This window comes from Primulina tabacum, chromosome 5 (assembly GCF_025594145.1).
Source record: "Primulina tabacum isolate GXHZ01 chromosome 5, ASM2559414v2, whole genome shotgun sequence".
In the NCBI taxonomy this organism is placed as follows: domain Eukaryota; kingdom Viridiplantae; phylum Streptophyta; class Magnoliopsida; order Lamiales; family Gesneriaceae; genus Primulina; species Primulina tabacum.
The window spans coordinates 9,589,281-9,711,176 of record NC_134554.1 but is presented as its reverse complement, the minus strand read 5'-3'; the positions used below and the strand labels follow the sequence as shown (position 1 = coordinate 9,711,176).

General features: G+C 33.4%; 15 protein-coding genes and 1 long non-coding RNA gene across 29 annotated transcripts; 7 read left to right on the top strand and 9 right to left on the bottom strand.

The window, feature by feature from the left end:
• Positions 1-4,176: 4,176 nt before the first annotated feature.
• LOC142546327 (putative serine/threonine-protein kinase) lies at positions 4,177-6,816 on the top strand. 3 transcript variants are annotated; one of them, XM_075653988.1, is made up of 5 exons: positions 4,221-4,683; positions 4,780-4,996; positions 5,209-5,446; positions 5,561-5,711; positions 5,837-6,808. In XM_075653988.1, exons 1-5 carry the CDS (start codon positions 4,462-4,464, stop codon positions 6,149-6,151), a joined length of 1,143 nt encoding a protein of 380 aa, XP_075510103.1. In that variant the 5' UTR covers positions 4,221-4,461; the 3' UTR covers positions 6,152-6,808. The 3 variants fall into 3 exon arrangements, with proteins under 3 accessions (XP_075510102.1, XP_075510101.1, XP_075510103.1); XM_075653987.1 differs by having other exon boundaries at positions 4,177-4,996; positions 5,561-5,678; positions 5,828-6,816; XM_075653986.1 differs by having other exon boundaries at positions 4,205-4,996; positions 5,837-6,811.
• Positions 6,817-10,212: 3,396 nt separating this feature from the next.
• Positions 10,213-13,617, bottom strand: LOC142546326 (gamma-tocopherol methyltransferase, chloroplastic). 2 transcript variants are annotated; one of them, XM_075653985.1, is made up of 6 exons: positions 13,095-13,617; positions 12,207-12,376; positions 11,972-12,076; positions 11,223-11,426; positions 10,586-10,688; positions 10,213-10,493 (listed from the first exon to the last, which is right to left on the bottom strand). In XM_075653985.1, the coding sequence occupies exons 1-6, from the start codon at positions 13,465-13,467 to the stop codon at positions 10,387-10,389; spliced, it is 1,062 nt and encodes a 353-aa protein (XP_075510100.1). In that variant the 5' UTR covers positions 13,468-13,617; the 3' UTR covers positions 10,213-10,386. The 2 variants fall into 2 exon arrangements, with proteins under 2 accessions (XP_075510100.1, XP_075510099.1); XM_075653984.1 differs by having other exon boundaries at positions 12,207-12,388; positions 13,095-13,613.
• Positions 13,618-22,181: 8,564 nt separating this feature from the next.
• LOC142546325 (BTB/POZ domain-containing protein At5g03250-like) lies at positions 22,182-24,525 on the top strand. The gene is made up of 4 exons (XM_075653983.1): positions 22,182-22,309; positions 22,400-22,469; positions 22,571-23,782; positions 23,864-24,525. The coding sequence occupies exons 1-4, from the start codon at positions 22,248-22,250 to the stop codon at positions 24,380-24,382; spliced, it is 1,863 nt and encodes a 620-aa protein (XP_075510098.1). The 5' UTR covers positions 22,182-22,247; the 3' UTR covers positions 24,383-24,525.
• A 1,207-nt stretch (positions 24,526-25,732) lies between these two features.
• Positions 25,733-30,856, bottom strand: LOC142546324 (glutamate receptor 2.3-like). Its single transcript, XM_075653982.1, has 6 exons — positions 30,541-30,856; positions 28,552-29,891; positions 28,103-28,415; positions 27,610-28,016; positions 26,511-27,507; positions 25,733-25,943 (listed from the first exon to the last, which is right to left on the bottom strand). The coding sequence occupies exons 1-5, from the start codon at positions 30,812-30,814 to the stop codon at positions 26,767-26,769; spliced, it is 3,075 nt and encodes a 1,024-aa protein (XP_075510097.1). The 5' UTR covers positions 30,815-30,856; the 3' UTR covers positions 25,733-25,943; positions 26,511-26,766.
• Positions 30,857-36,013: 5,157 nt separating this feature from the next.
• Positions 36,014-37,718, bottom strand: LOC142544104 (histone-lysine N-methyltransferase, H3 lysine-9 specific SUVH5-like). The gene is made up of 3 exons (XM_075651185.1): positions 37,139-37,718; positions 36,479-37,020; positions 36,014-36,151 (listed from the first exon to the last, which is right to left on the bottom strand). The coding sequence occupies exons 1-3, from the start codon at positions 37,716-37,718 to the stop codon at positions 36,014-36,016; spliced, it is 1,260 nt and encodes a 419-aa protein (XP_075507300.1).
• Positions 37,719-43,757: 6,039 nt separating this feature from the next.
• Positions 43,758-46,864, bottom strand: LOC142546323 (cytokinin riboside 5'-monophosphate phosphoribohydrolase LOG3). The gene is made up of 7 exons (XM_075653981.1): positions 46,477-46,864; positions 45,579-45,676; positions 45,353-45,383; positions 44,660-44,759; positions 44,344-44,414; positions 44,124-44,267; positions 43,758-44,039 (listed from the first exon to the last, which is right to left on the bottom strand). Exons 1-7 carry the CDS (start codon positions 46,594-46,596, stop codon positions 43,962-43,964), a joined length of 642 nt encoding a protein of 213 aa, XP_075510096.1. The 5' UTR covers positions 46,597-46,864; the 3' UTR covers positions 43,758-43,961.
• Positions 46,865-55,478: 8,614 nt separating this feature from the next.
• Positions 55,479-58,280, bottom strand: LOC142546322 (pentatricopeptide repeat-containing protein At2g13600-like). 2 transcript variants are annotated; one of them, XM_075653979.1, is made up of 2 exons: positions 56,183-58,280; positions 55,479-56,069 (listed from the first exon to the last, which is right to left on the bottom strand). In XM_075653979.1, the coding sequence occupies exon 1, from the start codon at positions 57,917-57,919 to the stop codon at positions 56,639-56,641; it is 1,281 nt and encodes a 426-aa protein (XP_075510094.1). In that variant the 5' UTR covers positions 57,920-58,280; the 3' UTR covers positions 55,479-56,069; positions 56,183-56,638. The 2 variants fall into 2 exon arrangements, with proteins under 2 accessions (XP_075510094.1, XP_075510095.1); XM_075653980.1 differs by having other exon boundaries at positions 55,479-55,937.
• Positions 58,281-62,969: 4,689 nt separating this feature from the next.
• LOC142544719 (uncharacterized) lies at positions 62,970-64,052 on the top strand. The gene is made up of 2 exons (XR_012820090.1): positions 62,970-63,048; positions 63,572-64,052. It is a non-coding gene; the product is annotated as an uncharacterized LOC142544719 (long non-coding RNA).
• A 2,179-nt stretch (positions 64,053-66,231) lies between these two features.
• LOC142546321 (29 kDa ribonucleoprotein A, chloroplastic-like) lies at positions 66,232-68,705 on the bottom strand. The gene is made up of 5 exons (XM_075653977.1): positions 68,283-68,705; positions 67,596-67,697; positions 67,104-67,406; positions 66,645-66,750; positions 66,232-66,480 (listed from the first exon to the last, which is right to left on the bottom strand). The coding sequence occupies exons 1-4, from the start codon at positions 68,628-68,630 to the stop codon at positions 66,694-66,696; spliced, it is 810 nt and encodes a 269-aa protein (XP_075510092.1). The 5' UTR covers positions 68,631-68,705; the 3' UTR covers positions 66,232-66,480; positions 66,645-66,693.
• A 1,695-nt stretch (positions 68,706-70,400) lies between these two features.
• On the top strand, positions 70,401-72,229 carry LOC142546319 (uncharacterized). Its single transcript, XM_075653975.1, has one exon. It carries the CDS (start codon positions 70,512-70,514, stop codon positions 71,883-71,885), a length of 1,374 nt encoding a protein of 457 aa, XP_075510090.1. The 5' UTR covers positions 70,401-70,511; the 3' UTR covers positions 71,886-72,229.
• Positions 72,230-73,474: 1,245 nt separating this feature from the next.
• LOC142546320 (auxin-induced protein 15A) lies at positions 73,475-74,803 on the bottom strand. Its single transcript, XM_075653976.1, has one exon. It carries the CDS (start codon positions 74,214-74,216, stop codon positions 73,848-73,850), a length of 369 nt encoding a protein of 122 aa, XP_075510091.1. The 5' UTR covers positions 74,217-74,803; the 3' UTR covers positions 73,475-73,847.
• A 1,458-nt stretch (positions 74,804-76,261) lies between these two features.
• On the bottom strand, positions 76,262-81,351 carry LOC142546317 (uncharacterized). 2 transcript variants are annotated; one of them, XM_075653974.1, is made up of 8 exons: positions 81,095-81,351; positions 79,900-80,096; positions 79,061-79,113; positions 78,691-78,778; positions 77,820-78,577; positions 77,225-77,665; positions 77,075-77,131; positions 76,262-76,871 (listed from the first exon to the last, which is right to left on the bottom strand). In XM_075653974.1, exons 2-8 carry the CDS (start codon positions 80,063-80,065, stop codon positions 76,671-76,673), a joined length of 1,764 nt encoding a protein of 587 aa, XP_075510089.1. In that variant the 5' UTR covers positions 80,066-80,096; positions 81,095-81,351; the 3' UTR covers positions 76,262-76,670. The 2 variants fall into 2 exon arrangements, with proteins under 2 accessions (XP_075510089.1, XP_075510088.1); XM_075653973.1 differs by having other exon boundaries at positions 79,900-80,068.
• A 3,277-nt stretch (positions 81,352-84,628) lies between these two features.
• On the bottom strand, positions 84,629-86,048 carry LOC142546316 (mitochondrial uncoupling protein 5-like). The gene has a single exon (XM_075653972.1). The coding sequence runs from the start codon at positions 85,756-85,758 to the stop codon at positions 84,793-84,795; it is 966 nt and encodes a 321-aa protein (XP_075510087.1). The 5' UTR covers positions 85,759-86,048; the 3' UTR covers positions 84,629-84,792.
• A 5,228-nt stretch (positions 86,049-91,276) lies between these two features.
• Positions 91,277-95,896, top strand: LOC142546315 (uncharacterized). 5 transcript variants are annotated; one of them, XM_075653969.1, is made up of 9 exons: positions 91,277-91,441; positions 91,903-92,111; positions 92,471-92,567; positions 92,635-92,750; positions 93,375-93,419; positions 93,953-93,978; positions 94,260-94,395; positions 94,644-94,750; positions 95,586-95,896. In XM_075653969.1, exons 2-8 carry the CDS (start codon positions 91,907-91,909, stop codon positions 94,745-94,747), a joined length of 729 nt encoding a protein of 242 aa, XP_075510084.1. In that variant the 5' UTR covers positions 91,277-91,441; positions 91,903-91,906; the 3' UTR covers positions 94,748-94,750; positions 95,586-95,896. The 5 variants fall into 5 exon arrangements, with proteins under 5 accessions (XP_075510084.1, XP_075510086.1, XP_075510082.1 ...); XM_075653967.1 differs by having other exon boundaries at positions 91,279-91,441; positions 91,751-92,111; XM_075653968.1 differs by having other exon boundaries at positions 91,279-91,441; positions 91,751-92,111; positions 94,644-94,753.
• A 1,114-nt stretch (positions 95,897-97,010) lies between these two features.
• Positions 97,011-105,084, top strand: LOC142546314 (YTH domain-containing protein ECT4-like). 5 transcript variants are annotated; one of them, XM_075653965.1, is made up of 9 exons: positions 97,011-97,487; positions 97,573-97,596; positions 99,442-99,479; positions 99,582-99,759; positions 100,286-100,344; positions 100,432-100,944; positions 101,447-101,932; positions 102,838-103,050; positions 104,351-105,084. In XM_075653965.1, exons 3-9 carry the CDS (start codon positions 99,468-99,470, stop codon positions 104,609-104,611), a joined length of 1,722 nt encoding a protein of 573 aa, XP_075510080.1. In that variant the 5' UTR covers positions 97,011-97,487; positions 97,573-97,596; positions 99,442-99,467; the 3' UTR covers positions 104,612-105,084. The 5 variants fall into 5 exon arrangements, with proteins under 5 accessions (XP_075510080.1, XP_075510076.1, XP_075510077.1 ...); XM_075653961.1 differs by having other exon boundaries at positions 97,012-97,487; positions 101,438-101,932; XM_075653962.1 differs by lacking the exon at positions 97,573-97,596 and having other exon boundaries at positions 97,012-97,487; positions 101,438-101,932.
• A 10,702-nt stretch (positions 105,085-115,786) lies between these two features.
• On the top strand, positions 115,787-117,710 carry LOC142544718 (putative homeobox-leucine zipper protein ATHB-51). The gene is made up of 3 exons (XM_075651753.1): positions 115,787-116,113; positions 116,451-116,800; positions 117,259-117,710. Exons 1-3 carry the CDS (start codon positions 116,011-116,013, stop codon positions 117,490-117,492), a joined length of 687 nt encoding a protein of 228 aa, XP_075507868.1. The 5' UTR covers positions 115,787-116,010; the 3' UTR covers positions 117,493-117,710.
• The last annotated feature ends 4,186 nt before the right edge of the window (positions 117,711-121,896 follow it).

Genomic DNA, 121,896 nt, shown 5'->3' with positions numbered 1-121,896 from the left:
TGAGACGTGTCAACCCTATCGATATTCACAATAAAAAGTAATACTCTTAGCATAAAAAGTAATATTTTTTCACGAATGACCCAAATAATAGATCCATATCACAAAATACCGTCTCATACAAGTTTTTTCCAAATTTTAAATGTAATTTATATTTTACAGGTTCCTTAGATTAAAATTTTATTTTTAATAAGAGTCTTAAAAATCTTGAAATTAAATTTTAATCTAGTTGATGAATGTATTAATACTGATAACTATTTATAACTAATTAAGAATCACCACAAAATAAATTACCAAAAAAATGACAAATATTTTTAATATAATTGCTATTTGTATAAAAACTGATTTAACTAAAATAAATTATTTCAAAATACCTATATTCAACTAAGTAATTACAAACTAGCGAGGAAAACAAATACTCTGAAAATATTTGTAAAACTTTTTCTTATGCAATGGAACCCACGTATATCCATCCAGTTTTCCACAAGCTGGGCCTAAGTTCACGTTAAAATTTTCGGACTATACCCAAAAGATTCAGACAATTGGAGATATCTTTCATCTTATAAACTCATGATCTTTCTCGGTTATTTCCATTGTGGGATTTCGGCTGGTCCCAACAATCGTCCCATAAAAAAGACCACTGTTATTCTCATGGTTAGGACTTTCTCTCAAGACCATATGTTCATCTTCTCCACTAATTGGAAGATCATACACTCCAATATAGCTCACTCCTCTCCATAGCGTTGGGAGCACATGCTTTACGTGAAATTCTTGGAGCACTATCTACCTTGAGAAATCATCACAGATTTATGAGGATCCCCTGGACTCCCCTCAAGCCCATCCGCCCATCCTCTCCAATCATACACTCCAATGAAGGCCACTCATCTCCACTGTGTTGGGAGCGCACACTTAACGTGAAGTACTTGGAACATTACCTACTCCGAGAGCTCATTTTCGTTTTTGATATTTGCAATGTTCAAGGCTGTATCTTCAAACAAATCTCGTAATTTCCTTGATCCTTGTCAAAACATAGAATTTAAAAGTTGAACACAAATGAACGTAGCCCATTTCTCATCATATTCATCAATCATACTTTAACAATCAGAAAGATCTCTTCCTAAAAACACGTGATATTCTACTCAAAATAGTCATGATCAAATCCTTACCAAAATGAATATATACGAAGGATCTTCAAATAAATCACATGAATGTACAGACACTTATCATCGAATAGTTTATCAAATATTTCCAATAATAAAGATATGGCATGCAACCCAAAGGGTGTATGACTTGAAAAGTGGTTCATTGCATAAGGTTGATGAGTGGTGCGCCATCGATTTCAATCGCTTCCCTCTCTCCTATGGCCCATCCAGGTGAGGGGAGGATGAACTGCCATTTTGGCCACCGCTTCGGTTGTGCATGGACGGCAGTTTCTTCCAATAGGGCCTTCAAAAGTCTCTTGGTGATATGCAGCACCAGTTGCAACTGGAGAGCGGGAAGAGGGCACTTGACTCCGTCGTTAGCACTTCGGTGTGCGAATGAACGTGCATCATCAAGCTGATGTGGCCAAATAAATCACTACATGAATTAGGAAGATTCTGCCAACACTGGAATGCTAGATCCGGCCCTGCTGCGTAGGTGTTGCTCCGGTAGACCCAAATAAAGAACATAATGGATTTTCAACCGTGTCACGAACATAACGTTAGAACTTTTTGGCGGCTCGAGTTAAATGCTGCAAATATAAAGATTTCTAATAGCCAAATTTAATTACTCAACTCCACAATGAGGAGATTTGGTCTAGTTATTGGCGTATGACGATCTTATGGGCTTAATTGGGTCTTATCTTGGTGGGATTTGGTAACGAGCCTTAATTAAATTTTATTGACCTTAAGATAAGATTATTATAAAATAATTAAATAAAAAAGTTGGATTGATCACATTTAAATTAGGTCGAATACCCAATTAAAATTGGGCTATGCTTTTTCTGAATTGATAAACTTATTACAAAAATGTATGTGCATCTTAGATTTAGAAAATTGAGATCATTAATTGGAAAGCAGCAAGTCATGTGGTGGAATCGCTATAGGACTTGATAAACTTTAGGGTGTAATATTGTCAAATAATTTTTCGTAATTATGCTGATTTTAATATTTTAGGTTTTTATTTAAATTTTAACAGACCTGAGACGTGATTTTTTTTCAATGCTTAACTATATTTTGTTATTTAGTTTAAATAGATACTACGTAGGAATGATGTACAAAAGGCATGAGACCCACGCTCCGTAGAATTTTCAGCCTCAGAATTTCCAAATGTCCAAAATTTAAAAGTCGTGCGCAATTCAAGATACATATTTGCGATGTCATTATGCATTAAATACTTTGATAATGTTGTAACAATGTGTCATTAAATTATTAAATACACAATTTTTTTTTATTTATATTATCCAATAGATGAATAAATCATCCTCGATAAACATATAAATTATATACGATAAATATATATATATCCCAAAATCAAACAAAAATCTTGACATTTCACTCTCATATTTTATTTTTTATTATTCTATTTTTGGCGGCCGCTCTCCAATATTGACAGCCCGTGATTTATGAATTATAAAATTTGAAAATTTCAAATAATTTAAAAGATCTGACCCCTTCTTGACGCTATTTTTGACGTCTCTCATATTAATTATCAGTACTATAATTATTATTTAGTAGTAGACGTCGATGCATTTGTTTACTAACTTCAACTCCAACACGAATTTACAAATTATATTGTCTACTGTTCTGTATAATTAAAAACTGGTCTATTTTAAAAATCATTAGTTAATTAGTACCAATATATTGGACCACTTACTGTATGCAATTAGAGTTTATTTTTTATATAGTAAATATCAAATATTTACATATTTATTTAATCTAATTGGATAATTTTGGGTTTTTTTTTAAAAGAAAGTTTACCTTAATCTTTTTTTTTTCCTCCTTTCTGCTTTTATTGTATGCTTCTTTTTTATGTACTTTTATTGTTTGATCTGAATAATTTATAAAAAACCATTAATGATACTTATAATGAGAATCGATTTTGGCTACTAACCCCGTCATAATCCCAAGTGAATTTTTTTTTTTTTAAATTTTTATTCATTTTATCTTATACCTCCATCGATTCTAAGAAAAACAATATTATAATTTACTTATCATTTTATCCCCAAACACCAGCATGTGTTGAGACAGGAAATATTTTTCTAGACTCCGATGGATAAAATTAAGGGAAGGAAAAAAGTTTAGTAAAGTTTGATTCTAATTTTAGGAAAATTGCAAATTTGATTATTTATGTTTGAATTTTTACGATTTTAGTTCCACGTATATGTTACCAATTTTCAATTTTAGCATATTATCTGTGTTTGTTTTTTATTTTATTTTAGTCCGTATTCTACACGAAGCTAATGTGGAAATATTGTGGAGCTAATCTGGCGCAGGAAACACTTCCATGGAAGAAAGACTAAAAATACAATTCAAAAGACCAATTTTGTCAAAATTAACAGATACATAAATAAAATTTAATTTTGAACTAACATAGGAAATTAAGAGCAAATATAAAGGGGGGAAAATTGATTTCCCTCGATTTTTCTTTAGTTAGAAAAAGTATTCCGTCTCCATTAAGTATTTTCATAAATTCTTTTGCCTCGAATTCTCACTTAGACCCGATCATTCTAAAACTTTTCTCGACTAAGATTCATTAACTTAAAAGCAAGACCAACTAAAAAAAAATTAGGAGGAGAGGGAAATAAAAAGCAAGAAAAACTATAGGATACTCAAATCGTAAATGTATTCAGAACTAGACTTTCGAATTTTATATACAAATTTTAAATATAATAATATTTAATTTTGAAAAATATTTATATTGCGGTCAAATAATAAGATGAAAATATTTATGTTCTTAGTTGTGACAGGTCGATGAGACAAATAACATGGCCAAGTAAATCATATTGGACGATGTTGCTTAATCAAGACATGAGCAGAGATGTAAAGAAATAACATCGTCTGGGGAACATGCACGTGCAATATAAATACATCAATATATAGATTTAATTAATATACACAGATTATAATTTCGTAATAGTTAATAAACTCATATTTTCATGTTAATAGTACAAAATAACCTATTTGAAAATCGAAAATATTGTATCCATGTATGAATATAGATTCTTGAATTTTCCATCTTAAAGTCAAGTTCAACGGGGGTTGGCTATAAATCTACAATAAAAATAAACTATCCATATTCCATCTTTGTCCTACTTTCCTCCCTCCCCCAATGGTTCGATCATCTTTTACATAATTCATATCTATAAGATTAAAATCTTATTATAATCGCGATCCCATCAAGAAAATCCACAAATCAAGACCAAGCTTTACAGAAGTCTCGGCAAAAAAATCAACGTAAGAAGGGAAAAAAAACAGTCGAAGCATGAAACAGCTCGTTTCCTCTTTTTGGGATTGTTTTCATCCCGCTCCTCTTTTGGTAATGAATTGTAATGGAGAAGATGATAAAGAAGTAGAAGAGCAAGATGTTCGAAGTCAAACAATCCGAAGCCCAAATCTCCGTGTGTTTACTTACGATGAACTCAAAGCTGCCACTCGGGGATTCAAGAACAAGATTGGGCAAGGTGGGTTCGGTTCAGTTTACAAGGTAATAATAAATATTAACAATGATATCGAATATTACTATCGTTTCCCAGTCTTGTACGTGGTGAATCCTCAAAGTCAACTGTGTGAAAATCTACAGGGGCGGCTTATAGGTGACAAGTACGTGGCTGTTAAGGTTTTGTCAGTGGAAGTGGAATCAATGCGTGGGGAGAGGGAGTTTGTATCTGAGATAGCTGCATTGTCTGATTTAAGACATGAGAACCTTGTTACTCTCAAAGGGTGTTGTGTAGGTGGAGCTCAAAGGCTTCTGGTGTATGATTATATGGAAAATAACAGCCTCAACCATACATTTCTCGGTATAAAGTCGTATCCCTTCCGCTGTTTTCTGGGGATTAACGTGAGATGTGGTGATAATCTATATATATACCTGTGTTTTCGAATCATTGATAAATCCTCTTATGTCAAATGCTTTATATGCGCATAGAATTTTTGCACGTGTATATATGTTTGCATTATCCTAGTATATACTCAGATGAGGTTCATTCATCTATGTTTTCTTGATGAATAGGGAGTGAGAAGAACAGGGTGAAATTTACATGGGAATTGAGAAAACGTGTTACCTTAGGTACCGCGGAAGGACTATGTTACCTGCACGAAGTAATCAATCCTCATATTGTGCATCGGGATATCAAGGGCAGTAATATACTTCTCGATCAGAATTTCACACCAAAACTCGCCGATTTCGGCTTGGCTCGGCTGTTTAGGGACGACTTATCGCACATTAGTACCCGTGTTGCTGGCACATTGTGAGTGGGAACTGAAATTAGATACTATTGGGATGTTTCTTCTTGAATTAGATTCGATTACTTATTCGAGTTTTGTTGCTGACGGGTTCCTTTTTTTTGTGGAATCTGTAAAAGAGGGTATCTATCACCAGAATATGCCCACAGTGGTCGTCTTACCCGAAAATCCGACGTTTATAGCTTTGGAGTACTGCTGCTGGAAATAGTCAGTGGCCATCCTGTTGTGGATTACCACATGCAACATGGGGAGCAGTATCTAGTAGACAAGGTACCAAGACATAATCAAAATTCAATCCTATACTACGAACTTTAATTCTTAGACCTTAGCAGAAACTGAGGAAATGAGACTCTTTTTCACACACATATTTATGTATACGTTTGTACCTGTTGCAGGCATGGGAACTGCATAATGCCAAGAACCTTGTAGAGCTGGTGGATTCGGTGTTAAATGGAGATTTCCCCGAAAAAGAAGTGGTTCGGTTTTTGAAAGTTGGGTTGCTTTGCGTGCAAGAGACTACCAGGCTCAGGCCTGCCATGTCCACTGCTATCAAGATGTTGAAAAACGAGACTGATACTGAAAACATCGAGATATCACGGCCTGGGCGCATAGTTGATCTTATGGATGTTAAGATACAGCAGAAGCATTTGTCACATTCTTCTTCTTCTTCATCAGCATCCATCAGTACGGGGAGTTTTCCAGCACGATGATGCTCGATTTCTTAGAGGCACCAGCATAATCTTGGAGATGAAGATTCTGGCAATGTAAATTAGTATAGGTATTGAGGTACATAAGGTTTTCAAATGTGTTGTTTGAGTTCTTTAACCGTTGACTATAATATTTTTCCGAGCAGAAATTCGTATAGAAACATTCTATGCATTCTCTAAGCTCTTCCTCACGGTTCCAAAGATCAAAGCAACTTATCTCTACGAACGAATTCAAGAAATCATATCGGATCAAGATCATATGACAGTAGAGCTCAAAGTCATCATTTCTCAATTGTTGTTCTACGCAGGCAACTACACAAAATAACACGAGCAACTAGTTACTCGCTTAAACTTTACCTCAACAAGAACTGGTGAATGGCTCCTCTTTGTGAAACAATATTGCACAGTTCCAAATAAAAATCTAACTCAAACTCTATAAAACAGACAACAAGAAGAAAATATACGTGAAAATTACCAACAACGCTTGCATAGCTCCTGGCAAGCCATTCGCAAAGGCCACCGCCCTTCGATGGACTCCACGAATGGCATACAAGGAGCCAGGCACAGCGAACTTGGTAACTTCATAGGTGAACAGATAATTCAATCGTCAAAATATACAAAGACGACGACTCCATGAATCAAATCCGAACTAGCTTATACTTGGACAATTTTAATGAGATAGGACTATAGGAAATGTATCAATATAGATGAATGAAAATGGTTACCCGGAGATATAGGTGTTGGAATAAAAAGCATCAAAATTAGGGCCCATATGAATTTTTCCTTATCAGTCACTTTTCCCGTCAAAAAGAAAAACAAGAAGCTTTTGAGTTGGCAGCAATGTATAAAGCTAATTCACTTCACCTGTAACCATCATTTCTTGTTCCATCTTTTATCACAATGTAGGCACCAAAAGGCCCCATCACTAACAAGGAAGCTCCACCCGCGTATGTTCTAATATTTAATTTTTCGATTGAATTTCGGGTCATCAAAAAATCGTCAAAAATGCCTTTGTAATCCCAAAACATACCTTTTGATGTTTCCATCAAAAAACATAACCGAAGAAGTTGATATGATTTTTTTATTTATCAAAAAAATGCATTTTTAAATATATTAATGTTACAAGAATGTAAACGAAAGATCATGTTTATATTCTACGCACATAGGAAGTTGACATCAATCCATATCAAATTAAAAGTCATTTAAGGCTATGGGCTTAGTCATAAACATGAAATTAAATATACTTTGCATTAAACAATATTGATGATTTTCATGATAATAATAATTAAACTTTTGACTTGGATACCTTTTGAAATTTTGTCATTCCTCTTTCTCGTATTTCATATTCAATAATGGCCATGACCTTCTATACTTCCCTTTCAAATATTGATTGTATCTTTGGAGTTATTTCAATAGGAAAATTTTAAAATTGGTACGACAAGATTATAAGTCAGCTTATTATAAGGAATTTTCATCATCTGATTAGTTAAAGTTTTTTTAAACTTCCAATTATATCAGAGAGTGTGTGTGTGTGTTTGTATAGTTTGCCAGAACAAAAGGTGATTTACAAGAATGACTTCATCTTTTTTGGTAAATTCATAACCAAAGAAGCAATTTTCAAAGGAAATTATTTTTGGAACTGCCCCATTTTTAATTATAATATGTTCACGTGAAACCAAAACATTTCGTATTTTTTGTTGGAAACTTATGCGTGACCTTATTTGGATTCTTATCCAGCACTCAAAAGCAATGTCCTTTCCCCTTGTATGTGTCTGATTCGGTAGTTTTTGTATGGGGAGACATCGGGATTCTTTTTTTTTTTTTAAATGAACTATAATAATCCCGAGATACAATATCTACAAGCCACCCTGGTAGATCGTCATTAACACAACTAATGGAGCTATTACAAGGCAAAGCTTTGCGAGCTAAAATGTGAGCCACTTCGACGGCCTTTCGTCGCACATTTTTGATGGAATTAAAATTTGGAAGCTCATTGATATGATTTCCAAGGCAAGAACTCCAGCAGATCCAAGATCTTCTACATGTGAAAGGACCATCCCTAACAACTTCCAATGAGTCAGAAAATATACTGATAGCCCAATCCGGAGACATAAGTCCATCCCGCTTCGATTGCCAACAACTCCGCACAAGTAATTGAACCTGGACATCTGATAGGGCTAGCTTGTACACCACAAACCTGTCCCATTGTATTAGCACCACCGTCCCAACACTAAATTTGTTGTTTCTAATATCAAAGCCTGCATCAACATCCAACCTAAAATAGTTTGGTAGTGGTGGTACCCACTTATCTTCCATAAATATTTGAGCATCATTATTCCTAGAAGAACCAACCAAACTGTATTTTCGAAAATTTTCCATCATAGCATAAGCTCAGTCCACATTTATCGTAAATTTCTTCCTTGCAAATTCATGGTTGATCTTGCAAATTTCATGCCAGATTGCCCAACAGAGAGTAGCAAAATATTCAAAATCCTCTTGCTTGAAGGTAGCCAAAAGAAATAAAGCACAATCTAGAATTGAGGCTTCACGATGCAATTTTAAACACCGCAAAAATTGGGTGTTCTTCCACAAAATTTGAACAACCGGGAAAATAACAAGCAGTGACTCGTAGAAACATGAAAATATTTACGAAGAAGACAAGTACCTTCTGTGGGGATGTGATGCAATGCTAGATTGACCGGTGTAGGCAGTAAATCATGAGAGACATGCCACAGAGAAATGCGGATTTTGGGCTGGATACGTAGCTTCCATTGGAAGTTCCACCAAGATTGATTTGGATGTGAAGATTGAAAAGGATGAGGAGCCAAGCTGCTTCTTTCTCTATGATAACCATCTTTAACCGTGTATTTATCACTTTTGTTGCCAACCCAAAATCTGGTATCCACACTACCATTTCTGTTCAAAGGAACATTAAGAATCTTGTTTAAAGGAACATCGGGATTCTTGTTTTCTAGAGTTAACCTAGGCCAATTCAGACGGGCTCAGGATACAAGGCCTGTAGTTTACGGGATTGGATAGCTCAATCCAAAACCCAAGCCAATTAAACTGGACTAAAACATAAATGAAATCAATATTTTTTTTCCAACCATTATATACATTAAAAAAGCCATTTATGAAACAAAGTAATAGAAAGCTAAATATAATATCAGATCAGATGCAACCACATTGGATTAAAATGCTTTCGGATCTATTTTCAAGCAATTCAATGTGATTTGATATTGATGCCGGATCCGGTTCAATCCAAAAGCGATCAAACCAGCTCCATATTGAATCAGATTAAGTCGGACCCGTTCCGAATTGATCTAGTATGATAAGAATCTTTAGTTCAATGCTGAAGAGAATCTGACCAGAATCACACTAAGGTCAACGATCCGGTTCACGGGACAATTGGTACAAGGTTCGGAACCAAAATTGTATCTGGAGCCGAAATCACTAGTTCTGGAAATCGGTCTGTCACCTACGATTTTGGGTTGGGGAAGCCCAACCCTTCAAGCCGTTGGGTCCAATCTGGAAACCATCGGTTTATGAACCAGGTTCGGTCTATTACCCACTGAAATAATAGCTTCATGACTATAAAATTGCAACTAAAACGTTAATGTTTAAATAAGAAAAAAATTGTAATTTTAGTTTCTATGCTAGAAATGGTACGTTCAAAGTTTTAGTTTTATAACTTGATAACATTTGATTTTAATATAATAACTTACATTTTTTTTCAGGTTTTGGTCCTTTTTCGACGTAAGACAATTATTCATTGGATATTGCTTATTTGTCATTGACGATTTTCTACATAGCTCATGTTGAGAATTAACCTATATTACACATATTACGATAAATATAAATAAAAAAAGTCAAAACGATATCAAATATTTCAAAAAATGACAGGTAAAAAACTTTTCGTTTTTCTTTGTTTGTGTTTAGATATATATTTAATGTGTATGATACATATTTTATTCTCGTCACATGAACCGTACTGGAGAGCATCGATACCAAATAACCAATATTGAGTGAATCTAATGGTTACGGCCGAAAAAAGACGAAAACAATAAAAAAATTCAAGTTATTAGAAGAAAACCAAACATTGACAAAGTATATTACTAAAACAAAAAACATGCCAATTTAAGGACTAAATTGCAATTTTCTCTTTAAATAATAAAGATTATTATTAATTTTTCAGTGCAAATAGTGATAAATGTTGCAAAGATTTTGCTATATTGCTCTTATGATGCCGGTTTTCGACAAGTGATAATGGCGAATTTGATCAGGCCCTTCTTGTATCCTTCCACCATCAACGGCATGGCCAACGCTCCCTTCATCGTCTTCCACCCTGTCAAGAAGATAGACGCGAAACTTTTGCAGATTAAGACACAACAAATGCATAGTTATTGGATCCAGAATGAGAATAAAATTTTGAGTTACCGCTTCTTAACAAAGAAGTGATGCCTCTCCATGTCAATGCTGATCTTATCACCGCTGGCCAGAATGGAGCAACAAACTCAGACCAGTCTGCAGCCTTAATATCCTGCAAATAAGTTTCAAGGATCAAGACTTAGGGCATATCTTACCTTTCAAATTGAAATATACATGCATAAAAAACCAAATTTTAGCTCAGTTTTCTTGAATAATCAACTATTTTACTTTTTAAGCGGCAGAGCCGAACTTCTTCATTCAATAGCCATGTCAGAATATAAAACTATTGACTGTGTCAGCTCCAAGAGCTCGAACATGGGACAGACAATTTCATCATATTATCAGAGTCAAGGGGCGAAGGCTCAAACTTTTGGTAAGCAAAGGAAAATACTGTTGTGAGGTTGAGAAATACTGACATGTAAGGTGACACGTCAACACTCCATCAAAAAAGACCAAAAACCAAAATACAACCCAACTTATACGATAAAATCTTAAATTTGAATAATTACATGACCAAATCAAAAAATAGACGAACTCAGAAGATCATAGACTATTATTCCGAGTATATATGCTGATAGATCAAAAGCCGAAATTAAATTTCTCGTGAAAGAATAACGTGGCTCATTAAGGGAGGACTGGAGATCACCTCGAGGGAGAGGGATTGAAGTAATTTTATGTAATCAGCAATAGAGAACCATGCCGGGAGGTAGTAAGCATCACATATCTTGTTTAGTAGTGCAGTCTCCTGTGGAGTCAGGGATTCTTCGGAAGGAGACAGATCCCTATGACACCATGTGATTATGATTATGGTTCCTCCAGGGGCAGCCACCCGAGCAAGCTCATGAACGAACTACGCACCATAGCAAAATCACAAACAAATCAGTCACTTATAAATGGGAAATACCCGAATCTGCAGTAAAACATGTCGACAAATAGGAAATGTATTTAACGCATTTCCAGTGGTGCATTAATTTGAATTACAGACGAAAGGAACGCGTTTTATACGCGGTAGGATGCATTCAGACGGAACGTATTTTATACGCGTTTTCACACTGACAGTAGAGCTTCCCCTTGCATTTTGAAATCATCAATTCTTCGAGTATTCTCTCATCTTATAAGTATTTGAGTGCTTAGTTCTATAATATTTGTGAGGTGTTTTGTTCTCCTGTATTAAAAGAATCTGTGTTCTATTTGGAAACACAGTGAGTGAGTTGTACACCACAAAATATTATAGTGGAATTCTTTTCATCTTGCCCGTGGTTTTTACTCTAATAATTTTTAGGGGTTTTCCACGTAAATCTCGGTGTCCAGTTTATTCTTTATTTTCGGGTTTTATTATGTCAAATTCCGCACGTGGGACAAAAAAAACAGATGGTCAAAAAGAACAGAAAGAACCTTTGCTTTGTCGGGCATATGTTCTCCACTCTCCATGGACCAAACCAAATCGAATTTGCCATCTGGAAATGGCTGATTCAACGCATCCGCAACTTGAAATGAAACCTGAAATAATTTTTTTTCTTGTTTATTGATATAAGGAGCTCTATCAAAATTAAACATGTTCTTTCATAGCTTGAAAATTCTACACAAATTCCTAAAAGAAGTAGCGAGAAAATTGAAATGCTTTATGTGCCTTGCCAACTAATCCTTGAGCAGCCGCAAGTGCTTGAGCCCTCTGTGCCTGCACAGGGCTAAGCGTGATGCCTCGGCATTCGGCCTTATATTTTCTTGCCAAGTACCTTGAACTGCCTCCTATTCCACATCCCACATCAACAATTTTTCTTGGTTTCTGCAATGAATTATCTGCTGAATCATCTGCAAATTTTCCCACCACCCCACCAAGTACAGATAAATCAATGAAACGATAGCCAAGAAAATGAACATAAGCTCAAAATAGGGGAAATGAGGTAATTTGGAACAATTAATTTCTAACTCGAAAAAAAGACCATCCTAATTTTATTATTTTGTTCATAAAAAAAAAACTTAAATTAATTAATATAAAACTCCACCTCAAACTCAACTCCACACAAATGTGTAAAACTCGACCCAAATATGAAAACAGTGATTTAAATGTAAAAAACTCGACTCAAATATGAAAAAATCGACCAAAATGTGAAAAACTCAACTAAAATATGAAAAATTCGACTCATGCTAAATTCAAATATGAAAAGCTCGATCCAAATCGATCTAAAATGTGAAAAAACTCGATCTATATATATAATATGTATATAATTATTTATGTAAATATTCAATCAAATGTATACAATATAGTGATAAGATGGTGTGCTGCTGGAAAATACAACTTGAATTTGGATTAAATTAAAATATGATGTTATATTTTTATTTCATTTTAACAATCATATTAAAAGATCATTCTTTGACCAAATAAAAAAAAAATTCTCCTCAATCAAAATAAATTACTGAAAATTCATATATATTTCAATGAACACTCAAAATATGCAAATTAACACATCGTGCCATTCTTTCACACATTATGTTTATACCAAATTGCTCTACTGACCCGAAACTGAGGCGAAGCGCAGGGACTCCTCGATCATCCGAATCTGAGCCAACCGGTGGTCCGATTCCGAGACGTCGGATCCAGGGTCGTAGAATCCGTGGTGCATATGGTCCCCCCATATGTCCTCCCAGATTCCCGAAGACTCGTCGTACAACTCCGCTATCCCCTTCTGCAGCTTCTCCGCCGCCGCGTTCACAATCATTCTCCTCCGCCTCCTGCCGCCAATCTTCAGCGATGATATCTTCCTGTTGTGACCAACTAGCCCCGCGAATTTCAGAACCACTATATGGGAGCTGCTCGTGTACACTGGTGGGCAACCATTCGTCAGCTGCCCGCCATAGACCCACGTGCTGCACTCTGCACAGCTACCCATTTTCGAGGTCTCTGATTAGAATTCAAAATCTAACGAAAAAGCAATTTCGGAGAAGATGAGGTAATGATTGGTTATGGATCTCCTCGATAATAGGAGATGGGAAAACCGTCTTCCTCGGAATGGATAATGGTAGAACAATTTCTTCACATTTTCTAATTATAAATCATTAGAGGTTTGGAAAGCGCGCAAATTTAGAAACCCGACACGATTTATATTATTTATATATATATTTAAATTATGAATATGAAAATTTAACCAACAATTCAATAAACAATATATAAATTATAATACACAATTTAAAATTGATAACTGAGAGAAAAAAAACAGATTTTTTTTTCCAAAAGGTAAATTTTTTTTAATGCCTTTTGCTTTATTATTAGTATCAATAATGTAACGGCACCACAGTCCACACGACAAAAGGTATCAATACGTTTTCACATTTTCGGAAAATAAATCTTCCAGTATAGTATCGAAGATTGTGGAATATATTTGTTTTAATTATTTTGTGAAAGAAATATTTTTTTTTAAATTGTAGCCATCATGTCATGTAATAATTTGTCGGGTTGCTGATATCAGATAAATTACAATTATTTTAATGATATTTGAATTATGAAATATTAAAAGTGGAGCAGTATTAAACTAATACACATGATTTGTCCTAATTTGCATTCCTCGACTCAAATTAGACAAGAAGCCGGCCTCCTTCACTTTTCCATTACCCTTATTTCCTTAATCACTTGTTAATATGTCTATCCAGAAATAGTGTTCGAGAGGAAATTTTAGTTCAGCCAAAGTAGCTGAATCATGCCGCCTTCCAATACATCCAATCCAAAAGTAATTTGATTACATTTTATTTTTGAAAATAAGTCGTACCCCAAAAAAACGAACCAAATCATAACGTCTTCCTCTTCAAAATTGTTTGCACCAATATCATTAAATCTTATTATTCGGTTTTGAATCCAAAAAGGGTTGTTCCAAGGTAGGATCTGTCGACAAGATTAATAAATACAGCACACATGATTGAAAGAATCTCTGTGCTTGGGCGGTCCAATAATAAATAGTTCAAAATGCTTATGAAAAACGTGTTTTCACACGGATATGAGACTTTATAAATAGAGCTCTCTCCTCATTCTGAAATCATCAATTCTTCGAGTTTTCTATTATCTTATAAGCATTTGAGTGCTTAGTTCTAAAAATATTTGTGAGGTGTTTTGTTCTCCTGTATTAAAAGAGTGTGTTGTATTTGGAAAGACAGTGAGTGAGTTGTATACCACAAAATATTATAGTGGAAATCTTTTCATCTTGGCCGTGATTTTTACTCTAATAATTTTTAGGGGGTTTCCACGTAAATCTTGGTGTCCATTTTATTCTTTATTTTCATATTTATTATCTCAAATTACCAAACGTGAGACCAACATGATCGAGGAATCTCGATATGATATTTTGAACACCAATAATAAAATTTAAGAAAAATTACATGTAAATTTTTTAATATTTTTCATTTGATGAAACTTACATGCTCCTTTTCCCACTAGGAGTCTCTTGTGTGTATATATAACCAATCCCTATGTGTGTGTATATGTATATACATATAACCACATTTTCTATCTCTTCCCTACATTATGTTAATTTCCTCCATACCAAACAAAATGACAGATTATCCCTTCTCCCGAAATTCAAGAGTTCCAAATAATTGTTCATGAATATATGAACAAGGTTAATTTAAGCATAACCCCAATTCTTGAAGGCTTCCAAGAGATTATACGACTTGACAGAAGACATGAAAGCAGAGTTACATAAATGAGAGAAGGATATAACAGCAGAACAAAAGCTTGGACAAATTTACAGTATTGTCAGAGATCGATGCCGCTTCTACAGTTTTAGAGAAGGATATTGTTCTTATAGTGAATATTGGTTGTGTTCTCTCATCAAACATAATGAGAGAAAGATATAAATTATCAATATTTGAAAATGCTTTAAATAATTTACTTTTTCCCATTATACTTTACTAACAAAAAAAAAACGATCTCTTTAGTATGTATTACACCCCACTTCTTGATAGCCACACAGCCTTTTTACTTGCTCCTCATACGGACTTCGATTTTTTCCACAGCTGCACTCTGAATGAACAACACCACTTTTACATAAATACACACACAAAGACACACACACGTATATATCTGTATATATGTGTGTGTGCCAGCAATTGCCTCCACCATTTAATACTCCTCCACCCCATTAACGTAGCCCCACAAAACATCCAGTGCCCCATTGCTGGTAGTTGTGGTTGGGTAATAAATTTTCAAAAAGAAGAAAATGGTGCTAAAATTAGCAGCACTGTATTCTCTGCAATTTGTTTCCATTGTGGTTTCAGCAGATGATCCCTACAGAATCTTCACATGGAATGTGACTTATGGCATTATTTATCCTCTCAACATTCCCCAACAGGTTTTTGTACTAATTAAAGGAGATATTTTTGTTTTTATTTTTATTCCATTTGAAATAAAATCTTCTTTTTTTTCGGTGATCCCTTGCTCTGGCGTTCATATACATTGTGGAAGCAGCAACGTGATTGAGGATTTTCATTACAAAAACTTTTGTCTCAATTTCTCCGGAAAGAATTCAAAAGAGGAGAAAAAAATCATAAAATTTAGAAAATTGCCTCTAATTAGACAACGGAGGAGCTATGGAAGACACTGTTGTAGTCGGCGGCGACAGTAGGCTGCCGACATGTGCCGATGGTGTTGGAAGAGTTGAATGTGCAAGTTTTTTAGGTTTGGAGAGATTACTGGAGCGATGGTGGAGAAATACCAGTGGAGAATTTAAAAATATTTAGGTTCATTAGATACCATTTTCATATTTTAGTCTCAAATTAAAGACCGACACAATACATCGGTCTCAACTTAGAGACCTAAATAAAAATTTGGTATCCAATTTGTGACTAGAATAAAAATTGAGCTACAAAAATAATATTAAATTGTAAAACGTGACAAAAATAAATTTAGCGACCGATATTACAAAATTCAGTATCAAATTAGAGACCGAAATTACTCTCGATCTCTAATTCGGTTACAAGTCCCCCTTTTTTTGTAGTGAAGCTACTGCATTGGCTCAATGATTAACCCAATGTACACCGAATGGTAGCTGTGCTTTGTTCCATTGTCATAAAAAAACACTATCATATATAGCTAACTACACATAGGTCAAGATGTCACGTGCCATTGGCTTCTTCCTCGTTGATATCCTCCATAATCGTCTCTAATTCTGGTGTATTGGAGGCCTTTAGAGGATATATGACACAAGGTGGAGCTACTGTCATCCAAGAATTCAACTTTGGAGCAGTGTTCTTCGCCATTTTTTTCGGAAAAAAACGCAAGTATCTGAACAGACATCAAGATAAGAGCAAGTGACGAATTATTGGGGATGAATTGAGGCTCTCTTTCCTCCTTACTCTTGGAAGAAAGAGAGATGAGAAAGTATTCGAAAAATGAATGCTAGCGAAATTTTATTCTCAATGAAAATTAGGGTTTTCAAATTGTATTGGATTTTTGAGAGAAAGCAAATTTATAGAGGGGGGTTGAATTTGGGAAGTGTGATGTAGAGTGAAATATGGGGCGTTTAATTAATTGAAAGGTACATAATTTGTTGTAAGTGGGCAAAACTTTGGAGTGGATGAGATGATCAAAGGAATGGAGGATTTTTTCTTACACGGTTTACCACTTAAATGTTGGCACAAAATTGAGGGGTTCCAGAAATTCACTCCCTCACGTCCGTTCAAAACACACACTTTCCACATGGATATAACTTAATGCCGTGACACAATCTCCGGTTGCAAAAACAATCCAGTCGGTTCGTCAATTTTTTGAGTTGTTTTACGACATTTTATAAATTTAATAAAATTATACAAACTCACGAACTTGTTTTACGACATTTCCCGGGCAATCGAGCGCCCGGGCTCTCATGCAAGCTCTCAGGAACTTCTACCCGGGATGCCTCGAGAAGCACACCACACTCGAGTGTATCAGTATGGGTTATCTTATCTGTCAGAACAACATGGGTTTGGCGTGTTAAAGAAGCCATCAGAAGCACAGGGTATGGGCAGTCGTCTTACCATACTTAGTAGGTGAGCATTGAAAACAAGGTAATGATGAGATCTCCTCCTATAAATAGCAGGTATACTTCTCATTTAAAAGATTCTGGAACTTTGAATTCTCAAAACACTCACGTATTGAATTCTCAAAACACTCACGTATATTCACACATATACAAGTCATTCCACCTTTCTTCTTCACCTGCTGACTTAAGCATCAGAGTGGATACGCCGGACACTCCTCCGGTGCCCATTCACGAGTTCATTTCATTGTTTACAGATAACGGTAGAAGCCCAAGTTACAAAAATATATTCTTCTCACAAGATATATCATTTTCTTACTGATTTTCTTTAAACATAATCATCATCCGGTGGATCGTCCCGACTTTCACTCACGCGATTTACCCAGGATTACATCAGAGCTCATTTCAAAACATATGTAAGAAGAAGAAATGTTGAAGCAAGATAAGATAGAAAATGCTCACTTGGCTAGTACCTCTAAGGACAATGGAAGTAAAAGAAGAAAAGTAGAGAGGCTGCAGGTGGTCCAACTAAAAAGAAACTAATTGAGGTATCCGGTTGTTTCTTTTGTCGCACTCCTAGAAACCAAAAGAGAGAATGTGTCGAATATTACGCTTATAGAAAATTAAGAAAAAAGACATGAAAATAAAAATGTGATGCAGCAATTTCATTTAAAACTGTGAATTTGGTGTCTAAATTCTAGTTATTAATAAAAACAACGAACTATTTCTTAATATATAAAATAAATAATTTATATATTAAAAATATACTCTAACTACATGCAACACGTGCTATAATATATGTTATAAATATATTCTTATTGTAGGTAATTATCTTATTTAGTTAGATTTGAAATATTTGTAATCAAAATAAATATGACAAGATAATATATGTAAAGATTTGTATGTTGTAATGGTTCCCTATAAATAGAGTGATTATGTTCAATGAAAATTGCACATGAGTATTAACTCATTATCTCTTTTCTTTTGTAAATTCTCTCTACTCATCTATATTTCTTTTATGGTTTATAACACGTTATCAGCACGATGCTATAAACAATTGAGGATGAAGATATTTCTCATTCTCTTGATGCTATTGGAATAGCACAACGTGTCGTCAATACTCAATTTTATGATATATTTGTTAGTGCTCTGGAAGTAGCACAATTATAATTATTGATATATTGGTGTCCATTAAATATCATGATGTTGATGGCTCTAAAGTAGCTCAACATGATTTTATATTGAGAGAAATTCATTATTAAGATATGATATAAAATTAAATATTGAGAATCTAAAGAGATTCATGATTGAGATCTGATAACAAATCTAAGATCTATAAATATTATTGAAAGATAGATCTATATCAAAGTATATCAATATTATAAAGAAATATTGATCAAAATATTAAAGAATTGTTGATATTCATGAAGAATATTTATATAAGATCCAATACCTGACAAGATTATTGAGGAATAATAATTTAATTTCCTTTTGGTTGAATGTTTTTTTTGAAGATCTTATGAATAAAAAAAATTATTACAATTTTTTAAAGAACATCGACATAATGTCTAAAATTATTTATATTCCTAAAGAATGTGACTAAAGATCTAATATGTGAGAACCCGAATTTCCAGCAGTTAGCATTTTGCAGCAGCTAGCAATATTCAGCAGCAATGCAAGAATTTCAGCAGAAGCTAACAATATTCCAGCAGCTATTAATATTCCAGAAGCTCGTAGTTTTCCAGCAGATAGAATTCCAGCAGATAAAATCCAGCAGCAGAAGAACGAGATTCCAGCAGACAGTTACTGATTCAGCTCATGACTTGTAACTGAAACATTTAACATGGAATAAAGGTTGTTAATGGAAGATTATGACCATTAATTGGGAGGCTAACAGTCAGAATTTTGCCTATAAATAACACCCTCAAACATTTGAATTAGTGTTACCCAAATCTTGAGTTATCATTCGAAATAAGATAGTGCAATTTCGAGCAGAAAAATCCAGTAGCGAGAACAAGCATACTTCCAGACTTCAACCGAAACTTCTAGCAAATTACTGTAAGTAGGACTTATGTATAAAATATCTTGAAATCAGTTTGTTAATTCCTGTTTTAAAGCACAGTTTCTGAATATTTAATTTCTGATATATGATTTTGAAGCACTGAAACTCCCTAGTGAACTAATGGTAAGAATATATATTCTGAACCTTTCTTAATTCTGATTCTGATTCTGGCCTCACCCCTTAGAGAAGAGAACATATAGGGGACCGATATCAGTTTAGCCATGAAATTCACTAACGTTCTCAGTGCTTACTAATTCTGATTTCTGTTCTGAAACCTGTTATTTCTGGATTCTGATTCTTATTTTGAAAATAAGAGTTTTCCATATGTTATTGTGTTACTGTTTCTGTAAAAATGGCTTTTTGAAAACTGGGAGTTATTCCCGCCCCTACTTACTGAGTGACAACTATATCACTCACCCACCAAACTCATCTCAGATAAGAACGATGAAGAAAAGTTAGAAAAAGAAGAGCAGATTCAATTATGGGACTAGTGAAGAAGACCGTTGTTTATCAGTTCTAGTTTATGTTTATTCCGCTGCATTTGTTAAGATGTTATTATTTTTGGTTTTATATTTCCACTATAAAACATTTGTCATTGAGTTTGTATCAGACATTGAAATATTCAGTATTTATGAATAAAAAGACTGGTTTCTGAATTTTGGACTTCTGAGGCTTGTTGTTTTCGAATGTAAATTTGAGAGCAACGCCGGGGTCAACCAACCCCCGTCCCGGGGCGTGACATAATATCTATCAAAAGAAAATGCATGATATATTATTAGTCACTATTTTATTATTTGTAATGTCTTTATGTTCAATGATGAACTGCATATGCTATTTGATAAAATGACCACAATGTTTGAAAGAAAATATATTGTAGTGAGATCACAAGCTGCATATGCTATTTGATAAAATGACCACAATGTTTGAAAGAGAATATATTGTAGTGAGATCACAACGTCATCAATCGAAAATGAAATAATTTGTAAACCCAATGAATATATATTCATCGTCTATATTAAATATTGACGATTATGGTAGTCTATGCACTATCATGGCAGTGAATTGAGCTTTGAACATTCACGTATTTCTCATCCACTGTCACTGGTTTTCAATTTCATGTTTCATTGCATGTTATTCACTATTCTTATGTTACTCTCTAAGATGCCTTGAATTTTTATAGTGAACTAATAGATTCAACTAAATTTTGAAAAATTCTAGAATGTATTTATTTTGATTCACATAAATTATTTCGTGACATAAATAATTTATAAATTTTGTGAATTTATTCTATCAATATATTTCATGTGATATTACATTAATTTATTATGCAATTTTGTGATAATTTTCTGATTTGGGATTTTTTTATTTAAGAACATGTTAGGTTGTTAGATCTTTATTTCCTATACTTTGATTAAATTTTGAGTTTGGATATAATTTTGACTAGTCACAAAATTATTTGATTAAAATTATCTTTATTTTAAAGTGCTGATAAAATATTGTATTACATATTGTTGTTGTTTTATATGTTTTGCAAATGTAGGAACAAAAAATCTAATATATGAATGACAATAATGAGAGACCAAATGTCGTTATTTAAGGTAAAAGATCTATTTGATACATATAAGAATTTGAAAAGGATCGTTCAATTTCTCAATTTCAATATCTTAGTTTTAGTCTTTTGTTTATTCAAAGAGAAATAAAGGAAGACAATTATTCAAAGTTGTTTAACTAATGTGATCCATTCTATAAGATGAATGTGATGGTGTCAGTGAACACACTTGATATCAAAGAAAAACATATTATTTCAAATGAGATATGAATTATAAATTTGACACAAAATATTGAGATATACATCAAGTCCATTAATATAAAGTTTGTGAAGGTCGATGATGTCTACCCAAATTATATTTTCATCATTAATTGATACGAATGTATTAAGGATTTAGAAGATCATTTGATTGAAAATGAAAAGAAAATGATGATATGCTTGATACAATAAAATAATGATAAATATTGATGTATCAATCGTTTCTGCAAATAATCATATAAGGAGGAGTGTAACAAATATATTTTTATTATAGATGATTATCTTATTTAGTTAGATTTGAAATATTTGTAATCAAGATAAATATGACAAGATAATATAAGTAAAGATTTGTATGTTGTAATCTTTCCATATAAATAGGTTGATTATGTTAAATGAAAATTGCACCTGAGTATTAACTCATTATCTATTTTTTTTTATAAATTTTCTCTACTTATTTTTCTTTCTGATAAATTATATATATATACTATTTATTAAAGTGAAACTCAGTTTACCAACAAACTTTTGAACTTACACGCACACGTAAGTATGATCATCATGGTTTCCATATTGTTTATCATGCAACTTTGCATGTTCCAAACGTAGCCTTAAACCTAATCCAGTAACTAAAGACTGAATCTACACTATGGAGAAAATGAAGGCGAGTGAAGACAGTTGGATAACTCTTCTTCACTTTATCCCAAAGACTCGGCCAACCCAGATAAAACCAAACCCTCTTCACTTGTTTTGGCATATTTATTTTACTCCCTCCTGTGTTTCTTAGAGATTGATCCAGAATCAATGGCGTGCATGAAGCTGATGGGCTCTAAATCGGAAGCTTTTCATCGCGATGGCCAAACTTGGTAATCACAAAGGGAAAAAAATATTGCTGGAGTTGTATATCTTCTCTGTCGTATGTTTCTGTATTGATTGATGATATATGTCAAATTCAGGCATTGCACATCTGGTCTCCAAAGCGATGTTACGGTCGAAGTCGGGGAGATGTCCTTTCATCTTCACAAGGTGCGTGTGCATCTCTGAATTTCTACTATGCTTGATTTTTACCAATTCAGGTTCTTTAATTTTTGTTGTGAAGTTTTGTATTGATATTTCATATCTTACAGTTTCCTCTGTTGTCACGAAGTGCGCTACTCGAGAAGCTTATCGGAGAACTAACGAGTGGCGATGGTTCTACCTGTCTCTTTCAACTTACTCAGCTACCTGGAGGCGCTAAAGCTTTTGAGCTAGTAGCGAAATTTTGCTACGGTGTTAAAATAGAACTCACGTCGATGAATGTGGTGTCTCTCCGGTGTGCAGCCGAGTATCTTCAAATGAATGAAGAGTACGGAGATGGGAATCTCATTGCACAGACTGAGGCGTTTCTTATCGAGGTTTTTGGCAGTTGGACCGACACGATAAACGCTCTTGAAACCTGTGAAGAAGTTTTACCTCATGCAGAGGAGCTTCACATTGTATCGAGATGCATAAACTCGTTGGCGATGAAGGCTTGTGCAGATCCGAAGTTGTTCAATTGGCCCGCCGCTGGTTGTAGTGAGGCCGGGAGAGCGACAGGTACGGTATTGTGGAATGGGATATGTACAAGCACAAAGCCTCAGCCCATGAGTGATGATTGGTGGTACGAGGATGTTTCTTTTCTGAGTTTGCATCTTTATAAACGGTTGATCCAAGCTGTTGAAGCAGGAGGAATGAGGCCTGAGAATATAGCCGGAGCTATTGTGTTCTATGCGAAAAAATATGTTCCTCAGATGAACAGGCAATCGAGCTTCAAGAACTTGAACTCTGGCTCGACGATCTCTGTCCCTTCTGAGGCAGATCAAAGGACACTGCTTGAAGAGATAGTGGAGTTACTTCCAAATCAGAAAGGAGTCGTACATACTAGATTCCTTCTTAGGCTGCTCCACACAGCTATGGTCTTGCAATCGAGTCCATCTTGCCGAGAAAATCTGGAGAGAAGAGTAGGTTTGCAACTAGACCAAGCGGCACTCGAAGATCTATTGATACCAAATATGGGCTATTCCATGGAAACCATGTATGATATGGACTGTTTTAGTAGGATTCTTGGTCATTTCATGTCAATGGAACAGGCTTCGGCTTCTGCTTCTCCATGTATTGTTGAAGAAAGTCAGATAATGGACGGGACTCATTCTTTGGCGTCGATTACGATGGTGGCTAATCTTGTGGATGCATATTTGGCCGATGTGGCACCAGATGTTAATTTGAAGCTCCCGAAGTTTCAATCCCTTGCTGCCGCAGTTCCTGATTATGCCAGACCGATTTCTGATGGTATTTATCGTGCCATCGACATATATCTTAAGGTAATATTTTTCTGCATCCCTTCTTTCAAGTTACAAATATTTGTTCCCTCTGTATGCTTACTAGATAAGTATAATGATCAGGCACATCCTTGGCTGACAGACTCAGAAAGAGAACAAATCTGCCGACTGATGAATTGCCAAAAGCTTTCATTGGAGGCTAGCACTCATGCTGCACAAAATGAGAGGCTGCCCCTTCGAGTGATCGTTCAAGTTTTGTTCTTCGAACAACTGAGGTTAAGGACATCAATTTCTGGCTGGTTCTTTGTTTCGGACAATCTTGAGAACTCTCAGAACCCAAGTTCTGTTGTCTCAGCCTCCAAGAATGGCGGTTGCCACCAAAGGGTTGTCTCCCGTGGCAGAGTATCGTGCACGGAAGATATGAAGGAACGCATTTCTGATCTTGAGAAGGAGTGCCAAAGCATGCGGGAGGAGTTTCACAAGCTGGTTAAGGCAAAGAGAGGTTGGAGCTTTTTTTGCAAGAGAAGATCTCATCCATGCAATTCGAAGTCGTCCAAGCATTGCAGCATTAAGGCGGAACCACCATTCGTGAAGGAGGATCAGTATCATGCGAATAACCATGCCGAGGGTCCAGGATGTTAACGTTTGAATGCTATCTGCCAGTTTGTTTGTTCTTTCTTGTTTATCAGCAACATTAACAACACATATTTTGGTTTACCAAATTTTTTTTCCTCTCTCATAACTTTACTTCCCAATTTGTTTTCATTTGCTGCTAAATTTATCCCCGCAAAATGTGGTCACTTTTCACTGTTACATTCATGTAGCTGTTATATCTACACACATCCAATGTGAATCGTGTTAGGAAACAATGATTATCTCCATCGTTCTATGCAGTTTATCTGGTCTAATCGATTCAAAACATAGTTATTCTACTGCTGTAATATGATGCTCATTCCTATTAACTTAGTCTATGGTTTTATAAAACATTCTTTGTTCATGCTGGAGAATTATGATAGAATACTTGCCATTAAATGAGAACTGAATTACATAATGCTTTTAGTAGTTACAGCATGGAAGTAAAGTTAAAATTTGTGAAGGAAAAATAGATAGAAAGACAGTTGAATTTCTGGATATGAAGAATATGAAGACTTCAAGTAAGCCATCTTCTTGCTGCAAATCCATTCAACTCTTGCACCTGGAAATACAGAATTCGGGACTAGCCAAGCTGTTCCATATCCCCGCTCACTTTCGAAGTGAATCTTCATGGCAAGGGATGTACTCTTAGAAACACCAGCGATGCGAATTTAAGCAATCAAGATGCGCGATTTTAGCTTGTGAGTTTTTAAGGTTCTTTCATTCAAGATTTTACTCCTACACGAACGACATGGAATTCCTTTTGTTATGTTTTCCGAATGAATGCATCAAATAGCCTAATCAAAAGAATTATATATGACCACGAAGGTCCCGTGGGAACCAGTTGAACATGAATACGATCATATGTGCAATATCTTTAAATATTATGATGTTCAATTTAGTGTGTGGAATGGAACTTGGAACCAATTCAGTGTACCTTGTACGAGGTTGCATTTCAACTGGAAGATTCAAATTTCCTTCTAATTGATTTACCCAAACAAACTAATGGATTTTTAATAATTACTGTTACCTTAGTTTTAAATGCATAAATCCAAATGCAACTTATGTACTTCAATTAAGAAAGATCAGTTTTACATTATTATAAATTATTAATCATAAAACAAAAACCTATCCTAAAAATACACTAACCATGAGTTTCCATCTTTCCGTTATTTTTTTCCCTTTAGGTATTAATTTATAGCATAACATGAAAATAATGGAAATATGTGACAAAAAAAGTATATCAAATATCAAATATTGTACAAGTTCTGCCCTATGATCAGTACAGTACACATATTTAAGAAATAACAATTAAATTAATTAGTAACTCTAGTGTAAATGAACCGAGTATGTCTGTGAGCTTTTCGTGTCGGCTTGAAAAAGTCCGAACGAGGTGTTTCTTGTCGAAGTTTTTGGCAATTGTACCGACACGATAAATGCTCTTGGAACCTGTAAAGAAGTTTTGCCTCATGCAGAGGAGCTTCACATTGTATCGAGATGCATAAACTCATTGGCGATGAAGGTTTTTCTGGATCCGAAGTCGGTGTGTCAGGTAGCTGATTCGAGGTAGCTAGCCTTCCTCAAGAAATGGAGAAGAAGAGACTCAAAAATTTAGAGCGAGTTTCAGAGAAGTTCTTATTACTTTAACCGAATAAATACAATTTCAATCAAGTTCCCTTCATTTTTTATATCCTATACAAAAAACTAACTGAAGTGCTGTTGTAACCGTTAGATTTTCTTGGAATGACTTGTTTTTCTCCCTTTTTGTGCTCCTCCAGATGTGTTTATTCCCTTTTTTCTTCTCTTCATATCACCGTGTAATGACTGGAGAAAAATGGTTACGGTTTTACGGAATAGGATATGTACTAGTACACAACTCAGGCCGAGATCTTTCACAAGCTGTTGAAGCAGGAGGAATGAGGCCAGAAAATATAGCTGAAGCACTTGTGTTCTATGCGAAGAAAATTTCTCTTTAGATGAACAGATAACCGAGCTTCATAGAATACTTCTTGAAGAGAGTGTAGATTTTCAGAACTGCAAGTTTTGTCCCCATAAAACATTGCAGTTTTATGTTTTTAAAAGATCTTTTGCACGGAGATGAATGAACTTTGTCTATGGTTACCAGTTCTGATCAAACGAAAATGCTTATATATTTCACTCCAATTATGTCAATATGATACCATGACAAAGATTTTACCTTTGTTACACTTGTAAAGTTTCTGGATGAACATTTAGGTATAAGCAAAAATAATTGAAGTTGCTGAGATCTTTTCTAAAATGTTAAAGTACTGCATCACCAAAAATTATTCTAAAAATTAAAGTAATATACGTCAACAATAAAGTACAAAATCCCATTCTCACCATTTTACTGAATAACTAACACCATGTCAAGTTCAGTGGATTGCCTCTGCAGGGTTTGAGGTAATCTGATCGATTTCGTCTAGCCTTGCAATCTCAATTTCCTGCTTTTTTACTTGAGACAATTCAATGGCTGGATTCATTACAGCATTCTCCATTAAGCTTCCATGCTGCATGTGAAAACTTTGGTTATGCTCTGTGGGACTTGAGAAATCTTCGTTCTCGATTGACCTCGCATGATCTCCTTGAAAACTTAAGTACTGCCCCTCGGGACTCGAGAAAATCGGACTTGGTGGGCAGTTAGTATCTGGACAGCCCAGCGAGAAATTTGATGGACTCTTTTGATAAGTTTGAGGCGATGAATAGATTGACCTGTCCACATAATTGCCCCCACATCCATTATCTTTCTCAACCAATTTCATGTTCTTGAAAGTGTGACATGTGAGGTCTCTGTTGTTGAACCTTTGAAGTAACTCGGCCACCTTGCTACGTATCGTGGAGTCGGGATCAGAACGTTGTATGACATGCCAGTGTTCATGCAAGAACTTCAGTGCATAGATTGTAAAGGCCAAAAGTCCTACTATCCCAACTATTAAAAAGAGCCCCCAAAAGCTTCTGAGCCCAAGACTCTTGGGCGAATTTAAGCTACCGGGATCTTGACACTTGGTCTTATCTCCAAACCACTTTCGTTCCAACTCTATAATCGTTTTGCTTTCGGTGACATTTAATATTGCTTTTGAAACATCGCGCACTAGAGGAGAACCGATTGGGAAGACCTGAATGATAGAAACAGAGAATTCAAAATCAACGAGGTGTGATTCAAGTTTTTTTTAGACTGAAATTATTGAAAGAAGGATGAGGAGAAAAAGGACACCTACAAAGCCAAAACCATTAGCCTTATATGTGGAATCCACCATCATGTATTTTGAACAGTAATAAGAAAGGAACACCTCTAGATATGGGATCTCATGAAAAGCAGCAGATATGCCGCCATTTCCACTCCCTTTGGAGAGGAGTTGATCCATTTCCCATGCAGTGTTGAATGGCACAAGTCTAGACTCGTCAAAATTCATCTTTTTAAGAAGTCCATATATAAATGAAGTATTACTATATCCCACATAATCCTTGTTCTCAAGAAGCACGCTAATATCGGTAACGGTAGGCTGCAGTTGTTGAATCGTTAGCATGGACGTAAGACTTGCGGTGTAGCTCTGTGTTAGTATAAGAACCACCAAGAACCATATAATCAGCACAAGCCTAGACAAGTTGTTTATCACCCTCTCCTCTGAAGAAAAAAATAAAAATGTGAATGGTCGGTATTAGACCTGCATATTATAAAACATACAGTTTAAAGGATGAGAATTGGCTTACTCTGAGCAAAGACCATGGTTGAAAAAGCAAACCAGAATATCATGCCAACTTGGTGCCATTTAGGGCCCCTGAAATCTTCATTTATTCGGTGTTCTAGGATCCATATCAACACCCCGATGAAAACAAATGAGCAAAAGCTTGTCAACCAAAGTTCCCAAGTCAAAGGCTTTACAAATACCCACGCATTTTTGCTCTTATCGTCTTTTATCGGTACTACCATTGACACACCAGAAGCTAAATACGGGAGTGTGAAATCAACATACTGTGACCTATTTGCTAAAATGGTTACATCTCCGGCGACTGCATCATAATTCTGTTCATTGACAAAAAAAATGTTAGCCATATATACAACTTCTTTCATTTTAAGCAGTAGATTTTGCATCTTGCTCGAAATACAACATGTTTGTCTTTGTACTTGCAAATTTGGAAGCATGAGAAAAGATGCTCACTCCAAGGTACACTTGATAACTCAAATCATTGTAAGTACCAGCCCTATTGTGGTCAAAAGTTGCAAATGGAACGTATTCATATGGTACTCCATATGGGAGGGCTGCCATTACTGCATCAAAAACATCTATCGAGAATCCTTCCACAATAGTTGAATTATCAGGATTCCAAGTAACACGAACGAACTCAGTGAAACCAATCTTTACTGGCACTCCAACTTTCAATTTCTTCCCACTTGTTGGAATCACCCAACCTTTGGATGGATATGTTTTGTCACCTGGCCATTTAATGGAACCTAAGTTGGACTTGGAAATGGAGTATGTTTTGGTTTCAGCATCTGTGCGCTTAAGTTCTCTGATAATACCATATTCTTTCATCCAGTATCCTACGACCCGAAATTCACGGCCAACCACATTGACTATTTCATAAGGAGGTGATTGGAGTTGCCCATCAGCTAATTGAAACTTTCCAGCTAGGCCTGTGAATGTGGTTCTTGATAATGCCTGAATGAGCTTTGGTCCAGCATTTGAGACCCCAAAGGCTTCAATATCAGTAGAGTTTCTTGAAACATTTGCCTTTACAAATGTAGCCTTGGTGATTGATGCTTCTTCAGCTGCCATGGCTACAGCAATGGCCGAGTCATGAGCCCACAATCCAAAAATGTTTAGATCTTGGCTACGAACCCGTAGATTTTTCTGCTGAAACTTTTCCTTGTATCTTCTGGTAAAGCTATCGAGCTCTTCTGTTCTCATGACGTAAGGTTGTACTCCTATGACTCCTAGCATAAATTCTACGGCAGATGGATCCATTGAATTTAATTCATATGTCATGCCATCAGTTATAATCCATGTGTACTCTTCACTCATCATTCCCAGTTGTTTTGCTTTAACGAATAGTCGAGAACCGAGAATGTTCCGCATGTGGACAATGAAAACTCTAGTTCGCATTGACATGAGCTTGTAAAGCTCTAGAAGAATTCGATCATCTGTTTCTAGTGATGCAATGACACTTCTATAAGGGATGTGGGCATTCGCCTGTTCCATGGCATCGCTCAAATATGGCATAATCCCTTTTCCGAACTCATTGTCCTCGTATATAGGCACAATTTCTCGCCATCCGAATGCTTTAACGAGTGCACCTATGGCCTGCACTTGTGAAGAGTCGTCGAGTGTTGCACGTATGAAATATGGACTTCGTGTCGACGAAAGAGAAGGGCTCGTTGCTGAAAATGTGATGATGGGAACTTGAGCTTTGTGTCCAAGAGCAATCAAGAAGCTTGCCTGCGTGGAGTACATGGGGCCTATGATGGCTTGCACTTCAACATTCTTCAGTAGGTCTAGAGCTGCATTTCACCGCCAAGGAAATTTTATTTTTAGACAATGGTAAATTTGGTAATCGAGTATAATTTTCTTTGGCACTTCAGTTTTATATTTCATTACATAAGCTGATAAGCACGAGCTAACTTTTTGAACATTAAGTTCTATTTCAGCACACGAGACTTAACTTCTCCGAAGAATATGGGAATATCATCAGTGTAAACAAGGAAACTGTGGAACGTAAGTCCAAGGATTTTGAAAGAGGAAGAACACATTCAGAGCAGAGGGTATCGATTTTTATCACTAAGATTCATTGTGGGTGTATTTCAACCAAATGTGATCATGTGAGATTCTGTTGATGTGTATATCAGTTTTACAACAACAAAAAAAGACTAAAAGTGAAAACAAAGGCTAATTTGTACTAAAATTAAACTTTTACAGACCTGCGTGACCAAAAGTAAAAACAATCCAACTTACAAAACGAATTAACCCTTGTGTTTAGACGCAATCAAAGGTAACAAAACCTGCTTTGGTGGCTCAACACGACCGTTAAGCATGCCTCCAATATGAGAATTGTGTATAAAATCATTCATTTTTCTTATAGATCAATAAATTTTAGCACTTCTTGTTCATCTGATTATTGTATGTATGTGAAAAAGGTTAATTGTTAAGTACCTGCTGCAGCTGCCCCAATTACATCTCCCTTGGAGTTCCTAACGTTGAGAACAAGCCTTGTCTTGTAATGTCTGTTTTTAGCATAAAAGTCCTCTAGTGCCATTGTAACACAATTCAACCCCATGACTCCAATATAATCGTCCATGTCCAATATTACGCCCACTTTTATGCCGATCGGGGACGCCTGTGGCAAGGCCGTTTTCGCCATTAAGCACACGAAGAAGAAGAAGAGTAGATGAAAAAAGACAATATGGCTGCATGGTTCTTTCTTCATTTCACTAAGTTGAGGGGAGAGCTAATGAGTAATGAAGATGGTTTATATATATAGTTGATGATTGAATTAAATGCTTGTTTATTGAATATAAATATTTCGTCTGCCATTTTCATATCCATGAGTCAGTAGGACCACCCAAGTATTTTATAGATTTAAAAGACTGGAGTTAACTTACTTTGGCAAGTCAATTGATTTTTTTTTTTGTACGACTTGGAGGGAAACACTGATTCCATTTTTCATTTTAGGAATAACTTTTCTTAGTTCCATTTTTCCTTCTTACAAAAGTGCTATATATTTGGCATTTATGTGTAGGCTCGGGACTTTCGTTCCTACTTCAGGCAACACAAATTCTATTATGATTAAAAATAAATCATCAAAATTTGATCTTAGCCCAATATTTTAATTTTTTTCAATTTTAAGTAGATGCGTCGATTGATGATGTGACGTCAGATATTGTTGACATACCGATATGTCCAACACGATGTAAGTGATTCAACAAAGACTTAACTTATTGGATTAAAACCAAACTTTGACGACTTATAAACCAAAAACAAAAACATGCCAACTGACGGGATGAAATTTTTAATTTTCCCTCGAGAACTAAGATTACCAGAACATCAACACAGATTAAAACTCGAACAGCCTATTATTAATTATTGGTAATATGGCTCAATAATTGATTATTAGTATTATCAATGATTGTAGCCATCATTAAAAACTCAAGAACATCCGTTTTACACGCTATTAATTTCATTTAGTTTGCAGTTTACTATTTGGAATTTGACTTTGCAAGGGAACGAATATTCCAATTAATTGACATAGAATTATTCTAAATTCATCAAGCACCAAGATCGCAAATTCTCTCGGTTTTAATACCCATTTGTTGCAAACATCTCCCCGAATTATTAGCCGGAATTGCACCAAACATTGCACAATATTTTAGTACAACTGGTTATATTGTTGTTTGGGGACATTCATTATATGTAAAATATTGACAATTGTCCATGTTCATATGTTCTAGAATTTTTAACTCAGACTAGTCACAATCATTCTTCTGAAAATTAGGCTGGGTACATGAACCATCCTAGTAAGCCTTTAAACAAATAATAAATTAAAAAAGAAACACCGAAAATATAGATGCAAAAAAATTGGTAAGAATTTTTAATGTGAACCAAAAAGAGGAGATAATAGGTTCTGATAATAATTAATTAACTTTCCACCTACGACTCAGTCTTGCATTAATTTGAAACTCAATCAGAATGGATCCTCAAATTATGATGAAATTTGTCGTGAAGGAAAAATATGCTTTTAGTATTTATATTTTATATGAACTAAAATACTTTTGATCCCTAAATTTTTTTTAAAAAAAAAAATATGCAGGCAAGTCGTTATTACTGTTAATTTTATGGCTAATAATAAGAATAGAGTGTTATGATTAAATATTAAGAAATAAAAATGTTAAAGTTTTCCAAGAGGAAAGATCACGTGACCTTTCATTAAAAAAATGCGTCAACCGGAGAAACAATCCACGTTTTTAAGAGATTTAAAATGAAACAAATTTGAAAACGAATGGTGTTCATTGAACAAATATCAACTAAATTTTTTTCAAGATTTAAGTTTTGAGGTCGTCGGGTAAAACTTATATATCATGGTTCTCAACAAGCGTGAAACCAAAAATCAAACCTAATAAAATCTAAAATCGTTCACCATTAGAAGTTTTTGTGTATGTGTTAAATACAAGATTGATATCCCAGATATGAGTCCATCCAAATCGAGCCCACACCGAATCATGAGCCCCGACCCATCCCTAGCCGAGGTAGAAAGCTCATTACAAGCCCATATATTACCCTATAAATATCATGTTTGAGTGTTCAACTCATTCATATTCACTATATTATTTTTCAGCAGCCTCTTTAGTTGTTCCCCCTTTCATATCCTCAGTTTCTAACTTGAGCGTCGGACGGGCTACGTCGGGACACTCTTCCGACCCCCTTCTAATGGTCTTCTTCGTAATTTCAGGCTCAGGGCAAATTCCAAATCATGCGCTTGGACTAGTAACACTTGCTGGAATCGGACCCTAAATTTTCAATGAACATCAAAATTGTAACATTAATGTTTTATGTCACAAATATTTACAACTTTTACATATATTTATTCCTAATAGTTATTTCCGTTGAAATATTCTATAAATTATATATAATCTTAACTTCTAATTGTTTATCACTTACTTCTTTTATCTAGTCATTCTTAAACTAAGAGCCCGACCAAGAAGCAAACTCTAATGGTCTTATAAGTTACAATTAATATCGAGCTAAAATCACATGCCCCATTTTTATGTATCACAAAGAGAACAATTATGAGTTTTTCCACAATTTACACATTAAAGTGTTTTTGCTCTCGATGTTTTTTTCTTCCCCTGATTGGATATATTAAATTCTAAAATTCAAATGAACGTGCAACTCCATCTTCGGGCATTCCGACACGGCGACACGTGGGATATATATATTAGTGGATCCGAACTAAAGAAAAAACTAAAATGGAATTATATTTTGATTTGATGTGAGTGCTACTTTCTAGGAATTTCTAAAAGGTCAACAAATATTTCCTTTTGGCTAAGTTGATATGCCCCTCCTGGTCACGGAATATTTCACCCTACACGTGGGGTAGTGCTCCATGTATAGATCTAGAGTCCAGATTTAGCTACAAGTACTTGGGATCCACTATTTTTTTTAAATCACAAATGTGGTTAAATCTGGACCATCTAAATCATGTGGGGGCAGTGCCCCCACAGGTAGGATCGAACGATCCCTGGGTCACAAAGGGACGGAATGTTCGACACTGCCCACAGAATCCGGGCCATTGATTTTAAAGAAATTGTTGGATTCCATGTATGTATATAAATCTGGACATTTGATCTTTCATGGGGCAGTGCCCCACAAGATAGACAATGAATTAATATATTATTTTTGGATCTTCTAACAACTACTATGCTATAAAATATTGTGAAAGTATGAAATTTGATGAAAAATGGTAGTATTCTGGTTACATTTTGCAAAAAAATAGTAGTCAATGTAGAAAATGTTGTAAAATAAGGACGTTAAATGGTAACACTGAGATGCGACACTAATATGAATGTAAAAATACGGGCAAATTTAAAAAATTTATTTTCAACTTTAAATTCACATTCATAAAATATAATCATATGAGCAAGCATTACAAAATCAATGGACACGAGAGACAAAATACCAAAGAGAAAGTGGATTAGGTCGAGACCTCTCGAAACGGTTGTACAAGTCCATAAGGGCATCCACAATGACAAATATATTTCCTCTAAATAGCGGTAGGTTACATGATCCACATCATCAATCAAATATTTCACTATTCAAATATATCACATTTCACAATCAAATATCACACCAACCAAATATTTATTGGTCCCACGATCACTTTAATTAATAGTTTATTTTCATTTAAATAAAATAACTTACAATTTTATAAAAAAAATCATTTCACCACTTTAATTATTTTCATTTATTATTTAATATGAAATTTTTATTTGAATATAAAATTAAAAAATTTATAACGATTATTTTTGAATAACTAATTTGTAAAAAAAAATATTAAAATGACAAACAATGTTGACTATTAAAAAAATATTTTTTGAATATTAAAAATTATTAAAATATTTTTGAATATTAAAAAATATTAAAATAACTATTAAAATTAGAAAGTTTAATTAAAAGGTATTAAAAAATGAAAAAAAATATGAATAACCGGTTACAAATTTGTAACTGGTTATTGATTTGGCACATAAATCAAGAGAGCACAGTGGTGAATATTTGGGGTTGAAAAATATTTGGATGACATGACAAGTATAATACCCACTATTGTGGGTGCCCTAACATACAAGAATACAATTGAAATCTACGTATCAACAACTGAGATTACATGTAATATGTATCCTTAAATTATATAAAATTGATCTATTTTAATTATCTAAAGTTTGATACTCACACCGTCAACAATGTGTTTATATAATTATTATTACATTATGAATATTGTATCAAAATTAAATAATTTTTATAATATGAATACTTGAAAAAATATATAAGATTAATAATAAAAATATAAAAAATTATAAAATTTATATAAAATACATAAAATATGCATAAAAAATTTGGAAATACAAATTATATAATAGTACTTAAAAATTAAATATAATTTAATAAATATTTTAATGATATAAATGTCAACTTGTATCTTACACCCTTAACAAAAAAACAGAAGAAAAAAAATGATACTCTTGTTCCTAACTTATAGATGAAAGTTATAAGAGTTGAAGTTGACATTCACAGATACTCAAAAATATTTTAATGGGATTAAAATCTTTGGAGCGCTTCATAGAAATTCACACACTACTTTAGTCTACGAAGCTGCTTATGAGTTGGTACGCCATCCAAGACTTTAAAACCAGAGAACTCAATCTCGGTCAGGAGAAAACCGAAATGATTAGACTCACTCAGATTAAATCTGAATATTCCGTGGATTCTTTTTTATTATGAACCTGGAGTAGTAGCTCTCGTATGAGACGATCTCACGAATCTTTATCTGTGAGACGGATCAATCCTACCGATATTCACAATAAAAAATAATAATCTTAGCATAAAAAATATTATTTTTCCATGGATGACCCAAATAAGAGATATGTCTCACAAAATACGACATGTGAAATCGTCTCATAAAGTTTTTACCATGAACCTGACCCAATTTATAACCATGCACATAGGCCGGATCACGAAGGTATTCGATAAAGAAAAATAAATCTTTTTTCGAATACTAATGATCGTTATTTTATATCCGATATCTTGTGATCGTAACATTGTATATTAGGTATATATATAAACATAAGTATAAATATTTGTCTTATATTAAAGTTAAGCATCTTATATTAGATATTACGGCGTGTCGATGAAACTTACCAATTTTTTTCAATATTTTCTCTTTTCTATCCATCTCTAATTTTTCAATCAAACAACTAATAATACAAATTATTTAATGCTTTAACATATTTATAAATATACTTCTATACTTACATTATTTTATTTTATTCCAATTATAATATAGTTAATATTATAAATATATATATATATTTATATATATATATATATGCTATATGGGAAATTGTATAATAAATAACTCTCATACTAAATGTGGGACAGAACTCCCATCACCACAGGTCAATCTAAGCATGGTATTCCTAACATAAACAAAGCAAAACGGAAACACCCATATTCTTGCATACAGCAGCAAGAAAGCATCACATAAATAGCCGAGTGACTAGAAATATTAGTATGATGAAGACAAAAAATTCTCTAAGAAAAACAGAGATATAGACCCAAACAACCTTTTCCTAATACATTCTCCCATTGCAATTGCGTGAACCACAAAAGCAATGCTTCTTTTTAATATCTCCGTTTGCATCGCAAACTCGATCTATCATATAATTGTAACTATATGTAAGCTCGCGTAGAGCAGGGATGTTCCTGGTTGCAAACAACATTACGTGTGGCATTTTCTTGTCATGGTGATCATAAAGAACATCTTGAGCATACATGTTAGGAGAACAACTATGGTTAATAAATCTACTGACGTTCCCGAACTTACAAGCATCGATAGCAAATGCATCGATGTTTCTTGAACCAACAAGGCCTTTGGATTCTCCATCTTCGTCATAACCATCGCCAATATCAAAGAGGTATTCGTCATGGCCAATTCTTTGTTCGGCTTCCTTGTCTCGTAGCAACTCTCCGATATATTCGCGCATATGAAACTACCGGATGTCACGTAGTCTCGTGTTCTTACTCCCCACCCTCTTTCTTTGGTCTTAAAAATCTCCAACTGGATTCTAGGGGGACGTTGGCTGACTCTATTCATACATGAAGGCGGGCATTTGCAATTCGGGCCACACTCATAAACTATGGTTCTTGATCTAACAATTGAACCCTTTTCATTGAATGGAATCTCTCCTCCATTCCTTACAACACATGAACATTGACGTGAATCCGAACAACCATTTATGCAGTTGCAACCAATGGGTTCCACGCGCCTATACCAATTCGGATAAATAATCTTGTTTATGTATGAGAAAGGTGGGGGCCTAAGATCGTCTATTCCATTCATAGCCCGAATCTTAAGAGTCTCCAGTCCTTGGGATACATCATTCGCAACACAAATTTCTTTGCGTTCTAATTAATTCAAATTTGAACACCAAATTTCTCGGTTGGTCTGGCATTCTAATTAATTCAAATTTGAACACCAAACTACCATTTTGATCTCTTTCTTGCCAATACTTAGTTACCGCGTAAAGTCCATCATACACAAATAAATACTTTGAGTCATTAGAATGGCCAAAACCATAAGATCTCATCGCACTCATTCTTTTACGAATGACTCTTACCGGATATCCCATGTCCATGCTATTCGCCATAGCAAGATTTCCCCTTATGAGCTTCTGATCAGCAGCTTTCTCGACAAACTTTGGATTCCCGCCTTGACCCGAATATATCAAAGAATCATTTGTTTTAGCCTCATTCTCGTAACGGCCTGAATCCACGACACAGGTAGCAAACTTTTCACCTCCAATGGTCACGTAATCTATTCCACTCATCATCTGGCGGTGTAGGCCAACAACAACAAGTTGAGCCCTGAATCGAAAAGTGTCGCCAATTTCAATGCCTGGTATATGCCCAAAAGGGTTCTGGACAGAAATGCACATTCCCTCGGCCTTGACACGCTCCGCTGCTTCAATGTGTGCATATGATTTACATTTTTGTCCTTCGCCCATCTCTGCTTTCCGCTCTTTCCGCTCCTTCTTCAGTGCCTCGTAATGCTCTTCAAACTTCATTAAAGCTTCCCTCACCTTACATCCCGGGCCCATCACGCTTCACAATACACAAATTGCCTAATTCCTTATGTGTCATACAGTTTTTAGGCTCACCATTACGTGTATCCTTAAACTCAACATAGGCAAGATTTTCATCTGTTGTAAAGTTTTCCATGGATTCATCTTCTTGTTCCTTTTCAACTTTATACTGATCCGAATCCAAAAACTCTGGCTCCTGCCAATTTTCGCCACAATTTCTTCCGTTCTTTTCAGAAAAAGAATCATCATCCTCCAAAACAATAGTTTCAGTTCTTTGAGATCCTACCACATCACCACCCACTCGATCAAACTCGGCACGAAATCTCTTCAATTTCACATCTTGAGGAGATAAACCGAAAATAACATCTCCAACATCTCCCCACTTCATTTCTAGTCCAGTGTTATCCTTTTCTTGAGCCCTTCTCAAAGTCACATCCGCACCACCTTCCCCAAAATTTTCTTCCAACTTATGTCCATCAAAACCTTCAGACAAAATTCTGGCCACTGTTAAATTTTTAGGAGTCGAACACTCACCATTCAAAAAAGCAACATACTCAAGGGCCAAAGCAATAACTTTTGCCACTTTTTCTAAAGCACTTTCCCACACCGCGTCAAGAGAACCAAATTTCTGCTGATTCTCGCCGCCCATTTCTTCAGCGATACCATCTGAAATCTTCGGCTTCTCCATATGATTAAACCCTTCAGTTCTTCCTCCGTTGGTCCCAGAAACTAATGAGTCAGATTTCTCTGAAAATTTCGACGGAGAAGTCTCCACCATCGAACTGCATTTTACTGGTAAGTGGATCCCAGTATTAGGCTTCGGGGGGCCACAGTTTCTGAGGAAATTCCGAACAGCACAAGGCTTTGGGCGGCGCTTGAACTTTGAAGGGAAACCTTCGCTACTAAAACCGCCATTATCAAGTAATCGTTTCTTCGGAATAGAACTCTGCATTGCCATTTAGCTCGAAGGAACTTGAAATTCCAACTATTCACAAACCCAAAGCGATGTCAGACTCTGCACCGTTTTACAGTCAGAGATGATGCATGTAAAATTTGAAGAGACTCTTCGACAAAATTTTGCAGAAGGGTGAGCGTTGATTCAGTTTAACCGAATTAATGACCATTACACTGAATTAATTTGGAAATTTAGTTCGGTTCATTGGGATATTTGGTTTTAATTTTCAAAATTATCATAATAAATTTTATAATTTCAAAGTTGTTGTTTGATTTCATGTTTTTTATTTGTCTATACTCCGATAGTGCTTGCATGATTTATTTATTTTTACCTGATTTTATATATTATATAATATGATAATTGAGCCCTTGATTTTGTGAGTCAAGTCAAATATCAATTAATGATACTAATAATTTTATTGATATTTATAAAAATTATTTATATAATTATCTCGAATTCATTTATATAATTATCATATTATATAATATATAAAAATAAATAAAAATATGTATTTGTTTTAATTTCTATCTACTAGTATAGATTTATAAAAATCACTTATAATTGAGGACAATTAAGTCATTTATAGTGTATTTTATCATTAAATTAAAATTATCACAACTAATAGAAGGGACATTTTATCCTTCTAAAAAATTATTTATCGAGGGCCATGATATTATCATGAGCTTTTCAAAAAGGTACCAAACATGGGATAAAGAGGATTATTTATCAATCTATCCTTTATCCAATGTACCAAACTATGCCTTTATATGTACATAATGTAAGAAATTATACATGTAAAAACAATAAAATATATGCAATATAACTCAAAATTAATCGATACATATTCATGTAAAATTTTATAGATCATCATCCTATTACATTGTCGCTACTTGCAAGGTTGGTTACATGAATATCAGATATTTAAACTAAGCGATTTTCTTACGTGTGAAGTCTTAAACCAATATTTACCTTAACTATATTTATCCACGTTTTCAATGGTTTATCTCTCTTTTTACTCTCTCGATTAACTTTTCAATCTAAGATATATCAGATTGGGACAGTGTTTGGTCTCTTTTCACATGACCAAACCATGTTACATGTCACTTCCTAACGTAATACTTTCATTTCTAATTCTATTCTTGTGTATTTTACCACACATCCACATTCATCTTGGCATACGCATCTCTGCTACCGTCATCTTATGCATATCTAATCATGTAGTTGTCCAACACTCTTAACCATAAAGTATAGCTGGTTGAAGAATAGTCTTGTAACATTTTACTTTCAATATCGCAAGTATCCTTTTATCACATAAAACTTCTAATGTTATCTTTCATTTCATCCGCTCTGCTTTAATTATATAATCTATATCTATATACTCTCAAATATACACATCCTTTTGGATAATAGATACAAATAGCAAAAAATTTCACTCTAGAACTTCTCGACCTCCAATCTCAATTAAGCAACCGATTTATCTAAATTCAAGACCAAAGTTTCAAGGTGAATGTTCTGTCTTTAACAACTAATTCTAACAAATTTACTTTCAAGAGCTTCATTTCATTTATCTAAATTTTTATTTAACCAAATAAAAATTTTTTGAAATTGAACTATAGTCACATGGTTGGGGAAGATAGCGGAGTTTTAAGGGTCATCATGGTATGGGCCTTATTTAGTGTTTTTAAAAAAATATTTTTAATATAAATAAAACAATTATGAACTTGTAGAAAAGTGCAACATAAACTGGTTAAAATGGGAGGCACAGGGAGTAAGAAATAGATCTTGATAACGCATACCTTAAATCACAACAAAAGACTAATTTGCTGGGAACTAATTAAGGAGGTGTTGTGCTGGGAAGTAATTTGGGAGATATTGTGTATCAATGTCTGAATTGGATCCAATGTCTTGGACGATAAACCTATAGTTCCTGATAATCCCATGTTAAATCAGTAAACTTAATGTTTTATGATCATATGACTACAAAACATTTTACGTGTACAATCATTATCAATAGTTTTTATTATAACGACAAGAGGTCGATTCTATGCGTATAATCATTATCAGTAGTTTTTATTATAACGACAAGATGTCGATAATTTCCTCCTGATATTTGCAGGAACTTGCAAATCATGGAAATTGAACACTTGAGTTGGATTACCGCTTTATAAAAACTATGATCGATGATGATACAATTCAAAAAACTTGAAATTGTACAACAAACAAAACATCATGTTTTTTGTGATGTACCCAGGTTACTACTAACTTCACCACTGGAGTCCAGTTCAAACTACTAATATCACATGATGTTCGAGTAAAATAGTTTTTGAAACCAAGTGTTCAAAAAATTTTATAAGCCAGAAAAACTATGATTTGCGCCTCTCCAACTTTCCGTTAGAAAGAAAATTATCGTTTTCAATGGTCCATATTAAGCAGATTGTGGGGTTTCATATCGAAATCAAGCACAAGTCTTTTTCCAACTCTATTTCATAAATATATAAATCGAGCACTAACAATATTCCAAAAATAATAATAATTAACATGAAGAAACTTGAAAAACTTTGAAGTTTTAAAATCTAGAGTAGGTATCTTGTAAGACGGTCTCACGAATCTTTGTATGTGAGATGGGTTAATCCTACCGATATTCACAGTAAAAAATAATATTCTTAGCATAAAAAATATTAATTTTTCATGGATGACACAAATAAGATATTCGTCTCACAAAATACGAACCATGAGATCGTACATTATATATATGTAAAATAAATATGCATATATAAACAAAAAGGCTTTGTAAGTCAATAGATCTATTGCAAGACAAGAAGTTTAGCAAAAAAAAAGCTCAAATTATGATCATATAATATTACTTGCAGAAGATATTCAAAATAATAATCAATAACAGCAAACTTCAAAATTTTTAGCACTAAATTTTATATAAATTTGGAATTAATAATTCTGACCTTCTTCTAACGAAGGATTCAATCTCTCAATACTAATATTATGGTTCATAGAAACCCATGATATCGGGACTATTTATAGGCAAATAATTTCCATAAATTTAGATTCCCATTCCCATTCAAATTCTATCGTGCGTAGGAAACTTTTCCATTCGTCAAAAGTTACGCGTCCTCAAATTTCTCATTTACCTTAAATATATTTGTACAATATCTTTTCAAGATTCAAATCTTACATTAACGTTATAAATAAAAAAATAAATATAAATTAAACAATATCTTTCTTTAAAAAAATAGTATCTTAAGTTTGACAAATATGTATTAATACATATGTCTATCTCAAAAGAATCTGAGGTTGACTCCGTGTTAGATAGTAATAGGGGTGTGACTATTAGATTAAAATCGAACCGATTTTCTGAAATCGAATTATTCGAACTTTTTTTCCCGAAAAATCGAATCAAACCAAAAAAATCGGTTATTGTCGTCGGTAACATAATCAATCAAACTCTTTTATCTTTTTTTTAAAAAAAATCAAATTTTAATTAAAAAATGTAATAGAAAAATTGAATCAAATAAATCTGAATTTTATTTAAAATATATTTTTTATTTATAATTCTATTGTCCTAATAAAATTTTATAATAAATTTGTAATATTTATATTTTATAATAATATTATAAAATTTAAAAATATTAATTTTTTTTATAGAAGTTCGGCATTTTTGGTTAACCGAAGTTTTATATTAAAAATTTAAATTGAACCGAACAAACGACAATATAGAAACTAAAATCGATCTTCTGAATAAATCGAATCGGTTTTTCAAATTAATTCAGTTCGATCGGTTATTTTGGTTGAAATCAATATCTTTCTCACCCTAGACTGTAATCGATGTATGTTTTTTATTTGTTGATGTATGCTCTTTTAGTTAAAAAATAATTTTATTGGTTTTTCTTCATTCTCTGAGTTACCTATCTAGAAAAATTCAATTATCCCAAAAATTTCCAACAAAGAATTTTTTTTCAAACCTCATAATTATTCAAAAACTCTGTTATTCTAACTAAAAACACCGCAACACAAGCACAAGAATAATTATATAATTCTCAAATATTTCAATTAATTGATTATTTTTCTCAAAATTCAAGTATATTTTTAAGAAAAAAATCTAAACTCGGAAATTTATATACATTATCAGTCAATATTATCGCAATTCTGATAATCATAACTAAATATTCAACATAATTTTAGCGTTGTCGAATTTTACATCAAATCGCATAAGTTCAGAATCTGTGAAACTAACAAATATACGCTAATGAAATATGATTTATGGAGTTATTTTATGTTAAATTTTAAAATATGAGGCTGAAAAAAAAAAGAAACTAAAACTAATATTTTTTTAAACAAACAAAATAACCGGGGTTGGAGCCCACCCTAGCCTAAAGTTGGCTCCGCCTCTATCGATCGGGGCTGTTAGTGTTTGAATGCTATCGAGATTTTAGCTCAAATCATATATAGCCCAGGTAGCTCAAGTAAAAAAAAATAAAACAGAACTCGGAAATATTAAGATTTTTGCAAAAACTTGTGTGAGACGGTCTCACGGATCGTATCTTGTGAGACAGATCTCTTATTTGGGTCATCCATGAAAAAATATTATTTTTTATGCTAAGATTATTACTTTTTTTTGTGAATATCAGTAGGGTTGACATGTCTCTCAGATACAGATTCGTGAAACCGTCTCACAAAAGGGCTACCGTAAGATTTTAGCCCAGCTACTCCACTGCATGGGACATATATAATGATATCAAGCATTGCCTTTGGAGAACTGTGCAACATATTATTTTGTTTCTTATCTTTGGTGGGATCAATATTGTCCGTGGCTCAAAGTTCATTTCTCAGCAGCAAACAAACAGAGAATTAGTTGATAAAGTTTGCAACACAAATGGAAATGGTCCCTATTTACCTCTTTTCTTGTACTACACTTTGTTTTGTCCCCTTCAATAATTCATGTTTTGCATTAAACTCGAGTCAGGTATAGTGCAGGTTACACCCAAATTTCGTATTAAATTATAGTTTTATAAATTATTTGGATATAAAACATTATTGTTCATGTAGGAGGATTATGATATAGTAGTTGCCATTAAATAAAAATTAAATTACATAAAGCATCTAGTTACAACTTAGAGAGTAGACTAAGTTTAATCTCAATGTGAAGGGCAAAATAGCTAGGAAGACAATTGAATTTCCGGATAAATTTAAACCCCACATGGGAAGAATCTGAAGACTTAGAATCAGCCCTCTTCTTGCTGCAAATCCATTGAGCTCTTTCACCTCGAAATATAGCCGAGCTGCTCCATCTCCCAACTCACTTTTGAAGCAACTCTTTCATGGCAAGGCACGTACTCCTGCAATTGACATAAATTTAAGCAATCATAACACAAAGATACATTCTATAAAAAAAAATCTTCCAGCAGACAAACAATTGTCACCTCCAATCTTCTAACCAGCTCCTTTGGAGTTGGTGCAGACACAATGATATGACGAGCATTTGGACTAACGAAGCCTTCCTCTACTGCTTTGTCGACGAATGACAGCAATGAGTTATAGTATCCATCCACATTCAGCAATCCTACCTGCAAATGGCACACACGGCTTTCAGATTCAAACTCTATCCTTTTCTCAACTAATTTCGTCTAATTTTTGACGAACCGGTTTATCGTGGATTCCCAGCTGAGCCCACGTTATCACTTCAAGTAGTTCCTCCAAAGTTCCATAACCACCTATATGCATCAACACAATTCACAGATTGTGATCAATAAATAATAGACTGATCAATTAGTCAAATGCCACCTGAAAGCCTAAACGTTAAGAGAAAAACCCATTCAAATGTTTATTTTAACTGTAATGAGGTGGCAGATTCCATAATTTTCAGAGCAATTTCGCATGCCGTTATTTATTTATATGATAAAAATAAAATATGAATCTTTGACTTTGGAAACTTTAGCACAAATGTGGAGATCTAAACCTGGTAAGGCAATAAAGGCATCTGAATGCCTAGCCATCTCAGCTTTCCTTTGGTGCATATCTGCCACTGCCTTCACTTCCCCTACTGTTACACCAGTTAACTACAAAAGAGTACTCGTTCCCATCAAGAAATGATTTTTTTCATCAAAGTTGCTAATAAAGTTTAATTTTATTAAATAAAAAGAATTAAAAAATTATATCACAGATACATTTTAAATGGCATAAAAGTACTAGAAAGGGGTTGAACGAACAAAACATGGATACATTTTAAATGGAATAAAAGTACAAGACCGAGGTTGGGTGAACAGAAAAAGAAAAATCAAGGATAAACATTTGAAGTCCAAAAAAATGCATGAATTGTAGTGAAAAACAGCAGCCACCTAAATGATCTAATCTAAGTACTCTTTTAAAGATAAGGTTGTCAAGGACCAACCAAGACACAAGGACGCTTCCATTTTGTCAGATTCGAGGTCCAAAAATCAAGAACAGTAACAACATAGAAAAAATCAAAGATCAGTCGCATTTTCCTGATGCAGAATGTTAAAAGAGATCAAGAACTTTGAAAACAAGCAACTACAATAACAAATAAGATGTAAATATAGAATGGTAAAACCAAAGGTTAATAAAAGCTTTGGTAAATGGCTAGTTTAGATAAGAAACGGGGCCAAGTTTTTTTAAATCCTAGCAGACGTACCTCTCGGGGCATGAGAGTCTTGGGAATCACGCTGCAGAGGAGACAATAACAAGACAAAAAAGTCAATTCTAGTGAAGGATTAGCAAAACCAATCACAGAAACCGACTAAAACTACATTAATAATGAAGAAATCCCTTTTATTGTTTTGATGTTTTAACATATGTTTAAGACAAGTAGTCAATAAATATGAATACAATACAAAAAAAAAAGGAAAAAGAAAGGTCACCCGATTACGTGGCGACCACCATCATGAACAGCTTGTGAGACCAACCCCATTAGGCCAATGCTGCCCCCTCCATAGACCAAATCAATGTTCCTAGAAACCTTGACATACACTCAAAACAGATTAGCCCAAAGTTCCAAGAATGAAGACTTTTGTGTAAGTCTGCACAGGGGTTAACCATTAATATTTGTCAGCTAACCATGTGAAAGTTATCACAATCTCCCAGTGAACAGTTGAATTTCACTTAACAAGATTTAATCATAGTCTACATTAAGCTGCCAGTAGTAGAAGTAGTATTTGTGGTAAATATATTAATATGTTGGTATCTATTGAGGAAAAGAAAATGGTGAAATTCACTGTCAGTTCTGGTATTTCAGATAGTTCTGAATGAAAGTTTGTCTTGGATAGTTTTAAATTCTTTATACATACCAAGAAAATATAATGATGGACAAAGATGAAATCTTCCATATCCAGGATCAGGCTCAGAAAACTCATTGAGGTAGCCAAGCTGGTCGTAATGGAGAGATTTCTTATATCCAATAGGCAAACTACCAAGTGTTTTAAAAGAATACCAATGAAATTCAAAAAAAAAAATTTGAAGTGACGACGAACACCAAATCTGCATGCAAAATGTACAGCTTGAAAATATTCCAGAATATTAAAGGGCAAAAGAAGAATCAAACCAATAAGCAACGTATCAAAACAAAAGAACCACAAAATGCAAAACCCCATGAAATCATTCAAAAGCAGAGATATAAATGTCCTTCAATCTTCAGCAACATTGGGACAATTCCTTGCCAAAGACTCGACCTTTAATTTTTTGAGAAACCATTCGTTCTTAAATCAAAAAATGGTTGAATAAACTCACTCAACATTAAAGAAATGGAAATACGCGTAATACCAAAACTTTGCCAAGCTCAATGGCGGATTCTCGATAGCTGGTTTTCTTGCCTTGACTACTCCCACAAAAGACACAAACTCTCTTGAATTTCGATGCTTTTCCTTCGTTCTCTCTCTCCATTTTTCTCGGTTCTTGGTTTCTATAAAATTCCGTCCCTTTTTTCCCTTACTACTAATATGAGTAACAACTTAGAATAAAAGAAGAATCTTGATTACAGAAATACACTTAACATCCTCCCAATAAGTGGGTTTAACGCGTATTTCATTGCTAAAAAAGTTGATAATAATTTGCGTCTATGGAGACAGACACTGGAAATGGTTATGGGAGGCGACTCCTGCGCTTCCTCTCCAGCAGCATTGGGATTGGGCGGTCTTTGTTTTATACTCACTAGTTTCCTCGACCCATGTGCTGCTGAATCTCTATACGATTATTTTGTTGGTAAAATTTGATAGATCCTTTTATATATTTTTTGTTGACCACAAAAAATATATAAATCATCATCCGATTTTATTTTCATATTTCAAAGTTTAAACCACTAGAATATTGGCACAGATTATATTCGTCGATAGTGGTGTCAATCAAATAGCTAATAGTCTTGCTTCTTGGGGTTGAATAGATCTTTTGTGAGACGGTCTCACGAATTTTTATATGTGAAACGGGTCAACCCTACTGATATTCACAATAAAAAATAACACTCATAGCATAAAAATTAATATTTTTTCATTAATAACTCAAATAAGATATATGTCTCACAAAATGTGACCCGTGAAACCGTTTCACACAAGTTTTTGTCCTTATGGTTTTTGAGTTCTCATGTAACTATTGACTTGGTTGGCTCATAGTAGAAGGTTATTTCAACAAAATAAAAAAAGAAATGATGCCCATTATTTTCCATATTTTCGTTTAATTTTACCAGAAGAGATTTGTGATATTATAAATCATAATTAATAATAATAAAAAGTCACATTTCGACTTTTATGTCGTCACCCATAACTTTGACCCGAACACAATTTGAATAATTTTTTTTAAATTTTAATTACTATAATCAATTTGACAGTTTTTAAATAACTCATTTTAAAAATAAGTAACATTTATTTATACACACACAATGCATAGCAACTTCAGCCTTACTTTTTCTTGGACATAAGTTGCGATAGTATACATGCTTAAATATTTAAAAAGGAAATGAATAAACATTTCTTTTTTATGTAACATGCCAAAATTTGAAATTTCAACGAGAAAGTAAAGTTGGAGATTGAAGGAAGAAGACAAACCACCTTCGACAGCTAAGTTTGGGTCAAAATCTTTGATGAAATCCATTTAGATTCGGGTCAAACAACGGTTCTCTGTTGATGGGGGATTACGTAAAAGACAATAGGAAAAGGTTTTGCTTACATAATTACAAGACATACTGCTGTTAAGTTGAAGCCTTTGTGCCATAGAAAGGTGGCACAATATCAGATGTGTATTGATTTTTTTACCAGATCTTTTCTTTTTTTGTCTTCACCTTTTAATAAATTTTGGTTTGACGAAGATAAATTATGAGCTCAGTAATGAAATAATCATGCACTTATCCTGCAGGGACGTATTGACGACGTCAACGTTTTTTGACAACTAAATTTTTTTTAAAAAAAACCTACAATGATACCCGATGATACTCCACGGATGGGCACATCCAAATTAGGCCTAAACTTTCGGCCCATTCCTAACCCAGATGGAGGGGAAGGGCCTAGATATTCTCCTATAAATATCAGGTTTGAGCGTACGATTCATTCATTCACTATATTATTTTCAGCAGCACCCTTAGCTACTCTCCACTTATATCCTCAGTTTCTGACTTGAACGTCGGAGGGGCTACGCCAGGACACCTTCTTGGCCCCCTTTTAACGGTCTTATTCGTGATTTCAAACTCATGATAATTTCGAAAGCTGCGTCTGGACACTTGCTGAAATCGGACCCTAAATTTCCCGTGAATATCATATAAGAAAAAACATCAGAGTATAAAATAATCCAAACCAAACTATCTTATAAATTATTCATAATTATCTTATCTTTACAACAAGAATTCTAAAAACGGAATAGAATTGTAGAAGCGTTTTACAATTTTAATGAAATCAAAATAACAAAACTAAAATAAGTGCATAAACTTTTAAATCATCTTCTTCACCAACCCCAAAATATTGTTTGTTTTTCCTTGCCTAACTGATATTTGTTTTTATCTAATGAAGAAAAACAAGGGTTGAGCTTTTAGGGAAACATTCAGCAAATGAGAGTCATGAAACACATACATATGATTTTCAAAAAATAACATACCATGACAACATATTTTATACATAACATAATCATATAACACTAATATTTTATCTTTTCCATGACTTACTGAAAAGTCTCTAATTTTTACTCATCTAAAAGGATGACGACATTTAATGATTTTATACCTACGGTGTTGGGATCTTATAACGGTTTTATACCTACAATGTAGGATTTATATCATAACATATTCTAGAATTATTCTCCATATCAAGCATGAATCATAGCAGTGCTCAGATGAAATTCATATACAAAACATATAAAGAGAATGCATGCTCGATTGATTTAACACATATATCTAAATTGAAAATATAAGACCGCATAGTGAATTTTTAAGAACAAATTGTTGTTTGAAACTCGATCTTAGAGAAAACTCTGCAGTGCTTTGCCTACTATCTTCATCTACATTGCTCGACAATATATGCATGTTGTGCTTGCAAATCTCGAAAAATGTGTTGTGATTTTTGAATGGCTTATTTATAGGTGTTGCGCTCCTTTTAATTTTGCACGAAATCATGTTATTCTTGACTCTTCAATCATTCCATAATCAGCGGATAATCAGGTGCAAAATCATTTCATGATGAAAAAAAAAACTATTCCATAATTCGAAAACTTGGACACCAATTCTGAAAAATTCAAAATTTAATGTCTTCTTTTCAAATTTTCGTGGTCTTTACAAATTATGTTCTGAAAAAATCTGCAAACTATTAGCTATTAAAATATAAATTAATATTAAATATCATGTTCCGTGACTATGCTTAAGAGCATCCGCATTGGTGGGTTTTATAACACCCACCACCTCATCAAAAATCGTGGGGTCCACATGCCACATACAGATTACATTAACACATCTATTCTCCCACATTCATTTTAACATTCACACTCATTATTTGTGGGTCCCGCTATTCACTCATTCATCTTACTCTTATTTTACATTAAATAAATTCAATTTCAAATTTTTTAAGAAATTTAAATTATTATTATTTTATATTAATAATAATTTGTTTTTATATATTCAATACGTAAAATAATTTAATTTTATGAGTGTCATTTACTTAAAATTAAAAATTTATTATAAACCTAAAATAAAACGGTACAACATATAATAATAAATAACACTTGCATAAAAATAAAAGAAAATAAATTAAATTTAACAGAAGATGCAAAATACTAATTCAAGGATTGTTGTTGTATTGTGACCAAATATGTTCAACTAAGTCGGCACGAAGTTGGTGATGCACATGAGTGTCACGTATTTCGGAATTTGTTCGGAGATATTCATGAAATCCTCGGTTTGAGCCCTGGACGGGTTGTGCGGGTTCGTCACCTTCATCGTTGTACCAATTTGTCACGTGAACCCCCTCATCTTCGACAATCATGTTATGTAAAATAATGCATGCTAACATAATATATTTTAACTTTTTTCTGTACTAATAACGAGCTGGACCTCTGACAATTGCCCATCGAGCTTGGAGCACCCCAAATGCTCGTTCAACATCTTTTCTTGCAGACTCTTGTCTTTCCTTAAAAAGCCTCCTCTTTGGATCCTCCGGGCAAGGAAAAGCCTTAACGAAAGTGGCCCATTCCGGATATATTCCATCTGTTAAATAATACCCCTTCGTATATTGAGTCTTGTTTACCATGAAATTAATCTCTGGTGCATTTTCTTGCAAGACGTTATTGAATATGGGAGATTCGTACAACACGTTAAGATCATTACGTAAACCGGCGACACCAAAGAATGCATGCCATATCCACAAGTCTTGAGACGCGACCGCTTCAAGCACGATTGTCGGTGACCCATGGCCTCTTGTAAACTGGCCTTTCCAAGCAACTGGGCAATTTTTCCATTCCCAGTGCATGCAATCAAGACTGCCCAACATTCCAGGGAACCCGTGCCTTTCATCATGCATTTGAAGAAGACGTTGAACATCATCAGCATTTGGCCTTCTCAAATATCGATCACTAAATAGTTCAACCACATATCCGCAGAACTTGAAAAGACACTTGATGGCAGTTGATTCACCCATGCGTAGGTACTCGTCAAGATGGTCGGCCGGGACTCCATACGCCAATTGACGAATTGCAGCCGTGCATTTTTGTAGTGGTGACAAGCCTTTTCTTCTCGCAGCATCGTCCCTTTGCTGAAAATACGGTGAACGATCCTCAAGTGCATTCACTATTCGAAAGAATAACTCTCTTCGCATGCGAAATCGTCTTCGAAATATTTGATCTGGATACACCGGGTTTGTGGAGAAATAATCGTTGAAGAGTCTCGCATGCCCGGCTTCACGATTTCTTTGGATAAACCTTCTTCTTCGCCGCATCACGTTATTACTTTGACATGATTCAACTATTTGTCGACTTTGTTGAAGTATCAATGACATTAGCTCTTTCCCCGGATCATAATCTTCGTCATCAACTTCAACTTGGACTTCGTTTTCACTTGTTGAGCTAGAGGTTGAACTACTGGAATATTGAGACATTTTGGAGTAAACAAATTCAAGTGTATCTGTTTGCCAAATTGTATGTTTGTAGAATAAAGAATTGTATAGTACAAGGTGTCTATTTATATTGAAATTTGCAACGGCTATATTCCAACGGCTACTTTGCAACGGCTATTTTGCAAAGGTTATATTCACCAACGGATACTTTAAACCAATACATAAAATAAGTAACAACGTTTAGCGACGGTTTTGAAAAAACCGTCGCTAATTGCGACGGTTTTTCAAAAACGTCGCTAAATGCGACGGTTTTTCAAAAACGTCGCTAAATGTCCAATTTCTTTGGGCGTTAAAATAATTCAAAACACGTGGGGCCCGCGTGTCAGCAAATCGACGACGGTTTCTATAAAGCAGTCGCTAAGTATGCAATTTTTTTTTAAAAATAAACTGACACAGGGGCGTTCATACATATGAACGCCCCACACTCTCTCTCATGTGAGTGGGCGTTATAACGCCCACTCACATTGGAGAGTGGGTGCCCTAAGAATGGCAATGGACCGGGTTAAAACTCAGTCTAGTGTTAAACTCGCCTCGTTTGCCCGGGTCATGAACCCACCCCGTTGCCACATATGTCGTCGTTTGGAATTCATTTTCCAAATTGGTTTGCATTATTTAGTTTAACCAAAAGCTAAGATGAAGTGGATCTCAAAATAAAAATAAAAAGTTATAAATGGATTAATTCACAATAATGAGAAGTTAACAAAGTCAGCGAAAAAAAAAAAGGGTGTTCATAGAGCGACAACTCGTGGGACAAAATTTTGGAGGATATATATCCAAGCATCATAATCTAATCTTGGAATGTATATTAAAAACATAAGGCTAGTTGTCACTCAATTAATAACTCGAGGGTTAAAACCATAATACATTTGGGAAATGATGTTACATTTGTCATTTGATGACAACTCGAAGAAAATTATAATTTTATTTGTTTATTTTATTATATTATGATAACTCTAGTTCATCTGTATTGTTAAATTTCAGTATCACGGTTGTATTTTTCGATTTTTTCATAATTTTATTCTTTTTTCTACTGATGTGTTGAAATGACACAATACATATCAGTGTCATGTAACCACCAAATCGACACATAAAAAATAACTAAAATTACAAAGAAAAAATAATAGTTATGACTCGAATGATAATGTCAAGGGACGACGCTAAGGCAGGAGACAAATCCATCCATATGAAAAGTAGTGTCTTTCATTAAGAGAAGGTCTCGTTGATTAAAAAAAGGTATTGGTTAAGAGGAATTTTTTTTTTAATGAAAACAATCATTTTAAAGATGCTGAATTTAACATTTCGGAATCATTAATTATTCACGTTCACTCGCCAACCTCAACTAAATATATATATTTTTTGTATCAATTTTTTTTTCTTCTAAATAACGTATCAATACAAATATTATATTTTGATTCGATTGTCGATATCGAACCCGAATTCGGATGAACAAACGAAAGTAAATAGCATATGGTAATTAGTCTACAATCTTTGGATCAGAACTGAATTTAATAATTATGATCACCTTAAACCACTTATCTTTTCAAGTGGGAAAACTTAATTTTTCGAATTAAATTATTAAAAATGATTCTCTCCAGAGTCAACGACTTATTGGACTCGTCATATCTTGAAGTAAATATCTAACAAGCAATTCGAATTCTATGATGATTCCACTGTTTTTTTTTTTAAAAAAAAGAAAATACATATTTTTGAAAACGTCCATTCATTGAAAGCATAATGTCTTGGAATTTAATTGAATAATTGGTAGGGACAGATGGATTCAGAAATGGAGAAAGTAATGTGGTTTTTGACCTGATTATTAAATTGTGCAGGAATGTCGCCTAAAATGGGCGGAGGTTAGGGGACTATGGCAGCCTCTGTTTTTGGAATCAGAATTTCTACACATATTCACATTCTTAACCCTTTAACTCTTATTAAACGTCAATTGAACCCCTAAACGTCTATGTTTATTTTATTCTTTTTGTTGCTTGGAAAGTAATTTTTTGGGAAATATTACGAACAAAATGTGTTAGGGGTTGTGATTTTTATTTATTTTCTCGTTGCAGATATATTTTACCTTAAGCACTATGATATGTAAACGTGTGTAGAACAACCGGCCAATATGATATTAGAAATATTTAAAACATATGTGTACACATTACGTGCTTATACAACTAGTTTTTGTTATAGTTGGAGGGATTCTACGAATTTGGAACCAAATTGAACGTATCATTTCTTAGGGAAGGTATTCTACGAATTTCACACCAAAGGTAAATGGATATTGATGATATTTGATATGGGAATTAGTTTATATATATATAAATTTAATTGGATTATGATATAATCATAGGATTTTTTTAAAAGAGTAGTGAAAATTTAAAGAGTAATGTCAAAATTATAGCAATATATCCTATAATTATTTTCTAATTCAAATAAATAGATAAGAATAAAGAAATGTTTTAGTAATTTTATATTTTTTGGAAAAAAAAATGATAGTTATATCTTATGGCTGAGATATGATAAATTTTAAAAATTTACTAAAAATGATATTTTCATGGTTTTTTAAGAATCTTTATGGTATTTTTATTAGATGAAAATTATTATTTTTTTAATAAAAAAATTGATAGAGATATTTTTGGGAAAATTAGATTGGCGTAACAATATCACCATTAAAAGTGCCACGCTTTAACATACACTATAGATGTACTTATTCAAACACACATAAAATTAAATTTAGATTTATTTTTTCAATATTAATTTCAAATTTTCCAACCAACTTAGTTATATATATAAACAAAACCTCGACAAGAGTACATAAACGATCCTAATCAAAACAAAACCTCGTAAGATTCGATGGGTCCACCAATCTTAACTCTCGATGGCATCTAATCCAAGTGGGATTTGGTTCTGGCAGTTAATACAGTTATGACAATGGCAAATATACTTTTAAGCTCACGTCGAGTCATTCGCCAGACCAGTGGGCCACATTTTTGTCCACCACACCCACCGAAAGAGCCTCGTCACCAAGATTCTTCTATTTACAATCAAAATCACACACACTTTTATTTTATATATATATATATATGAGCATAGATTTCTGGGATTCCCGCTAAGTCTCTCCGTCTGCTTGAGTAGATTTTTGTCGTATTTACGATGAAACATAATATTTTTATTTGTATAAAAAAATAATAGTTTTTTATAGATCGAATCAACAAGTTACTCACATCATAAAATTGATTCACGAGATTATCTCACAAAAATTTTTACGTAAAATTTACAATCAAATTTTATTTATGAAATTATTACAATTAAAGTTTGGAAATCATTTTTTCCAAAATACGAAACCGACCTGTTCATCCTTACTGAATGTATCCATTCCCGAAGATTAATTTAAATGGAGAAGTGACTTTACAAATTTCGAGCTTCGATCGAACTTTTTTTTTCAAAAAAAAAAAAAAAAAATCAATTTTAAACCATGGAGCATATACAAAATTTAGCTTCGAGATCGAATTCAAGACACTTAATATTTTCTAGTTCAAAAAGATTTATATAATCTTTGACGTTCTTTTTTATTTGGTGGTCAAAAGGAACAGTGATTGTGGTGAACAGTAGAAGAGATTTCTTCCTCATTCATTGGTTATTTTCATACTTCTTTTTTCCAGATCAATGTGACAAACAGTGATCTGTGGAATAGTAAATGTCTCCCCCTTCGTGGCAACAAGTCAAAAGAAGAGAAGAAATAAAGTTGTCAAAAAGAATCATTTAAGTGGGCACTCCATATTAAATTCAAACTTTCATTCAATAAATAAACTTTATCGGCCATTTCCATAATCAGATCAATGCTTGGAATTCCTGGTTAAGGGTTTCGGGGATGACGGAAAAGACAATAAATCATGCATGGTAAGTGCGTGCAAAAAGGTTTAGCTAACTTCAAAGGGTGAAGATTGCAACTCCAACTCATTTATAAAATTCTAATGCTAGTTTTCATCGAATATAAAATTTATCTCCAACTCATCTGTTTGAATATTCTCAAAATTAGTGCTTAATTATTATTATTTAATATAATAATAAATTGAGTATTAGTTTAACAATTATACAATAACTTTATAATAAAAGTAACTATTATTCAAAATTAAATTTTACAAAATAATATAACGAATATCAAAATTAATCTTAAATTATAACCCTAAATAGTAATTACAATAAAAACAAAAACCGTAAAAAATTATATGTGAACGAAAGCATCGGCGCTACTACAGTACTGTGCCAGAGTTGTGCTTCAACCTGGCTCAGAGAATAGCCCCCGGTTGGAGTTAGCCTTAGTGGCTTCATCTTGGGAGATTATAATGACGACTATAGTTGTTATAAATTGCTTTGGCTTTTGGAATTCAAGCACACATAGAAGGCATATTCGAATTCGATTAAAAAATCGCAGCATAAGATCGATGTTCAATGGAGCCAAATCTGAGCTCGACTAAATAAACCATGTGGCGAATAAACCCAGACCACATTGTCCAATGCGTGCTAAGTACTAATCATAATATACTAATCTTGTATATTCCAAATATGATGAAAAATGTAGTTTTTTTCATGTAAATGGATAGTCATCTTACCTGAAACAAAAAGGTGGTACGTAGCATTTCCTCGTAACTTAGGCTTCTTCAAACTATGTTTGAGATGGATAATGTCATGTCTTGAGAGACCGGGCTTTGTAGCCCAGTGGTAGTGGTCTCATCCGTGTAACTCGTAGATGTATGTTCGATCTCCCTCCCCCACATTGTACTAAAAGAATTGTCATGTATTGAAGAAATAGATAAACACGACGTTAGCGTAATAAAAAACAAAACAAACAATTTGAAATGAAATAAATTTTTTTGCTGATGGAATATGCGCACCTTTCCATGCAGGAGAGAACATTACATAGGATCTTGCTATTGAAGTTGCTCAAGAATTATAAGTTTGGCATCTTCTTGATTCCTTCTGCTTCATTGTTGTTCATTGTTCGAGTTTAAAGACAAAAGATTAGCCTATTTTCGTGTCGAGCCACAGAGGGACGACCAAGAACGATCCCTCATTTTTTCAATTTTTTTATGTAATTTAACATTTTTTATGCGTCATATGTTAGAAAACAAATATGCTCTCTCATTTGCTCTGATCTTGTCTGTTATCACTTTTCAGGTATGCATAATTGGTTCCCTGTCGAGTCTAACTATCTTATAGTGATTTATCCTTCCATTCTTATGACATGAAAGTTCCTCAAAATCAATTCTGAGATTGCCAAAGATCATCTATTCAGAAAGATTTCTAGGAAAAGGTTATGATGTAATGTCAACTCACAAGAATATAGAGCATTAACATATTTCGATATCCAAAGACCCCCTTGTTTCCGAATGTTCTCTAGCTCCATCATATGCCAATAACTCGACAATCTGGAAAATTTGATCTCCCTTTGGATGTGCCTTGTCCCCGGTAGTAAATAAATGATTTATCCCCCTCATATTAATCCAACTACAGCCCAACTCCTTTTTAACCTCTGTTTCCTTCATAAGTTGCCGCATTGTTGCAACCTCCTTCCATTTTCCAGCCAAAGCCATAATATTAATAACCATTGAACATGCACTCGAATTGAACCTTTCAAGTTTCAATATTTGCTCAGCCGCAAAGACACCCAACTTAAAATCACCCCAAATCCTACATCCATTTAATAATGCCCTCCAAAAGATTGATGTTGGCTCAAAAGGAAGCTCCATGATAACTGTATATGCTTCTTTAAGTTTTCCAGCACGTGCGTACATGTCTACCATAGTGGAAAAATGTTCGGGTCCCGGAGAAATACCAGAATCCATTTTCATTGAGAGAAAATATTGCCTCCCTTCCTCCACAAACCCGCAATGGCTACAACCGTGTAAAACTCCCATATAGGTAATACTATCAGGATAAAACCGAGCTTTTTGCATCTGATGGAAAGCCATCATTGCTTCAATCCCATACCCATGCTTGGAAAAACCAGTAATCATAGCATTCCACGACAGAAGATCAGGTTTGTCTAAGTCAAGAAAAACAGCCCTTGCATAATGAATGCTTCCGACTTTGACAAACATAGAAATAGCTGAGTTCCCGACATTTGTGTTGCCATGAAAGCCTCGTCTAAGAAGCTGACAGTATATTTGCTCACTCATTGAAACCATTGCCAGATCGGCACAAGCGGATAGCGCACTTGAGAACAAATGAGGAGTCGGGTGAATTCCTACCAACAACATTTCTTTGAACACCATCAAGCTCTCATTCGCGAAGCCATTTTGTTGAAAACCTGACACGATACAAGACCAAGAAACGGAATTGGCATCAGGCATTTGTTTAAACAATCGCCAGGCATCATCGACAAGCGAAGAACGGCACAATCCAGTAATCATAGCCGTCCAGCTCACCACATCTTTGTCAGGCATTACCACAAATAGCTTCAACGCCATGTAAATTCTCTCTGCTAGCATACAAGCCATGATCATTGTATTCCACGAAAATGAACTCCTCTCATGCATTTCATCGAACAACTCTCTCGCATTTTCAACCATTCCATTCTCAGCATAGCACCTGATCATCACATTCCATGAAACTAGATCCCTCACCCTCATTTCATCAAAAATCTTTCTCGCAGTGATCAACCTCTCCTTTAAGCGAAAGATGTGACATTTTTTGGGTTAGTCTCACCAGAATTTCATTCTTTCGACTGCTTAAAGAATGCCCTGTATCCACAATTTCGGGAAAATGAATACCCGCGTGTAGAGTACGTAAAAAGGGGGATTTGAAGATCGTGGAAACATATATTGATTTGGTTGAGTTGAGATTGAACCTTCTTTGCACCATATAATTTCTACCAAACTGGTAATCAGCTAATATGATTAAAATCCCAACATTTTCCGGCAAGAATAGGCTGAATCTGATTCAAATTGGACTACAAATTTACGACAATACCGTATTTTAGCTATCAGTAACATGAACATGAGGGTAAAAAAATATAGGTCTAATTCACTTCTAGATTGGTCAAAGGTTTAATATTTTTTTACATTTCACTGAGAATCTTTTCTCATCTCAATTTTTTTTTTCTTATTCTCATCCTTTTACGATTTGGACATAACCAAATCGAATCAGCCCAAACATTATTTTTCGCATTTAAATTATTGAATTTGAATTAACTTCATATATGTTTTAAAAAATAACAAGTTTATTTTGAAACGATCTCACGTATCCGTAAAATGAGTCAACCATATATATAGTTACGATAATAATTAATACTTTTGGTATAAAAATTAATATTTTTTTAATATGTAACCCAAATAGGATATATGTCTCGTGAAATTAAATCGTGAGACGGTCTTTGTGTAATACTTTTGGCATAAAAATAATATTTTTTTCATTAGTGATCCAAATAAGAGATATTTCTCACAAAATTAAATCGTGAAACCGTCCACGAAAGTTTTGTGTTTAAAAAATTAAATAACATTTTTTGGGTGATATGAATATTTATGATTTTTAAAATTTTAATTACAGAATAAAAAAATTTGTATGTAAATCATATAATTTAAAAAAATTCTATTAGGCTTCCCCTCACAACAGATTTGCATCAAATTATGAGGTTATATAAAGATCAATTCTTATTTCAAGATATAATGTTGAAAATAAGGGTTGGTTCTTCGGAATTTGTTATATATGACATATTGAAAATCTTTTGGCATTCTAGATTTTTCTGATTGTTATGTAAACCAACAGTTTATAATTATTAAAAAAATCATCGTAACAAATTAAGATTTTTTAAATCAATTTTTTAATATATGTCGAATATAATAAATATTATTATTAATATTATTTGTGAGGAAATGTGAAAAAACTGTATTAATATTTTCATTTTTTGACGATTAATTAATTTGAAAAAAAATCCTCATATTCAAAATAAGTTCTAGCTTCGTCCTTGGATGTCGCACCCATCTTGATCTTGCAAAATATTTCCTTGTATAAAGTTTTGTAAAGAATGTATTTGGTCACATTATCATATTTGTTTATTTATTATCTTCTGTTGTTCATTCGGTTTTCCGTCATTTTAGAATCGCTTTTTTGTGGTGAAAAAAACAGTGTTGTTTTCATGATCTTCATGGGTTCATATGTAATGAATGATATACCACGTCACAATCCTAAGCAGCTGAATGTGCTTGAATGAAATTTGTTCATGTGTCATATTTTTCATTACAAATGAGATATCAATGTTGTGAGTGTTCAAGTTGGTTGAGAACAGTTTCTCAACCGAAATCAGGATTCTCTGTCAATTGGACTCTGCAGATAACTTTAAAATGATTTCGTAAAGTGTGGAAGGATTGTACCAGGATCAATGAATAGCTAAGTTGATGGCAATAAATAACTAAATAAATAAAAAAATGTCATAAAGTAAATAAGACAATCGTTCGTTTGGAAGTTCAAGACTAAATTTTTCTATGTTTCTTATTTTTTTTGTGCAGAAAGATACTTAATAGAAAGTTTTGGATAATACCATAACTTGTATAGTCGAAATGTTCGTCTCACGTGCGAAATTTGAGATAATAAAACCCGAAAATAAAGAATAAACTGGACACCGAGGTTTACGTGGAAAACCCCGAAAAATTATTAGGGTAAAAACCACGGGCAAGATTAAAAGAGTTGCTTCATGCTTTCTTGGTTGAGCTCTGCGACTTTGTTAGAAATATTTCAAACGAATTCTGAATATCTGTTACAAACCGTATAACGTCACCTGTTACACGGTTAAGATTTTTGACAAGTATCATACAGTTTTCAAATAAGATTTTAGCAAGGTTGCTTCATGCTTTCTTCCAAGATAAAAATTTGTGTGAGACGATCTCACGGGTTATATTTTGTGAGAAAGATCTCTTATTTGGGTTATCCATGAAAAATTATAATTTTTTATGCTAACAGTATTACTTTTTATTGTGAATATCGGTAGGATTGACTCATCTCACAGATAAAGATCCGTGAAACTGTCTCACACGAGACCTACTCTTCTTCCAATTATTTAGCAAGGTTCCTTTGTGCTTTAGCATTTAGCTAATCTTCAGCGGGGCTGATACTTCACTGATGCAAAACATTTTATCCTTACTTTCCTATGTAAGATTTTGCTTACAATAGTTTTATTAATTTTACTTGTTCTTATATTAATCATTGTTTTGTTATCACCGAAACTTATTAGCTAGATCCAACAATTAATTTGAGTTAAAAATCTGGACTACATTTTTTATATTATTTTCTGCTTACTCTATTCTTAACTAGTTTAATTGTGGTTTTCTCAATCTTTATCTCTTATGTTATGCTAAAAAAATTATTATGTTGATATTTAAATTACCATGACTCATGAGGATCGCTTGTCCAAAATACCTATTGATTTTGGGAAGAATCGAATCAAATCAAATCGAATCGTCTAAAGTCAACAACATAATGATAATAATAATAATAATAAATAATTTAAATGTCACACACACTATCTTGCACGTTAATTTAAGAAACAGTGAAAAAAATATGATTTTTCAATAATTAAAATGTTCTTGGATGAAAAAATTCCAAAACAAATATTTTTTTTTTTTTGAGCTCTCCCTTAAAAATGTGTGTCTAGATTAATTTTTATTTAAATTATTTCAAAAATAACATTTATTTTTATTATTATATCCAAAAATATTTGTATGGTATGTATCCTTTATCTTTAATTTATTTATTTGCTATTATTATGTGGTTGAATTAAAAAATATTCCCTCTCATTAGATACAAATTAAAAAGTATATATTAATTTGAATTTATTTTATTTTATTCTTCAAAAAATCGACGGTCATTAAATAATAATTCGTTTAGTTAGAGGATAATACACATGGATCCGGTTAGAACATGATAAAATCAGTTATAATAATAATCATAAGAATAACAAGCAAATCTCGTTGGGAATTTAAATATTAACATAATACTTTGACTACTTAATATATGCACTCGTCATAAAATATATATTTAGTTTGATTCATTTTGATTCTTCCCACGATTAATAGGCACTAAAATAACAATTCATATAGTTATAGTAAATGAATAACATGTAGTCTATGTATTTTAAATACTAGTGTTAAGATAAGTTTGAGACTATTAAAAAATATTTCATGATTGGGTTATTAAATGATAAAATTATTTTGTGATCTAAACTGATCAATCAAATAGTTTTAAAATAAATTGTGATAATAACTATAATTGAAAGAAACGAAAAAGTGTGTGTCACAACTGATTGTGTAAAACAAATAAATTAACATAGATTTGTTTCTGAACGTTCGAGGACCGAATTCCTCTACGTTTCTCATTCTTATCTTCGGAAAGATTCCAATAGAAGACTTATATTTATACAATCATGTTGTATAAACTCATTTCAGGCGATGATTTACTCTCAACTGAGACTCCTAACATACTCAATCATTAAGGACGACAAGTCTTAACCGACCTACTATTGATCAACCTGACGACAACACGGTTGATCAACTCTAATTTCTTCAATTGTTCTTATCAAAATGATATGAAAGTTGAATAAGAGTATGAAACAACAAGTTGTTGCACGACGAACACATTTATTACGATGATCTGATATGACAATCAAGTTGTGCTCGAATGCACGAAGGTGCTCCTTGTTTTAAAATGATTACTTGTGTAGTGTGAGCATGAGGATTAATGTTTCTCTACATGAGAGAATGAACATCTATGGTCATATGAGAACATTAGTGCATTTTTAAATAATACATATATATATACACATGTGTGTGTTCTTGATCACCATCTTTTCTTCGTCTTTTTTTCCCTTCAAGAATATCAATCTCTTTTATGTCAACTTATACCACAGTTCGTATTTGATCTACTCGAGACTCTATATCATTTTCTGAAAAGACTGGTGTAATTTGTTCTAGATTGAGTATGTCTCCTATGAAACGGTCTCACGGATTTATATTTGTAAGATGATCGACGTCGTCCATACTTATTTGATCTACTCGAGACTACATATCATTTTCTGGAAAGACTGGTGTAATTTGTTCTAGATTGAGTATGTCTCCTATGAAACGGTCTCACGGATCTATGTTTGTTAGATGATTGACGTCGTCCATACTTGTGGTTAATTAAAAGTAATATTTTTGACATAAAAAATAACATTTTTTCATCGGTTGGATTAAGTTGGAGATTTGTCTTACAAAATTGACAAGTGAGACAGTCTCAAAGAAATTTTTGTATTGTCCTAAATTGTAGAAACATTAAATATTTTTGTCCTTTGTATTTAACGACTATCTTAACGATGCAAGATTCATGGTTTTGGTTTGTTTGAACTTGGAACAGATGACTTGTCATATCTTTTGTTCTCATCAAAACTGATTATCTATCTGTTAGCACGTTAATTGAGTACGTTGACTTATTTAAAAAATATCACGCAAATCTTGATTGATATAAATTTTAGTTTATGCAAGTATGCAAAGAAATATTACAAGCGATTCCCATGTGATAAATATTTGATCATGATACTGTACTTTGTATATTTTTTAATTAATATGAACTACTCAATAATTTCTTTAATAATGCATAAATTCCCTAAAAGTATGGCAATTTCCTACTATAAAAGGATATCTCCTGGACTTTTAATTCAATCAAAACACATCAATGGAGAAGGCATTACTCAAGCTAGCTTTCTTGTGTCTCCTTTTGGTTTCTACGCCAAGTAATTAACTCTCTTTCTCTTATTTTCTTTAACACTATTTTTCTTATTTTTAATCACAATAATGCTCAATTTGGTATTTAGTTACGACTTCAAATTAAAATATGGAGCGCAATCAGAATCATTTTATATATACACAAACATAAATCAATGTCATCGGCGCTATTTATTTGTTACACATGTTGATATATTTGCTTTTACTTTTGCTTTTCCAGCGATCCTAGTCATTTTGTCATGTTCCGCCATCTTGTCAACAACACATCGTTGATGTTACACACCAGTACTCTAGAAAAAAAAAAAAGGACTAACATTTTGAAAAATTGAAATATACGATGTTGATGTATGTAGTGTGACAATAGCAACATTCGTAAAATTGTGAGCAATTGAAATATACAGTACTGATACTCTAATTTTTTAACAACATAAAAGATCAAAATTACATAGAGATGTGATCAAATTTTCAATTGATTTTTCCCATGTATATGTATGATAATAATGATTGAATATTAAATACGTATATTTGCAGATCCGGGAGTCATAAGAATGAGTACTTCATCAATGGTGATGGCGACTACTCCATCGAGGAAACTCCTTCAAGATTGCATCGATCCTCTTAGCCCAAGTGCTCTAACCACTCGTTGTGAGATTGATGACGATTGTTGTTCGGGTCACTGCATGTTTCAAAGATCGACCTCCCTATTCCCCACATGCGTAATTTTTTAAACTCGTCACGTGATATCCAAGACTGGTTCGGTTCAAGTCTCGTATGTCGCCAAGATTAGTTTTCATTTGTTTTCAATAATGATCGGTTAAGATGATCTCCCTGTTGTGTACTTTGCTTGTTTAATTTGAGTTATTGTCTTGTAATACTTTATGTTGCAAGCTGTTTCCATCATCGTTTAAGGTTGATTAATGGATTAAAAAACCTTATCGATGTTGGATGAATATTACTGTGTTGTAAAATAAGATAATATGTTGAATGAATAAAGATCGCAGTCCTTGTTCAATGGCATTGTTGACGTGATCAGGTGAATTGTAAGTTAGAAACCCAAACCCCTTCGACCTACCACTTTCTCGGTCATAAACCACCCTTGCTTCCTGAACTTTTCCTTGCTCGCTGAACAAGGTCTCGGCGCAAGGCAAGATTGCCTGCAAAGACTTGTTCGATTTAAATAGAAAATTTAAATAGAAATAGTGTTGAAGATAGCGTTGGTTCTTTTGAATTTTATATAAATGACGTATTGAAAACTTGTTGGCATTCTAGTTTTTTTCTATTTGTTATGTAATTTATTTTCAACCAACAGTTTATAATTAGACAAAAATTTGTGTGAGACAGTCTCACGGGTCGAATTTTATGAGACATATCTCTTATTTAGGTCAAACATAAAAGTATTATTTTTTATGCTAAGAGTACTACTTTTTATTGTGAATATCGGTAGGATTGACCCGTCTCACAGATAAAGATTCGTGAGATCGTCTCACAAGAGACCTATTCTTATAATTATTAAACAAAATCATTGTAACAAATAAAGATTTTTTTAAATCAAAATTTTAATATATGTGGAATATAATACGTATTATTATAATATTATTTGTGAGTAAATGTTAAAAAACTATATTTCTATTTTTATTTTTTAGGGATTGAATATTTGAAAATATATATCCCCTCTTCGAAATAAGTTATAGCTTCATCCGTGGACACGTGGCACCCATTTTGATCTTGTTAAACATGTCCTTATCTAGGGTTTTAGGGTTTTGTAAAGAATAATTTTGGTCACATTGTTCAATTTTTTTACTTCTTATCTCCTGTTGTTCATTCTATTATTGGGTTTTCCGTCGTATGAGAAGAACTTTATGTGGTGAAAACAACAGTGTTAATTTTCATGAACTTTTTGGGTTCACATGTAATTATATACCAATAATCCTGGGTTACTAAATGTGTTTGCATGCGAATTTTTCATACTTCGTATTTTTCATTAAAAAATGAGATTGTTTTAAAAGATTTCATCAATATAGTGAGTATTCAAATGATTGAGAATGTATTCTCAACTGAAATCAAGATTCACAAGCAGCTGGATTTTGCAGATAACTTTAAAATGATTTCATAAAGTGTGGAAGGATTGTGCTAGGATAAGTGTGTATCTAAGTTGATGGCAATGAATAGCAAAATAAAAAATCTAGATAAAATAAATAAGAAAAAATATTTTTTTGTTGGAGTTGGAATTTTAAATTATTCTATGTTTCTCATTCTTCTTATGCAGGAACGTATCTAATAGAAATTTTGGATAATACAATAGCATTTTGTACGGTCTCACTTCAGCTAAGTCTATCTGTACTCAACCAAAACTCGTATTAAACTTAAAAATCACAAATCTGTTCATATGAAAATTAATATGACAGTTACAAGGATGTATTCACTCTTTTTATTACAAGGATGTATTCACTCTTTTTATTACACTTGTTATACAATGATATAAGTGAATGAAAGTAGCACAAATGACCTTAATGATAAGATAAATCAATGCATGTGTGGTTGATCAAGAATTAACATATCGACAAGGTAAAGTGAGTTAAATGCTTTGAGAAATTTAACGCTGGTGAATGTTTAGAGTTTCAAATGTCTTCTACGCAATGATGTAGACGTCCAAAAATACCGAAAATTCCAATATAGAATTCAAAAAAAAAAAAAAGTGGATGAAGTATTCAATGTTTGACAAAAATTTATGTGAGACGATCTCACGGGTCGCATTTTGTGAGATGGATCTCTTATTTAGATCATCCATAAAAAAGTATTAATTTTTATACTAAGAGTATTACTTTTTATTTTGAATATCAATAAAATTGACCGTCTCACATATAAAGATTCGTGAGATCATCTCACAAAAAACTACTCTCAATATTTTACTAGCTTCTTACCTAATAACGCTTCCCGATGAATGTTTTTCATTCCAAAAAAAAAAAAAATTATCATGACTCATGAGGATCGCTTGTTCAAAATGCCTATTGATTTTAGGAAGAATCGAATCGAATCGTCATATATTTTATCATTTGAAGATAATTGTTTTAAGTCAACCAGATGATAACAAGAATAAATAAATAATTTAAAGATGTCGGGGATGATAAATATATATTTTATAATCAAGGATTTTTCACGTTTTTTGCTACGACTCGGGGGACCCAGAACAAAATTTCAAACATGCACGCAAGTAACTCTTCATCCACTAAACGTAAGTTTCGACGATCCAAAAATGTTAATCCAATAAGAAAGTTCCCATTCTCAGAGGATACACCAAAAGCTCCCAATCAATGTAAATGCAGTAGTGAGAATTCGTAGCTGCAACTTGTACTCAGGCAGAGTGGGAGAGCGCTCGTTTCGTTTCGCTTCGTTTCGAGCAGCGGTTCAAGAACTAATGCAGCTGCAACTCAACATATGATCTGATGCAGAGACAAACTAGAGTTCGAAAATCACACTTAATGGAGGATCATAGACACAAAATGTAACAAGGATCACGTTTTACAAAATATCATTCCCAGAACACACATGAATGAAAAGTAGATGTAAACTTCGAAATTTTTTCGAGTTAGCTAGGGGTATATACCAGGAAATGTTTCGTTGCTGGAGGATCTTGAAATATTGAGTTATTAATATTAACCCCTTGGATGGGACTCGGCAGCGCTAACTCGAATAGACCTGCCATTAAGGTCCTGCATCAAGAATGAAAGCACAAATCATACTCCAAATTACAGAAATACAAGTGCAGAAAAACTGTGTGAATAATTTTATTTTATACCCAAGTTTATCTGTCTGATTTTGGAGAAATACATGAATCTAGTAATGGATTTCATGATTCATACTTTAAGCTGATCAATCATGAGTATCGATTTATTACTTATGGTGTTAAAAAGTACCATGAACATATGATAACTGTAAAGATCAATCAAGGTAATCAGGGACTCCAGAATGCTAGAACCTCCAGGAAACGAAATCAACCAACAAAAGTAGCAGCAGCAGACCATGATTCCACGTGATATACATGTGTGTGTGTGTGAATACTTACAATTCCATCCAATGATTCAATGGCATTGTTGACCTCATCAGCTGAATTGTAAGTTACAAACCCAAACCCCTTCGACCTACCACTTTCTCGGTCATAAACCACCCTTGCTTCCTGAACTTTTCCTTGCTCGCTGAACAAGGTCTCGAGTGCAAGATTGTCCACACCCCAGGCAAGATTACCCACATAAACACGGTTGGTGCCATCGGAACTCGACCCTACCCTGGATCTGCCTCCGAATGATGAAATCTCCCTCTTCGAAGGTGCTGGCCCTGAATTTACCCTCAACACTCTTCCCTGAAATTCCTGCATGAAATCCAAAAACTATGAAATGATAACCAAAAAGACACTCAAGAGGCAGAAGCATTGAGAAGTAGCAATACACCTCAAACTCAAAATTAAGTAACACAATGATTCAAGCAACTGGTTTCTTTGGATAGTACTCGTTGGACTACCTAAAACCATGTAATTATGAGAATGAATATGGAAGCTTACGTATCCGTTGAATTGTTGAGCTGCGATTTCAACTTCATCGGTAGTAGACATAGTCACAAAGCCAAAACCCCGACTTCTTCCTGAGAGCTTATCATATATAACCTGCAGAGTTGATAACACGGAGACACAGAAAAATTAAATGGATTAATTCTCTTGGAAAAACATTTCAAATATTGCCTACTTCCTTCAATCATACTTCCTCATATCTGTCCATTCAGCCAATACATCTGTCTGTATACGAATTAAAGACGCTGCAAAACAACTTAGGAGAACCGAAATTCGTCTCAACACACACTCGAACGAGATAGAGCTTAAAACCTTGTAGTGCATTTGGATGAAGAATTGTTCGTTACCTCTTTACATAAGGTTTCTTTTATTTTTTTAAAGTAAAAGTTCTTTTAAATATTCAGTAGGCTAAAAAACTGTGGCTTCCAAGGTTTTCATGCTCTCGCAAGATAATAAATTCTTTTTTCATTATTTTAAAACATAAAACTGCTTCTGCGTTTAAAAAAAAAAAACATTTTCAAAAGCTCTACTGAAAGTGCTTGTGGTTAGAATATCTCTTCCACCTAAAATGCTGTTGGTAAAATAGCCAGCCAGCGAGCCAGAAATGTAAACAAAATGCTTTTATAAACCACTTGGCTAAACTTCCATGAAGTCTATTCCATACTGTAAAATAAAAGTTACCTCGACCATCTCCACATTTCCGGCTCTTCCAAACAACTCAGCGAGAGCAGCACTGTCGACACTGAAAGGTAAATTACCCACATAAAGCTTCAGTTCCGGCGAGAAACTCGGGTCCTCTTCGTCTCCCATCTCCAACCCTTCATCCAAGTCAGATGAAACCATAACATTTCGGATAAATCTGGAAGTGGGGTGGGTGTAATCTTCAACTGAAGGAGGAAACGTGAGTTTCGGCAGAGGTTTCAGACAAGAGGGAGGGAAGAGAGGATGGGCGGAGGCGGAGGAAGAGCGGTGGAGGGAAAGGGGCTGTGGGGCGACGGAGAGGAGGTGGAGGGATGCAGCCATTGCCATTCAGCTGTGCGGTTTGAAGGCAAGTTCTCGAGGTTTTCTGCTCTTCAAGGGTTTTGGACAGAGACACAGAGTGAAGATAACGTGTAGTAATAATGAAGTTAAATAATATTGTGTAGATAAGGTTTTTAAGGGCGTGTTTGTTTATAAGATTGCCGATTTTTTTTAAAAAAAAACGATTCCGTTTTTTTTTTTTGGGAAAAAATCTGAAAAAATAGAAGAGAAACTTTTAGATGTAAGTCTAAACATGTATACAAGTCGATTCGACTTTAGTATCATATTGTTCGACTCAATTTAATTTTGTATACTTGAACTCAATCGATTAATCCATTTCAACTTTGAGCTTGACTCTCATATATATTGAGTTGCTCGAGCTTTGAAAATCTAAATTCTAACTTATAAATACGAGGTTAGAAAGAGGTTAGAATCTGAGTATGCATTGGTAAAAATACCTTTATTGTTTTTCATTCTTCTAAATAATATATATTTATATATATAGTTAGGACTCGAACAACTTGTTAGCTACTAATATACAAATAATTGAAACTTGAACTCGATTTAAAAAATATATACTTGAGCTACTCGAAATTGGCTCGAGCTTAATAAAATCAAACTTACAAGCTACTCACGAATAACTTGACTCACTTACACCCCACATATGACTTTGTTGAACATATATATAAATAAATATATGGTACAGTATCGTCATTCATAAAAAAAATCTCCAAATTCTCTTTTAAAAAACAACGAGAGAGAAGAAAACCCAAATTAAATTGAAAATGGACGAAGAAAACATGGTTTCATTGGTTGGATAACCAAACAGCCATGCCGTTTTTCACTATAGTCGATGCTTCGGATCCCATTTGGAATTGTTCATGCTTTCTTCCTTAAAGGCGTATAAAACACACTGTTTTTGTAGACTTGGGCTAATACCATCAAACGAGACTTAAACGGACCACCTCGTTTGGATCACGTGTCAGTGTGGATCGGCCCATCGAATTATTATTTTTTATTATATTATTTCAATTGTATATATATAATTGATTATTTTCGAAATATATATTACTTTTTATAATTTATGAAATTTGATATATATATAATGATTTATAGTTGACTGATGAATATTGAAATATGTATATTATCTATCTTCATATCATAGGTAGATGAATCTGGAAACTTTATAATAATTAATGTATGATTTTTAAAATCTACATTTTTTGTAATATTTTTTAATTTATGATGAGTTTGTCTATTTAACCTGTCGTTGTTGGTGGGTTGGATTGAGTTTTTCCAACTTCACCGGTGTTTGAAAGCTCTAGAAGATGCATCTACGCGAACACAAAATTTATGTTGCTAGTAGAACTGCTAACTTAGAAGATATTATCAATCAAAAAAATTAGAAGACAATATGCTGCTGAAAGATATTATGATCATAAAAGTTAAGGTCTCGTTTGATAGTAGAGTTTACATGAACAATCTCTATATCACATCTGTTCAAGCTGTTTTCTAAAATAATCTAACGTTATCTTTGTGTCTTCGTTATTTTGAGAATATATCTCATGCAATTACATGATCAAATCCTAGTCAAAATTCTTGTAGAGCTTGGCAAATCCAACTGCTTTACTTCCAAGTGCTCTCACAATTTTCGCAGCATGTACCATTTGATTTTTGACAACAAAAGGTTGATTCTTTAGATAGTTGGTGAAGAGAAGAAATAAGACATGGTCATGCTCATGAAATTGTGAGATATTTTAAATTTATGATAAAAGTTAAACTTCTGTGAATAAAAAATTGATTTACCATTTCCAAGATCCCACAGCTCCAAACAGTTCCCCCCAATCCCCTTAATCCCTCATCATTGGGAAGGTTCTCAAATCGCCGGCCATGAACCACCGCAATTCGCCGCCTCCGCAGCTCGTTATCCGCCATACCACAGCCACCCAAATCCTGAAGCAAACGACGTCGTTGTTCTACTCCAATCTCATCGCTTTCCTCTTTCTCTCCTCCCTCCTCCTCACCTTCCGCTCAAACGTTCACAGCGCTTCTCGCTATCTGTCCTCCCTTATCGACAATGACCCGTCGTTGAAATCGCTGCTGTCCCGTCTCGATTTATCGGCACCCGCCCGGACCCATCACCGCCACCATCGTCGCCGCGGCGCCTTTCTCCACCTCTCGCGCGTTGGGACTCTGGACGATGATTTCTTCTCGGGTGATTCTGATTTTGACCGCTCCCTTTTCCATCCTTCCTCTAACAAGTTCCTACCTAATGCGACTCTTGTGATTCTTTCTGACTTCGAGCCCGATTACGGATTCTCTAACTCGAACATTGATCACGGAATCTCCTATCCCAAAATTGTTAGGCCTGGAGGTGTCAGTTTTAAGCCCGAATTCAGGAAGAACGTTACTTTTTTGGAAGAAGAAGAGAGGAAATTTGAGGGTAGCAGACTAGATGATGGTAATGCAGTTGTCGATCTGGATTTCTTGATTAAGGGTTTTGAACTGGGGCGCCGTGATGCTACTTCCCTTTTCTTTTTAGCTGGGGTATTATCGGCTGCTTATGTGTATGTCGTTTTGGCATTTATAGTTACATATACTTGGGTGAATGGAATTATCTTCCTGAAAGTAGTGGATCATTTGCTGGGGAATTCCCGATCAATTTTTCGCACGTTTTGGTATGGGTCAAATATTGGGCTCAAGAGGCTTTCAGGGTTTATTCTCATGAAATGGGCTGTGAGGGACGCAATGGCTCAGTTGATGGGAATATATTTTTTTGGGGAGATAGAGGATCAATACGTCTTCTTTAAGGTTTTCTTGAGAATGAAGTTTATGCCATTTGCCAACGTTGCACCATGGGTAATAGGACACGAGTGGGAGAGTGCTGGGTTTATTGTAACTTGGTTCTTGAGTGACTTGATGTTTGGCTTCATCTTTGCAGTGGATACTTGGGTTGCCATAGTTGATTCAAGGATGGGTGGAAGAGAGATTGTGAAAGAAGGGTGTAGTATGTTGATGGCATTGTTTTATCCCGCTTTTGTGATTAGATGGTTAGAAGCAATAATTTGTGGATCAATTGGGAGATGGTTGTTGAGAAGGGTGTGTGGGGATGTTTTTATGTTGATTTTTCAGTCATCGATGGAAGTATATTTCACAATGGCTTGGCTTGTTTTTTACTTTGCAGCAAGGCATAAAGATGATTCTTCAGCTGGGCGGACGTTTGGGCGAAGAGAATTGGATGGTCTACTTGAGGTTGCTAGATGATCCTGAAGGAAATTCATAAATACGAAATCTTTTCCATGCCATGGGTTGTTATACTAATGGTAGTGGTGGTAACTGGCTCAGTTGAGGTGCTTTAGTACTGTCAGCCTTTTGGTGCTTTTGTTGTTAAATATGCTGGAAATGTGAACTAGTCCTTCAATTGTTTGTTGATGTCACCATTTGTATGAATTCTATATACTCTGAAATGAGGCAAGAGATTGTTTCAAGTAATTTTGATGATGATTGTACAGCTTTGTAACATGAGTATTTTATGCCCTTAAAGACTTGTAATGATGGTTGTTGGCAAGGTGATATAATTGTCGTTCTACTCGAGTTTCGTTGAGTAAGGTGGTATGAGCAACTTCATTACCTTCACATCAAATTGATTTCACTACATATGAACCAAGATTGTTTTATTGTTTTCTTGCTACTTCGGTTACTACCAGTAAAGTTTTTTTTTGGCACATGAATCAGTTGTTCACTATATGATGATGGTTATTTTTTCTGTGATTTGACGATTTACAAGTTTTCGGCCATCACATGTTGCTCTTATTTACTCAACCAGTTTTTTGACGAAATTTTTGTTATTATTTGTGGTGCTTATTTTATTGGATTGCAAGTGGTTGATTTTGGAGAGCTGAAGTAAAAGCACACTCAGTTCCTTTTGTCCATAGTGTTCATGGTAATAGAACACTGGTTCGTAGTTTATAGACATCTGTTGCTTTATAGTTTTAAATTTTTATGGGCTACCAAGTTTTTCTTTGTCTATGTTAGATGCATATGAATGTGCTATCATAATTTGTTCACTTTGTTTGGCAGCCACAGACGTCAGTACTCATTTGTATCCCTTAATTTATCGGCTAATTAGATCCCAAATCTGATCGGTTTATCATATTTAGTCAGTGGGTTACTTGGTTAAGTTTGGAAAAATCGATAGATAAAAAATATTCAGAAACTTAAGTATTTGCACAACCAAATACAGTGAGACTAGAAATACTTGAGCTACAGTTTCTGAGATATTGCAATTTTTAAGTGAAAAAGCAGCAAAAATTCAAAATCTTTAAAAATTCAAAATCTTGATGCTAGTATGTTTTAAAAAATTTGATTTGTTTTGTAGTAGTCACAAACAGACAATATTTAAACCAAACAGACCCTCAATAGTTTCTTTTTGGGATTTTCATGGCCTCTTCTCTTTTTATTCCTCATTACTGGATATAAAATTATTTCCACTGTTTCTTTGGAGTGTTAGCGATACATGTGCATAAAACTGGAAGATGCAACAAGATTACAAACCGGCTATGTTACATAAATGGGGACTTCTTTTAGCTTTTTTAAAAAATATCTGATACCAGAAATTGGATTCCTTGTCAGCTTGAATGATGTTTAAGAACAATCTTAGTTGTAGTATGCTCTTCTCATGGCATTCTTGTTGGAATTATATTTACCTGCATTTGTGATTCTGTGAAAATTGTGAAACATTCATAATTTGACAGCTTCCTATCACTCTGATGTTATGGGATCAAGTGCAAGTCTCAATATATGCCGATGTATTCATGGTGCCTTGCAAGAATACAGAAAGTTCAGAGGTACTGCAGTTTGTGGTTCAATTGATCTGTCAAGCGTCGAAATGCTTATGAATTTTCATGAGAAGTTAGATGAGCAAATATTTCCACATGTTCAAAAATTTAAATACAAATCTATATTGCATGATAGTTCTGATATGTTTGTCTTATGCATATTGTGTTGCGTATCGATGAGTGCTGGTGAATGGTCACGCAAATTAGTTGAGTTCATCTTTTAGCTTTTATGGTTCTTGCTGAAGGAGTCTATTTGGATGGCAGGGTGGTGCTATGCGTACGACCAGAGTACAACATGTTATGTTTGAACTTACTGTCCTCTTTAACCAATAGATAAATGACAATAGATGATATAATTTTGCCGGACTTGTAGACAGTAGATTACGTATCAGCGGAAGTCATCGATTGGCGATTTGGCGCATTGAACAACACTGAGAAATAGATTTTCATCACAGGGTATGCATAGTCTTGAATCAGCAGTAAATGCATACACTTCTCGAGCTTGATCTAGCAATGCCTGGAAGAGCGGATGCTTCAGTAAGGTAATCTTGATAACAAACCTCTTCTTATATTCTCCAACATACACTACCAAGTGACCCTTCGGTACATCATCAGGAACGATCTTCTCCACTGGCTGTAAATGCCACCATGACAATTTGCAGCACGAATCGCAGGCCACACAAGGTATGATTCTTTGTCCCATTACCCGCCACTTTCTCGTACATGATTTCAGAAATTTCCCTTTCATGATATCCATGCTCTCTTTGTGCCTTCCTTACTTTCTGTCTGATGGTGTTTTGTTAGTACAATTGTAGATGAATGCAGGGTTGCTGTGCTCGACCTTTTTATCTTCTAATTTAGAACTTCGTGTCGATAAAAAAATTGCAGAACTCACGTTGCATGATTTAGAATAACATTTTCTCCTATAAATAAATATTGACATCAAATATCCTATCTCTAACTGTAATCTTTTGAAGTTCTCAAAGGAGTTAAGAAAGGGGTAGATAAGATATGAAAAAGGGATGGGAAAGATAGGCTTCTTGGGCAAAGTGCACTGCCAACTTGGAAAATCTTGGCAACATTACTTGTAGAGATATTGTAAACAAAATCTTCCTCGTGTTTGAAAGGGGATGGTGATCTAAATGTTCAATTTACACTTTTCGTATTTCAACCAACTTTACCACGACGAATATTTTGTGCATGTTAGGGCATGTTATGAGCTTATTTTGGATTGATCATTCTTCTTGGCCCTGTTTATATTGAAAACTTGTGATTTTGAAACTGTTACCTGTATTAGCGGGCAAGTTATCATCTTGATTCTTGAATCTTGATCAGTACATAATGTGTGTACTGCAGGCTGTACGGTGGTTGGATGTATTTAATCCCACATTCAAGATATGTGACAATTTTATTACGTGCATCTTGTGTCGGCCTGGCCCATACTTGAAAGAGATTAATTTATGCTATAAAGTTAATTTTTAATTAAACAGTTCGAATCTTTAATACCCACCAAATATTTTGAATTCATCCCCCCTTCAAGGGGTAGGATTGTGGGTTGGATGGTTTAACTGCCTTTTGATAAATATATTATTGGGACGAAGATTCAGAAAATCACATAATCAAAACCCCACACAAAAATAAGTCAAAACAATATAATTCCTTCTTTTTTTTGGGTTTTGGTACTATTTTGAGTGTTTTAAAGTACAAGGGTTTGGTCAAGAGTGTAGGAAATATAGTGAGACCCGTGGTCGAGTGTAAGTCGGTACAATTGAGTCGTCTCAAATTTGAAATGTTGGTGTCAGATACTATAAAAAGCATGAGAATTTTATTTCCAAGATTAATATCACAATAATTTAATATTTTGTTCAATAAAATAAAATACTTGAACCATTTGAAATTATTACGACAAATGAATTCAGATTTCATTTGTTTTTCCACAAATAAATACGATAAGTGAGTTTGTTTCAGATAATGCAAATGTGAAACGAGAAGTTAGATGAATATGATCTAACAAAGAGTGGATAATGTTCATGTTTTTTTTTTTTGGGTAGGGTATCTAATTTTGAAAATGCACTTGTACTTCTAATTTTAAATTTTTATGCATCGAATTTGAAAATTTATATTTTTAATCTTAAATTTAGTAAGTCAATGTACCATTTCATGGTTATTTTAGTTTGATTAATAAGATTATAGTTATAAAAAAAATTTCTTTCCGATTATTACACTTGAGTTTTTATAGTTTGACATAATAAGATTATATTAGTAGTAAAAAATACTTTTTTATTGTTTTAAACTTCTGATCAATTAATCACACTTAAGTTTGTAACGTTTAATCGGGCCTGAGTATTTGGTCAATTCGAATCCTGCTGATTTTTTTTTATAAAACCAAAATCGAATTGATTTTTGTGCGAATCGGACAAAAACCAACTGATTCAAAATCGGTTAATTCGGTTAAAATAACGCTAAAACCAATGAGAATATCCATAAAATAAAATAAAAAACCAAGAAGAATATGAAGGGTAAAAAAGCGTCCGTCCCACAACTAAAACATATTTATATTATGAATATCATTTGGGCTTATATAAAATATAATATTATTTTAAAAAAATGGTTAACCGAGCTTGAAAAAAAACCCCGAAAATAATCATCGTCACAGCAATACTTCAAACCAAAAAATGAAAGATTCACGAGCGTTTAATTTCTGTCATTCTTCCTACCTCCGTATAAAAATTCTGAGAACGATCCATTTTCCATCGACATCCGGACTTTAATAAAGTATGGTTTTGAAGGAGTTGATCATCGTGACAGCAAATGCTTCAACACATTTGATTATAGTGAAATAATAATGGAAGGCCAAGGAAGACAGTATCCAACAACAATCAAGACGCCTAGCGTATCTAACACAATCATCTAACATTTTTCAAACTAATTGATCCATGCTTATGTACAACGAGTGCATCACTCAACATTGAATTATGAAAGTCTCTGGATCCTGTGTGCACATGATCTTATGGTTGTGTATATCACCCAACCGTTGCATCAAATGAGAGATTCATCACCAAAACCATGCTGACATCGTGTTCAAGATTCAGTCCAAAATTCGGAAAAACCCTGAACTAACTTCTGCCAAAATGTCCAGCATGGACAGGCAGAATTGTAGGGGGGAGATGAAAAATGTACACAACTTGCCTACTAATTCTAAGAGAAGGATTCAGTTACCATTAATACTTCGCAGGATTCTTCTGTAGTTACTCAGAGTTATATCTGTACTTTTAGCTGGAGAATCACTGTGAATATGTAAAATCTTAGATTTTTTACCTTTTGGATAAGGATACATCAAGGCCAGTTCACAAACTCGGTGCAGGATTGGTTTTGGCAAAGGGCGCCAGGCCATGTTTCGTTTCTTCTCTCCCTAAATCAATTTGGACATCGAAAATGAAACTGAATATGATCAGACAACAAATATTGTAGAGCAAAAATAGGAAAGAGTACCATACCAAGTCATCACTAGTTTGCAAATAAATCAGTTAAGTCTAAAACGAGACATTATGACACTGTTGGGAAATATGGAAAATACATTTGAAAAGAAAAACCAGAAAAATATGGATCACTAACCTCTCGCTCGCTTTGTTCATGAATCCCGCTTGCTTTCAAAAGATTTCGCCATTTATCCTGTGTAATCCACAAGCAATACATAATATCCAATCACGAAAACTAAAAATAGACAGAACGTTCTGAAGCTGCACTCAGAAGAAGAGTGTTGACCTTGAGATCTACAGAGGTTCGATGGGAAGATGTGGAAAAGAAAAGCTTTTTTATACGACTCCAGCTGCCAACTCCAAATTGAGAGACACCATCGATTAATTTTCTAACCTCTGAAATAGTCCATAATCTGTGATGCTTCCTCCGACCACTGGCCTCTTCCTGGATCTCTGAAGTGAAGCAGTCATCCTTTTTCTTTCGATGCACAGCTGTAAGAGAGTCATCCCTCTTTTGACTTCCTGATGTGACACTGCCAACCCTTTTCTTCGGAGGACTTTCTTTGACAAAGCCATTCCTTTTCTTCTGACTTGTTACCATGACAGAATCATTCCTCTTCTTTAAATGAATGGTTGCGATAACTTCGTCCAGTTTCTTTTTATTCTGGGGAGTAACATGGGATTCTTTAAACTTGGCTATTGAATATCCAAAATCCGAACCACGCACCTGCTCACACGAAGCACCACTTCAATATTTTGACTTTGTACTCGAACATTTCAAAAAATATTTGAAACAGCTAAACGATGAGCATTAGTCCAAACGCATATAGATAAAAAGGAAAGCAGGACAAGTAACGCATAAGTTATAAGATAACAGTTACCGTAACGTGTTCGGGGCTCTTTGGACATTCTTTTTGCACTATCGAGCCAAAGGGTACTTGAATAGCTATCACAGAAGTTTCCTCAGCTGAAAATTTCATTGCTTTAGATCCTGTATGACATTTCTTATTATCCTGGACTCCCAGACACTTCCCCTTACCGGTGGAAGAAGAAATTTCATGTCTTCTTTTAGAACATCTCAATATGGGATCTGCTAATTCGTCAATATACCTCTGTGTGGGCTTGCGCGATCTCTTTGGAATTGGAAGAGTTTCCGTGCATCTAGCTTGAGTTTTTATTACTGCTGACGCATCTTCCCCTTCCAATTTATTGGTCTCAACATCTGGACCTGGTGGCCAAATTTCATCATTTTTCTCAACCTTCAAACTGCTATACATTTCCCCCGAAGGTGACAGGCTTCCATCCATCTCATCAGATAAAACTTCTTGGAAAGAGCAGCTTGAAAAATCACAAAAATTGCCAATATTTTCTAAAGAACACAATGCAGGCGATTTCAAGGATTTATTCTCATCCAATGTCTCGAGCTCATGGTATCTGGGAATGTCACTTAGTTTAGAGCTACAGATATTAAGTTGATCGTTCTGACATTCGTGTACTTCCATAATTCTAAATCGATCTGATTTCCAGGGAGCATCAGTATCAGCACTAGATGCCAAAATTGGACAGTCCGAAACTGAAGTAAGCAAGCATTCGCTTGAACCATAATTCAAATTTGTAATACTTTCGACAAAGTCAATGCCTACAGGCATAGAGAAAATAGTACTCAGGTCATCGGGTGGGGCAGTGTAAGCCACTATGTATCCATACAAACTCATAAGAAAATAACTGAAAATTAAGGCAAAAAACGCAAACCTAGAAGGTACTCTTCTCCCATGCTACTGAACTCATTTTTCAATTGAAAATATCCCACTTGAACTTCACTAGGAATTCCATCAAGAACCTACAGCAGATACATCAATGAGATTAGTCTAACTGCCTTGTCTTTGTACTGAAAAATGCAAAATCCGTCCAAACTTCAATTTCACATTTACGTGGAAAGCACAAAGCTTGACAATAATATTTCAGCATTTTCGTAACAAGTGTATCATATTAACATAATTCTAACAGATATTGATTATGAGAAGCAGGGCAAAAGATCGAAAAAATAAACAAGATTTAAAAAATAATCAGTCAGACATTACAAATGCAATGCTCAGCAGTTTGTAAAACAAATCAGACATACTTCGACCCTTGGAACGTCTCTCTCTTCCCGTGCGAGACTAGAATCTGCCCCACCTGCATCAAGTGATAAATAATGGCAGTTGACATAAAAAAACTCAAAATAGACAGGACACTGAAGCATCACTGAAAATGTATGCCATGCATGTCAAACACATCCAATCAGGAGAACAATGAAGATTTATTTAAATGTTACACATAAATATGACACGGCGACTTTAATTTTAGAATGAAAGACAAAAAATGAGAGTAAGATTTCGTTATCCACAAATAATTTACAACCTAATCAATGAAAATTGAAACTTAAGATCAATTAAACAAGTTACTATCTCTTCCTGAAAATAATATCTACTGAAAAGCACATATCATTGAGCTGCAATTGCCCATAGTATAAACATAGTGTATCGCAAGAATGCTAAAATTATTCGGCAAAGCTGTCGCGTATTGATTCCCGGATAAAATCCTTAAATAGTGTTTGGTGTGGTTGATAAGATGATTGCCGATTGCTCAAATTATACTCGACCTACATAACAAATACCCAATAATCATCACACCATATAAATTACCTATTTACATTAATTTTTTTATCATTCATATTACGTATCCAAATCCTTCTAGCATCCCATACCACATACCAAAATTATTTTAGTTCATTGATTCACCGATGAAATGTCTTTTTAATGGCTCTTGTTCCCATGACTAAACTATACAAATGCTATATCACCATTTTTCCGATTCAAACCACCATAAAATCAATAAGAGAGATAAACTATTCAGATAATAATTCATCAGTCAATCTAAGGAGAGATAAAGGTAGTCAACACTGCTATATTTCGGCTATACCAAAACTGCAGGAAAAATCGTCCAAGTCCATGTCATTCTTCGGGATCTTCTCACGAAAACAATTGACCCTATCCATTGATATACGTCCATCTTCAGGTTCTACAAGCATACGCTCAACATCAATTGTCCCATCTTCCGATCCAAGAGTCATAGGTCCATTCTCCATGTCCTGATGATATTAGTCTTTCTATTCAAGTCTACTCACAGAAGACAATATTCTACCATAAGATAATATGAAAAGATAGACAGTGATGATAATGCGTTACATGTACAGCAACCCAAAGATCAAACGAATGAAATACCTCAAATCTTGTATCTTAAACTTGTCAAGCAACGTTTCACGAGCATTTGAGTCAAAGTAATGATTCCAAAAATATGCAAATATACCAATGACGCTGATATCCGTTGCATCCAAGGCATTCAATGAATTTACACAAGAACAAAAAGCAAGTTGCCACTGAAGCCACAGTTATTGCCTCTATCATTTAAATTTTCAAAACAAGATTTGCTTTTTATTAAATTGTGTCAAAAAAAATTGCATACATTGCAACTCAAAATATATTAAGCCGGCTTCTATATCCCCCAAACTAAAACAAATGATCCACCCATAGCCACCATGGAACAATTAAGCAGGCAATGTTTCAAACCTAAACATCACTTGCAACAATTTTGCAGGTAATGAAATAATGAATTAAATTTCTTCTTTAAAGAAACTCTGGAAAAAATGCACAAAATCGTTAATCAATCACGAAGAAAAAGTACTAAATTTTCAAATGCAACCATCAAAAGGGCTATCAAGAACACACTAATTCTCTTGCACTAAATGCCCAGCACACCGATACCCAATCCCCCACCCTTCCGCCCCCATAAACTCAAAAAGAAAGCCACAAAAATAAAACAGTAAATCCCAGGCCTAATCGACAAATTCAGCAGAGATAAACGATAAACATTTAAAAAAAAGTACAGATTGAAGCAAATACACAGCCGCATTCTAGCACTAATAAAATAAAAGCAACTATAATCGCACTATGACCAAAAAAAAAAGTAAATCCCAGCCCTAATCGACAAATTCAACAGAGTTAAACGAAAAACATAAAAAAAAAAAAAAGTACAGATTGAAGCAAATACACAACCACATTCTCGCACTAATAAAAGAAAAGCCACTATAATCGCATCATAATGAGAAACTAATAACCTGGGGCCTTCAATTCCCCTGATTACCTCTTCGGTTCACTTTGTGAATTCTGAGTGCGTGAGAGAAAAAGGAACAAGGAGGAGATTCATGGGAGAGTGAGAAAGTACTTCCAGAGTTTTACATTTATTGGGCGGAATCGAAAGGGTTTTTCGCAAAGTTGCAATTGAATGTGATTTTCACGTCCGCCGTGGCGTCGCGCAGTTATATTTCGCGACGCTTTGACACTGCAAGCACACTCCTAGTCCTCCTCGTATTTGGCAAGGTCAGGGTTTTAATGATGTTTATATAGCTAATTAATTATCTAAATCCCCCTTAGTCAACGTAAAATTCCAACTCATTTTTTATGCCACCGTTTAGTTCAAAAAATAAGATTTTAGAGTTTGACTCCAATTATACAATCATTGAAGAAGACTAGAACCAAATTACTCTCCACATCACGAGTTTAATAGTTCAACCGCTGATCTGATCTAGTTTTAATCGACAAAATTCAAGTTATAATAGTTGATTATTCATCTATTTTATCAATATTTAAATCACAAAAATTCACGTAACATCATCTTGTAGAAAATATTATATTTTATATTAAAAATATTATTTTTCATTTTAAATATAGATCACGGTGATGCGGTCACATACTTAAATTTGGTTAATGGGGGGATTGGTCATTTATGTGGTGCATCGCAGACATTTTTTTTTATTTTTTAATAAAAAAGTAAACAATTTCAGTTATCGTAGCAGTATCTTCTTTATTAGTTTTCATTTGAATTATCTTGTATAGATGAGACGTCAAAATCAATAAAATAGAATAAAATATTCACAAATCTCTGTGTACACAATATCGGAGGTTCTCACAAATGAACCACCCGATAAAATTTCACAACAGAGAGGAAGATATATATTACAGATTCTATGTAACACGGTCCTTTGCACGGGTTCATAAAAAAATATAAAACGAGAGCTCTAAATCCTTGCTGAAATGCAAATCAAGTAAATATTGTGTGGATACATTTCTAATACCTATAGAAAGTATTTGATGATGAATTGAATGAAATTAAAACTATATTTTGAGTTATGGATGAAAATAAGTCGGATTTATAATTAAACTCATCCCAATAAAACGAGTTTAGAGACGGGTTAGAGGTGGGTCTCATCTTTTATATTATATATATATATATATATATGAAAAATAAATATTTATCCATAATTTTATTTTATAATATTTTAAGATTTAGATAATTTTTTTCTATTATGTAAATATATAAAAATATATTTTTTTATTAACTATTAATGGGATAAAAATTGATTTATTCTAATTTGTGATAATATTGTTTGTTTCTAAATATTATTAATATAAATTAAATATAATTTTACTAATTAATTAATTTTTATTTTATATTTTAGAAAAATAGACGGATTCACGTTGTCGTCTGAGCCAGTCCGAATGAATCTTTTCCTAGACATAATGCATTTCTTAAAAAGAATTAACTCGAAAAATTATGACAAAATGGTGTCTAATATGCTTCAAATACAAAATCTTTCTTGCGTTAAAATTGCATTTCAACTCGTATGCGTCACCACTACGTGGGCATTGCCCCCATGATAGGATGGATGGCCAAGATTTGTCCATGCATACGTAGGACCCACTTTTTTTTTTAAATTGTATGTGTAGCAAGATCTTACCCGTTGAAATGAAACGAGGGTAGTGCCCACATAGATAGGATCTCATTAACCACTATATAGATAGATGGCATACGTAACTTAAACTAAGACTTCCCACGTGTCTAACTTCAGATTTGCCAAGATTTCTCTCTTTTGTTATTTGTTTTCTCTCTCCCTAAATCAATTTGGACATAAAAAAAAACATTTTTTTGAGGTCATACAAGCATTGAATTTTGTGTTCCCTTTGATATAGGCAAATTCAATTAGTTAAATTTGGTGAATGATGTTTGGTGGAGATCAAACATATTGGTGGTAAAAGAGTTTATAGGTTAATTCAATGTAACGAAAGCCGTGGAATGTAGCTTAACAACTACTTAAATAAGGATAATATAACTGTTTTTTTAGCAAAGGAGTTAACAAAACTGACGACTGCAAAAAATGGATCATCGAGAAAAAAATTCAAACTTTTTTATTTTTCATTATATGAACGTGATTTGTATCATCAATACATCAACACAGTCTGATTATTGATTCAGTTTATAATGACTTCATAATTATTTATTTAGTAAATTTAAAATATGCTAATTAAGTAACCACATACCATATTTATTTTATTTATTTTTCAACTAATTTGTGCCCTTATTCTTAGATTAGATCTCTTGTATCAAACTTTCTAATAGATAAACTTTACTGATTATTTACATGGGTACTTCTAGGCTCTTTTGGGTATTTCGAGGGGTGAGTGTGGGACTTCTTAAAATTTAAGCATTTATTTATTTATTATTATTATTATTATTATTATTATTATTTTCCTTGTTATATTTTGAAATATTGGAGAAATACAGACATCAACGATTTAAATGACATTTTGATTCAGCTTTTAGAATGAAGAATTCTAATTACATAAATCTAAAAGACTGTAATTGATTCCATTTTCCAATTACAAAAATAAAATTTTATGTGTAATAATGTGTCGAAGAATAATAGTATGTTTTGTTTAAGACGATACATTTGATAGAATAGTACAAAAGTTTTGTTATTGATGCCCACGAAGCATCAATTTGATATCGAGCCACCTTCAAATAACAGCGAATATGGAATAAACAGTCATTGATGATACGATACGTGGGAGTTTTTAAATCCGTGGCTTTAGTCATGATTCGATCGTAATTCGGGAAAATTAGTCAAAGCAGTATGTAGGTGGCATACTTTGTCTCAATTATTTAATTTGCTAAAATTTTACGTTATTTACAATCGGTCGTTTTTTTTTTTAAATTTTTTTAAAAAAATTTGAATTCGAATAGGGCTAATTGCATCGATCCTACAAATTTTATACCTGATTTTTTTTTAAAAAAACGATCTAAAACACTGTAAATCTTATAATTTTTTTTAAGAAGATGATGCAATATTTCTGTCATAATATTAAAAATTGATAATGATCGTGTTTCATCTAAGCCAACTCATTGCATTAAAACCAATTATTTAAATAACCGAAATCCAAAATATACCAAATTATTTGTCGATTGCTGTACTTTTCCTTTAATTCCACCTATTCTCACATAACATCACCCGATGGATCAGTCATTTATTTGGTATGAATCAAACATATCGCCTTGGACCTCACCCAATGAATGGTAAGATCCTCCGCAAAAATATATTTTATGATATGACATCCAATATCTTCAGTATATATTGTACGTATAATCTCTGGATTTATTCATTTTATCTTTATTCATTTACCGTGCCATAAAATTTTCTTCGGAGCAGATCCACGTCGCTCGTAAAAACAATATTTGGAGTTCTTTTATATATATATATATATATTTGAAGTTCTAAAGAGAGGGATTTGTCAAAAACAACCAAAAATCTAAAACGTCACGCAAGAGCACAATCATTCCATATTCTTTGGAACAAATCAATTAAGTTGAACATCATTAATAATCCGTATTGGTAGATTTGAATAATACATAAAAAACCAAATCAAATATAAAGATTTATTGTTTTGTTTGTTTATTTCTTCGTCGTCATCATCGTTGGTTTCAGAAATCCTTGAGCAGCTTGCGGACCTGTTCAAGAGTGACAAAGAGAACAATAGTGAAGGGTCCCTGCCGAGAAATCGTGGGGATGAAGCCTTTGTAAAGGGCCATGGCTCCCTCTGTTTTTACGGTCTTCATCGCGCAGTCAAAGGCTCCGGTGTACGGAGGCGCCATTCCTGCTTCCACTTTCATATTCATCACGCGAGTCTTGATCACGTCCACCGGGTTGGACACCACCGACGCGACGAACCCGGCAGCGAAGCTGGCCGATACGTGTGTTCCGAGGCCGTCTTTCATCAGATCTTTCTCCAAGATCGTTTCCTTGAATTGGTCGTAAGATGCCAGCTGCGAGGCTGTTACGAGCATGGCCCGGTTCACCGTGAGGGACGAGCCGCGCCACAGGCTGCCCACGCCTTCGTTTTTACTCATCTGCGAGATGGCGTCAACCACGCTCTTGTAGTTCCGCCTCTGAGCCGCCGGGAGGCGGCCATCGGCCTGCATCCGGACCATGGCAACGTCGGCGGGGTTCCCTACCGCGGCACCTACGGCGCCGGATACGAGCCCGGCGGCGACTTTGCTAGCCAGAGGCAGGTTGTTGGTGTTGGGGTCGGTCCATTTCTTCTTGAGCACGTCGTAGAGACCCATTCTGGTGGTTGAGTAGAGGGTCTGCCGCAGAAGAGTGGCGGACACACCAGAGAAAAGCGATGCTGCTCCATCTTGCTGTACGATCCGGAGTCCCACGGCAACCGGCCCGACACTTGGAGGCGGCGGAGGCGGGGGTAGATGGATATGGTGAGCCGCGGCGGTGGTGCCGTGGAAAGCAAATGCTGGGCGGAGATTTTGAACGGCTGCGGCAGCAGAGGACTCCCCCTGAAGCTGCATACGAACCTTGATTAAATCAAGTGGGTGAGTGGTGCAGCCTGCAACAATGGAGGCAATACCTCCCTCAACAAATCCCTTTACACCCATCGTCAAAGATCTCTCCTTTCCTCGAGAAAAATACGTAAACAGGCAGAATGGAATCTCTTCGATCAGAAAACTAAGGAAAACAAAAGAAAGATTCGATACCTTAATCTCAAGAAAGAATGAAAAAAAATGGTTGAGACAAATAAATCAAGAAGACCAGTTGGAAGTAGAGTTCATCTCACTGGAAACCAGGAGATGGGAATGGAGACCAAAGGCTATGGAAGAAAAGTGTGGGACGTTGGGCCTTTGAGACATATGAGTTGGAATAGAGATGGAATTACAGAAGGGGGTGGAAGGGTATTTATACGAGGAACTAGGTAAAGGGAACGAAATTAGGGTTAACAGTTCACACGCATTCGCCGAATCCTACAGAGCATACGCGCTCGCTCTTTGAAATTTTCCACGCTTATTGTATTCTAACTAATAATATTCTTCGTATTAGCAATAATTGCAAGCGTAGAGAGAATATATATGGAGTACGAATTTTTTTAGGGAAATACGTTGTGGGGTTGTATAGTCGTTTTTTATAATATAACTTTTGAAATGTCAACTAATATATAAATTATTGAGATTTTATGTTAAAATTATGAAATTTTAAAGGTGATTCTTTATAGTTTTAGTTAGTAATACTTTTTAGTATGGTTCTTTTGGTTACTTTAATCTATAATTATTTTGTAGATTATGATCAGTTTTGAAACAGTTGCATACTGGATATTTAAATTTATTAATTTTATTTATATTTAGTGTGTGTGATTTTCTGGATTATCATCAAGTAAATAAATATTCTGAAAAGGGTATCTTGGGTATTCAAAAAGTCAAAATTGCTATAACACCGAAGTTTATTAATCTACATCTGTAAATTTTAATTGTGTAGTGTATATGTTAGAGTGGGGGCAGGTAGTTGAACAACCAGCGCGAATAAAACCAGTTGAAAAGGAAGAAAAAAAAGGCAGAAGCTCTCTCCCCAACAATCATCAAATCGACAACAATTCCCTGCAATTATCTGCAACAATCTTAGGCTAATTTCCAGCTTGTAGTCACTTTTTTTAGCTTCAAGTTTAGATTTTCATTTGCATTTCTCTAGATTTATAATGTGAATCTCACGAGACCACGGACAACGATATGAGAAAATCGTGTTATGAATCACAAGAATCACAAATAACATTTCATATCTCAAGGAAAGTTTTTAAAATCAAACAAACCTCAACAATAAATGGAAATAACAACACAAGAGCACATATATCAATAGGAAAAACACAAATCTAAATAGAGATGAGTAAGATTTCGGTTAAACCGAATTAACCGACCGAACCGAGTCAATTCGAAAATTCGGTTCGGTTATTTCGGAAATTCGGTTTCCAAATTAAAAAAATTCGGTTATATCGGTTAGTTCGGTTCGGTTGCGGTTTTCAAAATTTTGAAATCGGTTAACCGAATTAACCGATATAATAAATATTTTTATTTAATAAATTTTTATTATTTATCAATTTTTATATATATTTTAATTAATATTTAATTTTAAAATCGATATAATATGTATTAATTGTATTCAAACAAAACTTATATTTTTTTGATGTGTGTGATTTTATGTTTTTATGCATTTGTATAGAATGTAGTGTTTAAGAAAAATTATATATATAATTAAAGTTAAATCACAATTTTTTTAAAAAAACTATAGGTTAATTCGGTCATAATTCGGTCGGTTCGGTTATGATTAAATATTTCGGTTCGGTTCGGTTATGGCTAATTCGGTTCGGCCGGTAACCGAACCGACCGAATGCTCACATCTAAATCTAAACAAGACGACACATTTATATCTCTCGCGCTTAAGAAAGCAAGAACAAGATATTTAGAAAGAACACCTCAACACGATGCCTACAAATGAGACTTGAACCAGTCGTGGTATCCGATGTTTGAACATCACGAGGGATGAAATATTTGATAAGTTCAATTTTTTTTTTTCCAAACAAATACAAAAGAAACGTTATTCATCGATAGGGCAAGAAAACATTTAGATCTTGAGAGAAAAAAAATTCAATAACCATGAAAAAAATTCAAGACATGCTTATATATCACATAAGAACTTGACTTGGATATAATTAACTTAAAAATAACACAAAACAACACTTCAAAATGATCCTACAAGCTGTTTCAAAAAAAAAAAATGATCCTACAAGCACAAGTACGAAAATAACTAAATAATCTAAGTGACAAACTCGCCGGAGTATAATTAGATATTGGTTAGTTATTTTTACAAAAGACCTAAAAATATTGGGGTTCACAAACTTTTGATTTAACCAGAAAATTTGCATAATTTTTATCATGTAAAAAAACTATTTTGGACTCTATCCATTTCGATTAAAACTTGTGTGAGACGGTTTCACGGGTCGTATTTTGTGAGACGGGTATCATATTTGGGTCATCCATTAAAAACATTACTTTTTATGTTAAGAGTATTACTTTTTATTGTGAATATCGGTAGAGTTGACCCGTCTCACAGATAAAGATTCGTGAGATCATCTCACAATAGACCTACTCATATAGACGGACGTTGAATGCTAAAATTAATTTTATCATAAAAATTCACGTGAGACGATCACGAGACAAATATTCAATTTGAGTCACTCATAAAAAAATATTATTTTTCATTGTAAATATAAGTAGAGTTGACCTTCTCACGAATAAAGATCCGTGATATCGTCTCATAATAAACCTCTATTTTATTTTTTATTTTAAATATGCTCAAATATATTCACTATAGTTTTGATATTTTATCTTAAATTTCAATTCTGTTACTATTCTTATTTCTTTTATCAGAATTGCGATCGATTTTTTAAAAACCAAAAACTTTTTAAATTTAAAAAAAAAAGACGTTGAATAAAATAGCAAAACATAAAAATGAAACAACACATGATTCCAAAATTGGGTCCCAAAAAAATGAATTAAAATTAAATTAAACTAAGAATTACATAGCTTAAGGAATAATAATTTTTATTTTGTGTTTATTTAGTAACAAATTTAATTATAATTGTTTGAGTAATCAAAGTTATCTTATTTCAGGAATTAAGACTATATTAACAAAGTTACTAAAAATAAGAACATTCAATAAAAGGATCGTTTTTTTTTAAAGCGTTTCTTTGTAAAGTTTTGAAAGATCGCGGTTTGAATTCAACGGTGACGACAAATTATTTCTGGAAAACTTTAAATTCTATTTTCCACAAGTCACAAGAAGAATATTTTGTCCCAATAAAATAATAATGAAGTTTAATTATGATTAATTTTCTTATAGTATACAATTTGCGAATATAAATAATATATATTTAATTTATTGATTACTTGTTAACACACACACACACACGCACACATATATATATTCAGATATTTAAAATCACAAAAATTTATGAGCATCTCATTTCAAATTTTATTTTGTGTTGACCGATTATTTTTTATATTATGAAAATCAAGTAGTTAAAACAATTTCGAAGTCAAACAGTTACTAAAATAATAAACTATTATTTTATTTGTATATTCTCAGACAAAAAATATATTTAACGCAATTTCCCATTTAATGAGGTTCGCCGTCTTTTTAGTCTCTTTTCAGATCAACAATAATTATTGAGAGTTGATATTTAATTCTATTTTTTTTATTTACATTCTCTTTATAAATAAATTTGATATATATTTTACACGTGAATTGGAGCATAGATATAATAAAATAAAGTGTAAATATCACTCCCATAATGATTTATTAATAAATTGTATAAATTAGTATTTTTTAAAAATAAAAGTAAAAATAACATAGGCCAAGTGTGACCTTTCATATATACATAGAGATACTAATAGAAAGGAAAACGTGTGGGGAAAACAATATGTTGACCCCGTTATTGGAGGGTGGGCCACATCTTTTATGAAATCAAAGGACTATTATTTAAGTATTTAATTGACTTTAAAAAATTGATTAAAAAAATAAAATCCTTTGGAAGTATAAATTGGAACAAATCAAATTATTGAAGTGCTAAAGTTGGAGAGGCATTGATTCCAATCGACTGGATGTGGCGAGTTCGTGAATGTACAACTGGGGAAGGTCATCTTTGACTTCAATGGCCCTCGTTAATTTCAAAGTCAATCAACGGAGAATTTCTCCCTCTGTTTTTTTGTTGTTATACATTAATTGGATAAAATCATCTAAAGTTATATATATATATATACATTAATTGGATAAAATCATCTAAAGTTATATATATATATATATATATATATATATATATATATATATATATATAGAATTAGACAATCTTCTGTTCTTGAACAAATTTTTAGAGTCAAATTTAATATATAAATCTCGATCTTAATAGTTACTGCGCTTTTATCATTACGAACATACACTCAACGTTATTGTATGACGTATGTTGGGAGGATTTCTGTAATTACAATATTCGCGAGTATATGGAGAGACAGCATTGTCTACTCTGACCATCTCCTTCACCCGATTTCTTCTTCTTTTTTCAAATTTTTTTCTTCAACGATTTTCATCAAGTTTTATCGATCGTATCGTCGCCACCGGTTGTCAAAATTAAAAGTAACTGTTTTGAAAATATCTTACGTTTTGGTATCAATGTTGAAGTATTTCTCGAAACTTTACGATAAAACATCTTTTTTATCGACGATATCACTGCATTCCATTGCCAAACTATCAATCCGAGCCTGGATTTGGAAAGCTAGCGACGACTATTCTACTCTTATTAGAGTTTACTAAATATGCTATCAAAACTAGAGAAAAGAAGACCAACAATTTATAAGCATACATATTGCTTAACACTAAATTCAATTTGATCCATTCATTAAAAATAAATCAGTTTGATTAAACACGATAAATTTAATTGGACGTGTGACAACCATGATAATTATCTTGCCAATTGCCATCAAAATTTTCCCCCTAAAGATTCATCCTGCAACTTGAGTATGTGGAATATAATCCTGCATGAACATCTTTCGAAAACTTAAATGTTTTTATTGAATAACTTACGTCACTAGCTAGTGTTCGGTCCAACACCACAACTATACTTTTTTCAATTATTGAACGAAGGAAAAATATTTTGGTACGTGAATTATTTATCAAAGAACACGCTTCATGTCTAATTTGACGAAAAAATATAAGCTCGAAACATTGAACAAGCACACGTCACAGTTAGGTCCAAATAGACAAAAATTTATGTGAGACGGTCTCACGAGTCGTATTTTGTGAGACAGATATCTTATTTGGGTTATCCATGAAAAATAATACTTTTTATGCTAAGAGTATTATTTGTTATTGTGAATATCGATAGGGTTGACCCGTCTCACATATAAAAATTCGTGAAATCATCTCGTAAAAGACTTACTCGTCCAAATATAATGATAATTGCACACTCAAGATCGAGCCCATTGAAGAACATATTTTGAGAGACTAATTTTCGATTTTTTTAAATTTATTATAAAAAGTTTAGAGATTTAATTAAAACATTATTTTGGAAATATAAAAAACCAATTGGAATTGGCGAGCAATCTGCCACGGCGGACGTGAAAAAATGATTCCGCTGCAACTTTGTGAAATCACTTTCGATTCCGCCGAATTCTCCCGTAATCTTCTCCTTGCTTCTCATCTCTCACGGACACAGTGAACCCACCGAGGAATCGAGAAGCTCAGGTTGGTAATGCAACCACTGTATTTTCTCTGCTCTGTTACACTTGTTCGATTTGGATTTGAATTTGCCGTTTTTGTTGCTTTCCTTCTCAATGCGTTCTTCTTATCTATTGTTATAGTGGCAGCTTGGTTTTGGATCTTGTTATTCTTGGATGCAACAATTAACAGTCCCATTTGTATATTTTTTTGTAACCAATACTTTATCTCATACCGCTGATTATCAAACAATCATTATCTATATATCACTTTTGAGATGATTTACAATCTTGATATTGATTTCTATGTATTAAATTCGTGATTTTTGTCATGAAGTCGCCAAACATGAAAGCAGTCTTTCGAAGCGTAATCTGTACAAAATTCGCATTTTCCCTTCGCTCGCTAAACCCTATCCCCCAATCCCAACCTTGCCTTCTCCTCCCACGAAACGTGGTCGTTTTCCCTGCCCAACGCTCCTACCATGTCAGGTCAATGTCTGGTGGAGAGAGTGGAATCAACGTGCTTCCATCACCCAATGTTCGGGCATTGGAGAACCAGTTTGAGGAGTTACGCCACCAACTCGAGGACACTGGCGACTCACGCGAGCGCATAAGGAACATCTCTCGGGAGATCGAGTCCACCACTAGGCTCATGCACTATAGCCTTCTGCTCATTCATCAGTCTCAACCTGTACCTGGTATGATTCTAGATTTAACTTTGTTTCGTACTTTTTCGATTTTGCTGTTTGATTTTCTCATTTACCATGATTTTGAAGGCTATGATTATCTCAACAGTGAGAGAAATAGTATCTGCTTTGGTGGTTAATCGAATCTAGTTAAATTGCTGACTTAATGTAGTATGGAAATATGAGCATGTGCATGCGAATATCTATTTTTCTTTAAAGTGCAATCTAGTATGGTAGAGGAAGGTAAAAAATATGAAGCTGAATCTCGGGTGAGAATTCCAAGAACCTTTATTTTGTATTTGTCTTGGAAATTGCACGGTGTTTGTTCTCATCTTTCATGTTATTTTTCTAAGATTCGACTGTTAAAATAGATGTTCTAGCGAAGGCTAAGGGGCACATTGATATGCTGAGGGATCTCTACAGTAAGCTTGCAGAAATTATGCAGGAACACCCTGGGCAATATTATAGGTAGGAGATTATTGTGCTCAAAGACCCCCTTCTTTCCACAGAGATATTTATTGCTGGCGATTTTTAGGTATCATGGTGATTGGAGGAGTGAAACACAAACTGTGGTGTCACTGCTAGCATTTATGCATTGGTTAGAAACTGGGGATCTTCTTCATCATATGGAGGCTGAGGAAAAACTTGGGTGTATGTTCAAGTTTATTTTACGTGACAGTGGAATTAAAATTTCTCATTTGATGCATGATATTTATGGACTGATATTTGCTTTCAATTTGTAAAGAAACAAAGTGACCAGTAGGCATTGCATGCCTTTGTTGCAGTATTTAGATGTCTTTCATAGTGATTGTGTATAACTGGTGAAATGTGCTTGAGACAAATTTGATAATGACGAGGAAACAAATGGTTTGATAGTTCGTTTTAGAGACGAGGAAACAAATGGTTTGATAGTTCGTTTTTCCACACCTTGTTTTGTTTTAATGCGTCTTGTTGAAAGTTTTTATTTATCATATTCAATTTATTGTTCTACATCATGAAGTTGATTTTACATGTCATTCATTCTGCCATAAATATGTTAGGTTGAAATATTCATCCCGATTGTTTATAATGTTGGTTAACTGTCTTAGACATGCATTGTTGTTCACTACTAGCAAAAAACTCCACTTATCTACTCTTACTTATCCAGAACTCAATTAGTCACTACGTGATGTTTTTGGTATTCAAACTTTATTTCTTTTGTTCCTAGATAGTTACTGAGGCATCCTCTGTGAAATAGCTTTGTTTGAATCTTCTGTCTCTTGATCATGTACACAGTAAAATTATTGGAATTCGGCCTTGATGTTGAAGATTACCTCGTTGGTAAGTGTCGAAGTTTTTATTAGTTTTGGTCCCAATAATAGATTCTGGCTCTGAGAAATTGCTTGCTTCTTTAAGATCATGTTTTGTCATGATATTATCGTTATCTTTTTTGGTGTACGAGTAAATCAGTACTTAACTAATTGATACATATAGTACCACTTTAGTTTACTGCCCAAAGATACAATATGATGCGGTGGTCAACTATCTGTTATTTGAAGTTGCCAGTGTTTTTAAGCTTTTAAAATGTCTAGTGAAAAATTCATCACTTGAGTTTGTGCTTTAACGGCTTGCACGCTGCATATCAGTGGTTGAGCCAAAAGCTCTTATAGCCTTTTAAAATTGGGGGAGAGGGAGGTCACATTATAAGAGTACACGAATATGAAGAAAATGGCACTTGTTTCCTGTTTATACCTTGTAAACATATTGGCTCTGTTTCTTTTATTTTCTTTTTTCAAGACACCACGTTTGACTTTTTATTTTGTCTTTCATACATGTCCATAGTCTTGTCATGATAAACTTTTGTTTCCGTGCAGGAATTTGTTTTATGTCCAATGAGTTGGTAAGCGCGCATCTAAAGCCTTTAACTGCTATGAAGTTTTAGATTTCAGATCTTTTAATCAAAATTAAAGATTTTGGATGATGAAATAATTAGATTTCTAAATTTGTGGAAATAGAGAATGTTCACAGTTCTAAAGAAAATTTACATTTGATAATACGAAACATTGCTTTGTCCGTATGTTCCGAAAAGAGAGAGAGTTTAAATACATAGCATGGTAATGTTAATTTAAAGACAGGGTGCTTGCTGATTGATTCTGTGAGATGTGGCCGCATGATTTGTAGCCTAGGTATGTTGTGAACCAAGTGACTGCTGGGGATTATGACTGCCCAAGGAAAGTATTAAAGTTTTTGACAGATCTTCACGCTGCATTCCGCATGCTCAACTTGCGAAATGACTTTTTACGCAAGAAATTTGACGGTAAGACAATATCTTTGGTATGAGCATCCGATTTATTATGTTCAATGAATTCACATTTCAGTTTTAGCCCCTTTTTGTGCTTTAATTAGCTAGTCACATAGTTTGAATGTACATTTTGCATTGAACACATTTCAGTTTTAGCCCGATTTTATGCTTTAATTAACTAGTAACATAGTTTGAATTTACATTTTGCATTAAGTTTACTGCCCAAAGGTACAATATGATGCATGATTTTCATTGGGAATCAGGGATGAAATATGACCTTAAAAGAGTTGAAGAAGTCTATTATGACGTCAAAATCAGAGGCTTGGCAACAAACGGGGACTCAACAGCAGATCATAGGCAATCATGAATTGTTGTGCGTCTCTCCATCTCTTTTTCTCATTATTTTTTGTACTCTGTATGAACCTTTATCTTGTCTTGATGGAGGATTTGGGTAAAACTAAGATTAAATTGAAAATGTTCTTAGTGGAGAATGGTTGTATACATACATACTCATATGCATACTTTACCAGGATTAAAAATTCTTTATAATTTTTTTATGGTATTATGGTACCTATTATATGAAAATTTGCAACTTTTATACATGATTTAAATTGGATGGGTAATATATAGGAATGTGCCTAATTTCTTTCCATCGAGGCATTGCTTATAAAAGCGTGGGTTATATTTCTTTATACTGCACTAAATACGATTTTTTGTACACGAGTAAAATACTATCTAAAACCATAAGAGTTGGTTGAGTAATTGTAAATTTTGTTCTGATTTATGCCCAAAATGGATTTTCTTGTTCTCTGAAGCACACCATCATCTCGATTCTCCTTTAGAACCCCCCCTGTCTGTACGGCCTCCACCATGTAGTCCTTTCGTTCACCGATTTCATCAGTCTCTCTCTCTGAGGTCAATGGTTGTGTGCATTTTGATAAAGATTTGTTAATTTATTACCTGCATAACTGTTGCATGTGAGGTTGATGTTCAAAACATAACCCTCGTAACTGTTCCATGAAGGCTACGGGTGGATTAGTTTGGGTGACTGAAGGTGACCTGATACTAGTAAACAATCGGAATCAATCACGTGATTCTGGTGGTGGAACATGAATCAGTTTGTCGGTGCTGAGCAACTTTTGTTTAGAAAAAGTACCAGGCTTTTCAAAGCTTTGAAATTACCTTATTAAGCTGTCCTTTGACAGGCTGAGGCGGCTTTATTGCAATACTTGATCGAGGCGTCTTCATTGGCCATCGCTGCCGTGGTTAGGATGGAATACCTGAAGAAAAATGACGCAAAAGACAAGCCCAGCTACTCTGCCACTGCTCATACAGGCTGAAGTTTGTGTTTTGTTTGATCTGCAATTTCGCAGCTGAGGATTCAATGGATCTCCAACAGGACCAACACCCACTAAACTTTCTCGTTCTATAAATTACGTATTTTACCCTTTTAGTTATGCATGCATATTATCAATACATTATACCTTAAACTATCATTTACACGACTTATTCCTTATATTTTTTCGTCTAATTGTTCAATTTTTTTTTTCATGTACTAAAATTATAATTATAATTCGATGAGTACTTTATCTGGGAAATCTACTAGAAAATTGGGTAAAAGATTTTCGTATGTTAAATGCCCGGTATCATTATTAAAATATGGCTGAAAAATGATCAATAAATAATGATAATGAATGCATATATGTAAAGATTTTTTAGTATCACTATTTTAAAATCTATAAATTTATTGACAAAAAAGATAATAAAAAGTAAACAATAAAAGAAGTCTAAAATATATACAAAAAATATCAGTAGAAAATATACAAAAAAATTTACCATACATATCAAACCTTCATGAAGATTATTGAAAAATTTTATTCATCACACAACTTTTACGCAGAAATAAACGTGCACTGAGGTGATTAAAGAAAATCGATCAAATTTTTTCAAAAAAATTTGAGAACGGTGAAGAACAAAGCTGTCAGACCCTAAACTAGTGACACTTCAAAGGTTATGCCACGTTTTCTATTGTTTCGATTTTTAATTTAATTGCATGCTAAGACAAAGTTGTCACCATGTGTCATAGTAAACGCAAATTGGCCGTTTGTTTGAGAAGTAGTTAATACCATTTTTTAGTTTACAAATACTTGGATTAGTGTTTTAATCTTAGAATAAGTCACTTGTGAGACGGTCTCACGAATCTTTATCTATGAGACATGTCAACCCTAGCGATATTCACAATAAAAGTAGTATTCTTAGCATAAAAAGTAATAATTTTCATGGATGACCAAAATAAGATATCCGTCTCATAAAATATGACTCGTGAAGTCGTCAGACACACAAATTTTTGCCATTGAAAATATCGAGATTACACACAATATCAATACGACTCACAATTGAAATAAAACGAAGAATAGATCTCTTGTGAGACAGTCCCACGAATCTTTATATGTGAGACAAGTCAATTTTATCAATATTCACAATAAAAAGTAATACTCTTAAAGTTAAAAGTAATGTTTTTTTATGAATAACCCAAATAAAAAATCTGTTTCGTAAAATACGACAGGACCGTCAAGTTTTTGCTAAAAAAAAAAAACCAATCACATTTCGAGCTCTACTATAAATACTACGCCCACTCTACACACCGATTCTCTCTCTCCCCGATTTCGCCCAATTTCTTCCAAACCCTCACCGCCCATTTGCCGCCTCGATTCTCCTCCATTTGTTACCGGAAATTGAAATTGATAACATATTTGGAAAGCCCGAGACCTAAGATATCTATTGGATCCACATATATTTCGAGGGAAATCGGGACCCAACTGCGACCCGTCGACCCTTCTCGCGCGCGCTGTTCGTCTCTCGCGATTTCAGTCCATTTAACTGGAGATTGTGTGTTTGAGGCCGTGGGAAGCTTGTTTTCGAGTAGAGGAAGGAATCCCGACCAAAGCCAGCTCTTTCCCAGCAGTTTCAGCCGTGAACCGCCAAGTTTCCACCGCTGCACCACCGCGAGCGAACATTGTTCCGACCAGCCTGGTTTTAGCTTCGATTTGGGGTGCATCTGAAGCTCGATTTCAGTTCTTTGATCAGTTATTTACAGGCTGCCCCGGGTAAGATTAATGCTTGCTCGATTTAACTCGATTTTCGATCCCTCTATTGCACCAAAATTCATTATTTGTTGTTTTACTTTTGTAGGTACATGATCTGGTTGATTTCGAGGTAAATTCCCGTGAACCTAGGTTGTTGTCGGGCCGTTTGTGTAATTTTGGGAATTTTCGAATTATAACGTTGAGTAATTCGATTTTAAGTATTGCCATAAATTAATATTGCGAATTACGGAATTCAGGAAGTTTAGAACGAAGTTTGGAAAATAATTAGCCTGGATAAGATTTTTTAGAAAATATTAGTGTTTGAACTTCGGAAATTCTCGTGATATTTTAAGTGATGTTGAGTGAAATTATTTATTCGCCTTGTAATGAAATTAATATAGGCCAAGGATTTGAAGTTGAAAATTGATCGTTTGAGTTGATATAGGTATGTTACGGCGGTGTAACATAACACGGTGAAAATAAATTAAGTTATAATGCATATTAATGTTTTGTTTATGTTATTCATTTGTTAAATTTCTTATAAATGCCTCATTGGTTTTTTTGTTCTCTGTTTGACGTGTTACATGACATTTAGAAATAATGCATAAATATTATGACATCACATTTCTATACCTGTCGTTATTGTTAACCGATTCTGCTATTGTTATTCGGCACATATTTGCTATAGTCGCATGCTAATTTTGTAAAGAGGACAAAACATGTGACATTCTCTACATGAAAGGCTGTTGGTCGTAAAATGAAGGACCATTTACAAGATTATTAACATTTGAAATTTCAAGCATTTAACGAGGCAATCATCAGACATTGAAGACTACTGAAACTCTGAATATTCAAATCGATCGCTCATATTCTCAAGTTTATCACAAGAATTATCTTACCGCTAAGTTATTAAAACACAAGCTGAATAGAAATAATTCTGATAAAACTTTCCGAGTAGTATGTATACTATAATACACACATAGGAGCACTTCTTTTTAATATCAAATTAGTTAATCCAGTAATGAAAATGGCAATGACATATTTTTACTGTCAATTTTATACGCTCATATGTCAATAATTTTGAAAAAGTCTACATGATTTTAATTTTGTTCTTTAGATTTTTACTATATTTTTTTGTTACCTTTTTATTTGTATGTCTTTTCTCTAATTGAATGCAATATTTTCTCATTATATCAATCTCAAGGGTTGTACTTTTCTGACAATCAATAATATGCAACTTTTTGTTATTATAATTTTGGTTTTTTTGTTTACTATTTTCTCACTTTGGTTAAATGAAATGCGGGCAATGCATGTATGTCATAAGCGTACGGTTTTCTCTTTTGTCTTTATGTTACCAATCTATTAATAATAAGATGCAAAACCAGTTAAATACCCATTTCACAATTTCCTTCCAAACAAGGTTTAAATTTTTTTTTGTCCGAAATCGTGGCTCCATTGATACAGAAATAACATAAGCTGACGAACAAGAGAAGAAAAAAGTGAAATCTATACCGAGTAGAATACCTAAGAAATATCCGAAATCGAAAGTAATCTACATGATTTGCGCCCCATCCTTGGTTTAAGTTTAGCCACCAGAGCACAGAAATACTCATGCCATGGTCTTATCTCCTGCTTAGCATGCTATTTTTTTTAACTGGCATTTTTTAACCTCTTAAATTGGCACCTGACATCGTAAATGGACTCTGTCATCCATATTGGAAGGGATTTCTTAGCCTTACATTTCCTTTTTGTATCCTTATTTGTGTCTATTTTACCTACACATCATCATGTGTTGTAAAATGGTCGGAGTACTTTGAATTAACCCAGTCTTCTTCATTTTTGTGGTTTAATTTATTAGTTTGACTTCTAATCACAAGGTTTATAATATTTCAAGTAGCTTATAAATGCTTATTGATATTTTTTAGTGACCTTTATTTCCTTTCTTAAAAAGTTGTTGATTGCCTTGGTGATGTAGGTGACATAACTATTGAGCTGCATAACATGACTGAGCAGGTGAGTTATCAGCAATGCATTGTTTTACTTGGATCTTATATCTATATGCTCAAATTAGCTTTGATGATTTGCTTCATTTTTGTTTCTATCTGATTATATTAGCCACTTTCACCAAAAGATGAAAGGATTATTTCTGTAAATCCTCCTCCAAATGCTGCCATCTTGGGGGCTTCAAGAAACACAAAAGATATGCCGGCAACTTCGGAAACTAGTGGATCTCTCACCACTACGTATCCATTCAGTTCATATAAACCTCAAGACCAGAATTATTATTTTGGAGGTTAGTGTTTTGATGTATCTCTATTTAAATGTAGGCAGTAGTACTTTCATGTATAGAAACATTCACATTTCACGCTCAATGATAAGAAAGGTAATTTGTCCTGTTCTTGCAAGGTTGGGAATTATATTCTCATTTTTTGTTGATGCTTACTGTCTGCATATAGTAAGATAATTGGCTAAGCATTTTGTGGATCATGGAAAACATGATTTCTAGTGTGTAATGCATCGATGTCACTGTTACTCACCTAGAAAATTGGGGACTTAAAAACTTCCATCGACGCACTTCTATGCGGGGATTTGAGACTTCCGTTAATTAACTTTTACCCGCATCAATTAACTTTTACAGCGGGAAAAATATCATGTGACTCATGTTGAATTTGAAGACTATGACTGGGTTTAACGTCAGTTTTTGGAAAAGACAATTGGTAGAAAATGCCTTTGGCTGTTGTACATTTTGTTTCCTGTTACTTGTATTGTTCTTGCTTTCTTTATGTGGCTTAGGTTTATTATCAACCTTTGCTCTCTAGGTTTCGACAATGGCAGTGGTAACTGGGACAATGCCAGCAACTTGCAAATCATACCTCCGGTAGGTATATATAAATTTGTTGCATCTATGTTATTTTACTGAAATAGAGAGCAGTGAGATGCTAAAATGTGTTTCATCACGTTTAAGGCGATGTACAACGAAAATTCTTCACTCTTCTTTCCCCCGGGCTATGGCTTCGACTCCCAGATGGCATATGGACAGTTTCCTCCATTGCCTAGCCCTTTATCGACAATAATGATTGATGGTCAGCTGTTCTCTCCACACCAAATACCTGTGACTCCGCCATACTATCCTCCAGCTGTTTCACCTGGCCCACCACATGCTACTTCGGTGCATTCAGTTTCACAGGCTGAGTTGATGCCAGGTGGAAGTAGCAGTCAAGAAAATTTGATTGACAGCACTTTTTTTGGGCCTGGCTCAGGTTATTATCTACCTTTTGGATCTTTTGGTGGAGGGGATCTATCCGGAAATAGCGGACTTGGTCTTTACAAATTCCCTGGAGAGTTTGGATCCAGCGAACGATTGCCAAGTCGTTCCAGTTCTCTAGACACTAGCAGGTTCATGTCTCCATTAAGTTCTGGAACTGTATACCCTCAACCTATTGGCATTCTTGGATCATATGAGCAAAATGTTGCACAGGTTTGTTTAAAATTTTCTTATAAGCTTGTACATTCTTTTCACATTGAAAAAATAGACGCAAAGCCTCCACAACTGAGATAAACAATCATCTTTGTGCCTTTCTATTGTCATTGCTTTCATGACTGATTAAGGCTGTGAAGATTATTTTTGCTAGGAACTTCAAATGAATTTTGGCTGACCTGTCAAAACTTCTACTAGAATACATAATATATACCAAATGTTTCATTCTTAATGTGTACCAAATCTGTGTATTTTTAGCATAAAGGTGTAGTGTGCTAATTGCTTTGTATTTTAACGTTTTGTCATCCCACACTGCTATATATAGTGCTAACTTTCATATGATGTGTAGCATTTTTTTGGGAATATCGAATACCAGTATGAGTTACTATTGACTAGAACATGCTAATGGAAATTTAATATAATCTTTAAACCATTTACGGAAAACCTAATTATAGACCTGCCTTTTTCTTGATTTCTAATTACGTATTGGCAGGCATTTCAGGGTTTTGGAGCGACACCAAACTCCTCATCCAGATATTATGCTCATGGTAGTTCATACCAAAGTGGTTCTGGGTCTAGTTTTAGCCGAAATCAGTTTGCTATTGACAAAGGTGGAAGACGCGAAAGAGAACGGGAAACTATCAGTACTTCCGCTGATACACTAGGTACTTCAAGTGACCGGAACCGTGGGCCAAGGGCGTCGAAGGCAAAAGGAAGGAATTCCTCTGAAGAGGGGTCTGCATCAGGCATTAAAGATGTTGAGTCTACTTCTGGGTTTCAAGTCAACGAGTTTAACTCCCTAGATTTCATAGTTGACTATGAACGAGCCAAATTTTTTGTTATTAAGTCTTTCAGCGAAGATAATATCCATAAAAGTATAAAATATGGTGTTTGGTCTAGTACCCCTCTAGGAAACAGGAAGCTGGATGCTGCCTACGCTGGTACAAAGAAAATGGAAGGCAATTGTCCTCTCTTTCTCTTTTTCTCGGTAAGTTGATTGATTTTTTTTAACTGACAATACCCTTTTTGATTTTACTTGCAATTTCTTCGACAGCGAGGTACTCATTTTGAATAAAAGGTTTGATAACACCTATCTTGTGAGCTATTGTTCACTTTGTGAAAGAAGTGATAAATATAGTTCTGCATTTGAGATTGTTTAAAGTGATTCAACACCACAAGGATAATCCTCTGTTCTTTTTGGAGTCGAATAGCTGTCATAAATGAGATAAAAAGTTTGCAGTGTTTAGTGGTATTGGTATTTTGTCTTTTGGGATTGGATTGGTCTCCGATTAAGGACAGATAGCGTAAGGAACTATCAGGTAACAGAGGCTAAAACTTGTCAGAAATTTCTGTGCCAAGCATAGTTGTTAAAGGCGCCTTTGAGCCCAAGGTGCAAGGCGAGACGTGCCTTATCGAAACCAGGCGCACTATTAATTTTTTAAAATAATATATTTATATGCTATGCTATTCTTTTATTACAAACAATATTATTGAAATAATTAAGCTAAGCAAAAATATATTATATCACAAAAATATATTTAATTATTTATCCACTACTGCTATTATCTTTCATTATTGACTGATTTATGATCTAGATTATCATTATTTTATTCACTATCTTTTATTTTTCTGATCTAGATTATTAATATTTTATCTTTACTATGTTGTGTAGTACTGTAGCTAAGGAATCTGATATTATTGGCAGATTCTTTACTTCTTTTATTTTCTGATCTAGACTACCATTCACCTTATTGTTTAATTCTTTAAATTTTAATCCTGTGGCTTTGCTTTGAGATTTATTTCCTCCTTTGTTTTAACCAGCAATTGCTTGATGTTACATATTTTTTGTGGCAGGAAGCTTATTCTTTTAAAATGGCTGCGTAATTACTGCAGGTTAATGCTAGTGGGCAGTTTTGTGGTGTAGCTGAGATGGTAGGACCTGTTGACTTTGAGAATGATGCTGATTATTGGCAACAGGATAGATGGAGTGGGCAGTTTCCTGTCAAATGGCACATCATAAAAGATGTACCCAACAGTCTCTTCCGCCACATACTTCTTGAAAATAATGACACCAAGCCTGTTACTCACAGTCGAGATTCACAAGAGGTATTTCCATGTTCTGGATTTATTTTTTCTGATCTGAAAAGTTGTCATGTTTAGATTTTGATAAGTGATAAAACCCAATCCAGAGATCTTAAGCTATTATAAAAGTTCTAACTGTAATTATCCTCGTTCAATTGGTTTAACGACTTGAGAATTGCTAGGTTCCTTTCTCTGATATTTTCAGCTGTTTTCTAGATTCCTTGTTTTGTTTCAAACTGATATTTATTTTGGATAGAAGATGGTAGGAATGGGATTTTTTCATTCTCTCGACACTTGAGGTGAGTGTCCAGTCCAAGAAGATACTTCAATAAAGAAGTAAGAATTTCATTTGGGATGTCAGTAGTGATATAGTTGCTGTGAATGCAATTGTTTCGAATTAGAATGATATCAATATACTCATTTTATTATTAATTTTTTCAAGCGATCGATTTGGAACACACAGTAGACAATCCAGGAACTGTAGAAAATACTTTCGTTGAGATTTCCTAACTTTTTAACTTTTTCCCCTCTTTTCCAGAATTGCATGTGCTAGCTGCATAACAGAAGCACACAAAACACTTGTGTGGTGAATCATGCATGTTTTCTTGTAATAGATGGGACAGTGTGTTAGGATAGTGGATTTGATTGGTGATCGGACTTTTAGGACTGGGGAGTATGGGGAGGTGGTTGTGTACTTTGAAGTTTCGAGTACGGTGGGACTGGACCTTGGTGAAAACTGAAAAGTAGGGGGAAGGCTGGGAATCATGGTGGGAGTTTAGGTTTTTTGGATTCAATTAAGTAATTGTTCTTTTTACAATTGTTTTGGCGCTTATGGAGATGTATCATTTAGCTTCAGATGGATGACTAATTCTTGTGAGTAAAGGGATTGTTCTCATAGACGAGAAAACCTTAAAAAAGGTATACTACAATCATAAATTTTTCTGGTTTAAGTGGATCAGTGATACATATATTTTGCTAATTAGATAACCATTTTCCATCAATTGTTACAACATTAGACTAATTTTCGCCAGGACCTCGTGTCACATTTTTAATCATGATTACTTTTAACATGCAGTATTTCTTGGTGTAAAAGGCAAGTCTTTTGTGACCGTGTAGGTTCTTATATTAGTTTTGAATACCGGATGCACGAATGAATGTTCTCACTTTTAGATTGTATATTTCCGGATTTTATTCTTTCCAACTGGTTTCATGGTTTCAAGTTGATTCATCAAATCATCTTAATAGTTCCAATTATTGAGTATGTCTTTGACATGTTGCAATGCCATGCACATTCGACTTATTTATCCATGAATCCTTATTTCAGGTGAAATTAGAACAGGGAATTGAAATGATCAAAATTTTCAAGAACTATGACTCGGAAACATCCCTTCTTGACGACTTCAACTTCTATGATGACCGTGAAAAGTCCTTGCTTGAGAGAAAGGCCAAACAGCGAGCCATTTCAACTGGAAATACATCAACTTCACTTGCTACTGAATCGATAAATCAATTATCAGATAATTTGACGGACACACTCCGTTTGGATGGTGCCAAAAACCTGTCCAAAATGAAGGATTTGGAGTAGCTGGTATCGTATTTAACATGTAGCAGACTGCAGCATTTGCTTCTAGGCATTTGAATTTATCGTCAGAAGTTACTGACCGGGGAATGATATCTCATGGTAGCTGGTGTTACCCTTTTCATCGAATCTCTCTCATTCGTCTTATTTGGTTATTGGAGATTTTTAGGGAAGACTAGAGGCTGAACACTGGGACAGCTCTTGTACTCTTCTTTCTTTCCTATAGTCATTTCATTTTTATTTTTCGCTATTCTTAATTTGTCTTTTATCAAGATAGGGTGGTGTAGGCATGGGAGGATTGCGAAATCTGCGTGCCGAATGCTTGGTGGTTGTATTTTTAGCTTTTCTATATTCTATATTACTTGGAGGGCAGAATGTATTACGATGCTACAGATTGTATTAGGATGCTATGTATCAACATTCTGTATAAGCCCCTCAAAAGAGGTGGCAATTAAAATCGAATGAATGCAGTCATATTTACAAGAGAGATGTATCATTTTATGCTATTTCGAATTCATTTCAAGCCAATTTTTTTTTCCCTCGTTTGGAAGGAAAAAATTGATTTTGGAAATTTTTTACTGAATTTTCTTTCTGTTTTCGTAAAATTGTGGGCAAATTACCGCGGTTGAAACCATCAGTAATTTAGTGGATATTCAATACAGTTTAAATGTGTTCAAGCTTGGGTAAGATTAAACATTTTTTATAAGTAACAATCGGATTGGTTTGGATTTTGATAAAAACTTATCGATTTTTGCTAAATAATGAACTAGAACAGACCATTGGTAATTAAAAACCAAACCATTGGATTATGTTCAGCTTGGTTTGGATGATCCTGTTACGAAGGCGTGCATTAAATCAAAGCATTTTTTTTCATGATATACCAATCAAAATGGAGGAATTAAACATCATATTCCACCGCTAGTGCTGGGCCGTCAATTCATTTGAGTTTCGGTCTCTTCTAATCTTCATTGCACGGTTTGGATTGATTTCACTGTTCTTTCCCAACTAAAATATAAAAGGTCTCGGTGCGACTTTGCTTGGTCAAGAAGGGGATCCAAATGTAAAAACAGGGGGAGAATTCGAGAGAAAGATAGTCGATGGTTCTCTTTAATATTCCCCTCAACATCGACTCTTTTTCGATTTCATTTTCTCAAATTTTATTATAGCTGTTACAGCCGCTGAATCAGCTATTGGATCCACTTTGGGAAGCTTAGCTTAGTGAATAAGCTAAAAGGAGGCAAAAGAAGGGCATACTGATGATTTTTAACTTTTGACATTTTTCAAATAAAATATTTGAAGAATATATAAATTTTCTAAACTGCATGTTATGGAAATCAAACCATGTGAAAAATTGAATTTTCAAAGCAAAAAAATTTAAGGAAAAAAACTCACAATCGAAGCTTAAATACAAGTATTACACAATTTGAGCTCCAAATGAGAACGAAATACAAGGATGAAGGCAGTCTTACGGATAAACCATTTTTTGCACTGTACTTGGATCTCCATCATTTTCTCCAAAGCATCCACAGACAGGAGAGGGTATTTTACTCGATAAGAATCCATTTACAATATTATATTCACTCAACGAAGAATATAAACGTAAACTACATGTTATATTTCACAATGAATTTGTTCTTCTCAACAGTTTCCTCGGCGGAAACATGTACAAAACCTGCAATGAAAATTATGATTCTTATTTAAAGAGTAAGGAAAATTATATAAACATCTGGTTTTATCCCTGTATTAACGACAGGGTGGCGAGAAGCATCTTGAAGCCAAACATATTGAATGACGCGAAATATATAAATAAATAGGATCCGCCAAAAGAGGAAACATCAAAGTTCATATTTCATCATGTTATCGTTTCATCAAAGGAGTAACGCATTACACATTAGCATGTGACTTCTTTCATGTATGTAATCTGCATTTACAAATATCTCTATTTCCTGAATTACTTTGGTTACTTTTGAATCCCTGTTTCCAGTGTAAGTTGTATTCTCATTCGGGAGATTGTTTGGTATCCATATCGTTGGTATCACCCTTGTATTCGTAACCATATGAAATGATTATAGAACTTTATGGTCTCTTTCTTTGTTATAGACACAAAAACCAAAACAGAGCTAAGTAGAGGATTTAAACCAATATCACGAAGTTTCAGCTCGCACTAACTTCAACTGCAATCACTAACATACCTTGAGTAGGAAGGCTAGTATTGGCCCTAAAATCACAAACATACATTTTTTAGCCCCATTACGTGCCTCTTCCAGTCAAACATCCTATCGTCGCTATTCATTGCCATTATGAACTTCCGCAGCATTTGCACTTTCGCGTCAGAAATCAATTCGCTCCTGTATTATCTTAGATGCCAGTTTAGAATAATTCTGAGTGTGCTTTCTTCTGTATTTTCAGGTGTTCTTGTTTCAAAAATCTGCCGTTTATAAATGTAACATGGCAGGAAAGCCAGCAGTGGTAACTCGCGTTGTTGATAGTATGACCGACAATTTGAGGCCTACTCGTGCTGAAGCAACTGATGTTGCTAATGCTGTTTTGGATGGTAATTCACCATCCTAACTTTATATTTTGTGTCCTTGTTTACAGGATGACCGTAACTCGAGGTCGAGAAGATCCAAACTTTTTACATTTACAAGCTGCACATATCTCAAATATTTTTTGCACAAAGAAGTACGTCTTCAATGAATAAAAAGCTCTGAAAATGTTGTTTAATTTAATCTACAAAGGCGTGTACAATGGGCAAGGAAACCCACGATTCCTCTTCCTCGCCCATTTAATTTCTCGCCCCTCCAAGGGTCAAGAATGTCGCACGAGGTGCAGGCAGGCAGGCCCTACGTGTATTCATTCCGTGCGGTGAAGCTGCCCTGCAACTTCTTTATTATTATTATTATTATTATTATTATTATTATTATTATTATTATTATTATTATTATTATTATTATTAATTCTGATTATTATTATTATTATTAATTCTGATTTTAAATTATTAAAATTAGTAATAAAAAAGTTAAATAATTAAAATTAATAATATAGAGTGAATGAGATGGTTTAGTCGTTGTAAATCAATGGTCAAGATCATATTAGTGTTTAACATTTTGACAAAACATAAAAGTTCATTACAAAAAATTGAAATCATATTAGCCTCTTTATATGTGTGTTTAAATATTTGTCTGTTAATTTTTACTTATGTGTGTTATTTTTAAAATATGTTTTTAAAATTATTTCTAAGCTTTTAAATTTTAATTATATGTAATTTTAAATTTTTTCAATCGTATGCACTTTTATTTTTTGTTTAAATAGTCGTATATTTAATGATATAAAAAATTAATATTTCAAAATAAAAATTAATATTTCAACATCATCTCTGCATCATTTATTTTATTTTTGCATAACCACGAAATGAAATTATCATGACATCAACTTGCAATGAAATTAATTCCATCACCAATATCTTCACACTATTGAACACACTCTGGTTCAATCACTATTATCCCAATTTTATAGGATGTGACATTTGATAATATATTTTGTTGGAATAACGATGTGACATCATAATAACGATGTGACATCAGATACATCAACAATTTTTCAGTGTTATTCTTAATATTTTTCGATATTACATAATCAATTTTTCTTAAAGGACTAAAAGCCAAAAAACCAAAATTATAGGACCAAGATCGAATTTTGACTACTCAACGGAAAAAAAAATTCAAAACTGACAAACTTAGAGGATGTATTTGACTATTTTGTCATTCATAAAATCAAAATCTTAATTTCTCCAGATTTGATGAAATGGGACAATCGGGTATGTTATTTAAAAACATATAAATGTATATATTTTTGGCAAAAATCTGTGTGAGACGGTCTCACGGGTCGTATTTTGTGAGATAAATATCTTATTTGAGTTATAATGAAAAAGTATTATTTTTTATGCTAAGAGTATTACTTCTTATTATGAATATCGGTAGGATTGACCCGTATCACAGATAAAGATTCGTGAGACCGTCTCACAGGATACATGCTTTATATTTTTATATAAAAAATTGTCTCCTTTTTCAGTTTTTGAAAAATGACTGATAACTACAAGGAATCCGAGTTTTTGAATATGCACGTAATTATAAAAGTGATATACTCAGATTATTTATCATTATTACTGTTACCATAATTAATTACTCCACAAGAGATATAAAAATAAATTCTAATTGGATTAAAGTTACGATCCTTGTTGAATATATTCAAATTTTAAATAGAACTGATCCACAGTATATATGGTTGAATTTTAAAAGAGGAAAGGCCAATATTCTTGGTGGTTGGGAGCTAGTTTGCATGCATGAGATCACATTAAGGAAAAGTCTGCGTAATTTATGAATCTCAGTAGGCGCTGCACAGTTGGTGGAGGTGGCGGTGGTACTCCCGCCGCCCACCTTGTACGTACTCTCACTTGTTTATCTATTATTTCAGTTTCCACCATTCTTTAATGCACATTATGTGTGCACCGTGCAACGGTTACATTTTTAATTTTGCTTTGATTTATGGATGGGATAACTCACAGTGATATAGAGTATTGTACGTGTAAGATATTTCTAAATTACGCTGCACATTTACAACACAGACACTTTAGATACATGTATATGTATATATATGAGTTTTGATATGTTCCACACACACCTTGTACACTTATATGAACACCGATGATGTGTTACTCACCTATTGGATGTGATAGAAGTGATTCAATAACTTAGTGTCGCAAATTTGTGCGATAAATTAGTAACACATGCAAAAAAGTTCATTTTGCGACGACGTAACTAAACATAAAACAATTGTGTCCAATTACATTTTTATCAAATGCATATATATATATATATATTTACACACACACACACACGGGCCAACTAGTCCCATATTTATGATAATAAAAAATACTTTCGACATAAAAATCATATTTTTTCATGAGCTACCTAAATAGGATATCTGTCTCACAAAATTGATTCGGCGAGACTATCGCATAAAAGTTTTTGTGTTAAATTATATAGATGTTCATAAAAATTCACGAGATAAAAATCATGAGCGGTAATAGAAGTATAAACATAGATAAAGGGGGTGTATTGGTTCTAAATTTGTAATGATTTTTATGGGTTTAAAAATCAAAAGTATTTAATCTAGACTTTTATATAATCTATAAAAGTTTAATGGTATTCAATGTAATTGTAGAATTTTAAAAAGTTACGTGAAATTCAAACTTGACTTTTAAAAACATTACAAAAGTCCACATGTATCCAAAATGTCAATAGAATTTTAATAATTCCATGAAATTCTATTAAGTATAAGAATTAAAGCCTAAGGTAACACAAAAAAAATGTCAAGAAAGTTTTTGATTCAGCCTAAAAATTTTGATGTACATTTAATTGAAAAATCTCTCAAACTCACGTACTTAATACAAACACTAATTTTCATTCTTTTCTCATGCAAATATTTTTCCTTTTATATGTACTTTTTAAAAACATATTTTTTTTTATTGTTAACAATAGTTAAAATCAAAATTATTAGCATTGTTCATGTTATTTTTTGAGTTTCAGTCACAAAACCTCTTAAAATTTAAAATTAGATTTATTAAAAAAATAAAAAAAGTATTACAATACATAACAAAAAAAATTATAATATTTTATTAATCTATAAATTGAAAATGATAATTATTTTTAATTATTAAAATTTAAATTTTTTTATTAATTATTATATAACATTTGATGTTTAATTATTTTCTATAATTTTAATTAATCTATATATTGATCAAAATTCTTGCATACTTATTATATATTTTCAGGTACAAATAATTGTCTTGTTTATTATTTTTGTTTGATATAATGTCAAAAACAAAATTGATATATTTTTTATACAAAATTTATTTAAAATGAATGAAATTATTTTCAGTTTGGTTATTTATTAATATCGAAAATTATTATTATGTGTTTTTTTAAAATATTAATTATTTAAATAAACATATTGAATTGACTTGAATAATTTAAGTTTAATTGCAATAATGACTTATTTTTTGTCTTTCGTAAAATAAATATATAACAAATATTATATTGAAAGAGAGAAATATTTGAAATAAGTAAAAATTATTCACGTTGTTCAAATAAATTTTAAAAAATCATAATAATAAATTACAAAATCCATAGGGTTCTATAAAAAAAGTTTACAAATATCAATAAAAGGCATACAAAAATGGATCTACAAGATTCTGTGAAAATCTTTATAAATTTTGAGATTATGCAAAAGTCAGTAAAAATCTATAAACTCCACAAAAGTCTGTTATTTAAAAGAAATCAGAAAATATTGCAACGAATACACCCACCTAAATATTGAGACATTGGGAATTTTAGGTGAGCCACAAATTTAATTTACAAAACAAGGTCTAATTAATTGTATTTACTTCTCCGCTTTAATAGATTAAAATCGTTGTCGGTTTTTTAAATTGATTTTATCTATATTTGGTTAGATAGAACTTTCCTCAATAGCGAGTACTCTTTATCTTATTTATGGACATTTATAGGCATTTATCAAGAAATTCCAATCATTAAAAACTTGCATAAATTGAAATTTAATTTTTAGTTCACTGCTACAGCTAGAGATGGAAACTTCAATGTCTTTATTTTGGGTAATCGTCTAATCGACAAGATTAAATATTTCAAGGCAAACACGATATTTTTTTTAATACTTTATCAAATGAATCAACCAATAATTTTTTTTCAAATTTTGCATGTTTTTCTGCCAATATAATATAAATATAACACATTTTGCGTTTCAAATAGTGGATAACGTTTATATGCCATGATATATATATGTTCGGCTCATACTAAAATAAAGAAAAAATTATTACTAAAATACGTATCTATTAAAAATGAATGGAAAACAGGTTATTTTATTTTAAATAAGTTTTAAAAATAAGTAATAATATTTTCTCCTTTAATATATCAATGGATTTTTTTTTATTAAAAAAAGTAAGGTTAATTAGATCAAAAAAATGAAAAGAAGACAGTGCCAAAAATCCTCTCGCTTCACATGTTAGAGTATGTCTACTGTGAGACGATCTCACATGTTTATTTCATGGAACTGATTGACCCGTCTATATTTAGAGTGAAAAATAATATTTTGACAAAAAAAATATATGTTTTCATTTGTCAGTTGAGAGACGATCTCACTGAAGTTTTTGTGCTCGTGTTATTAAGTTGTAAATAATACCCTTTAATCTTTATGCTAAATATACACTTTTCACTCTGAAAATTGCAAATAAAATATAAATTTTAATTTCACAATTATAAATGTGGGGTTGTACGGACGATGAGATGCCCCCTCTATGAAAATTAAAGTGGCTAAATTTGAAGAACAAAGTAGGCATCGGCGCCTCCCACACGCCTCTTAATCACTATACTAAGTCCTATCTATTCCAACATTTAAATATAATAATTTACAATATTTATTATACACGCATTGCTTAATTATCTAGGGAAGTTTGTACCTCGTGGTTGAATTTGGATTAATTAGTGGTTGGTTTTCCTCAAATTTTATAATCGCCCCGAAAAATTTAAAGATCTTATCACAAATATTGACAAAATATGTAGAAACAATTCTTTCTTCCAAAAAAGGGTTATTTGAAGTACGAAATTTACGTTTGTATTATTTATTTGATCTGCCCAAATGCTTGACATCTAAGATTTGTTCAAGAATACTTCATAATTTGCACTTAATTAACAGATTCATGCAAATATTTTGTTGAAGGAGTGCAATCTGATATATTTTGAAAATTGGATGAAGTTATACTTAGATTGAGAGAAGTCCTAGATGTGTTATTTTTAATAGTATAGTAAAGAAAATTCAAAAGGTGTGATACCCCATTCCACACCAATAAAATTAGAAGTTTATAATGAGCTATAATTACCTTCTATGCAACTCAGATTAATCATTTCGTAAAACGATAATAAATATGAAGTGGTTGCTATATGTGGTCGCGCAGCCCTAATCCCGGAGCATGAAAAAAAGACCTAACTTGTCTCATATTTTTTTCCTTTAAGCATGCATCGTAACATATCATTAAAAGTCATTGAAAGTGCTTAAACCCTAATATAAATTTTGTCCTCCTTGTCTCGGCACATTTTTTTTCTTACTGTCGAATTTAGGAAAATATCCTAATTCTTGTGGTAATCCTCTTCCAAGAATTTGTATGAAATAGATAAAGTAATATGTTTTTTTAAAAAAAATTAGGACAAAATACAGTCCTTTTATACCGTTGGATAAATATCATAACACAGACGAAAGAAAAAAAGAATATTTCGCTTAGGGAGTATATAATTCTTTAAAAAGTAATACAAGATTGAAGTATAAGTAATCGGCTAAGCATGATTTAATATATATTATATTAATAAACAAAATAATATGATTCGAATTCGGCTCACAAAAAAATTGAACATATTTGAGTTCGACTCAAATTCTATAATTTCAAATATGGAGGAAGAGGCGTGAGAAAGCAAAAACGTTGTCAATGCAGCAGATGAGTTAGAGGACCAAATAGTTACAGTTTATATGCGTCAGTTATCGAGTGCACTACGAGCCACGCTTTATTCTTCTTTCCAGTAATTCAGGGTTTTTGGAAGTGCTAGCTGTTCAAGAAACTGCTAAAACAAGTTCGAGAGCGTTCTACTACGGATATTTGCCTATGGATGATGAACCAGATAAGCAAAACTGAGTTCGAAAGATTTGCTTGCCGGACCTGGTGTGCTTGGAATAGTTGGCTTCAAGTCATACACTGCGCCGAGGATAATCACAATTCTTTGCCAAAGCAATGGGATGACCGATATATTGAGGAGTATCGGCAGCCCTGAGTGATGTTCAAATCGATAAACATGGGACTGCAACTGGCTCGCCTAGGATCTGTAACTGTAAGCCACCACAAATTGGTCACCTCCGGCTTGATGTGGATGCGGCCCTTAATGATAAACTAAATGTTTATGGTGGTGTTGGTGTAATCTGAAATCAAGAAAGGAACCTAGTGCTGGCGTTTGGTCAAATGATACTTGAACCATTCTCTGTGGTGTACGCAGAACTTATGGCTCTTAAGCTATGGGTACAGATGGTTCATGAGAGAGGATTTCACCGTGTTCAGGTTTTTTCTGACTCACATGTGGCCGTGCATGCAGTCATGAGCGCTGATGATAGTCGAATTCAAGCATATTAGCGCTCGGCAAATCTAGTTGTTTACTCAATAACAAAATTTATTATTTCATCTCCTAGGCACTACAAGAAAAATGCCATACGACAAAACCGTTGTCGTAGCCATTTTAAAACTGTTGTTAAAGCAACTGTTGTTAAATGGTTCGCTCAAAAAAAATCATTGTCGTAGCTACAATTAGCAACAACCGTCGCAAATGATATTTGCGATGGAATGCATATATAAACCGTCTCTATTTGGCGACGGTTTGCTACACCGTCGCTAAACTTAGCGACGGTTTATTATTAAACGTCGCTAAATGTAGCGACGGCATTTCAAAACCGTCGCTATGTAGTGACGGTTTATATATGATTTCCGTCGCTAATATTTTACGTAAAATAAAAAAAAATTAATAATTTAATAAATCTGTGTTGTGAATTGGTACAATCGTGTAAGATATAAAAAAATTTAAGTTTCATGAAGTGATAAAATCGTGTAAAAGATAAAAATTTTAATTGTTTTGAAATGATAAAATCGTGTAAGAGATAAAAATTTTAAGTGTTGTGAAGTTGTAAAATCGTGTAAGTGAGAAAAATTTTTAGTGTTGTGAAATGAAGTGGAAGAAAATGTAGCGAATTTGCTGGTATTTATAGAGAGTGGTGGAAGAAAATGGAGGGAATTTTAGGCGGGATCAAATTTTTGAAATTAGCGACAGTTTTATTACAACCGTCGCTAAAATTAGCGACGATGTTATGCTTAAAGTGTCGCTTATTTGGTGGAAGAAAATGGAGGGAATTTTAGGCGGTAACTAATTTTTGAAATTATCGACGATTTATCTATAACTGTCACTAATATTAGCGACGTGTTTAAGAAAACCATCGCTAATACCGTTGTGTTTGAGGCTAATCGACAACGATTTTCTGAAACCGTTGTTGAATGTTCAAAAAAACACACTAATAGACAACGGTTCATGAAACCGTTGTCTTAAATGTTCAAAGACAACAGTTTTACAAAACCGTTGTCATTGATCCTAAAAACCGTTGTCTTTGACCCCTAAAACCAAAATCGTTGTCTTTTGCTTAAAAAATGATATACGACAACGGTTTTAACTAAAACCGTTGTTAAAAAATTTTAACAACGATTTTAGTTAAAACCGTTGTCGTATGTGTGTTGTTGATTCTGAAATTTCTTGTAGTGACACCTTTCTGTTGGGTGAACGATGTTTTTCTTTCTTGGTTTGTTAATATTGTATCAATGATCACTCTTTGTCAATAAAAGTGATACTAGATTACCAGTAAAAAAAATACTGAGCATTGATGCAAGATAAGTGGAAGTTGAGAGAGTAATTATATATTTTTATATCCATAATATACGAAAAGTGATGGCCGGTGACATACTAATCAATATATATTAAAAAAAAAAACTATTCCTTTATTTTAATCCCCTAATTATTTAAAATTTGTTATTAGTATAATATATTATTTTTTCACAATTAATTTGATTTTTGTCGGAATAGTAACAAAGAGTAAAATGATGCTGAAACAACATCGGATATTGTTGAATTGCTGAAAATCAGAATAAGTGTGGAGAAAAAAAAGCCAATTTAATGTATCAAGATCAAATTTTAATTAGTCAATTGAATGACCAAAAATTTATATAGTCCAACCACGTGAAATATTTAATTTTTTTTCTTAATATAGATACAAAACAAGGATTACAAAAGTCGATATAGCTAGAGAAAGAAATTTCTATAAATAATAGACAAAAAAACTAATATTTCTAAAATAAATATAAATTATTATTATTTTTTAAAAAATCATTTAAAATAATTAAAAACGTCACTTTAATTTATTTCTAAAGTAAAACTTATAATTCTCTTAATCTCTCACACATACTGAGAATACACAGCACTGCCAGTATATATTAGTTGCATCAAAGTTAGAGGCAATGCGCCCTTACAAAAAGCCTTTTCCCTTTCTTTCTTTTGCGTATGTGAAGCATTCTCATGTTTCTGTCTTGGTCCCTCCCAAAGCATATTCACTCGCGTCTTCTTATTCTCAATTTGTCTCACTAAAGGATACTAAAATTTTATCCTTCTTCTTTGTCTGCAATATTACTGGTCCAAAAGTTGACATATTTTGTAGAAAAAAGCTAGGTTTTGTTGTTGGTATTGAAAAAAGGTTTGGAAATGGATTGGAATGGAAATTTTCGGGTGCCTTTCGTTCCTCGAGTACCTGATCCGAGCTCTTTCAGCTTCCTCTACAGCTACAACTGCGATCATTATCCTGCAGGTTTGTTGTTTCAGATTTGACTTATCAAAATAAGTTACATATGCAGCATTTTGTATTGTCTTTATGTGTTCTTGCATGAGGAGTACTTAAGGGGGGTGAGATGGATTCCACAGGGAACAACTCAAAAGGTTTAGAAAGAATAAATTAGTATTTTCAGAAAAATCAGATTTAAAAAATTTAACTTGTTTCATTTGAGAAACTGAGACCTTTAAGGAGTGTGAAAAAGGGTTTGTCTTTCATCAATGACATAAAGAGTTCTGTGAAATTAATGAAGCTAGCAAGGGCTGTGGCCTCCATATGTTTCTGTAACAAATATCCTATTTTCGAATCTTTTTAGGTCTAGAAATGAAGCAGCAGTCGATGCAGGCAACACAACATGCGATGCTTCCGGAATTGATAGACAATAAGAGCAACGTCAACAGTAACTACGGGCAAGATCTGAAGAAGAGAAGATTGAGCACGGACCAGTTGGATTCGCTCGAGAATAGTTTCCAGGAAGAGATTAAGTTGGACCCCGACAGGAAAATGAAGCTGGCTAAGGAACTGGGTCTGCAACCTCGACAAATTGCTGTGTGGTTCCAGAACAGAAGGGCTCGCTGGAAGGGCAAGCAGCTCGAGCGACTGTACGATTCGCTTAAACAAGAATTCGATAATCTTACCGGGGAGAAACAAAAGCTTCAACAAGAGGTAATTAATTAATTAAATTTCACACAAGTATGCTAAGAAAAGTATCAAAATGTATGCGCTTTTTTAATCTCGTGCTCCTGAAATTCTTGAAAATAGCACAAAAATATATTTTTTAACAAAAATTGTATATTTTTATAATTTCTCTTTAGAATCGATAAAATAAAAAGTGGGTTGTCATCGAATTCATTACATGTGTCCATTTGGTTGATCTTCACTTCAAAACTCTAATTTATCCTAAAAATAAATTTTTCTCTTTGTGGTTTAAATTCTTGTCCTACTTTTCTCTCATATTTCACTTCCTTCATTATATAATAAGGCATATACATTAATAATTTACGCCAAATATTCAATATACATGAATAAATTATTAGAAATTAACTACTTTCCATTTACACCATGTATGCACAAATTATTCGTAATTAACTAATTTTGCACAATATTTGAAATTTTGTATCAAGGTCTTCTCCCTGAGGGCAATGCTAAAGGATCAAGTGGCTAAGAAGCAAGTCTCCACAGCCTACACAGAAATTTCCGGGGAAGAAACTGTCGAGAGCACATCGATTCCGAGTTCCGATAAGTCCCGTGGTAACATTAACCAAATTCCAGAATGCAGCTATGCTTTAAATGTGGATGACTATAATCCAGTTATGATGAGTGCTGCATACTGGGCCGACATGCCTTCATGTTCTTGAAATTAAATTTACAAAGGATAATTTGTCATGTCTAGTCTAATCTTAATTATAGGATTAAAGTGGTTAATCTAGTTTTAGATAGGGTTTATTGGAACTTAAGAAACAAATATAATATGAGATTAAGGTTCTTGATCTTGGGAGACTTAGAAATTTTTAACTAGTTTTGAGATAAGTGAGATGTTTGTTTGGTTTTTCATGCAGGTGTTCGTTTTACTTTAATGTCAAATAATATAATTATATTTTATAATTATTGTTTAATTAATTAGTATTAAGTATTATTATAAATATTTAATTATACATATGTTTTTATGATTTCCCAAATGATTGATTATAATTGAATTGATCATGCCTAAGATTGAATTGTTCGCAAAATTTATTATACCGAGACTCGTATACCTTTTTTTTCTTCTTTTTTTAAAGTATAGTATAGGGATTAAAATATTATTTTTTCACATAAAAATATCTCTGATATTTCAAATAAAAGCTTAGATGTTACCAACTATTATTTTAATCAATTTGCAGCCTTGGAGACTTAATTGATTGGCATATATTGAAATGCTACATTTAATTTTCAACTAATTTTGGAAACTAATTGGTGAGTTTAATTAATGAATGGTCGAAGAAGATAAAGTGGCCATCCGAAATATTGTTGTATTGTAGTTTCAGTCATAAATTTGCTTAAACAATAATTCAATGGCTACTAAGCCATAGAGATAGATAATTACTTAATAATATATATATATATATATATATATATTATTAAGTAATTATCTATCTCTATGGCTTAGTAGCCATAGTATATATATATATATATATATATATATATATATATATATATATATATATATATATTATGACACACGTGATGTGTACATTAAATATTAATTTTTTTATATATCTTTTAACATATTTTGAATTTTAAAGTTTAAATGCAGTGCTTTATTTATTGTAAACTTCGTAGCTTCTATATATTACTTTAGGGAAATAAAAAAAAGAGTAAGATTTGAAAAAAGAGTTTTTCTACATTTATCTGAAAAAAAAAAAGCAAAAAATGAGGTTATTCTAAACCAATCTATGTTAGAAATAAATTGATAGAGAAACATAGATACCTACTCTAAACTTTAATATATTTGATAAAATATTTAAAGTATTTTTATATAGTGATAAAAAATAATATGTATGTATGTATACATCTTTGAATCAAAATTTGATTATATATAATATTTTATTACAACCAATAGCTCTGGAAGAACTATACTACTCTTGAAGTGTAAGTGCGTTTTCTTGAAGAAAAAAAAATATTCGGTGAATATATTATATAGATAACTGATCATGTAGGCCAAATTATATTTCTATATAATTTGGGGGGAGAATAAGTTGGTGTAGGATCGATTATTTGTCGTTTTACTAACAATTATAGGTGGTGGTAACGATGCAACTTAAATTTTTTAAACCACACAGCAACTCAAACATCACATTTCGATTGCTCTGTATAATAGTAACAATTATTGTACCAAACAATCTCTCTCAATAATTGCACTTCTTGCAATGAATGAGAATCGAACATGTGACCTTTGGTTATGATATCAATTGTAGGACCGAACGTTTGTCGCTTTACGAAAAGTTATAGCTGATGGTAACTATGCAACTCAAATATTTTAAAAGCGTACAATATCTCAAGCATCGTTTTTCGATTGTTCTATCCTATATAGACAATTATTGCACCTAACAGTTGGATAATAAATATTTTTTTCTTTAGCATTACATAAATATTAATATAATTAAATAAAAATTACAATAAACCAGAGTTAATCTATGCTTTAAATGGATCGACTCGATCCGTATTAAAAACTCATTTATATATAAGTATGTCTCTTGTGAAACGATGTCACGGATCTATATTTGTGAGACTGGATGATCTAATCTATATATTCAATTAAAATAATATTTTTAACATAAAAATAATAATTTTTATGAATCGGGTCATTTGAAGATATGTCGCACAAAATTAACATGTGATAACATTTCATAAGATTTTTTGTGTATATATATATTTATACATATATATCTCTTACTATATTATTAAAAATATCTCGATCATAGTAACTATCTTTGGAGGGTCGGTATGACCTTCATCTTATTGTAATTTGACCCCATATCAAATTGCAACATAATCGATTATCAATTTTTATAATTATGATATTTCTCTTATTTTATTATAAATCAAATTAATTACCAAAAAATAGATTAAACTCCAAACAAAATTCAAAATATAAAAGATTGTATCGCATGCGTCTGGATACTAGTATTTATTTATTTAATATATATATATATATATATATATATAAATATATTTGAGTTTTTTAAAAAGTGAGATGATCTAGGGGAAAGTGTGGGTGTGGCGGAACCTCTAATATGTCAATTGGTTAGGAAATAAGGCATGTTGAGGTTGCTTATTTTGGTTCCAGCATCACTAAAGTGGCTTCATACTTGAACGGTAATTCGCATTCATTTCCCATACGTAATTTATTCAAAAGCTATGACAACCCACATGCCGTCTCTACTTTCTCTACCAAATTTCCAAAATTCAATCTCATTTTTTTTAATAATTTAGGAAACGATATTGATTTTTTTAAAATATTATATATATATATATAATATTATTATTATTGTAAAATATAATAATATTAATATCAAATACACGCATAAGAAAATGTAGAGCGAGATTTAAATGAATTTATGATTAATATTAAATGAGATAGAAAGATCCGATTCAAGAAAAATTAATAACATTTGTCAAATATAGAAGTTAAATATCATTTAGACTACACAAAAGTGGCCCCTTTAAGTAACTTAAGTCGATAATGAATCCTATAAAATGAAAGCAAAAAAAGTTTGAAAAATGTGATCATGGAGTAAAGCAAGAGGGTAAAACAATAGAAAGATTAAACTAAATGAAACTGAGTCCGAATAAGCCCGAAATTGAGTTCGATTTTTTTTTAAAAAAAATTATTTACGCTAGTTATGAACGCACACGATAATTAGCGTGCACATATTTTTAACGTAATTAATTTTTAAAAATATTTACGTTATTGATTATTATTTACAAATCATATAGTTTTTTTTGTAATTTACTTTGTTATAATAACTTTTATTGGATAAAAGAAAACGTAGTTTTGTCCATCCATTAAAATGACCAAGATAGTTACACTGAGGTTTTATGCAATATAACAAAGTATAGATGCATAAAATTATATTCTGAAAGCAGTGTTAAATAAATAAAGAAGGTGATTCAGCAAACTTCTAAATAAATAATAACGATTACTTTAATAAATATAGGTTGAGTGTAATAATTGTTCATATAGAATAATCAAAACATAGTGTTTGAGATGCTATACAGTTTAAAAAATTTGAGTTGCACAATTATAATCAACTATAAATTTTGGTAAAACGACAAGCATTCAGTCTAACAATTGATATAAGAGTTAATGTCACATTGATTGCAAGAAGTGTAATTATCGTGAGAGAGATTGCTGGGTGCAATAATTGTTCATACTAGATAAAACAATCAAAACGTGACACTTGTAATTTAAAAGATTTAAGGTATAATATTAACACCAAGTATATTTTTTTAGTAAAACGACGACAAGCGTGGCGTTCCTACAACGTGGAATATAGAAGTATCAACGTCAATTGTATCATAACTTAAAAAATTAGTGGTTATTAATTAACTAGAGAAAACGTAACCTCCACAATTAGTGAAACACAATACAGGTCCTCCGCCGGGTTCTACCCATGAGCGCCCAGCCTTCGACGTCACGGTGTTAAAATCACTATTTTCGATTGCTCTTAAATAAACTATTTGAATCTTTAAAATTATTTAAAATTAAACTGATATAAAACAAATCTTGTGGAGATAAATTTAACTTCTTCTCCCTTAATTTTTTTGCATTTTCGGATCCTAATTTGGAAATTTTGCTACGAAAGTTAACGTAGATTTCTTTTAGCTTCGTGTAGCTTTTTTTTTCGTTCGAGAAATGTTATAATTGGATCTCGTGAGTCTCATCCCAACCCGTGGTCAAGGCAAAAAGTTGTGTGAGGCGGTCTCACGGGTCGTATTTTGTGAGACATATATCTTATTTGGGTCATCTATTAAAAATTATTATTTTTTTATGCTAATTAAGAATATTAGTTTTTATTGTGAATATCGGTAGAGTTGACTCGTCTCACAAATAAATATAAAGACCGTCTCACAAGAAAACTACTTCTCGTGTCACACGAGTTATTGTCATTGACAACTCATGTGTTTTTTTAATCGTCTAACCTGAAATAGTATGAAAAAGTTATGCCAAATCGACAATAGATTATTTTATTAAATATGAGTTTTTTTTAACTCTTAAATAT

What these genes read in the sequence shown, in the direction of transcription:
- LOC142546321 (XM_075653977.1), bottom strand. Translation starts at nt 68,630, where the DNA reads ATGGCAATGGCTGCATCCCTCCACCTCCTCTCCGTCGCCCCACAGCCC. An exon ending in CTCAACAATTCAACGGATAC is followed by an intron (nt 67,407 to 67,595) that starts GTAAGCTTCCAT and finishes GATTTCATGCAG; the next exon opens with GAATTTCAGGGAAGAGTGTT. An exon ending in TTGAATCATTGGATGGAATT is followed by an intron (nt 66,751 to 67,103) that starts GTAAGTATTCAC and finishes TTCTTGATGCAG; the next exon opens with GACCTTAATGGCAGGTCTAT.
- LOC142546314 (XM_075653962.1), top strand. An exon ending in CCAGAATTATTATTTTGGAG is followed by an intron (nt 99,760 to 100,285) that starts GTTAGTGTTTTG and finishes TTTGCTCTCTAG; the next exon opens with GTTTCGACAATGGCAGTGGT. An exon ending in ATGAGCAAAATGTTGCACAG is followed by an intron (nt 100,945 to 101,437) that starts GTTTGTTTAAAA and finishes ACGTATTGGCAG; the next exon opens with GCATTTCAGGGTTTTGGAGC.
- LOC142546320 (XM_075653976.1), bottom strand. Translation starts at nt 74,216, where the DNA reads ATGGATATCATGAAAGGGAAATTTCTGAAATCATGTACGAGAAAGTGG.
- LOC142546325 (XM_075653983.1), top strand. Translation starts at nt 22,248, where the DNA reads ATGGCGTGCATGAAGCTGATGGGCTCTAAATCGGAAGCTTTTCATCGC. An exon ending in CATCGCGATGGCCAAACTTG is followed by an intron (nt 22,310 to 22,399) that starts GTAATCACAAAG and finishes TGTCAAATTCAG; the next exon opens with GCATTGCACATCTGGTCTCC. An exon ending in CCATCGACATATATCTTAAG is followed by an intron (nt 23,783 to 23,863) that starts GTAATATTTTTC and finishes TATAATGATCAG; the next exon opens with GCACATCCTTGGCTGACAGA.
- LOC142546324 (XM_075653982.1), bottom strand. Translation starts at nt 30,814, where the DNA reads ATGAAGAAAGAACCATGCAGCCATATTGTCTTTTTTCATCTACTCTTC. An exon ending in GTTATCAAGTGTACCTTGGA is followed by an intron (nt 28,416 to 28,551) that starts GTGAGCATCTTT and finishes GTCAATGAACAG; the next exon opens with AATTATGATGCAGTCGCCGG. An exon ending in AACCATGGTCTTTGCTCAGA is followed by an intron (nt 28,017 to 28,102) that starts GTAAGCCAATTC and finishes TTTTTTCTTCAG; the next exon opens with AGGAGAGGGTGATAAACAAC.
- LOC142546327 (XM_075653986.1), top strand. Translation starts at nt 4,462, where the DNA reads ATGAAACAGCTCGTTTCCTCTTTTTGGGATTGTTTTCATCCCGCTCCT. An exon ending in ACCCGTGTTGCTGGCACATT is followed by an intron (nt 5,447 to 5,560) that starts GTGAGTGGGAAC and finishes AATCTGTAAAAG; the next exon opens with AGGGTATCTATCACCAGAAT. An exon ending in AGCAGTATCTAGTAGACAAG is followed by an intron (nt 5,712 to 5,836) that starts GTACCAAGACAT and finishes TACCTGTTGCAG; the next exon opens with GCATGGGAACTGCATAATGC.
- LOC142546319 (XM_075653975.1), top strand. Translation starts at nt 70,512, where the DNA reads ATGAACCACCGCAATTCGCCGCCTCCGCAGCTCGTTATCCGCCATACC.
- LOC142546322 (XM_075653979.1), bottom strand. Translation starts at nt 57,919, where the DNA reads ATGAGGGTGAGGGATCTAGTTTCATGGAATGTGATGATCAGGTGCTAT.
- LOC142544104 (XM_075651185.1), bottom strand. Translation starts at nt 37,718, where the DNA reads ATGAAGTTTGAAGAGCATTACGAGGCACTGAAGAAGGAGCGGAAAGAG. An exon ending in GCAAGAAAGAGATCAAAATG is followed by an intron (nt 37,021 to 37,138) that starts GTAGTTTGGTGT and finishes ATGTATCCCAAG; the next exon opens with GACTGGAGACTCTTAAGATT. An exon ending in TGCATTTGCTATCGATGCTT is followed by an intron (nt 36,152 to 36,478) that starts GTAAGTTCGGGA and finishes TAATATTTCTAG; the next exon opens with TCACTCGGCTATTTATGTGA.
- LOC142546323 (XM_075653981.1), bottom strand. Translation starts at nt 46,596, where the DNA reads ATGGAGAGAGAGAACGAAGGAAAAGCATCGAAATTCAAGAGAGTTTGT. An exon ending in AGACTCTCATGCCCCGAGAG is followed by an intron (nt 44,760 to 45,352) that starts GTACGTCTGCTA and finishes ACTCTTTTGTAG; the next exon opens with TTAACTGGTGTAACAGTAGG. An exon ending in TGGGAATCCACGATAAACCG is followed by an intron (nt 44,268 to 44,343) that starts GTTCGTCAAAAA and finishes TGCCATTTGCAG; the next exon opens with GTAGGATTGCTGAATGTGGA.
- LOC142546315 (XM_075653967.1), top strand. Translation starts at nt 91,760, where the DNA reads ATGAAAGCAGTCTTTCGAAGCGTAATCTGTACAAAATTCGCATTTTCC. An exon ending in CACCCTGGGCAATATTATAG is followed by an intron (nt 92,568 to 92,634) that starts GTAGGAGATTAT and finishes GGCGATTTTTAG; the next exon opens with GTATCATGGTGATTGGAGGA. An exon ending in GGCTGAGGAAAAACTTGGGT is followed by an intron (nt 92,751 to 93,374) that starts GTATGTTCAAGT and finishes TCATGTACACAG; the next exon opens with TAAAATTATTGGAATTCGGC.
- LOC142546316 (XM_075653972.1), bottom strand. Translation starts at nt 85,758, where the DNA reads ATGGGTGTAAAGGGATTTGTTGAGGGAGGTATTGCCTCCATTGTTGCA.
- LOC142546317 (XM_075653974.1), bottom strand. Translation starts at nt 80,065, where the DNA reads ATGGAGAATGGACCTATGACTCTTGGATCGGAAGATGGGACAATTGAT. An exon ending in GAACCTCTGTAGATCTCAAG is followed by an intron (nt 77,132 to 77,224) that starts GTCAACACTCTT and finishes TGGATTACACAG; the next exon opens with GATAAATGGCGAAATCTTTT. An exon ending in ATGAACAAAGCGAGCGAGAG is followed by an intron (nt 76,872 to 77,074) that starts GTTAGTGATCCA and finishes AAATTGATTTAG; the next exon opens with GGAGAGAAGAAACGAAACAT.
- LOC142546326 (XM_075653984.1), bottom strand. Translation starts at nt 13,467, where the DNA reads ATGGGTAGCTGTGCAGAGTGCAGCACGTGGGTCTATGGCGGGCAGCTG. An exon ending in ATATGCCCGACAAAGCAAAG is followed by an intron (nt 11,427 to 11,971) that starts GTTCTTTCTGTT and finishes TATGGTGCGTAG; the next exon opens with TTCGTTCATGAGCTTGCTCG. An exon ending in CACTTCTTTGTTAAGAAGCG is followed by an intron (nt 10,494 to 10,585) that starts GTAACTCAAAAT and finishes TCTTCTTGACAG; the next exon opens with GGTGGAAGACGATGAAGGGA.
- LOC142544718 (XM_075651753.1), top strand. Translation starts at nt 116,011, where the DNA reads ATGGATTGGAATGGAAATTTTCGGGTGCCTTTCGTTCCTCGAGTACCT. An exon ending in CTGCGATCATTATCCTGCAG is followed by an intron (nt 116,114 to 116,450) that starts GTTTGTTGTTTC and finishes GAATCTTTTTAG; the next exon opens with GTCTAGAAATGAAGCAGCAG. An exon ending in AACAAAAGCTTCAACAAGAG is followed by an intron (nt 116,801 to 117,258) that starts GTAATTAATTAA and finishes TTTTGTATCAAG; the next exon opens with GTCTTCTCCCTGAGGGCAAT.